Source organism: Anarhichas minor, unplaced genomic scaffold (genome assembly GCF_050575085.1).
Source record: "Anarhichas minor isolate MPS153535 unplaced genomic scaffold, ASM5057508v1 ptg000045l, whole genome shotgun sequence".
Classification (NCBI taxonomy): Eukaryota; Metazoa; Chordata; class Actinopteri; order Perciformes; family Anarhichadidae; genus Anarhichas; species Anarhichas minor.
This window is the reverse complement of record NW_027466491.1, coordinates 592560-717500: the sequence shown is the minus strand read 5'-3', so window position 1 is coordinate 717500 and position 124941 is coordinate 592560. Positions and strand designations below refer to the sequence as shown.

At 39.9% G+C, this 124941-nt stretch overlaps 1 protein-coding gene across 1 annotated transcript; it reads left to right on the top strand.

Annotated features, from left to right (window-relative positions):
* Positions 1-10140: 10140 nt before the first annotated feature.
* On the top strand, positions 10141-83696 carry LOC142970853 (chemokine-like protein TAFA-5). Its single transcript, XM_076111296.1, has 4 exons — positions 10141-10231; positions 42319-42468; positions 80304-80431; positions 83634-83696. Exons 1-4 carry the CDS (start codon positions 10141-10143, stop codon positions 83694-83696), a joined length of 432 nt encoding a protein of 143 aa, XP_075967411.1.
* Positions 83697-124941: the final 41245 nt, after the last annotated feature.

The window sequence follows — 124941 nt, the reverse complement described above, 5'->3', positions numbered from 1 at the left end:
CCCCCTCTTTTCTATTTACCATGCCAGACAATGCTGCAACCAAATATTATCATCATCTACTCTATTTCCACAATTTAATTTTGTTTTGTCCGGAGAGGCCGCAGCCTCTACTCCTTTAAAGCTTATTGCTGCTTTTCAATTTCCATTGTATTGCTTTTCATTCCGCAGGTACGATACAAAAGAGCCCGCTGTGCATCATTTATTGAGAAAGGGATTTAAGCTTCATTGAAATATACACAAAGTGTGCAGTAAATGACCCACCAAACATAAAGATACAATACATGTTTGAAATATTTCTTGTAGTTAATGCCATAATTCAAAATAAGTGTCATAACCTGGCTATTACATGTTCGATATGCACATGTGCAGGAGTTACATGAGTGAAATTGTAATCAACAAATCAGAATGCAAGCAACGTCATATGTGAATGCAAGGTGCCTATATAGACATTATGCAAGTATCGACATTTTGTGAAATATGCTTAGAGGACAATGCCAAGAGTAAGACAAGCTCGATACTCCTCTCACATCCGTACAGTAAAAATGAAGCGATAGGCAGGTGTTTATCTTAGCTTAGCACAAAGATGCAAAACAAGGGGAAATGGCTAGCCTGGGTCTGTCTCAATGTTTTTCCTTCCCGCCTTGTGTGCACGGCCTCTCCTTGTGCTCACCCGTTCGCTCTCAGAGGAAGTCGTCTGTATGCTAAGAGCTCATAGAGAAGGCCAAACATTCTTTTTGCATTTTCTTTGCAGCTCCTCTCAATGCTCTGTGAGGCTCAGGGATGTGTTCCCTACGGTTGTCAGTTTTGAGATTTTGACCAAATGTAAATCCAGTGAGGATTTTCCATACATAGGAGAGTGCTATGAAAATTGAGAGTCGGGTCAATTAACGGTCTTTGTCGATTCCGAATAAAATAGAAACTGTGGTTCATTTAAAGTTGATAGGATATTGGTTTTCAATTACTTCTTAACAGATTGACTATGACATCCTCATTACAAAAGTTGATCAATATTCAAATGATGAAGTCAGCTTTCTTCCTGAACTGCTCTTATTGAGCGTGAGCCCCGGTGAGATGTCGACACTGATGTGAGGCACTTTTGTGGAATCCGTAATCAAGGCAATCTATCAGCGATGGCAAGTTTCTATACAAGTAAAACAAAAGCAAAACAGTTGATAATGTTTGTGTTGCCATTTGACTTGACACTAATTGGAAAACAGTGTCATTTAATTGATACATAGAGCTTCATTAATATATTCCTAGTTATCCATCTTCCAAAAAGTTTTTTTTAATCATAATCGTGCCGTGTTGTCAGTAAGGAAGAACATTCAAAGTTTGTATGTATATTCAGGATACCTGAATTTTACAGTTATTATGTCATTTTCTGACCAGTTACAGCTGTAATGTATAAAATTGATTAATGGGAAGGAACACAGACTACTTTTCAACAATTTGTTTAGCAAAGATTGCAATCTCAAAGATCGTGTTTGCAATTTGTATTCCCCATATAAATAAATGAATAAATAAAAAACCTTTACAAACAAGTCAAAAGCAAACAAGGATTTGTGGCAAGAGCTAATAGACTCGGTTGGTTATCTTCACAGTTTTGTTTACTTTCCTCTTGTCTCGTCATTGTGGTCGAGTCAGATTTTATTTCTGTATTTTTTATTTTTTTTTGCACATTTCAACACATACTTTGTCCTCTGGGCACCATTACCCACACCTCCTTGGGGACGATGGAAACAGGAGATACACTTGTGTTTAATGTTGCCGAGACTTTCCTGTTAAATATTTAATTGCCAGCGCTGTTGCATTTATTTGTCTTTTGTCCACTGAGAAGGCAGATAAACAGGCAGCAAGAGAGTGCTGCACAGCCAGAGATTTCTTTATTAGCTATCCATTTGGGGCTTTATTTTATCTGTTTAGGCATTTTATTGTTGTCTGTAAAGAGTTTGCTTATTTGTTAAACGGTATGCAAACTGTAGTTTATTCTCCAAAGACGCACTGAAATGAAGACGCATTTCAAGACAACAATCTTAAATGGCATTTTGAGTTACAGAATTTCACTTAATTTATGTTTCCTTTGTATATGTCCTTAAGAACCTTAAGTTGGGTTAACTCATTCATTTACTACTTCACAACTTTACATTTTTAGTTACTGTTTAATCCTCTAAGACACTCATATCTGCACATTAAACTCACTGGGAAGTTCTAATTATTAATGGAGCATGATCCCTGAGCATATCAATTTTACCATTAGTATAACATTATAACACTTTGGGGTGCTGTAATGGCAACATTCCCATCTGGATCAGGACTAGTGCTGTAAAGTATAAACCCACAAACCAGAATTGAAAGTGTGGTATGTAGTCATTAATAATACTTGCATTATTTAACTTTTGATCAGAAAGAAATCACGTGACTCTAAGGAACATAATATAAAAACGATCGTATAACTCACTTCTAATTAAAAAAAGTGAAAAATAAATGTTGGCATTGAACCTTTCTGCAAACCACAAAGGTTCAAAGCTTAGAAAAAGAGGTCATGGTTTATATTGAAGTAATCTATCAACGTTATTCTTATTATATCTCGTAACTTTCAATAATAGGCTCTCCGTGTATAACATCACTTGTTCTGCCGGAAAGCAAAAACCAGTCCACATTCAATGGATCTGTGCTTCGCAGGAACGTGCAATGCCAACTTTTTTTCCCTGCGTGACTGGGCTTCCCAAACACATTGCATGCTGAAAAGGGCAATTGCGGTGTTGTTTGGCCCGCTTATTTGGCTCGCTCACTAACACGGTCAGCAGTTGGAGCTGCAGCAGTGACTGTGACCCACCGCTCACGGAGACCATTAAGGTGCTTTATAACCCTTAGAGTCAAATTGCCGCATTTTGCATCAAAACTCACACACTCCCTCTCTGAGTCATGTCTTAGTTGAATCTGAGCACACATACATGATACACATAATTCAGTGAGAGGTCCACTCTCCAGGGATCTCATCTCTTTCTATCCATTTCGGTTAAATGTCCATAAATCTGCAGAAGAAGATGTTCCCTATAACTCCAGAACTTGCCTGGGAATTTTTGCGTTTCTAAGGTTTGTCCAGTGTCAAAGTAAACCATTGATAGTTGTCTGTCGATCCATTGGTTCATTTCAGACAGGAAATGCTAATAGCTTATTCTGCATACTTTTAATGGTGCCATTTTTCTGTATATTAACAAATATAGGCTAAAAAACAAAACTTGGGGCTCGTGATTAAATGTCAGTTACTCGTGGTGAAGCCAGAGACAAGTTTGGTTTGCCCGCACACTTCACAAGTTGATGTTTTGCAGTGAGTCAGCTTGGTCCTATTTTTGCTTTGCTCACTGCATCACTTTTGGTGACACCAATGCCATGGATTGACATCGTTGCAAAAGCAGTTGTTTGCACACTTATGTGATACTTGGCAGGTAAAAAAAAAACTGATTAAAAAGGAAATTAATAATTAATACTGGAGTAAACTTTCATACGGCCTATAATGGCAACTATTCTCGCCGGCAACATTAGCACAAGACTGTTAACTAATGTAATCAGACCAGGTGAGCCTTAAATGCAGAGGGATGGAGGATGAATGTGCCGGGGAAGCTCATGGGTTCGGGTCTTTTGTGGATGCTTTTTTTTTTATTTTCTCTGACTACAGGAAATGTAAGAAGCTTAGTGAGAGACTCAAGAGGATGCGTCTATCTCGTGTTTGTCAGCTCATATATTGCATTTCCTATGACAAGACCTAATTAAATGTGCTCTGTGTGTGTGTGTGTGTGTGTGTGTGTACGCAGTTAATAATGAATAGTATTATAAAACGTCGTTGCTGAAGTCGGTGTGAGTGACACTACATCCACTGGGAAAAAAAGAGAAGCATTTGTAAGCTTTTCAAATGTTTTGATTGAAATGTATGAATATCTAATTAGAAAATATGTCTCCGTGGCTTCACAATAAGAGTGAAATCATATCAAACTCCGTGACAATTTGCTTTAAATTGTTGACACATATATTCTGGACATGGAAGGACTTTGTGAGTAAGGACCAACAACATGCAGCTGAATGCCACGGCTCTCACGCTGGTCACTCTCGGTACAAAAAAGAAACTTGGCTGACAAACCTTGATTGACACCTCCATAATGTACATGTCCTTTCAACTTCTTAAACCTATTTTAAATTACAGTGCTCCCCAAAAATAGAATTACGGTTAATAAAAGCCATCTGTCTTTTTTTTGTTTTTGCTATTAATAAGCCCTTCATAGAAATAAAAGAGCAATAAATGACACTGGTATATGTGATCTCTATAGCTCAAATATTTTCTATCTTAAGATTCGCTCGTCACTTTGGGTTATATAATGTGTGAAATAAGACATATTCACTGAAAACACTCAAAAACTTTACCGATGTGGAAAATTAGCTGACGTCCAAGTTAGCAAATATTTCCTAAATGCAAAAGGCACGAATGTGACGGATGTCTAAGGTGACGTGTTTGTGATGGATTGTTTCCTGGCAGACACTTTGTTTCTGTCCTGTGGATGTCAGGTGATTGACAGCAGGCAGAAAGAAACACAATGCCGCTCAGTCTAAGCACGAGGAAGGACTGATTAAACAAGTCTTACGAAGCCAAATTGGTGCTTTGTGTTTACTGTGATGGATTACATATCTCAGGTCATTTTTGCAGCTGTGGTGAAGCTGTGTTTGACATTGAGAAGTGTGACTGACCGCAGAAGGTTAATCCTGAAGAAAGAGCGATCCATGGCATCGCCTGTGTGTGCACATTCTTCTGCAGATGATGTTTTTGTCTTTGTTATTGTGTTTTTTTGCTTATGTCTGTTAATATCGGGTTACTGTCATAGACACAAGTCAAAAATCTCGTTCCTGATACCTCGGGTATTGTATTAAAAAAGACAAGCTCTTCAACTGGCTTACTTTTGTGTTGTAGCGGTAACTTGATGTTCCTATTATGGAAGTTTTCAAGATGTTTAAAGCTGTTCGAGTCAATATTCTTACAGTAACAGTAGATCAAATGACAGTGTTATGGGGAAGCGATGGCTCGAAGTGATGAACCCACGGAGAATTATCACCCGACTCAGCAGTTTCCGTCAGGGTGTATCAGCGTCTTTGCTTTTTTGCAACCTGCAGCTTGAATGTTTTGCTTCGCTCTCTCCTTGTGCAGGTTATTACAATTTAGTGGCCCTAATATCAGCACAATGCAACACACTAAGACACAATACAATACGTGATATTCCTAATTATATTAGAATATAAATATATACCGTGTATAAGTTTAGTTGCACAATGAATACGTCTGTATCAAGGCATGTATTGAGCTTCATGAGACAAGTTTTATTGTGAAGTATGTAGTTTGATCACAAAAACTTTCTGTAACATCCGTCTGCTGGATCCTGCTGGATCGTTGTATACTGACCTTCTATACCTGCTGTGAAACTAAGATTCGTCACCGAGTAATTCATGGATGATGAAACGTGTATTCAATTATCTGTCTACTGGGTTCCTAAAGGACTTTATATAGAGTCATCCCAGAGGCAGCCATTGTTTCACGACAGATAGCGGGACGGTGTTCATCCCAAACAATAATGGTTCCACCTGTCAGAAGACAAGGTGGGTCACGCGGGATATTGGTACCGCCTCAATTTTTATCTCTGCTTAAACTGTAAGAATCTTTGTGTTTGACACCCTGCTGGACATGAGCGGTATGTTCCAGCTTTTCCCTCTGATTAAGCCCTCCTTCAGATTTATCGGGCCATGGGAAATAATGGGAAACATAGCGAATGTAGAGGTTTTAGGCCATTACTCATGGCTTTTATTGGCATGGGCTCTGTCTGGCACACAGCCAGTGACCTGCACAGAGGACAAAGCAAGTATAACGCCTCTCCTGGCTCCTGGCAAGGAAAAAGCAGTGGTGAGGGGGTGGCGGTATACAGAGGAGGAGAAAGCGATAGAGGAGACGTGGCAGCACTGTAGGTGGGTGGTGTGAGGATAGAGGGGAAGGAAATGGTTTAATAATTTACAAAAATAAATAAATAAATAAAAACGTTCCAGTGTTCCAAAACATCTCAAAACATTTTTTTTGTTATCCCCTTTTAATATAAAAAAGGGTTTCGGGAGAAACGCAAGCAAACATCTTACAGGGATTTATAATGGTGTCTAGACAGAACAGTTGGTCCCCAAGGCAGCAGTGCAGAAATGAGCCCACGTGTACTTTTAAAACTACAATTCAGAGTTGAACGCGGGATGTAAAACGCTAAAGTACAATTTAGTACAATTTAACCTGTCACATACTTTTACAAGTAACATAAAGGGTTTGGTGGGCCTTCTTTAACGGCTGAGAAAACATACTTTGTATTGTTTTGTTAGCTTTATACCTTCCTATAGGAGAATTGCTTGTAAACATGATTTTTGAACTGATGACATGTTGCAGACATCAGAGGTCCTGCGCCCTCTCGGGTCTAATTTACCCCGAATATACTGGAAGTAACGCCACTATGGAAGACAACATACTGTACGTTTCTTGGCCTGTGAATGACTTTTTGGGAAACAAAAGTAGCATGCATTTGTTCATGAGGTAACGTATAATAACAGTGCTTTGTGGTCACATATTTTGTAACCTTCATCAAATTTGCAAGCTCAGTGTGTAGCAAAAGAGAGGGGTTGTGGATATGTTTCTACATTTGGGGGTTTTAATAAGGTCAGAAGAAAATCTAAAAAAAGAATCACTCAAATGGGCGCTTCACGCATGGAGTTCCGTTTATTCATCAAGATACATGTCGGTACTACACAGCGTGTAAAGACAGTTGCGTCTTATGTGGCATTGAAGGGAGCTTTCCAACGTTTGAAAAAAAACTAAATTATTGAAGATGCTATTAAGCTGGATGATGGGAATAACAGGATCACACATTGTTGGACTTTTTCCCATACTAGAGATTGTATGTAAGGTGCTAAAATGCAGCATTTCAAACAGAAGATGAATATTCAGACAGACGATATGAGAAAAATAACTAGCTGATCGTAAAGCATGTAAACATGTTCTAGTAGAAACCAAAAGTACAAGTATGAACCTGAAAATGTGCATGCTATGTCCCGTTTAAGGGCATACAGGCTGATTTAAATGCCAGAAGTAAATACTTCTGCTTCATGCACGACATACATGGAATATCTTTTCTGCTGCTTTATCTTTGTTGGAAATGCATGGTGGCACTTGACCTATAAGGACAACGCACAGACACGTCAAGGGAGCAGAATTCCACCAACATTCGCCCTGTTTTCTCTCCACACTCGACTTCACAATATATCCTAAGCCATGGGTGGACTGCTTTGTGTGAGGTCGTTACGTGCCGAGTGAAGCGAAGGTTGATCCACACATTTCTACTTCATAGATAGGCCTAACTTAACAGAAACGCCTAATTACTGGCAGGTGTAGAAGCTACAAAGCGGCACTCTTTTCATGTTATAAATATTTCCACTGAGTTACAGAAATCACTGTTGTCACCTTAAAGTGGTGTGAAAAACAATTACGTTACAAACTTTGTACATATGGTTTGGGTGCTTTGGGACTATTTTACAGGTTCAAGTGCATCAGTCGATATGTCAGAAGAGCTTAAAGGTGGAAACCTTGTGAATCATTGTAATTGGTTCCACTGGCATACCAAACTGTATCATTCCTGTCTCGCTGTTTCCAACTGTTTCCTAATTAGGCTTTATGCACATGCACAGAGTTATATTTAGGTCGCTGCTCCTCCAGTGAATATTGAAGTATACATGTAGGCTCAGCAGATGATAATGTTAGATGTACACACACACACACACACACACACACACACACACACACACACACACACATACAGTCTTCCCTCCCCAAATCCTTGTAGAGGTCAAGTCTCTGTTAATTGCTTTCCATGCAGTAAACGGATGGATCACAGCAATGGAGAGAGGAGGCAGGGAGGTGTCAGGAAAGAGATAAGAAAAAAGGCCCTCTCCATCACACACACATAGTGGCATGCAAACAAACATAGACAGCCAAAGCGTGCACACAAAACACATACACAGTCTGGCACGCAATGGCAGCCAGCAGAGACTGTTATCAGCTAATTAGTGCTCGTCGCTGCAGGGACAAACCTTATTGACACTGCAATGACAGTTTTTTTCTTGTTTGAGTGGCACCGTCAGTCTTCCAAGCATGCCGTTCTGATTCAATTATGAACACACTGGCGCCGGACAAAACTCACAAGTGGCACATGGAGGAAACGCCGCTTTCACATGATGCTTAATCACTTGCGCGGCCGTATGGGTTATTGTGTGCAAACTGACCAGTCTCTTACTGACTGAATGAATATCCCACGTCATGTGAGACTTAACATAAAAAGGAAACAATGGCTCCGTTAGACGCTCAGTGGGAGGGGAGAACGGAGGGGGGGGGGGGGGGGGGGGGGGGGGATTACACAAGCTATTGTTTTGCCACTCAATATTGGTTCTCCTCCAGTGCTATTGCTTTCACTTAGAATCAAGATCAATTTTTCTCAAACACAATTAACTGAGCAGAAGAGGCTTTTAAAGAATTAGCAACGGCGTCAATTCTTTATGTTTGTAATATGATGACATGTTAGGCTACATGTGTAATAGGTTTGAGGGGGCGTTGAATATTCTTGGAAAATGAGCCTCAGGCTTGGCTACCCAAAGACGATTGCTTGTTTCAATAACCAGGAGGCCAAATGGAGGCATTTCATCAGCACACTATTCATTTTGTATGCAACATTTAGGGATGAGGTGTAGGAAATCCACCTAAAATCAGACTTTTTATTGTAGATTTCTTGAATGAAAGTTCAAATTCATAAAAATGGGATTTACACTTGCACATAAAGCACTCTTGCTAAGATTGACTTGATGATCACCTGCAGCCCGCTGTTGGCTCGCTTTTATTTATCAGTGGAACCATCCTTTCACAGCAGCACTATCTCGTGCTTTGTATCTGGAGGAGATTATTTGGGGGAGTTATGACGTAACCTGGAGCTAAACAGAGATTAAAAAAAAAAAAAAAACAGTCGATCTTTGTATGAGGAACACACACAGGGATAGAGGGAGGGGGAGAGATGTACCGGCATTCACGCCTGCAACTGTTTTGATCATCATAATCTGATGGGAGAGCAAACTAGAGAGAAAGAACCTGCGCAGCGAGGTCTTTGCTCCGGTTGATTTTATTTGCCTTCAAAGAAGAGTCAATTGGGGGATTGCCAAACAGAGTATTTTGGAACAAAATGTTTTGAAGAGGTATGACGCGCACATGAAGAAGAACAGGGATTATCCCGAAGACGCATACAACTGGAAGTTCTCGTGCGTAAATGGCAAGAGTTGCATTTGACTGAATCAAGGGGAAAAGAGAGGGGGGGGGGGGACCGCGGCAGAGAGAGAGGGAAACGGACGGAACAACGGAGCAATATAGTGGAGAACCCGGAGACCGACAGCACGACAGAGAGGGAGGGAAAGGGAGGGAATACGAGAGAGAGAGAGAGAGCGAGAGAGAGAGAGAGAGAGAGAGAGAGAGCGAGCGGCTGCAAGGCGACTTGGTTGACAGTGTTTGCCTCTGCCTCCCCAGCAGTGGGAGAGATGTTCGTAACATGCAGCGGAGAGCGGTGATCATCATCTGCGCGCCGCATCGCCGTGGACCGCCGTGCGCACTCGAAGACCGAGAAGCACCAAGGGGCGCAGCCCGCTCTTCCGAACCTGTCGTGCGCGAGGCGCCGGCGGAGCCGACGACCGATCATTGAAGAAACCGAAGGGGAAGAAGAAGGAGAAGTGGTGTGGGGGAAAATGTCAGCCCGTCAGACCTCGATTGGGGGTTAATCGCCCTGGTGTTTGGAGCCACTCTGACGCACCGGCGCTGAATCAAGAGCGCATCTTTTTAGTTGTTGTTGTTGTTATACGGAATCTCAGCCTTCTTTATCACATCCACACCGGACTATCAAGTGAGGATTTCGCATGAAAGGGACGAATCCCGAATTCCCTGGCCAACAGAATATGAGTCAGCGCGTGTCTGTGAGCTGAGGTGGAGTGTGTCTCTCCCGCTGCACGGCTGTCTCGGTCCGCCACAGACCTTCCTACGCCAGGATGCAGCTGCTCAGAGTTGCGTGGGCACTGACCGGAGCAGCGATCTGCTGCTTTCTCCTTCTCCTCATTCACTCCCGCCTGCTCAAAGAAGGTACTCACTCCGAACTCCAACCGAAATTGCATGTCACCTTTACACTGATCCAATGCGCCATCGCCTTCCATGTAGTTTATATGAAGTTTTCCGCAACAGCAAATCCAATGCGGAGTGTGTCCGTGCGGCTCCGGTGCAATCGCAATAAAACGTCGGCTTTTTCTATTGGTCTCTGTCAAATAAAAATCAAATCCAAACAACACCTAACGCAGATTGATTTGCATGAGGCATATATGCTATCGGGATTTTCCTCACCGGCAATTTTCCTTATCAACAAGTCATCGGGCAGAGGATGATCGATTGATCAATTTTGATAAGTTGGAGAAATGAGTTCAAGCTGTGCAGGAGAAGAAAAAAAAACTATTACAATCAGCAGCTCACTGCTTGTATGGAATACTGATTCGCTGTAAACGTTTTCAATAGATGGCACTAGAGTCTAGCTTTAGGGTAACATTGAGGTCAAGCGCTTCTAATCTCGTTCCATTTACCTTCTATTGTGTTTTCTGTCCCGTTTATGTTGAAGCCGGCATAAATATCAATCATCATTCACACACACACATCACAGCCAGGCTCGGGGCTTCACTGTCTGTCGCAATCGTGCCCATGCTGTATGTATGGACAACCACAGCCTGCGGACATGGCTGCATTGTGACAAGTGGTTCCGCTGTTTTGGGGGGATAATTATTTGAGCTGCATTTACTGACATTCAGCTGAATGAATGACATGTGATTTATTGACTCTGACGATCACAAGGAACCAAAATCCACCCTGATGCTTTGGTGTGCAACAAATCATGAATTCAACCAATAATTTAGCAGAGTAGATGTGCATCATACCTGCTGGGAGATCGTCACACGGAGGTTGGGTACACTTACTGCTCAAACTCCTTATGGAAGTCAAATGGTATCACCCAGGAACTGCTGTACTGTATGAACCTGGTAAAAAAAAACTGCACTTAATATCCCCTTTGTATACCCCTGGGTGAATAGAGTGTGTTTGGCACTTAAGAACTGTCATGGGTTTTCTTTGTGCCGCGTTCCCAGAAGCATGGCTTGGAATGGCCTGCCATCCCCTCCATGCCTCCGGCCCTGGGCAAATATTCAGGTCAAGCAGTGGCAAACACTCTCTCCTCACTGTGGTGAGTACTGCTGGGTAGGAGAATGTTCAGCCATACTGAAGGGGGGGGGAGGAGGGAAAAAACCTTGTCTGTCAGCCAAAATGGGAGACAAGAGGGGAGTTCAGGATTTTCTGCTGGCACATGTCCTAAAGCCTTCCTTTGGAGTTTTAATTTACTCTGGCATGCTAGCCTTTTGCACAGAGGTCAAAAAGAGGATTGTGTGGCCACCTAACCAAAAAAAAAGAAAAAAAGTGCTGCTCATGGCTGTGTTAATGCGAGGGACTCTCATTAGATTCAGGCCATCAGCATTGTTGAGCTTGTTGACTGGCAAGGCAATATTTTTGACCTTGACTGCAGAGTTCTTTCGTCCGTATCATGTTGTGCTTTTTACGCCGAGGTGTTTTTTTTCCCCTAAGCCTGCATTTCCCCCCGCTGTTCATATACTTGAGTCAGAATATCTGCTGGTCTTTCGGTTGGCGAGAAGATGCAATCAAAGTTCGTTATAGCTCATAAGGTCCTTTTTTTTTTAAAAATCTACTAGAGAGAGATGGAGGGAGAGAGGCACAAAAGGGGGGGTTTGAGAATATGCTCACTTCAGGCTACAAGAATGGCCAAGGTCAAAGCCAGCTGTGAGGGCTAATAATACGAACAGATAAAATGAATTCAAAGACTGCATTAGCGACAATCTTTTGGGGATGAGAGTAATGAAAGGCATGAGCAAGGGGCCTTAAAGAGAACAGACCCCTTTAAATCTTCTCTTACACATTCCTTCATAAGAACACTGGGGTTATGCAACACAAGCCTCTCCAATTGGAATAACATATACAGAACAAAAGGGAGAGGAATGATGTATTTTTAGTCTCACCCTCTATCATACCACAGATTGATCGGCTGTATCTGTGTTTGCATGCCTGTGTGTTATTCTTGGTGGTGCAGATGTGTATGCAGGTGGTGTGTTACCTAAAGGTAGCCTGTAAACAGCGCATCATCTTTTTATTATTGTATTATCATACCAGTAAAAGTGGAAGTGCAAGCCAGCAACAGATGAAGGGTGGCGATTTTGGCAAGGGGGATGCTCCTGAAGAAACAATATATCACCCCCTCTGCCAGCCCGATAGATGGTAGATGCTAGAATTTGCTCACCAAACGTCCTACTCTGCCCCTGATTGGCTCACCGTGATATACTTCTCGCACTCATCATGCCTAAAACCTAACCACATTCGGTGGGTACATTCTAGCATCTACCCAGTTAGATAGCCGAACACGCCAGCCAATGTATTTCTGGGAGTCGCACACCTCATTGTGTCAGTGCTCTTGGATAATGTGACACGGGGACCTTGTGCAATGAGAAATGTGGATACGGAGAGGGTGGATTGGGAATGGAAAACATATTAAAACATTATGCATAGGGAATGTGGATGAATTTTGCGTCATGAATTTCTCAGACTGTCCACTTCAATAATTCAAGCAATGGAGCAAATCCCATTTTGCTCTTCATTGGCCGAGATATTTGTCACATGGCAATAGAGAGTCTGACAGCTTCACGGAATCGTTTCTTGGTATGTGTGGAATTCTCTGCTGAATCCAGGGCAATCTTTTCCTAGCACAGGATGAGGTAAAATAATGAAGTGTGTCCATTCCAAAAAAACAAGCTAACTATGAGTGAATCATTGGCAAAGTTAGGACAAGCTGCTTCTTTCAAACTGCAGTAGGGTATGTGAAAACCAGCATCAGGCAAGATTCAGAGATGTATTTCTGATATTGTCAAAATATTAGAACCCTTTTATCTCGATTATCTCCTTAAGTGCTGTAAATCATGAGGACATTTCAAGGCCCTCAGCTATAGAGGAGATAAATTGAATCACTTTCAATGAATGATCTGTATCTGCTTCTTGATATACACGGCACCGTGGGTTGAAGTAAGGCCATTACCAATGGACATGTTGTGAGTCAAAAAATCAGTTTCAGTAGCTTTCTTTTGGAAAATTTCTTTCTAGTATCAGAGAATAAAGGCTTGAAAAGACACATTTTGATTTAAAGTGGATTTCAAATAAGCCTGCACTTTCAGACGTGGTATTATGAAGAGAGTCCCTGGTAAATCCTGCTACTGAACTTCCTTTTAACTGTACCCAATTTGCTAGTAGACACCATTGCTGTTTCACACTTCAAAGACAGGCACATTGCCTAAAACGTCTCTGTTGCAATGACGAGTCGAATTGGAGTACCGTTGGATATTTTATTTTTATTCATTCATAAAGGCTTGTGTCTGCACAACCCAGTGGCCTCGTAACGTCCTCTGCCTCCCCCCCCCCCTGAACAAACCACCAGTCTGCCTGACAACTGCAGTTATTGATCCACAGGTAAAACCGCATGCGGTGAGCCATAATGGGCCAAAGTGACAGAGATATGTGTGTTCATACACTGCGCCTGACATCAGGCGACCAAAATCAGTTTCCTTTACCACAGACAGAACGGTGGTCCGGGGCGATCGTCTTTGTGAAGAAAAGATATGGATCAGAATAGAATTCTGTGGCGTTTGAGCTCTGCTCGGGGCAGCCGCAGGCAGATTTGGGTCAAGCAGTGGCAAACGCTTGGTGTCGTGCACGTACGTGGCCCGCGGAGAAAGGGAAGCCCCCGTCACAGAGTTTAGAAAGGAAGGCACGTCGTGTCTGCACTCCCTAGTAGCTGCTGTCTGTCACTATTTATTGGTTAGCGTTAGTGAGTTTTCCCTGAAAAACTGATATTTCTATAGTCCTTAGGTTGTGTAATTTCACAGAATGTTGTCAGATGGCTATGTCAGGTGCAGGTCCTCAAGATGAGACCCCATTATCTGTCAGTGACCAGTCGTCTCTTCAAGCCTCCCTGTAGGAATGGGACTAGTTCCACAACTGCAAATTCATAGTATGAGTTGCCAAACAGTCGATTGGTTATGTAAGATACTACCCAACTGTTGTTTAAACTAACAGTTGATATTGTTGTCTTCTTCATGCTACACTGTCTTGTTTTCCTGTCTTTTTTTTTTTTTCTTACTGCAGAGATTTCGTTCCAACTATTCAATTTCATTGTGCCATCTGTGGAGGTTTCATTTTTCCGGCAGAATATTAATTGTGTCTGAAGCAGAATGCTGCGTACACATTGCGCACAGTTGTTGAAAGACATGCTTGCTTGCCAAACATCACCTGCGTTTAAGATTTCATTTAATTGTTAGAAGTTTGATTACAGTCAAGGCCTGAGTGAGCTGCAGTATGAGCACTGAGTTAGAGAGTTGACTCATTAAGTATTTCCTCCTTTTCAAGCATCTATTATTAATCTGAGGAAACGATGGATTTTAGGGAATTTAGCCCCGAAGCACAGCTTTCGGCTCAAGTGACATAAAGATAATACGCATGTATTTAATGCCGCAGTAATGCTCCTTCAGCATACAGAAGCAATGTCACAATCACTGTGTTTTACTTGGCAAATCCTCAGCGATGTCGAATCCCTCGCAGCGATGGTACACAAAGGTAAGCAGAGCGCTCCTCCGCGTGTAATCGGCTGTAAACTGATTTGAATTGAGCACAATGTATCTTTAATGGTCAGTATCAGCTGTTATCCATAAGGGCAATGCCCATTAGGGTAATGCACATTAATCAATTGCTAAATTGATTCATTACTTAAAGGGTTTGTCAATTAATTCACTTCGATGAATCAACCACGGTTGCAGCAGAAACCTGTGGTGGTTTTTTTCAACCACACTCCAAACTCTCCAATATTTACTCATTGCACTGTTTTCACAGTTCCTATTGATTGTGGGACAGTAAAAAGTGTGCACTATTGCACCCAGTTTTCCTAAAGTCCTATTGATTGCGCTTTGGCAGTGCTGTGGGATAATAAAAAAAAAAGGCAGTAGTTGGAGTTTAATGAAAAGCTGGCTGTGAGGAGGAAGCGGCCGAAATGAGCTTCCTCCGTAGGGTGGCCGGGCTCAGCCTTAGAGATAGGGTAAGGAGCTCGGTCATCAGGAGGGAGCTTGGAGTCGAGCCGCTACTCCTTCGCGTCGAAAGGAGTCAGCTGACGTGGTTCGGGCATCTAATTAAGATGCCTCCTGGACGCCTCCCACTGGAGGTTTTCCAGGCACGTCCAACTGGGAAGAGACCCCGGGGAAGACCCAGAACACGCTGGAGAGATTACATCTCCCAGCTGGCCTGGGAACGCCTCGGGATCCCCCAGAATGAGCTGGAACATGTTGCCGGTGAGAGGGAGGTCTGGGTCAGCCTGCTTGGCCTGCTGCCACCGCGACCCGACCCCGGATAAGCGGAGGAAAATGGATGGATGGATGTGAGGATCCTGTCTCCAGGTTCCAGTTTTTACTGGGGGGTGTCATTGGCCTTTGGAAATAGTGATGTCAGAAAGACATCGACCTAACATACTTCATTCCTGCCCTCCCACCCATGAAGTGCCGTCTAAAACTCCCCGAGGGCCTACCAATCCACGCTTGAAGACACAGAATTGAGCTACTCTGTAAAACCTTGAATCAGCAAGGACACTCGATGCTTCGCCTTTACATCATCGGGCGCATTAACGTAATACAGATGCTGCTGATAAAATATGTAACACGTGCATTAAATTGTGGCACAAGACCAGCGAGCTGGTGCAGATTGCTCCTGGATGAGGAAATGCGTTAAGAATTGAGTGATTTTAATAACTGCGGCTGTATCTTTAATTAAAGCCTTATGCGGTAGCCAGGGAATGTGTTTTGGTCACTGCGATAGAGCTCGGCTCTATTAATTAGCCATGTACACACAAATATACACAAGATTGGATGGAGGAGGAGGAGTGTTTTGGCAGACGACACACACACACACACACACTGAGGAGTAGGACAAGAGAGAGGAGGGCCAGTAGTTTGAGATGTTCGAGACTTGCGAGGCCATTTGTCTATCGGCTTGTCAGCTGGTGGGAGAAAGATCCTCTCAGATCAGCGTTTTCCTCCTCTGGGCGGATTCCTCTGGGCCCATTCTTGCAACATTGGCAACATGTCCATCATGACCATCTCTCAACGAGATCGGCCCACCCCCTCGGATGATCAAACCTAAGCTTTACAGTGTATTCATCAAGCTCACAGAGTGCTGATTTAAGGGATCTGAGCCTCTGTGCATTTTATTCATAAACTCACTCACCATACTATTGATTCTGTGACCCACCAGGGTGCTTGAGTGTGATGCATCCGCACATTCTCGAGGAAATGATGGGTGAGAAGTGTGCTTACCCTTCTGAGGTTTCAATTTGTGATTTCCTGCTCTTGTCAAAGGTAGGGAGAGGTCATCCCCACCGTTCGATCAATCGCTGTGTGTGTCAGTTCATCTGGCTGATCAATACCTACTTAAGAAGTTTGATCTTCTTTGTGCGTGAGCTCACAGTCATTTGAACGGATTTAGATGCTGGGTTTTTTTCTGTCTTGACAAAAGCTCGGCCCTGGGCATTGTGACGCAAATGTGGTACCTGCGATAACAGGCTTTGGTCATGCTTTATGGATCCGGTGCGTTCGGAGTGTTTTTTTCCATTTCCATCCGACAGAAATGTAGGTTTAATCTTACATTAGGTTGGCTATAGTGCATTAGCTTTCTGTGTCAAAGGGGCTGAATATTACCGATGCTATGCTTCTCCACCGAAACAAATTGCATGTTACTCTTTAGAAAACGAATGGAGGCTTTATCGATTCGAACAAGGCCAGCCACTCGCTTTGTTTCGGCTGTCAGATTGTGTCTAAAGCAATTTCATAAAGATCATTATTTTCTTTCTCAGGATGTCTTGCAGCTAAACAAGATCCCTCTTTGCTCGTCCCGGCCTTTTGTACCGCTTACAGCGGCAACTCTTATGGCCCAATTGAAAATGAATTAGAATAGAATGACACATAATGAAAATCACTAAAAAACATTGGCACGTCACATCCCCTTAGCTCGTTGCACCCTTGAATAGATTGCTTGTGGGGTTCCAATTCCTAATCTCGTCCCGACGCAGTGAGAGAAAATGGGTTTAGCTCACTGTAAAAGACGAGCCATAACATTACGGGTCATAACGAGTGGTGCCACCCGTTTATCTTCTAATGCCATTACAGCGTGCAGAGGTGGAGAGGTGCTGACATGGATGTTAGTCATGCAACAAAGCGAGATAACCGGACGCGTTTGCTGCACTTATGGTGATCATCGTTGACAATAATTGACGTGGCTGGCGAGCATCACAGTGTCAGATTGTAATCCAACAGGTTGCTTGAATAACATTATTCAAATGATTGCAATGTTTTATCTCGTTTACTCATTGGAACCTCCTCTTCCCCCCCCCCCCCCCCCCCCTTTGGTTTGTTATGAAGTTGTGAGGTATAGTTTGAAAAGCAGAATCTGTGGCGCATGAAATTTAAAACACGGAACCTTTAATAGCCATTTTATTCCAGTTACATCATTGCTACATATAGTCTTATGCTTATGTTTACAGCTCTGTCGATACAACAGCTGGAGGGGGGGGGGGACAGCCGGCGATTCTGCTTCATCATAATCATTACGGTCCATTCCACATGGGGGAGAGGAACTTCATTATTGTACCTGCAGGGACTGTTAGAACCAAACTCATGAATACAGAAAGCTTTCTTCCGTAGGTGTTTCTTTGCAGTGCTGCCGCTAGGGAATTTTTAAAGCCACATTCTTCACTTAAAAGTAACACCATTGTATACAAACAGTGTACACAATAATTGACAAGTTATGCCAGATTCACTGCGATGGGTGCTAAGCAAGCTGTCTGTTTGAGGTTGAATAGAGTTACATATATTGGGGCATGTGGGTCACTGCATTTTCAAACCAGGTGTTTCATCATCTGAGAAGTAATGCAGTGAAGTGAGAATGTTTCTATATCTGCCTTGATGTGCATTGACGTGATCTGACTCTGCCACACATTGTTTCCTGTTCATAATATTGACTTGGCGAGTCGTTTCTGCCCTTTCAGTGTATTCCATATTTTAGAGGTTATTATCACCAAGAAATTCACAGTAAAAGGCATGAATCAGATGTACCCTTCGATAGTATTTCACCACGCAGTGTGAAACACAAAAAAAAGGTGAAAAAAAAAAAAAAGAATCACATTTTAATAATGATATGTATTCAGCAAATGAAATATGCCAGGCTTGCACATTTGCCTTGCTGAACAGACAATAAATTATACCTTCTGCACTGCCACATAAGCCCAAGGATAATACCACATCCAATGAGTTGAAAGGAAATGGGGCTTGTGGGATGCAGGAAATGGAATGCCCTTGCTTAAATCGAACAGCAGAAGGAGGAAACATTGACATGTAGGTCCTGTTGGTGCGATTAGCCTCCTGCATGTGCCCACGGAGCTCTCCATCTGTACGATGAGGTGGGCACGCAAACACGCAGCCTCACTCTTTGTGCAGAGAAACGCAGCGGCCACAGACGTCTGTGCGCGTCAAGTTAACATGCGGAGTTGTTGCGACATATACAAATACGTATGCGAAGACAACACACTCAAATATACACCGGAGCTTGACAGACTGTACGCACTATCTGGTGTTTGCTTTTGTACATTGCAAAGCAAATTCCTGTAGCTCCTAGTTTGATTTATCAAACAGATTACGTGAGTGTGTGTAGGGGTGTGTGTGTGTGTGAAGTTTCGACATACATTCCGATCACACACTCTTGTTCATGAACATGTGTAGATGTGCAGATGCAGACACAGATACAAATGCATATACGGCCACAAAGGGTCACTGGTACACACACACACACAGAGTGCGGTAGGTTCTTATGGGACTCTGGAGAGGATGAAATATTGCTGCAGAGGCCACACACAGTCCACATCGGAGCACACGCCACAAAAATAACACACACACACACATCGATGGTTCACTGACGCAACCTTGTCAAAGATGGAGATGTGAGTGAATGGAAAAAGCATCTTCCACTTCTTCCACATGTCAGCGGCTTGATAACCTGACATGTAACATGCTTAAAGACACACACACACGCCCCACATCCACAAAATGTTTTCATCGTCTTTCATTTGGTTGCCACACATTGACAGATACAGTACATTCCAGTTATCCTCTGAGGACTTGACATAATTGCTTGGTCACACACACACATATAATACACAGCCCCATTTCACTTGCAGGCAGACAAAAAGGCAGAACTGAGATCATGGAGGCAGGGCAGAAGTAAAAACCAGTGACATCTCACCCTTAATAGTGTCTGATAGGTAAACAGAGCATAGCCACCCACCTGCCTTTTGGCCCAGGTGGAACCACTTGAGCAAATTGCCTCCTTAATTGATGGACTTGAACTAGTTGCTGTGTGCTAGTGTGTGTGTGTGTGTGTGTGTGTGTGTGTGTGTGTTTACGCCGAGGCTTCTGCCGGTGCCTGTGGCTAGGGGAGCAGTAATAGTGGAAAGAGAAATCTGTCAGCTGGTAATGAAATAATTGGCACAAACGGTTACACATGCGGGCTCCCGTGCGCACACACACACACACACACAAAAGCACACAATTGCACTTTCTAATGCACGTAAAATACACACACGTGCATGGGCGCAGATTTTTCATATGTTTGCGCTCTCTTGTGCGCACCCCACACACACACACACACGCAGCTCCCACCATGAGTACAGATAACAGTGTGGTGAAGGTGCTTGATGCACCATTTCCTCTGGTTGTAGCTGCAAATGAACTAACCCAGCGGCTGAGTATGGACAGACTGTGATGAGACTAGAGAAAGGAGGAAAGGAAACTTATCTATCTATCTATTTATATATATATATATATATATATATATATATATATATATATATATATATATATATTTGCTGACATATAGAAAAAGTAGCATATGCCTTTATACATATAGTGGAAGGAGTAAAGAGGGCATGAGAGTAGAATGCTGACGGAGGAAGAGGCGAGAGAGAGAGCCAAACAGACAGAAAGAGAGGCACAGGTTGTTGCCGATGGGTTGCTTCCTGAAATAAATTCTTTTTTTGGGGAAGGGTTACCATGGCAACGCAGGTAACGTCAGACTGGGATCGGTTGTGCTAGTAACCTGCACCAGTGCTGAGAAAGAGAAGAGAGCATCCAAATACATGTGTTCAGTTTCCATCCATGTCAGATTATGTTCAACTACACGTTTCTGGGATTATCCAGCGCTGTTCTTCATGAGAGGGATGAGCACTAAGATTATCAGGAGCAGCAGTTTACAAAAAATAAACAGTCCATGTGTTTTACATTTAAACTGTGGTAGTAACAATACTGCAATATAAGGAAACGCTTTTACAAGTAAAAGTCCTGCGTTGAGAATGTCACTTGAGTAAAAGTACTGTTTCGCTATTATATATCATGATGCTTTAATGTATACTTTTATTTTACTGTTGTAGTTGATTAAGGTGGAGCTAATTTCTACTATTGTATAATGCATACTGATAGTTACGTTTTAGGCAGTTTAACCTAAAATAGTGCATCATATTTCATAAGATCATCATATGTTTTGTCAATAAGAATTCATCTGTAAAGTAGCTGTCCCGTAAATGCAGCTACAACTACAAAAGTACAATGTTTCTCTCTGATGTGATGTCGTCATAGCATAGCGTGAAATGCAATCATTTAAATAAACTACAAGTTTTCTCAGATTTGTACTCCAGAACAGTACTTGAGTCAGTGTACTTAGTTACATTCCACCACTGCAGAAACAAACGTATAGAGCCGATGAGTATGCAGAGAAGTTTGATTGTTATTAATGTGTAGCTTTAATGACTTTGTGAATGCCTGTTTTTTTAATTTTCTGCAGGTAACAACCCTTAGAAATCCACATAATTGAGGAGATCAAACAAAACAAAATATTTTATCTTTTTACAAAATTTTCTGTCAAATTTAAAAATATATATATAAAATTTATATAAATATATAAGAAAATCTAATCGTAAAGAACAAAACTGCATTGTCTTGTATATATTTTTTTTCCAGTCAAACAATATATCCATTGTTCCTCAATGCATTGTTATCAGGGCTGTTGAATGTCCAGAGCTCCCATTAGGCAAAACGTCTTGCCTTTCTGGGGTCAAAGGTGCAACAGTTAATGATGCATTGGTCCTGGTGCCTGTCTGCTTTTCCATCAGTCTCTGCCTCATTAGTTACCTAATCAGGAAAATGTCAAGCTAAGTAACATGTAAATGTTAGATTTTTAGAATGCACTTGTGACATTGTGCGTCTTTAAAGTTGTCTTTTTTAAATTTGTTTTGTCATTAATCTCTGGCAGTTTTGTTGTGTTCCTGATCCCTCTTAAAGCCTTCCACCATCACATTCCTTACTCTGTTTTCAAAGCTAATATATAAATAGTTGCCTTAATGAATTCTCCTTCAGGATGAGGTCACATTTTACTGTTCGTGAGTATGCAGCAGTTTGAGTTTGGTGCCGGTCGCATTTTACTCAACGTCCTCAAAATAGCTCCGTAATGGTGCTGCGCAAGTACATGTGTCTTGTAGTGTAGTCCTCTGGAACTGAGAGGAGATAGAGGAGAGGACACAGTGAGAGAGTGGTGTGTGTGTGTGTGTGGGTGTGTGTGTGTGTGTAATAAGTATGGTGGATGCAGATGTGTGGAAACTGCGCCAGTGAAAGCCTCCGTAGGGGGCTTTACACGGTTGTGTAATGTCTGTGGAGTTGTGTGTGTGTGTGTCTGTGTGCTCGCGCAGGCAGGTGTTCCTCCACGCTTCCTTGCATATATGTGTGCCTATATGCAGTTGTGTGTCATTACAGACTCCAGTAAATGTGCGCACTTCTATTGTGTGTGTGTGTGTGGGTGCGGGGGCTTAGAAGCCTGCAACACAGCCAGTCAATAATTAGCACAGACAGCAGGGGGAGGACGATGAGAGAAAACAAGAGGGGAAACAAGATGGGAAAAAAGTAAGAAAAATAACAAGAGCAGCAAGTGTAGCTGAGCCCCCCCTCCCACCTCCCCCCACACTCCACACCCTCTGGTTAGCGTGGAAATCCAGATAAGGATGTTTCCACTCTTATTCTGCTAACAGGGCTCTGCATTGGCTCTGACAGAGCCTGAATACCAATTACACTGCCCTGGCACCTCCTCCACTGGAGATAGAGACAGAAATAGGGGTTGTGGGAGCAAGACAGAGCGACGGTGGGGGGGGGGGGGGGGGGGGGGGGGGGCAGAGAGGGACAGAGTGAGAGATGGATTCAAGGAAAGAGGAGGACGGAGTGAATTCTATAAACTATACTGTATAGAATAACGACAAGTGGGAGCAGGCGGGGAGGGGAGGGACAGAGAAAACTGTGCAGGAAAGGGACTTCATGTTTCGTGTGGGTGAGAAGAAAGAAATGAAAGGCTGGCACTTAACTCTATCAACACTCCCTCTGTCCACAACCTTTCATTCTCGAAAGTGAGCGTAACAAGGTCCCCCCTCGCCCCATACTGTCCAGGACCATTTTCTTTTACGTTTTTTCTTTCTTTTGCACCTTAAGGCGACGGCTGACCATAGGTAATAAGTCACCATAATAATAGCGGAGGCCTGATGATAGCTCTGGTGTTGAAGCCAATGAATAATTTATCATTTATGCCGCGCCGCAGTGAGTGCATAGTCTCCTTTAGAGCACATTGACTGTCTGTGCTCCAGCTCTAGCTCTTGGCTTTATTACGAATTCGCACACACGTGGACACGCACTCGCGCACAGACACATTTGAATGCAGGCACACACACACACACGTGTTAAAAGGAGAACTTCCTCTACATACTTGACATGTTTGCGTCTTCTTTTTCCTGCTTCCCCATTTGCTTCTCTTTTGTTAATGCGAAATGTTGTCGCTGTAGCAAGCAAGTGCTGTTTCCTCTGTCGGCACCTCACAGTGTGTGTTGCAAAAAAAGCTTATTGAGGGGATGAGAATTCAGGTTGTGACGAACTGTTAAAAAGAAGGAAAAGAAAATGGACGTGGATATGCTCAAGTCCTCCGAGACGATGAAGGAGGCTGTGCACTCTTTAACTCGCAAAGCACTAACATTGTGTCACTATACTTGCTGTGATATACAATGCCTTCCTGTATCCCTCTATCCTCTCCTGCTCCCGTCTCTCAATGGCAGCAGCAGTATTTCTTTTTTCTTTTTTTCTTTTTTTTCCAGGAGTCAATTTACCTTTGTCACTGGCACAAAGACTTTGTTAGCTTTGAAAAGGCAGCAACCGTGCCGAGCCATCAGGGCTCGCTTATCCAGTTATTGTGGAATGAGGTGTGTGTATGGGGCACATCGTTCTCTGCTGCTTTGGAAATTATTGTCCTCCTTCCATGTATTTGACCGTGTTTTGTTGAATGAAATTATGTATTTTTCTGCATTAAGCATGGTTGACACGGTGACTTAATGTCGACATGTGGGATTAAGTTGTTCTGCTCAGCTAAATGATGGCCCCCATCACTCTGTACTCTTTTTATAGAGCCTAATGGAGTATATGGAGTCTATAGTGGCTGTAGAAACAGGCATGATGGCCAATTGGTTATACGATATTTATTGTACAAACTTATGCCAATCATAATTCCTTTTGATTAATAGCAACATAACATATATTCACGATTTCATTTTCAGACAGGATCCTCATTTTCTTTTTAAAATAACAACCATATGCTAAATGATAAAGGTAAGGATTTATCTCTGTAGTTAGGACCACCTGAGTTTAGTCTGATAGTCCAAGGTTCTTAAATGGTCTTTTTTTGCTTGGGAAGGTACTAAACTGAATGAAATGACCTGGAAGTATTTAAGTGGCAGCCATGATAAGAGCTGGTCTAATTCTTTAAATGCTATGGAAAGGTGCATATACCTTTGAGCATCGGTTAAACTGCACCATCCTCTATGAAAGGACAGTAGATGATGCTTACCCATAATTCCTTGCGGCAGCAACATTTGAAGTGCCCAATCATTCAGCCGTCAATTACATTCCCTATACAGAGACGTTAAAAACATCCTACTCAAGAGGGATTCTATTTTGGGCAGGATTCCTTCATCTTTCTTTGATCTCATGACGTTTTCCATCGAGGTCAAGGAAAATTGGTTTGGAAAAGATATTTGGACCGGACCAGCCTGGACAACCCATAGATGGGGGGGCCATTCCTAGGCAAGACCAGGGTGGGGCTGAAGCTACCATTGAGGCAACCAAAGTCACATGTCAGCAGGTACTAGAGGCCTGAGCGCAGTACTGACGGTTATATAAGTCCGGAAACACTCGCTGCACCTTTTGATGTTGCTCATGAGCGCATTGTGATAACTGACAGACATGAGATTTTAGTAAGACAATCCAACTTAAAAAGGAAGTGAAGTGAAAATGATGCCCTTTGTGTGTATGGTGAAGACTTTAAAACCATCAGGCTATAATGAATCACTTAAACGAATAAATTAACATATGTTAATGTGTTGTTTACGTCATTGAGCCCTGTTCCCAGGTCAGTCCCAACCACGCATCTATGAACTTGTCAATATACTGAATGATTCATTATTCTATCTTTGGTATTATCTTCAACTGGGTGGAGTGTGGTGGGGTTGGTGTGTTTTGAAATGAATGTTATCGCTAGAATGCTCCTGCGCACAACATCCTTTTGTCTATTAGTTGCGAGTTTGATTCACAGAAGTGTTTTCAGTGTAATTCAGGGAAGCAGAGAAGCAAGCAGGGGAGGAAGGGGCGGTTTGCAAACACTCCCAGAAAGAGCAAAGACGTACAGAGAAGGGACGCCAATGGGACTCAGTTGGGACCAGAAACTTAATAGCTGAAAACCAGACTCAAGTTCTATTCCCCAAACTCCTGGTTTCACGTCTACCAGCAGAACTTATTTTTGCATCACTGCCGGTGTTTGTTCAGCAGTCTCTAAAAAGATTGGGATTTTTTTTGAAAGTCAAATTTTAATTCCTCTGACATTTTTTGAGGGGGGGGGCGGGCCTCTAACAAGGTTGCCTAAGCTAAGTAAAATCATTTCACAGTGACTCACATGCATGAGAAATGAAGTTGAGCAGTTTTAAGAGCTGCAATGGTGCGAGTTTTAATTAGCTCTGTCAAATTGTTTTGCAGTTTTTTGGTTTCCCTTTGGAGCATTAGCCACATGCGTAACCTTAATATTTAGCATGGGTGAAAGTCAATATCAAGGTAACAGCACATCTGTCACAGTCCTTGTAATATTGCCAAAGCGTCCTCTTCTTTTTAAAGTGACCCAACCTGCTCAGTTGTGACGCATTGCTTGTAGTCGTCAGTAACTGCAGGACTTTGGCTGCCGGAAAATTACAACTGTACACAACAAAACCTTCCCTTTAAAATTAAATTGTATCCCGGAGGTTCCAGCATGGTGTCCATGCCAATCTGCACCATTTTTCCCCACCGGGGAAATTCCAAACTATTTCAGTATTTTCCTGTATGTGTCTCTTCTTCTTCTTCCTCCTGGCTTTCCTGCACCCGAGGCACCAGATTACGATATCTCTGCAAACAGGGGGTGGGCAGTAAAGTGTGTTATCACTGTTGACACACTTTTAAAAGGGAGCCACACATGCACAAATGACACACACACACACACATACAGGTACTGCAATGCACAGATACAAATAAATAAATACAAAGATTGTGACACTCCTCGGTGTATCTCAGGGGCAGAGGAGAAACAAACCACACAGTCACACCCTGAAAATGACAGAAATACCATTTCATATTATATCCCGCTGACACTTCAGCTGTTTGCTGTTTGCTCAAATTTTATGTGTTCTATACCCTGTTTTAGACATATATACTGTATATATGTTTGCTTCTGTTTCACTGTGTGCATTCTGTTCATCATAGTAGCCAGGTTATCTCCTCCTTTATCATTATCTTCTACACTAGCTCATAAATCTGTGTGCTGATAGCGCTTGCTCCAGCGTCCTAATGCATATTCATAACACCACTACCTAAATATTCATGAGCAAATGTCTGGCCAAACAGCCTCCCCTGCCAGAATAGTGAAATATAAGACACAGTTTGCCTTTTTATGTGCTTGTTTTCGCTGCTGTTTGTGGCAATGGGTGGGGAGTTTTTGGAGGAGATGATGTATTTGCATGTCTGAAGGAGAATTATGGGTGCGGAAGTTTCCCCTCCGACTATGCAGACGACTTCACCGAGGTAGTTCCCACTTGAAGCGCCTTTTTTTTTTTTTTTGCTTCCAAAATTGTCCAGGGGCTGGTAGTTAAGGGTTGAAAAATGAGCAGAGTAACAACTTTTGATAGATATATTTTGCAGAGATCGGCGCACATGCATCATTGGTTCCAACAATAAATGACATATTACCATGCAAATTAGAGATGCGTCCGTACAACCTTTTTTTTTTTTTACAATCAAAACAAAACAGTAAACTTTATGTATTTTCAATTGAAACGAAGTGCCGCTCTGATACCTTTCAGTTTTTATTGAACAGTGTTGTGTTGCTGTGAGTCAAATCTGCTCAGGAAATCGAACCTCTTTTTCTGTTACCACCCTTTCGTACTGTATACACATTCCAATTGCAAACGCCTCTCTATCGCATCTATTCTTGCACAAACAGTGCAATCAAATGTAACGTGAGTATTGACCCTGCGCTCTCTTGTTCTCAGACAGTGGAAATTAGACTAAGGAGAACGCCATGTGTCAGAGATGTTATCGAATAAACAAAACACGACTAAGACGGGGTGAAAGTGTTTCTTTGCCCTCATTTATTCAGCTCAGTTATTCTCCGGATGAATAACTCAATAGCAGATTGATGGCAGACTGTGAGGCGAGGAATGTCTGGTAGGCATACATAAGCAGAGGTTGTCAGAAGTGTTATACAGTATATTTACCACAGAGTCAGTCACAGCACACAGACTGGAGAATGTGATATCTCCAATAACATTTAAACCTTACTTTAAGCAATACTCCACTTTTTAACTTTCATCTGTGCGTCTCGAACATTAGGAGTAGTGATCGGTTTCCAAGGGAGACAAATAAGAGCAATTCAAATTGACCTCCGGGTGTTGTAGTCCTGGAGACATCAAGAAATACAACACTATTGGTCATCCAACCTTCTAATTCAGCTCATCCTCTTGGGTACAACACAGAGGGCATCCATGGATATTGATAAATGAGTGCCTTTTAGCAAACCTGATGATTCAAGCTTAGCTAAACAAAATGGCTGGGTTTATGAAATTGGGGTAACGGCTAAGTAACCCAATTATGTGTGCTGTGCAAAAAAAAAAAAAGGCCTGGAGGGAATTCCTCTATTAATGGCCTCGTCCCTACTGATGCTTAATATGCCGTGAGCTTTCTATTTCTTGCGCTTTCATTTTACTTCAGCCTCCGACATAAAGCATAATATATACTACACACTCATTTACCATTGTTTTCAATTCATTGGGTGTAATTACATGGCTGCAACAACTACTATACGGTATCAATTAAGCTTTAAACAAGTGGCTGTAAATCCACAAGGAGTTCTGCCTGGAGAACTACATCGTCCTCGCTACCTCATTGCAGGCTAGTGATACCACAGTGGGTGCAGTGCTGCAGTGTTGGCTGCTAAGGTGTCAGCACAGTAATCTCTTCTCTCAGTAATATGTGGTGGGATGGAACACGATCCCAATTAAATTTTGCAATGACCAGTCCAAAGAAGGACCTTTTAGATTATCTGCAAGTCAGAGACTCAAGACAAGTAGTCGCACACCCAGTTGATGTATGAGTTTGAAGTACCCCTGCACTCAAAAAATGTTTGCATTGTATATTTCTGCAGACCTTGGGATACGTTGAATGTGGATGTTTCTTATGGTTTGTGTTAAAATCCTAGCTGTATTACAACTGCAACAATGTAACTTGCATAAATAATTAACCACCTTCAGCTGACTTTCTTACTTTATGTAACAAGCGTAAGAAAGTTATGTTCAGCAACATAACATACATCAACGTAAAACAACGTACATAAAAACAACTTTATGTAACACAACGTTACGTAAAAAGCCTTTTCTTTTAAAAAAGGACTTTTGGTTTTACACAGGACATCAGCCTCCTGGGTGAAAGTCATGTGTTCTTTTTGTCTCATCCACCACAGTAGACATTATTGCTTCTGATACTCGTTTTACATACATCTCATAACCTTCAATAAGGGTCGCTCGCTGTACTACGTAACTTGCTCTGATCAAATGCAAATGAGTCCATGTTCAACGTATCCGTGGTTTGCCAAAACGTATGAGGCCAACATTTGTAATACCTGGTGACTGGGCTGAGAGTTTTCATATTCATCTGATGCACCTGTGCTCACATTAAATCTGACGTGTATGTACGAGTAGGAGTTACATCACAACATGAATGCAATTTAGACAAGTGCGAGTATCCGGCAGTTAAAACCTTGAACATGTATTTGCATATTCATAGGTTTCTTTGAAGCCTTTACTTTCCATTATATTTCTTTATCAGCTCATATTGCGATAATCTCTAGAGAACTAGCTGTGGGCTGGTAGGAGATCAGCAAATGTACAGTAGTCATTGAGAGGATGAAATGTGATATGTGTCGGCCCACATGGCTTAATTTTGTTTTTGCACCAAAAATGCAGCACTTCTTCCAAAATTAAGATATTGGATATTGTTGTGTCACTATGACAAAATACCTGACAGCTTGTCCCTTCGTCTGACATCCCAGTCCCCCCCCCCCCCCCCCCCAGCAGGCATCATACGGACTTAAACGCATTTTGAAATGGAGGGAAAAGCAGAGGAACACATATCACTCTTCCTCTCTTTGGCATCTTTCAATAAGATGGCATTCCTGAGTACGGGTAATTCGGTTTCCAACAAGCCCAAATCTGTCGCAGTCACTGACACGCAGCTCGGAGGGAGCGTAGCATGCTCCAGTGTGTGTGTGTGTGTGTGTGTGTGTGTGTACATGAATGAAATACACCCTTAACAATGGTCTGACATGAGATGAGCTATGTGCTTCACGCTCTGGGTAGTTGTCGCATCGTCAGTCAGTCAGCTGTCTGCGGCGTTATTTGCATTGATTAGGAAAAGGCCTTTTGTTCAGATGAGAGAATCATCTCTGTTCAGCTCATCTGGAAGATAGGCGAGGTGGAGAGCAGAGGAGAAGTAAGGACTGATGAATCTGGTTGAATAACTTGGGTCATGGCCCAGACCCAGTTATTTTTTTACTGGTTTTCAGCCTCTTTTGTCTTCTTCTCTCTTCCTCTCTCACTTTGTCCCTTTCACCCTTTCTCTGCACAATCTCTCCCTCGTTTCCCCCTTTGCTACACCCGTTTTTTCTTCCATCTCTCTCTCTCTCTCTGTCCATCATCCCTATTTTTCTCCTGCTTTTTCTCTCAGCCACAGTCACATAGAAACACTAACAGCAAACTTTGAAGTCTGAAGGAAGTGACAGCTGCATGCTTTCCTCACTGTCCGGCCGGCTTTTCTTTGGCAGCCTAACTTTGTGCGACGGTAATTGGGTGAGCTGCTAATAAGGCACGGCATAGTTGGGTTTTCTTGTAGTATGACTATTTTCCAGCATGAAGGCATCTGGTAATTGACTGTTCGCCAAAACCCCGCCCCCCTTTACTTAGTGTTCCTACGCCTGTGAAGCTTTCCATTCCCACATGTGCAGTTTACAATGATAACAGGTGCAAATTTATCACTTAAAATTCTCAGTAGCTTGATTCTAGATGGGGCTAATCAAAAGCGAACTTCTCATTTCTAGCTAGTGATCGTAGAACGTCTCGAAAATCTATAAACACAAATGACTCTTGCTAAATTTGCCATAGCTAGCTAGCTAATTCCACTATTATTACCTGCATTGGTTGGTTAAAAGCCCCGTCTTTGACTTGACTTTTTGTTTTCGGCTGACTTTTTAAAACCAAAATCTTGTTAAATGTGCACTTGCATGAGACTGTGCTAAAAGACTGACACTGCATGTCCCAGGCAAAAAAAGCTACCAGTTCTTGTATGAAGATCAATCGATGTATTTGGCGAACTCAGCTAAATGCCACCACAGGTAAAAGAAGTCACAACCACAAAGCCGGGTAAACAAGACGAGCTCTGTGTTTAAAGACGGGTCGGGTGGGTTGCCAACTTCACCGCCGACACCTCGCACTGAGGACAGTCATGCCCGTGGGGCGATTTGGGTGCAACAAGCACTACACCACAATGTGGATGCGGAGACAATTTACTGTGCAGCCCTAATACAGATGCAGCACAGAATATTCAAAGCAGGCTTCTCTACATCTAATGCTTGCTAGTTTCATTGATTATGAATGCAGGCCCACTGCTGGAATGGTTTACTTGAAAAGCAGCCAAGAGCCGAGACCCATCAGCGAGAGTGGAGGTTCTGATGGGTCCCCTCTCTCTGTTTTCATCTCCGGCAGCCTGTCCCAAGTTGTGCTTACAGCCTCTTTCTCCCCCCTGGGACACACAAATATAAACTTTTAACCCAGCGTGGCTGCCAATTCCCCTGCACATAATGGCACATTCTGTCCATCACCGGGGCTGCTTTCGACGGTCATCTTGTCGGATCTGGCAGCATTGCTACTTCTGTTTTTTTTTTTTTTTGAAGGTCAGGCACCTGATAGACTTTTTAAAAATGCGTTACGATGAGCCTGTAGACTTTTCCAGTGTTTCCTCTGCTTGTACAAATGTGTTTTTTATTTTTCTTATAAAAAAAATGGGGGCCACTCTTCCATTCACTGTGTTATTGCACTATATTGTAGACCTCTGTTCCCCCTCTTTCTAGAACTGCAGTTCTATTATAAAAGCCTTTGCATCTACATTGCCTGCTGGAGCTGTTTTCATCTTTGTGGGAAAGAAGTACGCCGTTGCCTCCTCATATATTGACTCTCTGCCTTTTAAATTATTAAACGGACAACCGTTATCCCCTAACTCTGTCTGCTTGGGTCACCATCCTCAGCAGACTGGATTTGTACATACTGCCTTATATGCTCATTGAAAAGGCAATGCCACGGGAAATAGTCTTGGATACATTGACCTGACTATTTAAGCATTTGTGAACATTTGACAGGTATGTAATCTCAAGCTCAAATATACAAATAGAACTAAATAAAGCTCCAGCTGTTTTTTTTTCGCTGTCATCATCCGACCACAATGAATCAGGTTCAACAGTAAATGGAATCTGCAGATACAAAAATAAAAGATGCCTTTTTTGTACTTGCTCCAAGGGCAGGAGACGCACCAAAACAGAATTTGCGCACCAGCTGTTTTGTTGATTTTAATTAGTTTTTTCAGGATCGTCGTTATATGAAATCGACAGCTGTCTTACAACAGCAATATTTAGAGGAAGTGACTGATCGGTGCAATTGTAACACACTTCTCCAACCTGCCTTATATCACCTCTAAAGTTGAAAGCAGAACCTGCCAGCGGGGCCGCACAGACACTTAAGTTCTAGGATGAAGAGTTCATTTCGAAATAATGAGATTTCAGGAGCGTGGCTACGGCAGTAAGACGATCTCTAAATCCTATAAAAGATTGCCTTATTGCTGAAGATAACTGTAACTACAACTCAACCAAAACCACACTCACTGATCTTATTATATGCAGTCTGCAATTTTCCCCTTTGGCATATAGAATAAAATGGATTGTGCTCTGCAGTTGGCATTGACATGTACTTAAGCTCCAGAATACCTTGAAGGAAAACCCCATCATTGCACTGAGGGCTTCGTGACAGTTTGGTGCCTGTGTTTCTCCAGGTCAGGTGTAGTAAAGTAAGGCCTAATGTTTATTTCTGGGGATATATTCCAGTTTGTTTGTGCAGAGGACAAATGGAAACATATGTAAAGAGAAAAGAGAGGAGAGCAGAGATGGGGGGGACACATGTTGACATAAAGACGGACAGATCAGAAGACAGATAGGACCGGGAGAGGCAGGCAGAAGCAGCGATGTGTGTGTATATGTGTGTGTCTTTATGCCCCAGCTGAGCCTCGGCAGAGCAGCAGCACAGAGGCCAAGTTAAATGGGGAGGGGAGATTAAAGGCAGTGCCGGGGCCTGCAGCCTCAGTATTCAATCACCGCTCTCCCACACACCTCAGCCTGCATGCTGATCAAGCTGCAGTGAAAGGAGCTATGCACCCTGCCACCGCCATACACAAGTGCACAGACTACACACTTGTGCCGGCATGATATCAGATTTTGAACTGTGCAATTTAAGAGAGAATATCAGATTGCTGTCTTAAAGATCATGTTAATAATATGAACTATTCATCTTTAGCATTGTTTGTAACACTCTTAGGTGTATGTGAACCTGCCCGGGTTGATGTCACATTCACCGTAGCTTCGCTCTTCACTTAAGTTGGATTTATGCTTCCCTGTCGAGGTTTTCCTGATGTAGATGCTTCTGGCGTAGCAACAGATTTATTTATAGTTCAGTGTAAGATTTTCACCTGTTGATTGCTGCAGCATCACAACGACAGCATGATGAATGTGTCATCGAGAGTTGAAGGTCTCCCTTGATTGGCAACCTATTACTTCCAATAGGAATACATTGTTCTTTACACCGAGTTTCTTGTCATAAATGAAGTTTGATTACAGAAACTAAAAATGCGGATAATCAATCGTTAAAAGATGTCAACTTCAATTTTCTGACATTATTATTTAAGCGACAATTCTTCTTACTTAGTACTCTCACTGCTACAGTGACAGGGAACGAATATCTATTGCATAATTACTTTGGTGGTCTGGTGATGTGGAGCATTGCTCATTGAAAGCGTTCTTTTCCAAGTTGGGTTCTTGTTGAACCATCGGCCAATTGTTTGCATTTACAGCATTTGCACTCAAATTTGCACATTTAATCGAAACAATATCTCGACAGACATCTAACCATTAAACTGATATTTTGGCATGAAAGGTAATTGGCATAAACAGCTACAGGTGGATATTTTTCCAGTTATATTACTGCAATTTTACTTGCAGCAGAGGTATTAATTAGTCCAGAAGAAGGCAATCCTCATTTTGATATTCTACATTGTCTGCACACACAGACAAATACCTACTAAAAGAAGAAAAAGTGTTCCTGGGAAATGGTAACAGAAGAAGAGAATTCACAGGAAATACTGGATCTCAATTTCAGGAATCAAACCCTTGCGCAAAAGATGAATCTGTCTACCATGAAGGAAGAGAAAATGCCCGAGCCTCTCTTCAAGTGACTTTTCTCTCGGCTAACCACAATCACTGCCAGCACGAGAAACCTTTAGGAGAAAACCAAAACAGCTCAACCTGACCAGTCGCACAGTTATTGTGGACTCCATGTCTGCAGACCTCGTAGCCCCGAGCTGCACTTCCATTTTTTTGAAGAGTTGCACCTCAGCTCTGACAGTGCCTCCAGCAGAGCTACAGAGCCTCTGTGACACCCCGATGCAGGAACATAAGTCCATTCCTCTTTTTATTTGACTGTGACTTGTGAGGTTTGCTGTGTTTTCCTCCTGGCCATCACTGTAAGCTCTGCATTCTTCTTCACGTCACATTTTACTCCGAATCCAACATATAACCACAACAATGAGTAAACCTGTTTGAGGTTGGGATAAAGACTTTGCTTCACGAAAAAAAAAAGAAGCTTTGTACGACTGATATTTTGTTGGCAAAGAGCCTGAGAGGTTGTAAATTGCGAATGTCCCGCCCCCTGCTGTGTGTCTCTGTGAGTCAGTGAGAATAAATGAAGGAGAAAGCAGGAAAATAGCAATTTTTTTGAGAAAAATGAAGCTCAAATGCAAAGAAAAAAACCTTAAAAGTGAAATGGCAACTACAGTTCAGCTAGCTATCTCCTACACATGCATGAAAGAATCTGTGCATAAGTTCACACACAACCATACACACACACTTGCAGTTGCTTCATTCTAGATTTGCACACAATACTGCAAGAGACGGCCCTTATCAGGAGCCTACAACGCTGTTTGACACACCTTGCCTCTGTCCCCCAAGGGTGCAGACGGGGAGAAATGATTGGGATTTCACGTGTTCACCCAAAATCACAGCAACATTTAAGGGACTTCACCTTATCGTCATTGCCCTGTAGCATCCTCTGCGTGAGGGAAATGTGCTTAATTGCAGTGGATGAAGAGTTACTGGTATACATGTGTGTATGCACATAAGCCCTTCAGTGAAACCAAGGGTTACCAGGGTCATTTGTTTTCCCTTCTCTGTCACCGTTATAATTGATGATCATTCATTGTTTCACGCCAAACACCCTGTTATTAAGCAGAGTTCATTATTCTGAAACACTAACGCGGGGGAATAAGGGCGTCTCATGGGAAAGCACCATTCTTTACGTACTTTACACAAGGTCGCAGAAGGAGAAAGGGGCCATAGCTTCATTATGAAAACCCTATTTAAGCTACACAGGGACTCATTTGAATTTATTTGAATGATGAGTCAATGCGGCTCAGACCCCTCTGTATTGTGAATGCAGTTGAATGAAAGCAAAGGCATCCCTAGGTCCTTAGTGAGATGGTGAGGGCTCCCAACTGGGGCTGATGTCATTGATTCATCTTTTGATTATCTTTGCAAGTAATCGATTGATTGCTTATACGAAGAAATCTGAAAAAGCAGCAAAAAGGTAATTTGCAAGTTCTCAAACTGCTTGTTTTGTCCAAATAACAGTCCAAAACATTTTTTTATAAATCAAGTGATTATTTGGTTGCGACTCTCATCTCTCATACTCCCCATGTCTTTATATGCATCCATCCACTGCTACCTAACGAAGATAAAAACTGACAAAAAATAGGTTGTATACAAATCAGAGTCTGGGTGAAAAAAGTAAACAAGAAAACATTTCAAGTGCGAAAGAGGAGCTTGACTCACAAGATCTTCCTTTTCCATGGATATGTTTTGCTGCAATTGACTGATTAAAGCAGTCCTTTGTCCTTTTGCACAGCCAGAGAGAAGTCCTTACATTTACATGTTTTGCTTTCCATTGTTTGTTGTAGCTGCACAGTTTCTTTCTTTTTTTTTGCAGGTTTATACATATTTCCACATGCTAAACCATCCGAACATTACGCAACTTTTTTTGCAGGAATTGGTGCATTTACTCAATACCTGCAACTGCATAGGGGGCCTGTAATTGGATGACAGTTGTCACTAAAATGTGCTAATTAGTATTTAACACACTGTAGTTGATATTTGGCATACACCACAAAGTTAAATCAAAACAGAAGCTCTGTGCCATCCTGTTGTGTTACGTGCTTACGTGCGAGCGTGTCAGGAAGATGGACTGAGGTCTATCTCGTGGTTATATTTGGCGTGTTTATGCTGCATTTGTGCCGTCTATTCTTTTTTTTAACTGCGTGTTTATGTTTTAGTGTGTGCATGTGTGTGATAGTGCTTCTCTGTGCTTACCCAAGCATTTTAGGAAAAGAAAAGGGGCAGAAAAGGAAAATCAAATCACTTTTCAGAGTGGCTCCACAAAGCAGAGCGGCAGACAAGCTTGCTTCACCCAAAATAGATCGTCCAGACCCCAGTTCTCTCTCTCTCTCTCTCTCTCTCCCTCCTCATGATGAGACAGTGCTCCCAATGAGAATTTCTCTGATTCATGGCAGCATAGGCAGGGTATTAATAATTTCAAGGCTGTGCTTTGCGATGAGTTTCTGGTCACTCTATCAGCGTTGGTGGGGGGGGGAAACAAATGTCTACTTTAAGTCGAGGCAGTGTGAAGTTTCATTCTTTCTAACGGCAATCTACTGCACGATTTAAGATGGTGGAACATTATTTTTTGCGTTATTTTTCATTTAATCATGATTTTTTTTTTGCCAGTGTAGGTATTGCCCTTGTTCAAACAGGAATATGAGACGATCAATATCACTGTCGTACCTGCCAGTTTATTCAATATGAAGCCTTAACCATGCAGAAGCCGGGCAGCCTAGCAGACTATTTCTTCCTGCTCTCGACCAAAAGCTTAGTAAAAGCACACAACTTGTTTTACAGTTTATGTTATGTATCCCTAAAACAAAATGAGTGAGGTCAAGAGTCGTTAGAAGGCAGATTTTGTAACCTTCAGACAGAACCAGGCTAGCTGCTCCCCCTGTTTCCAGTCTGTAGGCTAGCTGGCTAAGCTACCTAGCTGCTGACTCAAGCTTAAAATTGAAAGAATAATACCACATTGACAATCTTCTCATCTAATTTGGCAAGAAATAAGGATATTTCCCACAATGATCTAAACTAAAAGATGGATGTTGCAGGAAACACCAACAATTAAGCCACTGTTCTCACTCATCATGATTCATCAAATGCAACCTGTTCAGAATGTTTTCAAATCACTGAATCAAGGACATCTTCAAAACTGTTTTTCAATCACAGTCAAGGTCCAGACTCCAAATAAATTGCAGTCCGTGTAAGTGGGCCCCTTCATTGTTTCTGGACCTCAATCAACTCCCGCTGCTCGTTTTGGAGATTTCATTCAGTCCCTACATCATCTGACCACTCTTTTACCTTAAGCTGTAATTGTGTCGGCTCCGCTCTCCTTTCCGCTGTTCAGCTGGCTCTTTCAGCCTCTGATTAGGGTTGTTTGAAGGATTCATTTAAAAACTAGCCTGTCAGGCCTCAGGGTAGAGGGATGACATCAAGGTTCTACTAATGCAGTGTTTGGATCCAAAATGCGATTTCAGACTCATAATCTTGGCGCCTGGACTCTCCGAACAGCTGTAGCGTGCTGGAGTGATATAGCATTTTAGTCTGGCAACGTCTAACATGTGCACACATGCACACTCTGTCCTCTCCAGTAGAACAGATGTAATGCTGGTTTCCAGCTACATCTAGCTAACATTTTTGTTTGCAAGGCTTTAGCCATTACATACATCGCTTTTATGTTTAGAAAAAGGGCATGTCTTTACGTTGGTATCCTTACAATTCATATTGCCTCACAGCCAAACACACACACACACACACGAGTCATTCAGCTCCTCAGAGACACCACGACAACATTGTTTGCTTAATACACAAATCAATATGTTATGTTTCAGCATTTAATGTTCTTCACCTTACACTGCATATTTGTTGGCCCTGGCGGCGAGATCACAGTGCTCTAAGCATGCGTTAGCTGAAAAAAGTAACAGTAAATGGACCAAATCTTGAAAATATTTTATTTAAAGTATTTGTAAAGTACGACTTCCGAGTGTAGAATTCAGATGAAAATGCCTGGATTTTCCGTTGATCTTCCGCATTCATGGGGCCCGTAGAGCAAGTGCACTATAGCGTTTCTTTTTACCCCGCCTCCTAGGCCTCGGTCTAGCCTAACTCTTAGGACCTAATACTTTAAATATGGGCTATTCATGTGTTCGTACAATGTAAGTTTATGGGAAAAAAGTATTTTTTGGCATCACCTGGTGATGAACCTGCAAATTGTAATTCCAGCGATTGCCACTACGTAAGAATTGCTTCAAAGTTTAGTGCTCTTCCTGGTGGCTTGAGATAAACTAGGAAAGCGTCCATGCCAGCGTGCACACATGTCCTAATGGTTAGCTAACGTTGATATGCCGTTATCAATATATTGTGTGGGGGGGAAGAAAGAGTGTTATCTTCCCCCTCAATGTTTGCTGAAGGAACAATTTGTCATTAATGGGATCAAATGTTTTTAGCATTTCAGTATTGTTAAGCTAATAACGGTTATCTCAAATTAAACCCTGTAGCTTCCTTTTTTATACTAAAAGACAAAAATGTATTTTCAGTCTAAACAACATTTTTTGTTGACTAAAACCAAATGTCTAAAATGTTGTATTTTAATCAATAGACTGATCTGAAACTAACTCAAAACACTGTCTGGTATTTAAACTAGTATTTACTTTCACTTTAAGTACAATACATGGAGTACATGCTTAGAACCTGCTGTGTTGATTTACCATCAGCAATTATTTCCTTGCTATTTTTTGGATGTGAGCCCTCACACTTCATATGTATGCTGCTACAAGCATTACTGTAAAAATGAGGGCTTAATAAAAACCCATTCGGCAGTAAGTTTCATGGCAGAATGCAGTTTGTGTCGAATTTAGAAGGACACTAAGAAATACTTTGGAAATAGCTGCTTCTCGTGCAGCACAGTATGCAATCCCAGTTTGACTCCAGAACACTGCAGATTTTCAAAGGATAAAAAAACACAGAAAAAAATACACCTACCCCCCCCCCCTACCAAGCCCAAACCACACATTTTATAAATATCCAAGCATTTGATTCAGCAGATTGAGACTCTTCTGAAGCAGCCTTTAGTAGTATTGGGAAGTCTTGAGCAGCCAAAACAAGAATAATTCAAAAAAATTGAATGAAAAAGTGCTCCTAAAACAACAAGCTCTCAGCCTTCAGGGTAAAAGATACAAAAGGAAAGAAGAAATGTCATGTCTCTATCTGTGTTGTAGCTGTGCTGGACATTTGTCAAATGGCTGCGTATAGCAGAGCAATTGTAATGTGATGAGGAGCGGGAGGAAGAATAATAAAGCACAGGAGCATGTCAATAACATTACGTCGTATTAAGCCCTACGCTCTGCCACATGAATCCATCTTCTGCCACAGTCAGAGCTTTCATTTCACTCTAGAGTGGCCACACATACATTTTAATCAGCCATTTGGCTGGCCAAGCTGTCAGCTGCTCGACAACAGAAGCTGATAAGGGTTATGATAAATCATAGCGCTACTGGTACAAGCTTTGGGTTTGTTTCTGCGAACACCTGCCAGTTTTTGATTTTTCCCACTATTCACGCGGGCTATTCCAGGAAACGGGATTACTGTTTCCTCTCTTTACAGCCCAATTTCTTCACGGGATGACTGTGAAGAGATTGGTCCACATCTTGCATCTTTTGTGTAACATACTATGCAATTTTTATTCCGTGCAAAAATACAGAAGTTGTTTTTTTGGGGGCCAAATGCGTCTGCTGTCATGCTGTCTGGATACTGCCTTGTTGGAGCTGTGAATCCTCTAATATTTTCTGACCCTTTCTGCAGATCCCTCTAGGCCAACAGAAATAGGAATACTTTCTTGTGTTGTGGAGGTTCAGTTCGTCTTTTTGCTTTGTTTAATGGTGGCAATGTACGTGGTATCCCTGGCAAGGTCGCTCTGGAGGCTGAGCCACGGGGACGCTTGGAGCAATTTGCTTTAGAAAAGAAGGAATCGACTCTCGCTTTATTGGGGGGACTGAGCCCAGCATGTCCTCAAGTTCTCACATAATATTTGGTGAGACTGCAAAACACCTAGAATGCTTTCAGCTGAAACCAACTTGTTTAAAACTCTTAATTCTTTTTAGCGACTCTCTATGGACTTATTTCTCTCTCATCCCAAATACTCGATATTCAAACCCTAAATATTGAGTATAAGAAGGGCACAATGCGTTCATCCTGTTTGGGTAACTTGAACTGAGTCAAAGTAGTTGGAACAGTTTTAAATACAATTTGACAATTTAGATTTAAAGAATTGAGTTTCAACATTTGGAAGATGCAGTGATTTACAGCCGAGGTAGCATGAAGAATACGCTAATTGTGGACGTCACCTGCTGAAATAATTAAATGCAACTTCCTCTCCTATGGACCTATGCACGCAATGCAGTTAGAGATGCAGCTGAAGTTTATTTATGAGGCATAGCACAAAATGAGAAAAAAATTGTATCAGTCAGAGCAGCTGTATAAAAGACAACATACATTGCAAACAACAACATGAAAATGAAATTAATTCAGTTTCTCTGCAGCTAGCGCTGTGACAGTATAAGCAAGGCCCCTGTTTGTTGTTCTTTCTTCACTCGATGGAGCTCATTAATTGCCAACATTTCATCAGAGAATCACAACGTCAAATCAGCTCAGTCTTTGAGCTTTTTGACTTCACACATGGTACCTCAGCGCCACAGCGATCCGCGCGACTACACGAGACATCCGAAAAAAAGTCTTTTCAGCTTCTTGCAATGGAAGAGCTCCAAAGGAGAAGGAACTGACAAAGAGAGGAAGCAGGAAGAAGGGCAGCGAGGAGATGATCTGCAGAGATGGTGGGTGGGGCAGGATGCAGGAAGTAAACGCACGCGCACATACACACGTGAACAGATTCACATACGCACACAGGAGCTTACATGACAAGTCATTATCCGGCATCAGCCAGAGAAGACGGAAGAGTTGCAAGAGGGAGTTTAGGGCATGAAGGAGAACAGCGCAAGCAATGTAAAGGAAGAAAGGGGGACGGAGGAAGAGGAGGAGAGCAGTGGAAAAGGGGTGGTGAAGGTGGGAGATTTGGTCTTGATCTCCCAAGTGCATGGCAGATTGGATTTAGTAGCATGCAGTCCTGAGCAAAGACATCACGTTATGACATATTTCAGGACCCCCCCCACCCCCCCCCCCCCCCCCCCACCCCCAAACAGGATGGGCAGTTGGAGCAGGATATAGTATATTATGTTACTGTGGTTGCATTAAGTTTGTAAAAAAAGAGCGTGTTTTTATAAATATTCACCCTTTTTAAATGGGTACATACTGTAAGCACACAGACTTTTCCTCCGTCAGTGGCCATGGCCGCTGCAGTGTGCGGATGAATCCTGATAGATCCCTATTACCCCGGGTGTGACCCCTCACAGCTCAGTTCATTAAGCCAAACACCCAAGCGTTCGCGACTCAAGTCCAGATTTAATCACAACTTCCACCCTCTTGCCAATCACAATTAGATCATGATAAGCCTCTCCAGGATGGCACCCGAGGGCCTCCACACACAGACAAAGGTTAATTTGCGAGCAGCAAGGGCCCGGCTAGAAGGCCGAAGGTCACCTGATTGAATACATGGAGCATGTGTGTGTGTAAGATAGGGGGGGGGGGGGCTTGGCAGCAATTACAAAGTTCATCAGTATTCATGTGTTTCATTCATGCCTAATGGGTTCTTTACCTTCAAAGAGGTGTGCTGAGAGGATGTGGCCCTTAATGAGAAATAGCTTGTGGGTAGTCTTTAGGTAGCTGAAATTAAAAAAGCAATTTGTCTTTTGAAGTCCCTTCACACATGTAGTTCACACATCTGTGAGCTGCTCAATGCCACCGCAGTGTTCCTCTTTTGGCCTCTGAGCACTTCCACGGGAACTGGGTTACCCACTGGGTTAGGGATTCTGGGTTCATTAAACCCTAAAGAACCCCTCGTCTCTTCTGGTCATTTAACCACCGTCCCAATGACGAAAATTAAATTCAGCCGTACCGAAGTCGGTGTGAACCATCAAAAGTTCAAAATATTATCCTTCTACTTTGTTATTGGCATCTTTAGTGGTTATTTGCATAAAAAAGATTCAATTCAAATAATAAGGAATCAAATGATTGTATTTTTATTTAAATATTTGCTTTGATAGCAAAAAAAGATCTTGGCATTAGTAGTTTTAATGATGTATTACGAGCTGCTTAACGGTAGTGTAAGGAAGTTAAAGATAATTGTCTCCCTTATATCTATTCTGCACTGCTGTGAAAACGTATCGTTCAAACAACCGTATTCGTTCGAGTTCCTTGGCAAAAAATAATTACATCAGAACACATCATGATAACGTTGTAATTTACCTTTGCCCAATACATTTTTTTTTACCGCATAGAGCTTGAATTCTCATAATTAACTCAATGAATGGATACAAATGTCAATGGTTTTATCACAAAAGTGTAACTGACTCAAGAGAATTAAGTGAATTTAGTGTGTAAATGCCACTTGTAGTTAAAATGGCCTAAAAGGTTAAGCAGAAGTTACATAGTCTTGCTTTAACGAGCATGATGTGTCTATTACTGTGGTTTATATGTTGAAAATAAGAATGAATGCTAAAGATAGTTGCAGTATATAACAATAGATAAAGTAGCTTACATCAACGTGTGCCAGAGAGTCCAAATTTGGTAATGTTTCAGCTGTGCTAATCGAGCTTCAAAGGATTCAATGTGACAGAATACAAATTTAACAGAAGACACAGTGTAGTTTATTTTGCCCTGTTTATGATTGCATCTCTCTGACCTCGCATCCTGTGGTGCAATGTCATTTCCAGGCCAGCTGGCAGCGGGGACATGTGAGATTGTGACGCTGGACAGGGACAGCAGCCAACCACGGCGGACCATCGCCAGGCAGACGGCCCGCTGCGCCTGTAAGAAGGGCCAGATCGCTGGAACTACAAGAGCCAGACCCGCCTGTGTGGACGGTAAGAGGAGGGAGGAGGGGCAGGGGGATCCCAGATTAGCTGGCTCGCTTTAAGGGGCCACTTTAGTGAAAACTACTCAAACATGAGGATGTTTTCCCACGAGGCATGTCTGACTTTTACATTGAATTATGTCGCTGTTGAAGCACATGAAGTAAGTTTAGTGTAAAATACAGTAACGGAATTGTTGCATCACGTCATCAGGGCAGTTAGGGTTTGGCTGTTTTGTAAGAAGAGGCTTAAGGTGGATAAACCTACAATGTGGAGCGGAGTGGATCACAGGCCTGTCTTTGTGATGTTAGTAAATCCTGCAACAAATCAATTTACACTTAAATAATTTTTAAAAAGTGGCTGGAGGGGGGGGGGGGGGGGGGGGGGGTTCTGAATCCCCCACCAACAGCTCATATTTCATGGATTAGTCACACTATTTGTGTAGTCTTTTTTTGGACATTTTTCACTATTTTCTGACATTTTATAGACCAAACGATTAATTAAGAAAATAATCATAACAAAATTTGCAGATAATAAAGCCAAACTCGTAATGGGATTTAAGTCTGCAATGCAAATTTACACAAAGAAGCAATTTCATCATTCTCCTAATTGATCTTAATTACTTGTAGTTTCAAGTATGTAAAGTAACACTTAAATTGTTAAGTTTCATTAAAAATATTCAAATTTTGAAGCGAGAAGCAAGAATCAAAAAAAATTATTTTGATTATTGTTCCTTTGTGTCGAGTGGAGGGAAATAATTAATTGTGTCCATGGCCTCCTCACATATATCTAGTGAGTAAAAGTTGCTTCTTGAGCCTTTGTGTCATTTTCCTAGTCACCATTCTGCTTCCGTGTCAACTCAAAGAATCTTCAGAAGGGCTTGAACGATGCTGTGACTTCTGAGATTTCCTATATTTCTTCATGTCATCTTCATTGCGGTCCCACTGCCTCTTCGGGTGCTTGTCACCGAGTCTTATCTCTCACAAGATGCAACCTCTATCTTTGGGTGGGAGGGGAGGTTATTTGCACAGGTGAAGGCAGAATAAACAGCTACGATCGGCAGTGAACTGTACCTTTGGATGTCTTGTTTTGCCTGTGGTTCGACTGTGCCTTCACAGTTGTTTTTCCGAGCTTCCTATCCTCAGTGCGCTGTTTGACTGGTTTTGCCTGCTGGTCATATGAGGAGGAAGTCTTTGTGTAAGTGGACTTGTACCGTTTTGTGTGGCAGGCACAGATGAGCACGACATTTGAGAGATTTTCTCCAAATTCAATTTCTTCCTTTGGCCAAACTGCTTCACACTGAGATTGGTGCGCTCGGCCTTAGCCCTTTAAAGAACAATCTGATCTTGTAGACATGGCTCCATGCCCACCTGCACTGTGGAGTCACTTTCCTGTCCTTACGCATGCCTCAGTGAGTAAGTTGTATTGGTGCTGCATAAATCCACAGTATTCGGATGATATCAGGAGGTATTTGTCACAACGTGGGCTCCATGGAGAACTCTGGCATTTTGTGTGGGCTCGATACTCCTCTTTTTTCTGAAGAGAGCTTCATGCTTTAGCTACACAGGTGGACGGCAGTTGTTGACATTTGCATTCAACTACCACGAAAAAAATATATATATATAAATTGAATAAACTTGACAATTATAGCAGTATAGTTGTTTTCTCAATATATAGACGTACTATACAGAATAATGTGAACAACATTTACTAGTACTGTCATGAACTTGGGGCAAGGTGAGGCGAGTTTATTTGTGCACATTTCATTATGAAAAGCTATTCCAAGTGCTCGACATAACGCATTAAAAACACAGAACAAATGCAGCATAAAACATTAAAATGCAAATAAAACCATTTCCAAGAAATTGAAAAGATAAAACAGAGAAGAAGATAATAGACAGGTTATAATGATAGTGTTAATTTGGACTCTGGGAAGAGTTAGCAGACCACCAGATGACCTGAGAGGCCAAGAGGGTTTAAATGGTAGGAGACGGAGAATGGTCCGATAATTTAGACTTTTTTTTTTTTTTTTAATGACTTACCTAAAAAACACAACCTTTTTATTGAACGTACATTTTTAAAATCTGAGAAAATAAGGAACTCTAAATCTCATATGCAAGTCTATTTCACGAACAACAGTTGCCTCACACAGTCATTTAAATGTATTTTATTTTGAAGTATCTGGCATAAGTGGCTTGGTGGTTGTTTGCACTGCTGCCTTCAGCAGGGAGGCACTTGGATTGAATTTCGACCTGTGTAGGGTCTGCTGGGTTTACCCTGAGTGTTCCTGATTACTCCCACAGCTCAAAGACGAGTCGATTGGAGACCGTACAGTAGATCACTCATAGGTGTGAATTAATTAGCACAACTAATTGACACTGGGTGTGTGTGGGTGTAGTGGTGCATATATGCAATGCAGTTATACAGTGACTAACAACCTCTTTAAAAGGAGAATTTACAATATATTGTAAAAAATAATACATTTTAAAAATGTAGCCAATCATGTCACAATCTGTCATGGAATTTGTGTCTTTTGCCCCAACTGCAAATGCGTACATGCATATGTATGCACACAGAGGCACTACTGTGTTATTGCATATTTTATGTCAGATAGTCATTTCCTCCCTTATAGTCACATTGTTCACATAAAAAAAAAGACAGACCCTCACACTTTTATTGCTGTTCATAATACAATATCCCACAGCTTGATATTATTGCCATGCAAATCTGAAATGCTTGCTTCCACAAATGCAATCATATTTGTTTATTCAGACTCTGCTCACTTTGGGGGACATCATAAGAGAGCCAGAGCCAGAGAGAAAGCTGACATAAAAGACCCCCAAACGCCACAGATGGGATTTCAATCAGTTTTAATCTACTTGAGTCCTTGAAGGTCTGGCTCTCTTGTTGTAATATGCCTTTGCTTTGGCCGACACGATCTGTGTCCTTCATGCTTCAGACTCTGCGTCCCGTGCATGCGGGATAATCCGCAGCTCCATCAGCGGACTCACCTGGCTTCCAGGACAGTATGTGGTAATGAAAACAGAGAGAGAGAGACCTGTAGTGACATTGATCCTGAAGTAGTCCCTGTTTGTTGTTGTGCATTTCCCATCTTCCCGTTGCCCTTTGTGTGTTTACTGCTTTGAGGAGGTAAAAATGGGAGATAAGCTGTCGACATGATAAGCTTTCTGTAGCTGCGCTGTTTGATGCGCGTGTCCGTAAAGGAGAGTAGCTTGGAAAATAGACAACAAAACCTTCACCGATCACATCTCTGCAGCATGAAATGCTGTCTTTTTCTGACCCTTTATTTTATTTATTTTTTCTTTCTCTTTCACTCACACACACATTTGTTTCTCTCTGTTTTAACTGTATGTCTTCGATGGCTTTACACATTTGAGACCTATATGTCAGCCTAGTGTTGCATAAGTACACCCTCTCATTTGAAATGTCATGCTCTTGGGCCTTTTTACCTCTGTGCTTGATGACTTTTAAGAGAGCTGATATTGATTCTTATTAGGAGGGTAAGGGGCTATTAGAGAAACAGAGAGTAACCTACTTCTGCTGGCTGCAGGGAAGAGGGACGGATCTCCAGAAGGGGGTAACTCCAGAGACACGTAGGAGCTTGTTGAGGGTCAGTGGTGATAGCTCAGCGGGGAGTCCCCGCCTGAGGTGAAGGTGTTTGCGTTTTGGTCTCCTTTTGCTGGGATGCTGACATTGATGAAAGCCTCAAAGGCGACCATTTTTTGAGGGGCTTAAGCCCATGGATAAAACATTTAAAAATGAATGATACACTAACACACATTGGTGGAAAACGACTAAGTACATTAGAGTACTGGAGTCAAAGGGAGGCTTAAAGTCTTAAACACGTCCAGTGCTCCCCTCTCGCCCACCGGCGAAAGAGTCCGGTGGACCTTAGCTGCGAGCTCTGGGCGGCGATCGCATGTTTGGAAGCCGGACATCGTTAATGTGTACATACAACCCACATTGCAACAATACAAAGCCTGTTGAAAAATACATGTCGGTCTTCTACTTTAGTACATTTAAAAGGCAAATATTGTACTTTTTACTACATGTATTTGCCAGCTTTAGTTACTATGTTGTCTAAGATTTTTTCATAAAAAATACAAGATCTGCTACTAAAATAAATTTGAGTCTGCAAATTGATCTTTAAACTTGAATTAACTGAACTTTCTGGCCACTTGAGGGCAGCGGAAACATGTTGTGACATATAATCTTAGCATACAGTTGATTATTTACACATTCAGCAGTTAAGTAGCAACATTATCATTCATTTGAAGTCATGTTTCTGGCCACCTGGCTAATGTAATCCAATGTTCACTCACGATTAGCTCGATTGTTGGTCTCCACCAACTCCTGAGGGAAATATCTGGCTTTAAATGCACCACTATGTTTAGCCGCTATAGTCCCGAAGCTCAGCAGGTAGTGCACAGTTGGGTTTTCTATGAACTTGTTTTTGCTTTTGAAAACGACGCTGTCAGAGCAGAGCGAGTGAGCCAAAGCAGTAAAACTGTTGGCTAGAAAACAAAAGCAATGAGCTGAGACACCCTACAGATTCAGAGTATTATTTTCATAAATATCACCCTTTTCACATTGTCACATTGTTTTTTACATTGTCATTTGATACATTGTCATTATGAAAATAGCAATCATAGCAGCTTTGAATTCAAAAATTCTAACATTGCGGAAATAAAGGTTTTGCCTGTTTTCAATGCAGTCTCAAGTGCAGTTTAATTTTTCATAATTCTTGAGCGGCAACCTACCTCAACTTTTCTCCTTCCACAGACTCTCCCTCTTTATAGCTTTTTATTTACAAATAATTGATGATTGAATAAATACTTTAATATTTGTTGCCGAGTAACTTTGTAAGCTTTTGTATGCGGGACTTTTGCTTGAAGTGGAGTATCTTCACAGCAAGGTTTTGTTACTTTTACTTAAATCTAGCAGTACTTCTTCCACCTCTGCTTACACATAACTCACATTGTCATATCTGTGAAGCTGCATTGCGAGCTATGAAAATGTCCCTCAACCTAGATGGACATCCCTGGGTAGCTTGCATATGAGGAATTGTTCCAGTGAATCAGGCAGTGATAGAGACAACAGTATGCATCAGGCTCAGTCTCTGGGCTATTAGACACTACCAGAGCTCCAATCATACTGCATCAGCCCACTGGTTTGATTTGATCCAGGCAGGAGCGGAGGGGGCTGCGGTCTGTTGGTGAAACATGTCATGTCAGCTCCGGGCAGCAAGTTAGCAAGCTAGCCGCTATACCGCGGCGCAGTCCAGAGGGACCAGGACTTGTAAAAAGATTGTCCAGTGGTGAATCTGTAATGTCACTTTCTCTTTCTTTTGGCCTTTTTCTTTCTGTTTTACACGCAAATGTACGGCGCATTCTGAAGACTGATGACCATGGGCTTGTCAAAGAGAGATGAAGGGGGGGGGGGGAGAGGGCAGGCAGATGCGGGGCCGCAGCCCCGAGGTGGGTTGCTTCTCCTTGGGTGTGCTGGTTTGGAGGCTGTAGCCTCTAAACTGGAGCGGGACACAAATGACATGGTGCTTTTTATATACAGGTCACACCCGAGGATACACAACCCCTGTTTATTTAGCATCCTGTTTTTTTCTCATTCACACTGGCGCTATCCACAGAATACCATTTTTCCACTTGAGAAATCTCCAATTTATGTTTCAATATTGCTTAAATATCCAACCTGGAATAATAATAATATATTTCAGTTGCAGTTTGATTGCTTTTCTTGTGTTAGACAACTTTAAACCTTTACTTTTAGCTTACAACTTATTCTAGCTGGAATCTTTATTTCTCAAATTCTCCCCTTTTCAAAAATAATTTTGCAAGATGTGCAATATTGTAAAAAAAATGTTTTTGTTTTGGCATCAGTCTGTTGTAAATTGAACCAATATCTACAGAGTGTATCAGCATCCTGTCTCCTGTGATGTTGGGAGATGCTTTTAAGAAATAACATGAATTGAAATGACTGCAGTTATCAGGTGATACAGAAAGATAAGAAGAAATGAAAGACAATATATTACATAGAAGGCAAAATAACTAAATTTTGGCTGCAAGTGACTGATTTTAGTGTCACTGTATATACTGAAGTATAAATCTTATCTACGCCTGCAACAGCTCAGATCTGATGGGACACTGTGGTATACACATAAACATGATGGTATAGGTTCAAAATAAAAGGAATTCTAAAGGGAATAACTCTCTTTTTTATATTCCCTTTGTGAATTAGGTTAGAGAATAAAGTGTCGGAGTGAGATGAAGAAAAGTGTGGCCGTGCTTCAAGGCAGTGATTTTTAAAGATTACATTTTTTACTGCTGGGTTTTCAATTTAGGAACTCCAAGAACTCAATATATGTTGCATTGGTCGAAAGCCCAAATTTGTTTCACTTTATTTTATGATCAGCAACTTTTTACATGTAAGTTTTTTTTTTTCCCATTTCTAGTGGTGGGCATTTCATTTAAATAATGAAGGGAGGTTAAATGATATTTTTAGCAAAAAACAAATTGTGTTTAATTACAGTTTAGTTATGTTGCTTCATTTTTGGGTGCATTTTTCTTTTTTACATCATTGGACACAAGTCATTTGGCATCATCCCCTAACACTGTTGTTTATTGTATTTGTTTTAATGCAGCAGGAGCTCTTACAAACTGCTGTTCTTCCCCTTACACTCCCTGAACATTATTGAGGCAGATTGCTCCAACTGTCAAGCCGTCGTCTTTATACTGTGTTAGAGAGAACACAAATCAAAGTTCCAAAAGAGTTCCTGTGTGTGTGTGTGTTTTTTTTTTTATTATTATTTTCACTCCTTCCCACTTTTTTGGGCACACTGAATTTTTGGAAATATGAATGCGGGTGCTCTCCCTCCAGAGTGACTGATATCAAAACAACTTCTTTGTGGGTTTACACGCACAGAAATACTGAGCCGGTTTATGTTCTGCAGTATGACAAGCAGAAATATAATACAAAGAAAGCCGGTGTTTTTCCCCGCAGGGTGAAATAGCTGACGAGTGGTGCGCATTAGCACAAAAATATTGCAAAGTGTCTGCTCTGGCTTTCATTCGGTGGCAGAGTTACAGTAAGTTTTCCATCCATTAACCTTGCATTATGTCTCTTTACAGACTGAGCTAACACATCTCATCATGTCTCACTTAGATGCACGCAACTATTTTCTCAAAAATCAGATTGCTGCCTCTCCTTTATCTTTCAACTGATGGATGTTAATGCAGTCAAAGATTAATAAATTGTCTGCAGGAGTAATTCCATATGCATACATTGACTGTAAATATTTAATAATCCCAGATGATATAGTTCACACAGATGCCATAACGCATCCAGGCGAGCCATTATGCTCTTTCTTAATGAAGCGGCATTACCCACACATCCCTTCTGCCCCGGAACCCATTGCACTCTGCGTTCATAAATCTACAGGCGCAAGGTGATGAAGTGGACCCAGGTGTTCCGAGGTTCTGAGTTGATGATAACGTCAGAGGTTATTGATGCCCCATTGTTGTGCATCTTGCTCTCTGTGTTTTATTATAATTATTCCGGGTCGGATTAAAAAGAGGGCCAGTATCGTTCTCTTGGAAAGTGCTTGATAAGCACATGTTAAGATAATAAAAAGCAGTTAAAGATGCTACCTGCTTCTTTCGTGCTTTTGTTCTGAAGCAGAAAGCTGGTTTCACCTCAGCAGTTGTGAGTCACTGGCGATTTTGTTCTGTAGAGGGTGGGGGGGGTGTAATTTATGTGTAATTCTTGCTGCATTCTGTGCTGATTTAATGCCAAATCATTCAGCTGAAGATCAACTCTGCACTAAGTGTTCATGAAGAGGGATGTTGGCTTGGTAGATTGACTTCATGTGCTGCGTCTGGCTTTCAAACGAGCCTTCAGGCCCTTGTGTTGAAGTATTATGGAGCTCTTCATAGAGCGGGTTTCTTAGCGAGGCCAGCGCACCAATCACTCGGTAAGCTCATCAGAGTCATCCCAACATCTCGGCCGCATAAATCCTCAAGAGCTAATATGTCTCAGCGCAACCGTCATTCACTCCTGCCTTGTCTTTTACATCCTCTCTGAACACACATAAACACGGACATACATGCACTTATACTTGAAGAGGACAGAAAAAATATGTATGTGAATACATTAAAAAGGCAGGTTCTCTCTTATTTGCTTAAGTCCATTTTCTGTCTTTATATCTGCATCATTGACACCTCTTCAGCAGTCTAGGGCAGCGAGGAGACAGGCACAACCTTTTGGTTCTGCACACCGCAGTGCGCCTTCCTGAACCGCCTGTCCCCCCCCCCCCCCCCCCCCCGTTTCCCACAGGTCCGCTCGCAGGCGCTGCCGTGGTTGATGGTCCGTGCTCTCAGCCTCTCCACCTCGCTGGTCTAATTGGAAGAGAAAAGTTCCTCCGCCGTGAACGCATGTCCAAGTGGCTATGTTTGCTCGCGAAGCTACCGGCTATGAACAATTAATTAATAATTACTGCTTCTACAGACCCCCTCAGGGCAGAGGCTACAATTTAGAGCAGGAGGAGGGCATCGAGTAAGTCTGTAGTCTGACTATTGCCAAAACATTGTGATTGCATAACGCTGCATAAGATCTCTTTTTTGTATCTTTGTGACCAGTTGCTTGCATTGCCTGTAAATCCAACATTGCGGATACGAATGGTGTTCTGGCTTATTTAGGTTTCACTCTTTCCTCATATCAACGTGGCTGTTGTTGCTCATGCTAACATACCAGTACTTCTTTTCTTTCTCACAACTTGCTGTGGCTGTTGCGTCACATATGTATATTTATCAATTAAATGCCTGTTGTTTTTTTCCATCTGCACTGGTTTTGACTGAAAAAGAAGAGCATAAATGAAGAAAAAAATGAAGGTCCAATAATAAGGAAAAATAATTTGAGAAAGTTGAACAAAAAAATCTGAGAATATTTAATGAAATTAATTATGCAGTTGTTCATAGTAGCATCTGTCATGCAGGTCACTCCAAGTAATGATGAAATAATGGTTACTTTGGCCATTTTCTAGCAAACCAAATTCAGCTGTTTTTAGTGGGTCAGTCTTCAAAAAAAATGCAGGAATCTTTTTGCAATGGTGTTTGATAAAAAAAAAAAAAGATTGATAATGTCAATATACTTGAGGCTAGCTCAAAGAACAAACTGAAAATAAACGGAACAAAAACAAATGCTGCCATCTTCGGTTTTCCAATCATTTCCTTGAATTCACCTCAGGGAAAAATGAAGTCACTTTGTGATCTACAATCATTTCAGACAAGGATGCCATCAAGGATGCCTGCAAATCCTAGAATCTATCAGTGCAACACATAGATGTAAATATTTCCCCTTATGGCAAACATCAAGTTGTGATATGTAAAAAGGCAGCTTGTTCTTCAGTAATTCCCTGTATTTGTCTAAATGCCGGTCTGTCACAATTTCGTTGGAACATGCCAACGCTGGATCATAAAGCGTCTTTTATTGCCAGTTCTTGATGGAAGCTCGGGCGAGGTGGGCCAATCATCACTTGAGTCCTCTTGCCATTTGATTTCTGCTGTCGACGGAGGGGCTGCCAAGGAAGGCTGCGAAAGTTCACTCATTCACTCACTCTTTCACAGCTCTGATCCAACCCACACAAGCCCATCTGGCGCTGAGAGAGAAAGTGCTTTCCCTTTTTAACCCCCATCTTTCATGAGGCGCTCATTTCATATGATGGGTGTCGGAGCCCCGCAGTGTACATCTCCTTCACTCTTCTGCACCCACTTATCTTCCTTTCATCTCTTCCTTTTGATTACAGATACTTTACTTTTTACTTTTTTTTTGTTTACGAGCCCAAAGGAATCAGATGGTCTGGGCCCTGTTTTTCTTCGATGCGTATGTGGACGAACGGACCTATGGATGCAGGGGACACAACGTGACAGATCCGGCAAGATGATATTACAGCTTAGCTGGGAGTCAAGGATCTATGCTAGCTTTGACTGCCAGGGACGTGAGGGGAAAGTCAATAGGAGAGGGAACAGGGGAGGTGATCTGCACTATTCAAGCCGTGCGGAAAAAGTTGCTATTCCGACATTGGCAACAATTGCCTACACTGCGAAGCAGCCCCAAAAAAAGGAAGAGGGACTTATCAAAGAGACGGTCTGACAATATCGATGAAGCGTTTCAGAGATTGAGAGAAAATGCTGCTCATAGTTCAGCCTTCTGCTAAACGTAGCCGGCTGTGGCTAGCTGATGGCAGCTCACGTCTGTGGATAGCAGGAAGCTTAACTATTAGCAACATTTTCTCTCCATCCCTGAAATGTTTCTCCAATATTGTAGACATACAATATTGACATCGAATCACAGTATGTCAACTCAAAGAGCTTCACAGGGCCACATTTTGCAAAGAAAATAGGAAGGTAATTCCCAAAGAATAGCCACAATCAACCACAATTAGGATGATGTTTGAAATGAATGACTTGGAGTATACTCATCCAGGTTACTGTATATGCCCAGCTTTAAGATCATGCTGGCTAATTTTCAGCACACTTGGATGTGCCCTTTTAACAATGGCAACAAACAAGCTCAACTGCATTGTTTTTACATATGTTTCTATGTCGTTGCTTGAAACATGAAGGGATTTGTGTGTGTGTGTTTGATGCCTACAGTCGGATGTAATTTGGTGGTCTGTAGATGTAAATATAACACGGTTGTGATTATTCTTTATCTTCCTCATTAAAGCAGCAGAGGAACAGCTGCACCAGTACACTGGGCAACTAAAGAAGGGAGGCACTCTATTGTGACTGAAATGATAAAATGCATAATTAGGTAGTCAATGTTGTGCTCCATCTCTCTCTCTCTCTCTTCCCCTCGCTCTGTCTTGTGCTGATAGGTTCGACTCTGTGTTTCCGCTCCATTTTCAGAAATGATGTTGTTCATTAATGCAATGAAATTTCAGGGGCAGGGCCCTCTCTCTTTCTTGCTGCCGCATTTTGTCTTTGGTAATTTACCTTTATTGGCTGGCTTAGCAATTTCATCTGAACATGGGGTCATTCAATAATGTATGCGTCTTGTTGTTGTGTACCGTACCAAAGCCCACCTGTAATTGCCGTGCAGCTGGGTACACTCGGCCGGATGGATGCACCAGCTGAATGCGAGGACTCGGGTGTGTAAGGACAATGGAGAAAAAGGGAATAAAAGTAGAAGAGCAAAAGGTTCTTTGACCTTTGTCTTCATCTGAAGACGTCTGAAAAAATGGCTGTATATCAAATTATAATCAATTAAATGTATTGTTGTTGCACAATGTGTAAAATGTCGAGTACATTTATCACAATGTGCACAAACGATTATTTTCAGACGGAGAGTATTGTAGACGATAGCAGGCTACATTGGTGGTCTTGCATTTTGACAGTCTTTACTGTATGCACACCTGCTGCAGTTCACTGGACTGCCATGATGGCTGCAGGTGACTAGCTTGCTCTTACTATCTCATAGTGATTATTACAGTCATATCTACTAGAGGGACAGACTGATGAAAGAGTGCAGAATGATCTGAGTTCTTGGTTTATTGACTGCTCTTGTCATTAGAGGTGAAGCCGCAGGGGGCCACTGAATATTCTACTTTTGTCCCTGCCATGTAGCTAAGCTCAGGCTTGTCTGTTCTGAGACAGACAGCCGGGCTGGATGAATTAGTGTGTGGACTTCTTTTGCTCTATCTCTACTGAAACAGATTATTTAACTGTGCTCTACTTAGTTGAAGCATCCAGTACTTACTGGTCCATATTTAATATAAATTTGCATTTTTATACTTCTCTACGGATTACACAAACAAAATATATGTTAACTATTGAGCTTCACAGGTACTGGTGGCTATATTTTGTCACCATTGGATGGTGCCAGTCTGCTTACAATCTTTATGCTAAGCTAAGCTAATCGACTGGTGGCTCCAGCTATATGTATGTAATGTACAGACCTGAGAGTGGTCTCAAACGTCTCACTTAACTCTTGGCAAAAAAGACGACGATCCCTTTGATATGTGTGTGTGTGTGTGTGTGTGTGTGTGTGTGTGTGTGTGTGTGTGTGTGTGTGTGTGTGTGTGTGTGTGTACTGTCCTGAAACCCAACTGCCGTCACCCTCTGCTCTCATCTAATTGTTCTGCAAAGCCCCGCGAGGCGGATTGTGGTCACAGTTGTCTTTGTCCTTGGGTTGGAGCACCACTGGCTCACCTTGCCAGTAATAAAAAAAAAAAAGGATGGAAAAAAGAGCCATGCCTTCTGTTAAGTGCGCACGCACATAAAAAAACGTGTGTGTGCCTCAGTAGGAGGACGGACATCATCATCCCCACCCTTCACACTACCCTGTCCGGGGGAACCTTTTAATCTCCCTGTAAAAACAATAGAATAAAATCAGATGAATGAAGTAAAATAGAACCCCTCCCCCTGCTCCCTGTGCACCATCCTCGCCTGTTGCGCTGGGGCAATTTTTATAAGAGCTGCTTATGGGACATCACATGGCCAAAATAATATTAGTATGGTGGTGACAGGCATGTGAAGGCAAGATGAACCTTGGATAAAAATAAAGGCAAATGAATACAAATGGTGTCTCCTTCACCTCGAGGGGGGAATAAATCATATGTCGACTAATGTGGTGTGTTCTCTCTATGTCGCAGTCACACACACTCTCTCTCTCTCTGTCTCTCGTTCTCTTCCTCTGTTTATTGTTGCCTCTCATTCTCCAGCTCACTTCATTTGATTAAGTTAGCTACAAAGTGTCCTGTATTAATAGAGCGCTCAGAGAGGTGAGAGCAGAGCTACGTATATACTGTATGTAGGTATCAGAATGTCACTGTGGAGAAAGTAGGATGCCTGTATGTGATGCGTCAAGGGTGTTTGTTTCCTCGATTTATTGTGCCTTTATGTTTACTGACGTGGTCCACTGGTAACTACAGAGCACACACGCACAAATAGACTACTCAAATGTCTGCTGAAGTGCTCTCCCGCTGTAGTGCTAGTGTGAGTAATTGAGTGCTTTTTAAAATAATTGAAACCGCAGTTTCCATTTTAGCAACAGAGCTGCCATCTTAACCTGGCCATCTACTGAAAGCTGTGTTTTCACTCATAGTGTGTATATGTTTTTGGAGGGATATTATCATTGTGCAAGTATATTCTTCAAAGCATCCATGGATTCAGTTCACCTTATAAGCCTGAATAAACCCTTTAAAGCTAGAGTTTGTCTTTCCCTCAACGTCATTTCCAAGCAAGTTCCCCATCGGTATTGCGCGTGTATAAATATAAATAACTGGTTCGAATGGACAACAAAGGTTACGTTTATAGATTCTATGATTTCCTCTGAAGATTGACCAAAGGCAGAGTGCCGTATCAGCATTTTTGTAGATATTATGTAAGTTCTTAATCAGCCTAAACATGAATACGTATAACAAAAAAAAGTAAAACATTTTTTCTCAATTTCACTCCTCCTGTATTTACCGCTCTTTGCTTTTATAGTATCAACAACAGAACTTTCCTTCACTGGCTGGCACGTGCTTGCCAATTTGATGCCAATTTGTTCCCTTTTGTCACAAGTAATCCATGCAGTAATCCACATGATTCCCCATGTCCATCTGCGTGTGTTTCATTAATTCCATCAACTCCTCTCAGTCGTCCAGCTTGATGTTAGTGTGGATTAAAGATCTCCCGACACCACTTTGAACATGCAAACATGGAGATAAGCCAACACATGCAAACTAGAGAGGAAACAGCTGTGAGGCGATGAAAGGACAGGCTTGACTCCTATTTTGTGTCCACTTACAAATGTAGGCTAATGACCCTATAAGTTAAGTTACCTCAAGGGCTAAATTCTCAGGACAATTTTCTTTTACCACTAAATCCCATCAAAACCAGTTTGCTGCAGCAGCGAGCTAATGGTTGTGTGCCGTCTGTTAGCATTTTAAATCTTCCAACATAGTACAAATTTTGTTGTCATCAAGCACTCTGAGCAAAAGTATTTTAGGACGCACACAATTGACAATTTCAGGTCCAGCCCCAGTTGTTAACCACATTCGATCCATGTAGACATGTCAACACATGGAGATATTGGCTGGGTTTGAACACAAATGTCCCCGGAGAAGAAACTGTACACAATTCTAAAAAGAGGTGACCATAATAGCTAGAACCAGTGTGTTACCCCACTGGTTGGCGTATACATTTAAACTGTCATGAGACGAAAATATTGATCACATCCAAGGTTACAAACTGTGAACCAAAGTTTTCTCTGAACCCATAAAATGCTGCAACTGCTACCTTTTTCCCTCACTGAAAAATGGATAAACTGTGGTGTAATGGGACTAGGCGAGACTGATTTCAGGGTGCAGAGGCCACGTCCCGATTGATAGATGGAAGAGGAAGAGGTAAAGCCTCACACCAGGTGATTGTGTGTTGCATGCGCACCCGCGGGCAAGCAAACCTTGCTCCCCGCAAATCTCTCTGAGTCTTAACTGAGGCCAGAGGTTTGGTCCCAAAGGGAACAACACTTTGTGTGAGCACTTACCGTGGATACAGCACTTTAAAGGCCGGGGCAGTTGAAATGTGTTGTGTACCCAAATGGATTTTTGTCAAATACTGATTTTATACTCTCTATTCACAGAAAATGTTGATACTACGTATGATTCATTTAAACATATGAACCCATGGTTTGTATCAGGACGTCCATAGTCCTACTATTTGACGGATTCAAGAATAATCTTTTTGTCATGATGCAACCCCGTGTTGTAGCTCATTTGCTTCACAAGAAGAGGAAAGAATGACAAACAAAACAAAACCAGTGGAGGTCCATTCCTGTAGTGCATTTTTGATATTTCATCAGGAGAAACAGCAACAACAAAACAATTCTTTGGGAAAATTGGCCGACACAAATTCAGCATCAGGGAAACAATGTCTATCAGCTTTGACTTTGTTTGAGCACCAAGCGACATTGATGAAAACACAGTCTGTGTCCTCTCATCCCACCGGAGTCCTGTGCTCTGTCCAGCAGTCTGCCTATCAAGTGCAGTTTGATCCGGTATGCAATGATGGAGCCAGGTCTCTGTAAATATGTGGGCACAACAGTCAACCTCTTGTTGCTAAGTTAGCCTGAATTTTCTAGCCAGGAGCAGATTGGGTGGTTGAATAGCCTTAGGTCCTTGTTGGGTTAGCTTAGCTTCCATCTCGGCTTCCTTCCCTCCTGGGGCAGTCTACTCAGTTCTCCGTGGTCGGCCATGGGCTCAAGATCCGCTCCTGACTAATTCATCCAATCCCCACGCTTCCATGCGTCATATGCCATTAGAAAAAAAGAATAGAAAATTTATTTACATTATTCTCTGCAGCCATTCTGAACATTTTCTATTTCGTGGTATGGAGGAAAGCAGGACCTCAGGACACAGTCCTGTTGGTTTTCATTCTCCTATCAGGGATCATTTTACAACTGGGATGTCAGGTGAATGCAATTAATGCTCATAGGCTAAAAATAAGCAGTATTCTTCTGTGTCTTGAAAGCCAGGATTGAGAGCCATAATTGCCATAAAATTGAGCCAATTTTCCTTGAAATTGTAGCTGGTGCCACTCAATATAAAAACAGTGTGGGGAAGGCTGCCAATGTTCTAGGCAATGATCGTTGTAACTCTATTACTTTCTAGTTGTATGTGGTAATGATTAATTGGTGTCAATCACTGACATTTAGGCTTACAAAATAATCTAGAGAAGGCGATTTCTGAAGAGTACTTTTTGGATGTGGTGTCAATGTAAAAGCAGGTCAGAAAACTGGCACTGCAGAAACTTCTTGTCTCCGTTTATATCGGAGTGAATTGAGAGATCCTTGGCACTCCTGCCACTTTCAGGCACACAGGGCCAAATGTGTTTGCTTCCATAGCTACTACATTATATGAAAGAGCACACACTTTCCTACATTTTGATGCTACAATTATACATGAAAGGTGTAAATTGAGGGAATGAGAGCAAGTTAAATATACATTTTTTTAAGAAATATTTTAAAGCTCCTCTCCACTCTAGCTTTGATGTCACTTACTCTGGCTCTGAACACTTCACACACACAAACGTGAAAATAAAAGATGGTTATTATAACTAAGCTTCACAGAAGGTTAAATATTTTTTTTAAGTTTTAATGGGATATAAAAGTGTATAAAAGGTGTGCGGCATTTGACATCAATGGAGTTTCTAGCTGAAAGTATGAATGAGTAGAAAACATGTAATATTTCTGAATGTATGAATGACAAAAGTATATTGAAAACTGTTCTTGAGTTCCCAAAAAAAATGCAACGTAGAAATAATAAAGAGCGGAAGAACATAATGTGCTTCCAGGATTCACACTCAATCGTTGCCAAAAATAAAATTCCAAGTTGCTTTGAGAACAAAAATATGTCGTTCCTGCTATTTGTTGAGCAAGTATGCCAAGGTGACAATTATCTAAAATTGTCCTCTGCTTTTTTTCTTTTTTTTTCTTCAAATAAAAGAATGGCAGCACCCGCATTCCAATAAGCTCTTAAAAAGGAGCACCATCTAGATGGGTCTTTAGTCTGTAAATGGTTGAAAAGTAAATCCCACTCACAAATCAGCCGTCAACCTCAACAGCTACAAAACAGCACAGACAAAGTATTCACCAAGCCCTGTGCAATTAGAAAATAGATCAATAACTCTTGCATCTCCTCTCATCTAACCATGCCTACCATTCTACAGCTACAAGTAGCATTACCCGTAGAGAATGCTAAAGAATGTACACACACACACACATATTCATGTACTTCTATCCTTGTGAGGACCCACTATTGATGATATTCATTTTATATATCCTTGCCATACCCTTTTATCACCACTACATGCTTAATTTATGCTAAACATAACCTTATCCAAAAGACATTCAGTTTGAAGATCTGAAAAATAAATAAAGGTCCTCACACGAATAGAAAGTACAGGAATATACTCACACAAACATATATGTAGACATTATTATATGGAGTCCAGCTGTGTAGGATGGAGCAAATGAGCCAGCCAATTGCCCTACCCCTTCATCATTGGCACTAATTACACTCATTAATATTAACAAGCGTATTTGCATACTGACAGAATGTATCCTATTAATGAGCCACGTATGCATGTTGGAGGCGGCAGAGAGGACAAGGTACGAAGGTCCCTGAAACTAAAAACAAAAGAAGTTTATTCATGCAGGTGTGTGTTTATACACTCTGTCCATCCCTTCAGTGTTTTGTATAATAATTGTAATGTTATTTAAATATAATTTTTTAAAATGTTGCATGATGCTCCTATAAATTATTCGGAAAAACTATAGAGGCACACTGAACTAATAATCAAGGATCCACTCTTGGAAGCAAAATCAACCCACTCAAATGTTCTGTGTTGAGTTAAACTTCGGTGAAGTTTGACACGCTAACTTGATCAATGGCAAACTGTCTTGAGACTGTGGATCTATGAGGAGACAGAGAGCCTGAGGGTCCAAAATAGAAGAAGCTATAGCTTTGCTGTGTTGCACCATTCACTTTTATTTAACCTCCTCTGTCTGACTAAAAGCTATTTGCGGATGGTGACGAGATAGGAGACGATGGTACGAATGCATTGCTTCAGTAAACTGTTATGGCTAAAGCTAATGAGTTTAGCTTGGGGAGCTTTGTTTTTCGAAACAAAATGGTATGCGACGGTGAACACAACTTTACGGGGAAGTAAACAGAATATATATATAAAATAGAAAAGCAAGTTACGGGTTAGCTCAGCAGTTCATAAACTAGCCCTGCAAGTAATAACTATGTCACCAGGCTTCCAGCTCAAACTATGTTGCATGGCTGGAAGAATGCCACTTTGTAACCAGAGCTTAATAATTTGTCAAACTAGTGCGGACAATACTTGACGAGACTAAACTAAACTAAAAGTCAACGCCGACCTATTTTAAGTTACTTTATGTAAAATGACCGTAACATTTTGAAAAACATACTGTAAGGTGTTGATATTGAATCCACCAGGAATTTACAGTTCACTTAGTGTGCGTGAGAGAGTGTGGGTCTGATTTTACTACTTGTGCATGTGGATGTGCATAGAAAGTGTGACTCCTGTGGGAGACGAGATCATCTCCAGAGACAAGACAAAGTCAATGTGGAGAGTAACACAGAGCCCACAGGGAGCAGGCCACCAGAGGCCGGACGTATACCAACGGATAAAGATAGAGAGGGAAGGAGAAGAGATTTTACTGTGTGTGTGTGTGTGTGTGTGTGTGTGTGTGTGTGTGTGTGTGTGTGTGTGTGTGTGTGTGTGTGTGTGTGTGTGTGTGTGTGTGTGTGTGTGTGAGAGAGAGAATGCAAGGGCATGTGCAGGGCAAAATGTGTTTTGTTCCAGTGCACACAGCTATTGGTTTGTACAAAACCCAGCACATAGACAGGTATGGTCACGGTATGGATAAATGATTCTTTGCTGTTGAGTTGTTTTGCATTTTAATCAAGCATTTGAAACCTTCTTTTTAACCAAAAAACCTTTGTTACCTGTTGGGAACCGACCTTTTGGAAGGATATCATCACAGTATTTGTGTGTACCTCTCTATGTGTGTAGGCGCAAATTAATAGGGAACACTATCAGCAGGGAAAGTGCAGCTACGAGCCTTTCATAGAGCAACGTGAATACCTTTTTTAAATACTATTGACAACTACCATTATCTCCTTGCCTTTGTAGTCATGTTCCAGTTTACAACCATGTCTATTAAAAGTGTCATCACTTCATAAATGTATCCTATTAGATATTTCTGTGAAATTGTCCTTATTAGCAGTCTTGAGTTATGGCCTAAACGTGTTTTGTGAGGTCCACAGTGACCTTTGAACACCAAATTCTAATCAGTTCATCCTTGAGTCCAAGTGGACGTTTGTGCCAAAACATTTGCTCAAGGTGTTCTTGAGATATCGCGTTTCAAGAGAATGGACCGTACGTACACACAGACAACCCCATGACATAACACCCCCGCACATGCACGGCGTAACAAAAAGCACCAGTTATTTGAAAGTTTTCTTTTTAAATCCATATAATATACAGTAGATTTGTAGATTTTCAGAAATAGTAATTAGTTTACATGTACCTGCACTTAAAGCAACCTCTTTGTGTTCTTTTTTTTTTTATAGTTTTACATTATGAAATACAGCTTTCGAGGGTTGTATAGGATAAGTGATAGTAATTTGTATCTGTCTGTCAATCTCTAAACACTACTGTCCAAATGCCAGTGTGCCTTTGTACAATGTGTCTCAGTGGGTTGTACAGATGTGTTACAAGTCATTTTTCTTTGCAATAATCACTGTGCTTGGGCACTTAAAAGCCTCTTGTTTAGGTGATTCTCTCTGTGTTTCATTATCTTTGCCTCGCCATGATTCATCTAGAATGCTAACTGCACTTGCCCTTCTATACCTATACATAGGTATACTTTGTTAATGGGACTCTACATAATTCAAAAATAATGGTCAAATAATGCTACAATTATCACCTTTTTCTTAAATGTTTATATATATATATATATATATATATATATATAGACATCTTGACATTGCTTAAATAATGACTAAACCCTGATTATATTTACATTAGGTGCCTATTAAAGTTGTATCTTTAGTTCTGGTTGATTTTGGCCATACCTGTCATTACCAGAGTGTGGTTCATACTAAAACAAAAACATCTTGAGCAGCTAATTTGTCAGAATTACAACAGACGAACTAAGTGTATCTGTTTACACTGCAGCCAAACAAACTCACATTGTTTCAATAAAGACATTAGTGATATCTAATTCAAATCCCAAGCGGGAATGGCAGACGCCGCCATTAACCAGGGAAATTAATATATAGAGAGGTAATGACAAAAGATAAATACACTGAATGACTGTTATAGAAAAATTATGACCACAATTGGGGTTTGGTTTCATAGAATTATTAACAATTATAATTAAACAGAACAGTTTCACCAAAGTAGTCCTAGGCTGAGGAAATACATAAAGCACTTAAATCACAGGGATTATTTCAGCTCACTATAATGCCCAAAATTGCTCAGTCTCTTTGGATATTTAACACTTGATGCACAGTGCTTGTGTTTGAAGAGCACTTAAAGTATTTTGGCTTATTTTTGCACGTCACTATCATGTTCATATGATGCTACTTGACCGCCGCCCCAACAAGCTCTTATGACAGCTAAGCAGGTGCTCAGAACAGAGTAAAGAGTGGAGTCTCCTTTATTTGTACACGTAGGTAACATTTCCCACCTGGATAGAGAGTTTATGCAGGAAGTGAAATTACACAAGTAAAAAAGCGAATGAGAGAGAAAAGATATCCAACCCCAGAAGTTGTGATGAGTTGCACGGCCTTAGGAAAAGGAGGATTGAAAAGAGGGAGTGAAGAGAGAGACACACCAAGCCTCCCTTGTACCTACATTCTCCCATGGTGCCGAGTTGTTGGGCTGCCTTTAAATTTGTCCAGGGACAAAGCGGTACAAGGTATAATCCACCTGCCAGTCCCGTTCAGCATCAGCAGCACTCTGGCAGGAACATTCTGCCCCCCACTTAAACACAAAATACCATCAGTGCGGAACAGTAGAACCCATTCTCCTCTCCACTCTTTCTCCTCCTCCTCCTCGTCTTCCACCTCCTCTCCGGATTACAAATGCATCACAGGAAAGCAACGTGGGTGGTGTTGTAGAGAGACAGGAGAAGGAGACAAACTCGGAGACGGAAAACGGATAGAAAGATGCTTCCGAGGCAGAGCGAATATTACTGACAGCGGAAAAGAGATGAGCAAGGAAAGGAGATAAGTCGTAGGGAAAGAAATTAGTAAAAAAAGGGAGGAGTGTTTTTTTTTTTTTCTCCAAACATTCCCCACCCTGCTTGCTTGCAGGGAGGCCCCAGGAGAGAGTTGAGATTGATCGGTTCATTTGGTTTGGAAAAGTGGATCTCTCCCCCCAAAAAACTTGTTTCCTTCCAAACCAAATGACAAATGAGCCTATCGATTTGTTGTTTACAATCCGGGGTGCACATTGCCCCCACATGATGGACCTCATAATGGCTGGGTCTCCTAGGTTTACCACTGGCCTTTAGGCACTAACTGACAGCTCTCCGGGCCTCAGAACGCCCACCACAGTACTCTATGTGGAGCCCTGTTGTTATGTCAAGCACTCAGACACTCTGCTCCACGTGAAGTGACAAACAAAGGGGATTCTGAAAGGAACTTCTCTTTTGAAAAATAGGTTTAGAAGAGAGGCACAAACACTTGTGGCTACTGTAGGTAATAGCCCCTCTTCTTCTTCTTTGTCTCTCAGAAACCAAATCGACCTAGCTTTCACCATTTTCAGTGAACACAAGAAAGATGTCAGGATCACAACATCCTCAATGTCTGCCTGTCTGCTGTATCCAAACACGGCAGAGTTTTTGATCGACGCACAGGGTGGATGTACTGTAAAGGTGTCAGGCAATCAACAGTGTAGCCACAGGCAGACTTCCTGTGCAGAGCCTCACAACAAGCCAGAGGCTATTGTTTCCCTGACCTTTGCTATTGATCCTCACTGATCCTTGGAAATGCCAAGGTTAAAAACTCCAAGCCTCGGCCACACTTACTAAATACAGTGCCCACGCACAAACATGCAAGACAGAACATACACGCATACAGAGAGAGGGAACAAGAGAGGGATTTTTTTTAAACCTAAATTCATTGTGAAATGTAATTAAAGGACAACATTATTCGAGTACATCTAATTACTATAATTATTGGTGTATTGCATGATGTCTGAGGGTATGAAATAATTCATAAGCCTATTCATCATCAGTCTATTCTTCCGTGTCTTCATAACACTGTTCATTACCATCAATGGGCGCCTGCAAAGGAGATTACTTTATTGCCCGTTTTACACAGCACTGTGTGAAATAGTCCTGTTTTGTGTTCCTCCCACATACACACACATACAACGTAGCCTCATTTGTATGTTGGTCTCTCAATAGGGAGTGATGAGCGGAGCCAAAGGTTTGTCAGTAGCTAATATTCAGAAAATGTTAATGAATGGACGAAAACTAATGAAATAATCTTGATTTAATTTGGGCAATCGCAGCAACGAAATATGTAGTCGTGACAGAAGTGTTCCGATTTTTTACTTCAGTAAAAGTACAACAATGTAGAAACTACTCCATTGCAAGTCATGCGTTCGAAGTTTGACTTAAAAGTAAGGAATTTTCAGCTAAATATACTTAAATAACCAAAAATATATGTATTAATTCTGCAGAAAAATAGAACTGATAAATTCTCATAATGACATTATTAAATTACTATTACTGCAATAATTTGTTATTGTGTGTTACTGCTGTAGCTGGTTGAGGTGGAGCTCATTTCAGCTACTGTTTAAATGTCAGGTGGTTACCAACCTTTGCTTGGCCCCCTGCGGAGCATCGAACATCTCTGGGGTGGTGAGGTAGTTAACCGGAGAGGGTACAAGAAAAAATCAGGTTCTTCTGTATTGATTTATTTATATATTTGAATCTAACATTTTGGGGGCATCCACCAAAGAGTCATGCCAACAATTCCCATAGGCTTTTTTGTTAGAGACACAACCTAAAAACGTATGTAACCACTTCAAAATAACTGATTACTCTTCAATACATATGCCTCAACATTTTACTTCAACACAGTACTTGAGTAAATGTTCTTAGTTACTTCTAACTAGGGCTGAACGATATGGAGGAAATCGAATACAACAATTATTTTTCACCAAATACCTCAATATCGATATTGCGACGATAGGATTGACCATTGGTGCTTTCGCACGATGAGATTTTTGATAAATAATCTTCATAAAATGGATATAATGACTTAGTGGTTAAAGGCAAATAATAGAACAGCTAGAAAAGTCTGGTAAGTTTAGAAAATCACATCACTTCACTGTCATGCAGCCTGTATAACCAGGAAAAAACTCCATATTACCTCATCACGATACCCAAAATCTAAGACGATATCTAGTCTCATATCACGATATTAATGTAGTATATATACATATAGCCCAGCCTTACTTTTAACCACTGCAAATCCTTTTAGCTCGACACCACACAAGCATCGTTACTGTTCATTACCTGCAGCACAAAGACAATGGCGTGCCGTATGAGGTAAAAATGCATCAAAATCGGGAGAGGGGAAAGTTCCGAAGTTAATCTAAACTTGGCAGTTTGATACAGAAACAACAGGAAGAAAAAAGATAGAATCAAGAGTAAAGGCAGATTGGCCAGATTTTGATCTGTAACTCAGCACTTTTCTGGCAAGGTAAGGCTGTGGGTGTGGGGGTGCAGGAATTGTGTAGGAGTGAGAACTAGATTGCTTCCCGATGCGGCTGCCATGCCAGGATGGGAGGAAATGACATCAGACATCACTGGAGAGGTGCGGCGATTAGGCAGCGAAGAAGAGAGGAGCGAGGGATAGCAAGGAAAGGGACAAGTTGGGGGAGGTGGAGGATGGATACAGAGCTCAGCCAAGCAGTACTCTAAATACATAACTAATGTTCCTTGCGGTGCAACTAGAGTCCCGGCTCATTTATTGTCTCAATAAAGCTTGTCTGACGGCCTCTGCATCGGTTATCAGTCACAGAACCATCTTAACTGGGTCAAGACCGCTGGGGTGGGGGTAGAGTGGGTGGGGGAGTCCAGCTCAACCTCTCTCTCTCCCCCTCTCTTTCTCTCTCTCTGTCTTCGGAGCAGCGGTGGTGGCAGAAAGCACAGCTGGGGCCCTGTTATCGCTCACACTTATTGGAGAGAGGTCTTGGAAATTCAGAGTACCAGGACAGATATCTTTGGGCTGTTTTATCCTTTGAAATGCACACATGCATCCGAATGCAGGACACCTGGCGCATAACTGGTGCTAGAGTCTTTTTGAGTTATTAAAATTCTTAATATGTATTTTAATAGTTGACTCAATATTCGATTCATTGTACGTTCAGCGTGAAATGTTACGAGTGACTTTAATTATGTGAGAATGAAATTATGTTCCTCACAAGTCCTTAAATGCTGCGGTTTCTCAAATAAGAAACAAGTATACGACTTATTTTTCTCTGACCTTTTCAATGCATCTTTCGAAAGAAAGAAAGAAGAGGGAGGAGAGAAAAAAAGGTGCAATTTTGAAAGTACTTAGAATGACGAAGCCTGAGGGCCCTTAAAAATTAATAATCAAAAAAAGTACACTCAGAGGCAACATTAAATCAAACAACGGCTAGAGTGCTATGGAAATGTCTTCTTTTTAAAAACAGTCAGTTAGGGATAATGAAAGATAATACGTGGTCCTTTTGAAAATACAAAAGAAATACAACTACCAAAAGTACTATTTAACTACCAGTAGATGCACTCAAAGGAGCACGCATTTCTCAACAATAAGCAATATTTCAGCAAAAGAAATGGAAAATGTTATCTGTAAAAAAAGACAATATCCAAACAGTGGTTTATGATGTAAACATCATTTTAATACCAAAATTCAAGAAATAAAGCTCAAGAGGAGCAAACTACCGACAGTACAGCAACAACTTGTTTTAATACTGACTGCATTACCTTTGTATGATGAGCTTATGTTCAGCCATTTTCCTGATGACATTTAGATTAGAAAATCAAAGTTTAAGATTATTATGTGCCTGTACTTCTTTAAAAAGAAAAAAATTCAGATGTTTAAAGTTCCAAACCTGAAAGGCACACTATGCAGGAAGTGTTGTACACTGTCTGTAAACACAACATTCAAAGTTGACCCCTCCTCCACCCGGCTCAACAACAAGAGAAGCGCACATTCATTCTCGTTTTTTGGATCGAGCTTTTGTCTGCCTGGCATTTTGCCTGGCCATATTTGCATTTCTTTCGGCACTGTGTCCGCCATGTTCGGAGGTTCACTCTTGGATGCGTGTTTGCGCATGCATAAAGGCTACACACCCGTTGCCCAAAGGCTGACGGCCAGAAACTTCCCGCACATAATGAACTCAGAAGAAAATAAGAAAACACAGGCAGAAGGTATAGCGTCTCTGCAGATATAGCCACCCCCCCCCACACTTCTTGTTGATCATGATTGAATCGTGATGATTGAGAGGGATTATTTCTGCTAGTTGTGAGTCTATACATTGTTTTTTTAGGAAAATGCTGCACAGTATACTGTGTGTCGTTCGTTGCCAATATGCCGAAGACCACAATTATGATTCAGGGGTTTATTTTTCCCATTACAGTAAATTAGGTAATATAACCAACATTTCATTTTTGTGAATACACTTGGATCTTTATGTATATTAGGTCTACCAAAAGAAGAAAACAACATACAAGATGAAGGGCGTTGGAATATTCATCATTTTTTTAAAGGTTTTAATTAGATTACACCATGTGCATTTTTATTTTCTCCTTGCCTCTTTGAGTTATTAATTGTGTCACAGTACCAACTCAGTGCAATACTATTAGATATAAGGGGGAGCGTGTGTTACTTTTCTTTCAAGGTGTAAGAGGAGGCTCTAAAGACCATTGTTTATTGTTTATCATGCTTGGGAGGGCTTTGCTTTTTTAACAACTTGAAATAAACTGAAATATGAGAATGAACCCCCCTCCTCCTCACCCGAATAACATTCCTACAGTCCCTAAGATTTTTGGTGAAATTGTTTTATTTTTCTATTTATGTGATTTATTTTTTGCTGTTCAGTGTATTTACATTCTGTATTTACCTCTCTATACAGAGTTTTCTTTTTTTTTGTAAATAGCACAGTCCGCCATGTGTTTGTCCATATGCTCAAACAATAGCCCTGCATGGACGTGGATACATAAACAGGGGACACATGCACACACATCCACTGCAGAGTACTCACAAAAACCAAATGACCTGAAAATAATAAGAGCTAACCAGATTTGAGTGAAACCGAATAGTCCCTTTATAAGCTGCCTTACACATAACAGCAATGATTATGCTCTTATCTGCTTTGGGAACTCTACTTTGAATTATCATTCATGCTGTACTGCTGTTTTGCTTAATGGAATTTGTTTAGCGGGCTTTGTAAGGGAGCAAGCAGGGAATAAACAGATTTATGGGGAGCTCTGCCAAGTAAAAGGTTATGCATAATTTAAAGCGGATTAGTTTGGATGTAGAGGTCAATAAGGCTAAATAGACAAGAATCATCAACATCCAGGAAGGAAAAAGGGGCGTCTTGAGGGTCCGGGCCTCCACCAGTTGTACAAACTCTTTATTAACAGACGCTAAGGCTCGCTCACATGCATCCAGGAGCATGCATTAGCTTACATTAACACACTCATACACACACACACACACACACCTTATTCATACATCAGTACACACATGAGCAGTTAACAGAAGGCATACTATAGGAACTAATTATAGCAGTGTGTTTATTTTTGTTTGCAACCTGAAGGCATTGTTCTACTTTAATCTAAGTATGTCACTGTGCCATTTATCATCAGCTTCAACGTAGTCGCCTTCATTACCGTCGGCCACATCACGACCGCGACTGTCATCATAACCCATCATTACAGCACCATGCTATCATGCTGCCGTGCGTGTCCATTTGTCAAATTCCCTCGCTCCTTGCGTGGTTTACGACTTGTTCACTCAGCTGCTGATAATGGCAGTATAAGCTAACAGTGTTGTTGTTGTTGTTGTTGTTTTTTCTTGCTTATTTTAAGTTGCCTCCGTCAGGTTCAGTCTTGGCACATCACACAAAGCAGTAAGTCTCCAAGAGGTTGAGATAGAACAAAGAACTGAAGATACAATTGGTACGGTAATGGGCTGTAGTTTTCACTGTAGTTTTGCAATCCATTTTGCACATTGTGTGTTAAAATGAAGCAACCTTTTTGTAATATCTCAAGTTTTAAAGAGCAACTTAACTCCCCTTTTGGCTTGAAACACCTCTTGATACCTGCAATGTATCCGCCTTGAATTTAATATCCAGGTAAAATAAATCGATCTATTCAAAAAACCAGTAGTAACTTCAGTCCCCCTGTGTCTCCTCCTTCCAACGGTGGTAAAGAGCTGTTTAAACGGTTAGCTTAGCATGTCTTCAGCAGATGCAACAGAGAGTGACGTAAGGGATGTTTTTGCAGATTTTCGGATTTTCTCTGTAAAAAGGAAAATATCCTCCGTTGAAATGAACACAGAAAAATAGTATCAGTTGATAGACTGCACGTAATTTTAGAGATGCACAGATCGATTGGCAGCCAATCAAAATTGGCCGGTTTTCAGCTGATCAGCCACACTCATGTTTCTGTTTTACTTCCTAACACAAGCTCTAAGCAGCTTATAATATATCATTAAAACTACTAATGCCAGTATTTATTTCTTTTATTCAAAGCAAGTTTTACAATTTAAAAACAATAATTTATTTCCCAACCATTTGAATTGTGTGTGGATGGAAATAACAAAGTAATAGTTATAACATTTAGGATTTTTTACTAGTTCACACTGACTTCGGTGCGTTTGAAATAAGTTTCTGGGACCGTGGTGGAAAAAGTCAGTCATGGAGCGTTGCTGTTAATTACAGTTCTTAAAAGGTAAATCGTAGTCGGCAGGTCAGATATCGGAATCGGCCGAGAAAATAGCAATTGGTGCATCTCTGCGCAATTTACTAACTCACAAAGAGGATTTGGTTACTCGTGAATTGCACAAGCCCGAAACATCAATGTTGTGCCTATGTGAGTGCGAGTGATGCTTGCCTGTTTGTGTTATGGCAGTTATAAGAGTAGCTCAGTATACATGAATGTCTGCTGCATATCTGTTGTGTAGGTGTGTATTCATGGCCTTGTGACAGACTGTATGACTGTATGCTTTGCTTCACATGAGGGCAGTTTTTCTAATTAATGTTTTTTAATGAACCACAATCACGTGGTTTAAAATATCAAATATAATGCATAAACCTTTTCTGTATAGGAGTTGTGAGCAGGCGGGCTTCTAGGTCTCATGGGTTTACCATTCACTGCTGATGTGCTGGTGTCTCTGTAGACTCTGGTGTAAAATGATCTCTTTCCCACAGACTCCTGTTCGCGTTGACATTTCCTCCTCTGGCTTACAGTGCCTTTGGGCTCTCCTTCTTTGTGTGGTGTGTCTGGTGGACACACGTGCATGCCTGTGCGTACGTCCACAAATCAGGGGTTGCTGTTGGCGTTTAGCTGTGAGGAAATGTCAGAGCACATCTGCGAATGAACGATATCAGCAGTACCTAGTGGCCTGTACACACACACACACACACACACACACACACACAGAAGAAAAGCAAACCCAGAGCAATGGCATGCAACAAGACCTGCCAGTTATGCACCACGATAACACCTAGCATACATTGTATATGCAGAAATAAGGGCATTGAGACTGGAAGCAGCAATGTGAAGTCCAGCAAATGGACTTCAGTGTAGAGTTGTGGACATGTGGGAGAGCAAAGGGAGACTGATTGTGGAAAGACTCTCAGGTTTTTCATAATAAAATGATCAATATATTCATACATCTGTATATATCAAAATATATTAGAATTGGAGAAAAAAAAACACTCTGAAAAGTCTGAAAAAACTGGCATGGCAATTTTCAAACGGGTCACCTTTCACTTCAAGGTATGTGAACGAAGATGCATTGGGTACCTAGGAGTCTCCCCTTTGCAGTCATGCCCACTTTATGCTAATCCTATGCAGTGTGGGGCAAAAACCTGATGCTGATTTTTGCATTTGCAGTATAAATTTTTATTTGTGCCTGTTTTAAAATGGTGTATTTGAATATGTCTGCATACTGGAGTCCCTAAACAGTCTTGGGATTGCATAAATTGGATGTGACTGGAAGGCTGAGACTCTTGTGGATCTAATGAGCCCGATTGTTTCACATGTGATGATGTTAGTCCCAATAGTAGCCATTTCATTGAAGTGACACCATTTTTTGAAACTTGGCATTTCTGTATAAAATGACCTGTTGTGACCTCTAGTACAAATCACAACCTCATTAACATGTTAGTCATAAGAACAAGAGACCTAGACAAATAGGGGGTATCAACAGAAGTGCTCAATTAAATCACAAGAAGAAAATACACTTCTTAAAGAAATCTGCAAAAGTCAAGATTTTGGTGCCAAATCAAAGAATGGCTTTTTCTAGAGTGTTGCTCAAGGTATTTGTGTCTTAATGTGGTATTTGGAGTGATCTTAGATATTGTTTTCATACATTTATAAATTATATCAAATGAAAAACCGCTGCAACAACGTATGAGCATGGTATTTTACCATTATATACTTCTATCATAATTGTCTAAGCCCTCATACACTTTCACTATTCATTTTAATCAATTCATTCATTAATTTTAATTTCTGGTTCATGACTAACTTGGCACACAGTGCTGAGCTTCATCTCAAGCTTCAGCTTAAGTCTACAACTTATACGTGGCATATACTGCTGACCTGTTAAATACCGGTGAAAGTCCCCTATTTGCGAGCCATAACCCTCCAAAAAAGGGGTTAACAATTAAGATATAACTTGTTAATTAGTGCGCTTTAGAGGTGCTTATGTGTCAGATTTTCTACCTTTGCACAGAGCCAGGCGAGCTTTTTTTTCCTGTTCCCAGTGTTTATGCTAAGATGGACTTAGTGTCTCCTGTGTCTAGCTCTGTACTTAAGGGACAAAACTGTAATAATCTTATCAATTCATTCTTAGCAAGAATGTTAACTGTATTTAAAGTAATTGTATCCACTGCCACCATCAGTAGTAATGGCCCGATACTGAAACATTAGTCTTGATGGAAGAAGGCAAACTTTTTGCATTTTTATTTAACAAGAAGGAAGTAAGGAAGTAAGGAACAGAGAGAGGGAAAGAAAGAGAGACAGAGAGGGAGCTATAATGTGTTGCAGACACAACAGAACTCTAATTTCAGTCTTGTCTATAAAGTGAACCCAGTTGTAAAGCATTACCGTCTTTTCCTATTAAATATCATTTAGCACATCAAACAGTTTCGAGGAAACAGTTCTCATTTTCTCGGAAGATTTGAGCAGCGACAATCAAATTAAAGCACCTGTTTCCTTTTTCTTTTATTCATTAAACATGTTTGAAATAGCATAGATGCATGAAGGAGGCATACTGCATGTACACTCATGTGTTCATACCATAGATGTTATATTCATGGTGGTAAAAGATTATTAGGGGACTCTTTCTTATGCACACACACAACTGGAAACACCCACACAAGCATACATGCATATGCGCAGACACCGGGCTGGGGTCTGGAAATGTCAGTCAGCATGCTATCTCATTATTTCTGCCTCTTACAGTTTCATGAGTGCAGAGGAGCTATTTGGGACACAAATTCGCTTCACCAAAAAAAAAAAACCTCAGGCTTTTTAAAAAGGGGCTTGACAGCTTTTAGTGTGCAGATACTCATCAAGTCCGCCAAACGGGTGGAATAATGTTACGAAAATGCAGGCGACGCAATAGACTGGAAAGGAACAAGAGAAGTAAGGAAAGAAACACAGAGATGAGATGAAGAGGGGAAGGGAAAGAGTAGAAATAGAGGGCAGACATGAAAGTGTGGAAGGAGAAAATAGTGGTGGTGAGATATGGGAAAACAAGACAAGTGAAAATTAGCTGAGATGAGCGGAGAGGAAAGAGGACGGAGAGCTGGTGGCTAATTACAAAGCACAGGGATTTATTTCTTTGCATTTGGGTTTTTCCTCTCATATTCCCCTGAGCCTCCTCCTAATTCCTGCCAGGCGTGATTCAGGTTTAGGGGAACGTCTGCCTATACCACGGCCAGATAGTACAGTTAATTATCCAGATAGATCCACTGTAAAAGGAAACATGGGAGGGGGATTTCCGTGATGAAAGAAAAATCTTTGATTCTTAATGGCACTCAGTTGAGCTTTTTCAAGCTGCCTTTTGTTTGACTTGGTTGCCTGACATGTCCGCAAAAGAGATTACTCTGTGTGCCTGTAGATCTGTGGGTGTGTTTTCATATGTAGAGTGCAAATGCTGGTTTGCACATGCGTGTGTGTGTGTTGAATGCGTTTGTGGTACTTAGCTGGCAACCTTATTCCCACCATTTTAAATTAGGTGTCATACAGAATATAAGCAGCCACAAATAGAGGGCATGAGTGCTTTTTTTTGTGCATGTGCTACCGGGAAATGTGCACACTTCTTGTAAGAAGAACGACATCGGGAGAAAATTCTGACACATTCATAGTACTTCATTTTGTGAAACAAAGACACGGTGATTTTGTTAAAAGGCTATTTTACTCGCCATTACTGGGGCGGTAGGGAGGCCTGAGAAGCACGTTGATGCATTAGAGAGGCAAAGGTGGACTGAAGTGGCAGCGCATTGACAAAATAGTAGAAGGAAAATGCATATGAATGCTAATGAGTTTGAGTTGTGTGCGTCTGTAAGAGCTCTATTTTGCATCGGGAGCGATGTTGATTTGCTTCTGTCAGACAGCAGCTCAGTCCTTGCACAGAATCAGTCGGGCACATGGTAATAGTAACAGTTTGCACACATTTGTATTCACTTAAATGTGTTAAAAGTATATATTTTTTATTTTATTTTTATATATATATTTAAATGTGTGGTCCTACCATATGTGATCTCCGACATCTGCAGCCCTTCACACCGACTCGGCTACTTGCCAAGGCCATATCTGATCTGTACAGTTTGTAATTATCTTAGCACATCTTCTTATCTTAGCGCCATCAGTTGAAGAGCGCTGTACAGCATTTATTACACCAGATCTGATCTGTCTTTAGGTCTACTTTCTCTCGTTCTCGTCTTATGTTCTTTACTATCTTCCTGCCTGCAACTTCTTTCTCTCACACACGCACATCTTTCTCCTGCCTTCTCAGGCTTGGCATGGCATTAGACAGAATTTATTAGGCCAAGATGCTGGCTGTTGACACGAGTGTGATCTACCATTTGCTGGGAAGATAAGTTGTCCCATGGAGGGTGTAATAATGTTCTCTCCTCTCTATTCCTTATCTCCTGCTGATGAAACCACGACTGATACCTTCCCATACACATAGCATCAAACCTGTATGTGTGTTTATTTGTGTCCACGCCTGCCTGTGCTCACTGGTGTGTTAGCGGTTGGCTGCCTGCATGTGTGGGTGCGTATTTAAGGGATGTTTTTCCTCCACATTGACCTTGAATCTTATAAGTTTCAACACAAGCCACTGCCCTCACATCAGCACCGCAGTGACATGGTCGAATGGTAACAGATAGTGTCACTATGAGAAGATGTTGCTGGGAGATGAGTTTGGCTAGTGACGCAAATCCAAATGTTTTACCGTATGATGTTTTCCTCATACGGTAAATCACAGTAATTGAACCAGTCGCCTGTTAGCAAAAAAGTCCACAATTTTTTGGCATTTCCATGTACAATATCTAGCTATAAATATGGGAAAACAAACATATTGATACAGTGTACAGAAAAATGGTGAGAATCAATTCGTTTGTAATCTTGCAACAACTAGTATCTTTACAATCTGTTGAAGCGTATAACCATTTTTTTTTTAGCATGTTATAAAAAATTGGTCATTAACTTTATCTAAGAGCCAATATAACTGAATATTAAACCACAACTATACCAAAATAGTGTATATAAATACATGGCTTTTATTTTGTCACTCGAGCAGTTGTTACAGCCATATTCGGCCATGTAATTTAGCCATGATTTGTTTGAAATGAGTTTTAGGAAATACTGAGCATATAGATGGATCACAAAAAAAGGTGGATTTTGCTGCAGAAGTAGTTGGAGAAGTTTCTTTGGATTTTGATACTTGACCTGGAATTTGGATCCTTGGAATCCTTTTTAACTTCTATAAATCCACATTAGCTACATTTGACCACATCCGCGTTGGAGCAAGCTACAAAGATGTTGAAGCCAACCTGCAAGTCCTCAGGTGTTAGTGTTTCATTCGTAAAAGGTGGGGTTATGTCATGATAGGCTGCTAATAATAGCTTTAGATTAGAAGAGTAGGAAACTATTAATCTTTTTGCCTCTTGTGAGTATTGGAACAAGCTGTCAATAACAAATCATCAACTTACGTTGGCTAACATGTCAGCAAACCGTTTCCTATTAACATGTCTTGCAGATACAGCGCAACATTAGCATTCACATGGAGCTGTGTTTCTGGACACCCGACAAATGTAGTAATTAGTCCAATACCCACTCTCTTTTGGCTCTGTTTTGGTCTTCACCAACTCCTGGGGAAACGATGTGGCTCTTAAGCTTCTAAAGGCTCCACTAAGTTCACCAGCTATAATCACTAACTTTATGGACTGCTGTTTAGTGCACAGTGTGTTTATCGGAGCCTTGTTGATGAAAGCAGCTGCCTGGTGCGGCTGGAAATGACAATGTCAAGAGTTGGGTCAAGTTGCAAGCTAAAAAATAACAAAACTAAAAAGCTGACCGGTGCTAAAATTTTCCTCATGGGGGGGGACAACTGCGCAGTTGGATGATAATCATTTGTGAACATCCTTCACACTACCCAAATTCATTGAATCCATTATTGTTATAAAAGAGTATTGATATGAGTTAGAATTTTCAGTAACACAAATCTGTTTTGCAAATATGTGATGTCTGTGCAGTTACATTTTAAACCATTCATCCGACCATTAGGGTCTCCGCCACAGCAACCTGATGCTTCTTCTATCACGGACTTGTGGATGTAGATGATACAAATGTAGAAATAGTTGTTATTATTGTAGAACTGTGAATCAGTTGCGTTCAAGGTAAAGCAGACAGACGGTTAGTAAAAGATGAACACCTGAGTCATCACCATTGTACTGTTATTTCAGTCATAAATGACATGTCTAACATGCATGCAGAGTGGAGCGCACACACATGATAGCATTCGTTCCCTCATTAGTATTGTTTACCTGCCGCAATACATCTTCATCAGCTGAGGGTCACCCCACTGGATGGTAATTTAGAAGCGAAACAAAACCGGTTAGTGAATAGTGAAGTGACCTTGCTGACAATGTGATAAATTCACAGTAATGGATTAAATAAGAAAAGGAAGGGGAAAAACAAAAATCTTGACAAACCGCGTGCTATTGCAGCTGACAGGTTTTTTCCCTTTCACCTCGGCGAATGGCGTGTTTTTGTGTCCTCTAATTTTCTCTTCTGCTCACTTGCTTCCCTTTTCCTTTTACAAAGCCGGTTTTACATCATCTTCCCTACGCTACACTTACTGTTGCCGAGGCACAGCTGGCATGTAGATGCAGATTCAGAAACACTTTCTTGTCCTTCACATTTACATAAAATGGAAATTTTGTCTTTGGCACTGGCATACTTCACACAACACATCAGGATAAACCACACAAAAGATAGATTTCAAATAATAACTAAACATGTGATCAAATGTTAAAAAGAGAATAGGTTGGTGACGTGCATGGGTATTGGGGGGTGGGGGTGGTTAGACGCTTGTTGAAGAAAAGTTCCAGTGAATGAAATAAATGATGTCTTGAACTTGACTTGGGACCTGAAGCAACATTGCCCCGGAAGGTGGATTTTGTTTTTATTTACTGTTGCCAGTGACCAGCTCCTTTTCCCTGCCCTTTGATGTTAATTGGCTTGCGCTGTAGGTAGAACCTGTTCTACCCACATTCATTCTGTATTCTTGACACAGCTCTTTGTGACCTTTGGGGTGACGATGTCTTGCCAGTAGGAAGCTCTGTTTATGTCCTGCTGGCAACAGTATAATGTCATCAGCATGCATTATGAGGGAGAGATCACTGCTTTTATAATGCACAGCATATACTGTACGTGTATGTAGGAAAAGCAGGTGAGAGAGAACGGATCCCTGAGAAATGCCTGTAGGGACAAGGTAGTCAGAGAACGGTGTTAAGGGGTATGCTTTAAACAAACACGTTTGTAAGAAATGTTGCTGAACCATATCTGATGGCCAATGCTTTTCATAGTTGTCTCAAATGGCTACACTTGATGGTAGGGCGAGAGAGGGTTTGTTGCAATCGGTTGTACACATGAAAACTGACGGAAGTTGTGTTATGAATGAAAAAGGAAAGCTTGGGGGAGCCTATTCTTTTTCGCACCTGCCCTTTTGGGCTCCATGAAGTCTGTGCGCCTTTCAAACTGTTGGTTTGGGAGTCAACTCTCCGATTCCAATCGAAAGGTTGCGAGGGGAGGGGGGGGGGGGTTTCAGGCACTGTTCGTCTTGAAGCATACCGAACTCTTTAGGGATGCAAACTCGGGGGCATAACAAACACCTTAATCCAAAGGACCAGATAAGGGCTGACATTCATGCAGGATAAATGCTTAGCATCTCTGGATATCCAGAAATGGACAGCCAACGATTGGTTTCACCGGTAAACTTAGTGGAGTTCACAGCAACAACTTTTGATGTCTTATCTGTTAAGAACTGCCAGGGGAATGAGGTTATATACGCTAAACAGAGTGCTTTGTCTAACTTGGCTGATCTAGAAGGAAAAAAAATACTGCTGACAACACTTAATAGTTTTCAGATTTCTTTATCTATTTGAAATTGCATTGTTCCGCAAGTGTAACTTTGTCCCTGAAGTGAAAATATTGAAGTCACACGTGTTAGATTGTTATTTTGCAGCTAGCCTTGAGGCGAACTATAGTAGCGCCGAATAATTCAACCTCCAGTAGCATGTCAGCAAAATGCACTCAACAATAATAATGCTTCACATCGGTGTCAATTTCAAACTCACTCTTAACTGTGCTGACACAGTGTTCATAGTACTTTCTATATTTAATAAAGCAGTGCTTGAGAAGGTATACATATTCCATGGATTGATTGATACATGGATATTGTTTATGGTGAACAGATATTAGCATTCGGTACAATGCTCGCTGACGATCTACATTTGAGGTTATGACAGCTACTGAAGGTACCCTGAGAGCAAAATTTATAGATATGGAACCGAGCACAATTCCTACGTGCTTTATAAGAGAGCCAGCATCCCACAGACGTCATGGCAAAGACAATATGATGTATGTATATGCCCTGTAATTCATTCTGAGTTTCACTGTTATCCATTAGAGAATGCAATTTCCCATCCATAAATGCATACGAATATGAGCATGAATGTATGTATCCGTCTTCCTTTATCTTGCCCATATTCTGTAATGGTCAAGAATGTTATCTCGATATGCTTGTTCTTTACTTTGTCTTCATCCTTCCTCTCTTTCTCTATCTCGCTTCATCTCTTTACTGTTTCCGTCTTTCTGATATACGTACTCAGGTGGTTTTATTCGTGTGATTGGGAACCAACCCCAGACACAAGGCAGCGATTAGACACCTTTTTCTTTTGGGGGTTTCTTATTACACCAAAAAGCACTGGAAGGATTGTTTTGCAAATTTGACTTTGTGCCTTTATTCTGGCTGTTCATCTGCTGCTGATATGTCATTATAGAGGCACACATTCAGTGTAAATGTGTGACGTCTTTTTTTCAATTGCTCATCGTTGATTCATTCTGCCCCTCACATGTCCTCTCACTGCAGAAACAGGTAACTGCATAAATTATGTCCGATTTTCTTCCAGTACTTGGCTGCTGTTTCTATAGAAGATATTGAAACTACTGCTAATATACATATCTTAGTATATGATTAGACCAACAGCATGTCAGGTTTTGATCTTATGTTCAGCAGAATCAAAGAGCTTACTGTTTTAGTCATATGCTTAACAAAGAAAAAATGTATAAAAGCCAGATATATTTAGCATTCACAAGTGGCAGTAAGATGTATGTCATTGTACCTACTGATTTGTTTGAATGCTTTTTCAGTGGGGCAAGGATCTATGTGAACAGAGCAAAGCTCAGTGCATTGCTGTTAGGTGAGAAGAAGCTCTGATGCAAAATAGGAATCGCATGACAGTGTGAATCCTTCACACACCAACAACAGAGGTTGCTAATGATGCTCACAGCCAAAACGCGGTACAGGTTATTCAACTTAAGCATCCAAAATGCATTTGTTGTATTGAAAGATTGCATTGCAGCTGCGACATCACTTTTCTCAAAACTGAAAAACTCAGATTTAATTGCCACTATATTTATCATTGTTACCGTTATGTCTCAGTCTATGAGTGAAGAAGCCTACAGTACAAATAATGCAATACCATTGAGCCTGGGCCTGTTTTAGGAAGTGTAGAAACTGAAATACAGCAGCGCAGACTGAGACAAGGTTCGTACTAGAAAAAGTACAAATTACAACATGTTCCGACAAAGCCTTTTGGAATGCATTAAATGTCAGATCTTTAAATCTGTACATGAAATAGGAGTATTTTTTGTTCCTTGTGGTAGAAGCAAGGAAAAGTATTTCGTCCTGTTTAAAATGTTGCTGAATGCAAGAGAGGCTGTAAACTCGCTAAATATCATTTGTGATGTTTGATTATCTTTACCTGACTGATCGCAGCTCTCTCCAGCTCTCTCCATCTCTCTCCATCTGCCTGATTCTCTCCATCTTTCCCTCATCGCTCCCTGTCATCCCCTGCTCCCATCCCTCTCAATTGTCTCTTTACTCCATTGCTCTTCATCTACCTGCATTCCTCATCTCTCTTCCAATCAACCCCTCTACATCTCTCCATCTTTTTCACTCCATTTAAATATATTTCAACATTTTTCTCAAATCGCCCCCTTTTCCATCATTTTCCATCATGTTAAATCTTTGCCCGTATCTGTCTTACTCCATCTGTCGTCCCTCAACCCACTTCCCTCTATTTTAATCGTTACATCTCTGCATCGACCTCTCTCACTTCTCTTCATCTGTTTATTCCTGCTCTTTTTTTTCTCACCTCTCTAATCGCTCTTTCGCTCTTTTCCTGTGTTCTCTGCAGCTGGTATTGTTCGGAAAAAGCAGTGGTGTGAGATGGTGCCATGTTTGGAGGACGAAGGCTGTGACCTGTTAGTCAATAAATCTGGCTGGACTTGTACGCAGCCCGGAGGCCGAGTCAAAACCACCACGGTGAGTTCTCTTTTCGCCCCCCCAGGTTACACAAACCACCAGTAGGTGTGTGCAAAATGTGTGGACTCACTGCACCAGTGGCTCTGAGAACAACATGACCGTGAGAGTTGAAAATAAAGCATTTGCATAGAAAATCAATTGTGGTGTTAATCGACAACTAAGGACACATTTAATGCTGTTTCTTGTACTGATTGAACAGTTTTGCTTGCCAAACATTGCTGTTTAGAGGCCATTTTCACAAAATGAATAATTTTACAGGATATTAAACACTATTGAGTATTGGCTCCCATAAAAAGCTCGTATCTAAAGCCCACTTTAATTAATGTGCAGTTTCCGGCTACTGATTTTGTGGATAATTGTGTGGTGATTTTTGGGTTGTGATTATTTTATTTACAATATTTGTATTCTCAAACTGCCTGACATATACAAATGTTAAAATATTACACATTCTACAATTGCTGACAATTGTTTATTATTTTTCAAACTGGCATTATGTAACTTTTGATAGATGAAAGAAACAGTGTGCATTTTACAATCAAATATATAAAATTACAAGCAAAACAAAGGCACCTTTACTGGCTTTTGCTGCTACAGCCTCATTCGGTCATGTATGGTGGCTTATGCTAGCTAATGCTATATATATTTAAATAGATATTGCTGTGCTGACATCACTAAGTAAAGTTCCTGACTACTGATTATTACCTTTTTCGGTTGATTTGTCCTCGTCTGTTTACACATAGCAGAGACGACACAGAGCAAATTAGCATTCATTTTGGATTAATGTTCCTGACCACTCAACGGATGTACGTCCAATATTCCCTTCTCTTTTGGCTGTTTTGGTCCAGTATCCCAGGAAAAAAGGTGGCTCTTTAGCTGCTTTAATGCTTTGCTATGATCACTAGCTTGAAGCAAACGTTTCTGTCTGCTGTTTTTTTCAGTGAAATGTTGTGGGTCGTAAACCTGAAAACACTAAAACTCTGAGGGGAACCACAGAATCACTAAGTGTAACACCTTACACATAGTCATTCAACCCATTGGTAATTTGAAAGTATTGCAGCTCAAAACAACCTCCTCAGGAGATTCTTGGATAATATAAGAAAATTGAATATTCATTCTTTTTGATTGCACACTTTGAGCCTCATCTCCAACTGTTGCCATATCACCGCACATTGGAACAGCTTGCACATTGTCGGGTCACAACTCCATTGATAATAGCCTAAAAATCAGCTGAGAATTCACTTCAAAATTTCCTCTCCCACCCTCCTCGTCTTCAGCTCGTCTCCACAAATTGTACGCGGTTTGTTTACTTCCTCGTCACCCGCAATTAGCTTGAATCAGTGACGTTCTTAATGTTAATGATGGCAGCAGATGGGGAACCACCACTTGTATTCGCTAAGATGCCGCCCATTCAGTCAACCGCCCGTCCTTCAAACCCTGTCTCCAGCTCTCCAAGCCTCCTCCTCTCCACTTCACCCCCAGCTCAAAGTCACACACACACACACACACACACCTTCCCACATCCCAGGCCTTACATCCTCCCACAGCTTTACAAGAGATATAAAAACCCTGTTGTTCTTCAGCCTGTATGCACAGTCTTTACTCTGGCAATTAAAGAGGTCTCCGTTAAGAAACATGTTACACAACACACACACAGACAAACACACACAACACAGCTGCCCTATCTGTGAATGTCAATGGGTGAACACTGAGGACCAGTGGGGCATCATTAATGCATCTGTCATGATTTAGTCATCAGCTGACTAACTTGTTTATGCCTTCCTGCTTGAAGACAAACACATACATACACGCAAACACGTAGCAGATACACACCCTGAATGCTGAGCCCAGATGATATGGTTTATCAGCTGCTGCCTCTGCTCTCTTACCATTTTGTGAGTCTCTCAGCGGACACCAACCTGAATATAAGTGGTTGTGGAGACTGAGGTGACAGCCATGACATGTTCCACCTACAATGTAATTTGTTATCTGTGCAGGCAGACACACACACACACACACACACACTAACACCCATAGGCAACATATAACTGGATCCATGTGTTAGTTTGACAGATTTAAGAGCGAGTGTGTGTGTGTGTGTGTGTGTGTGTGTGTTGGAGGGGGGTTGAGTATGCATATATATTTAGAGGCTAATAGATGTGCATTCTTATGTGTATGTTAACATGCTCCTACTGATGTTTTCAACTGTTTGTATACTCAGAGTTATGAATATGTGTCCCTGCTTTCAAAGGGTGGCCGTGTAAGCCTAGGCCTCGAGCACATTTCATATCCTGCTCAGGACGCCAGTCAATGTGCCTCTCGTCGGCTTATGCTGACAATATGTGAGACGTGACAGGTATTTCTTGCTTGCTTCATTGGCTACTTTAAGCCTGGTGACAGCTAGTCAAATGGCTGGACAGCTATGTGCACTCATCTGTGCCTGTCCGTGTGTGCCTGTCCGTGTGTGTGTGTGTGTGTGTGTGTGTGTGTGTGTGTGTGTGTGTGTGTGTGTGTGTGTGTGTGTGTGTGTGTGTGTGTGTGTGTGTGTGTGTGTGTGTGTGTGTGTGTGTTTGTGTTTTAAAGCAGCTTTCACTGTCATGGATTCTAATAACTTGCAACAAGCAGACTCGGGGTCATTGCTTAAAATTCTTCTAAAAATATTAATTTATGTGATGGATGAACTGGCCTAATGTAACGCTCCCTTTAATCTCGGGGTTGAGGAAAGTCTTGAAGATTTTACTTCACCACCATGCGTGTACAACCTAAAATTGCCTGAAATGCATTAAAGGTTAAGGCTGATTCTCCAAAGCTAAGATTACATAAACCTCTTGTTATCTGCTTGACCCAAGGGAGAATGACGGGCAAAAACAAAATAAACAATTTACTCCTCAGCCTCCCTCTGGTTAACTTTGAACAAATGGCCCCTTCCCTCAGGCTTTTCAAGGTTAAACCCAAACTGCAGCCGCCCCAATATCGCCTAAGAATGACTGCCGGCTGTGCACAGTCCAGTAAGCATGTCCGACCTGTCTGTCAGGTGTTTGTGGGAAAACATCAATGCAGACAAACAGACATGTCCCGTGGGGCATTTGACTAAGCCAAGTCAATCTGACTCAGCCCCATAAAGGGCTATTTTGGACAAATGTCAGGAGGCGGTTTGCGTGTATTGGTCAAATGTTTGAGAATTTGTGTTTTCTCTGTCAAACAGAAGGAGATTGTTGCTCAGGATGACACCGCTGACCTCTTCTCTACCTTCAGTCTGCTCATATGAGTTGCAAGGCAGATTGATGTGTGCTGTGCGTTCTCCCTCAACCTCTCAGGGGCCACCATTTGATGTGCTTCTGTTTAAAAATAACTTCCTCGCACACTTGTTTTCCCTGTGCTTGACTCCATAGAGTCTTTTTTTCCACATCTGTTTTTTACATTATCTCCCTCCCCGTCTCTCACTTTTCCCTCTCTTCCGCCTTGTCCCTGTGTCCATGCATTTGTCTTAGTCTGACCCTGCTTTACAGGGTACATGTTGTTCCTGTCAATAAAAAACACGATATGGATTTTTTTTTTTGTAGGGCCGGCTCCAGAAGAAACATATGAAGATTGATATGTACATTGCTTATTGTTGACAGTGACGTTTTGAGCGAGGTTACTTGTATTGGCAGTGCACACACGCACAACTGCAGTTGAAAAGGACACATATCAAACAGAGGTGCACTTGTGAAGCCATTGCACATCATTTATTTCAGTATCAAGAGTCTTGCCAATACAGTGACAAGTTTCTCCTCTAAATGATTGACCTAACAGAAAATTGAATTCCTCAGATGAACCATATCAAGCTCTAAGACTATAAATGAGCTCCTTGGGTTCACTTAACCGTATTAATGAAACAATAAAATGCACGTGGACACTCAACTGCATGTCCATCACTAACCACTTTACTATATTTTCTTGTTTTACCTGAGTACATAAAAGCAAATGTCTGCCAAGAAGCATGCTTTATAGCAACCCTTATGGGCATAAAAATGATTAATAATTAGTGGCCGGAGAGATCTGTCAAAAACATAACAAATCTTCAAATGTTCGGCCAATTTTCACTAAAACCCCGCCCCTGAATAGCGATTATCCAACCAGAGCCTGTGGTGTATAATCTGCAAAACAAATTGTAGTGCAAGCAAAATAGTGTACTGTTTTATAACCTACAGTGTTCTGAGAATATTCACATGTTGAATAAACTAACACGCTAGTGTTTGGGGAATAGTCACAGCGTCCTAACAACACAAAATGCCATGTTCCCTGGAAAGCTCATCTGCAATAAATCTCCAGATAGAGAAACTCCTTTACGCAGCAACCAGGGGTTAATTCCCACTGCCAATATACTTCCCTCCCTCCATGACACTAAATGATTTGAATTTACATTTTATCACACAGTCACCACAGTCAAATGTGGCCTTTGCTGCCTTTCCAAGCGCTCTCTTTTGGCAAAGCGATACGTAGTCTCAGCAGTCATCTCCTATACCTCCTTCTCTCAGTGAAAGGCTTACCGCCGTCTATCTCTCCCGAGAGGAGGGAAGCTCTGCATTGTGCCCTCCACCATTTTAGACTGGCAGATGAAACGGCGGAGGGAGAGCTATCTCTCTCTCTCTCTCTGCATGTGCCGACGCGGGGAGCTCGGCGAAAAATAGGCAGACTGAGTGCGCCATTAGAGGGGGGAAAAACGAAATCACCTCGGGTTATCTGGCGGCTTTTGTGACAGCCCGATAAGACGAACAATTTAAAAGAGAGACAGAAAAAAGCAGTTTGAGGGAAGAAGAAAGCAGCGTGAGTGAAAGACATAGAAATAGATTTGGGCCAGTCAGACGCACAGCATCGTAAAACATTATTTAAGTCTGTTGGTGTGCATCAAGCAGTGGCTCTTGTCGTTAAGCCTTACAGTGCTTGTAAAGTCTGTTTTCTCTCACTAAGAAAAAAATAATTCTCAGGATAATTATTTCACTACTGCCATGCTGTATGCACATGCTATAGTCAATGTTTTCAATAGATTTAACACTCAGCAAAAAGAAGTGCACTTGTCTTGAAATGTCTTGTGTACTGTACTTTTTACATGTACTTGATACAACACACAATCATTTTCAGACATTGTAGGAAACAGTGGTTCAAAATGTAGAAACCGGGACTATTTAAATGACTAAAGATCCTTTAATGTGCGACTAGGTCTTAATCATACGTTCTATTAGGTCAGTCCTGATTGGGGTATTTAGGCTGTGAACAGAATTGGCACCTCGTGAGAGAAAGGGCTGTGATTACCGTGATCAAGCAGAATAGAGGAGAAAGATATAAGGAATTGGAAAAAAATGTTTGAGCGCGAGTATAATGTTTGATACTGTGATCTCATGTGTCATGTATATTTTATACACTCCGGAGGTACTCTGTATAGTGAGAGAGGGCAAGATTCAACATGCAGAGGGGGCCTGGGGGCCACTTTTGCAACAAAAGGCCAGTGGCCAGTTAGTAAACAAGTAACAGACATTCGGGGCTTAGCCTGTACCTCTGTGGGGGGTCCGGGGGATCCCTCCCTGGCACTTAATTTTCATTAATAAACTAGCTCTATTTAGATGGGTTTTTTTGCAGTCTAGCCCGTTATTTACAATCAAAGTACAAAAAAGATCCCATTGTGATTCAATTTACCTTCACTGTTCATATTGTAACCTGCCTTTACCCAATGTTAGCTGGGATTGCCCCCCCCCCCCCCCCCCCCCCCGTGAACCTGAATAGTATTCAGGTTTTGTATTTAAGCATATATTATATACATCTGCTAGTGAAGGCATGTTGGTCGAGATGAAAAAGCTCTTTCGTTCGGGATTTGCAAGCAAGTGCCTCCCTCCGATATCCCCCAGTCCCCTTACCATCACTTTCTTTCTGTTTCTTCATCTCTTCCTCTCCATCTCTATGGGGATCCGGTTCAGGCGCTGGACCTGATGGAATCCCCCAAAGCTCCACCATCACCACGCCCCCCCCCCCCCCCCCCCCCGGTTCTGGGTCGGTACCGGCCTCAGTAATTGATCCCTCTGGGCCCTCCAGGCACATCCAGCAGTGGTTTGAACAGATTCACCGCTAAGAAGAAAGCTGCTTGGCCACCCCAGACAGGCCAAGGGAGAAAGAAAAAGAGACCCTGTTGTGCTGCTAACCATTAGCTGGATCTGCCAGCTTCTTTCTTGAGGGAGCCAAGTCAGCACATTGTCTCGGTTTGGAAAATACCAAATCCTCCATTTTGGAAAGCTGGGCCTGTTAGTAAGAGAGGCAGAAAGACAACTAAAACAATAGAGTCTGCCTTTTTAGCTTCTTAACAACAGCCTAAGAGCTTGTGGGATTAATCTGCTCAGAAGGCAGCGTTTCCAAAACCCAAAAATTTCAGCCATTTCCATGTGGCCAAAAAAGGTAATTGATTTCGTAAAGCAGAAAGTTACTACTGGCTTGTGCACTGCAAGTAGCGCCCTGTTAACAGAGCTGTAGGTTTCTTCTAACAAACAAAGCTACAACAAATGCACATGTGCACACACACTCACAAGTAAATACAGATTTTTTTTTTGCTGCTGAAAACCATGTATCTCCAAAATGTTTACTTGCCCTAGCATGTTAGCATGCTAAAAATGACTAATTAGCACTAAACACAAAGTACAATTGAGATTGATTAGAATGTCATTTTGCATTCGTATTAGACAAATGTAACATTCTATCATATGATAACGGCTAGGAGAAGCCAGGGGCTCACCAAAGTTGATAAGATTCATCATCTGGAAATCATGAATGTGCCAATCCATCCAATAGTTGAGATATAGTTTAGTCTGGACCAAAGGAGAACATTACTCTTAAATGAGGCATTCTCATAAAGGGTAAATGTTCTTAACTATTAGCAGTATGAGAACATTACAATGACTTTAAAATAAGGATTATGAATGAATTAATGCTCTATTTTATTGACATATTGTTTCATTGTATTGCTTAACAAATAATTGATCAAACAAAAAACACTGGAAAAACAAAAGGACTCTTTGTGTTTTGCTTCCATGTGGGCTATACAGACTCAGACTCTGGTTTACTCCCACACGTTTAGATTTAATATGCACAGAACAGTTACCTTGAGACACACCAGCAGCGAACAGCTTATCGGGTTTGAACAAAGACCATTTTAGCGAAACAAATTGATAATGGTGTTGGTGCTGATGACGGTGCCGTGACTGTGTCTAAATCCCGAAAAAACCAAATCAAATATAAAACACTGCATCCTCATTGTGAGCTTGATAACCATACCACCTTCCCCTCTCCCTCTCTCCTCCTAGGCTCTATGACGCGACAAGAGTCCCCCTCGACACTCTTGCACTATGGAGAGCATTGATGACCCCTTGACAGACAGCCAAAAACCATCTGCCAACAGCACCCTACCACCACCACCACCAACATCACAACAGCTCCACCCGAACCCTGGTCCAGCAAAGGCAGGAAGCAACACAAGCAGCGACAGAGCACCAAGAGCCACATGGAGGCAGCAAGGTAACAACTGAAAGCCCCTTCCCCTCTAATTCTTTGATTTGTTACTCAGGTTCTTGTAGTGGAGCTAGTTTTGAAAAGGGAGATTAGTCGTATCATATTTTTGTTATGCATAGCCAAATGTCTCTCTTAAAATGAAGTTATTTGATTAAAAAAAATATATAAAAGCAACCATGTGCCTGAATGGTCATCTTATTTACTGCACATACACGATTTATCCAAAATGTTCCATATGTGTGTGGGTGTTGATTAATTGGGTAGAGGCAGAGAAAGACATACAAATTGATATACTGAAGATTGTATTACAGAACACCAGCATTTACAGATATAGTGGGTTCATTCAAGTAGCAGGAATTATCTTTAATTAGAATAAAGGATTTAAAACATGGGAGGTTAACTAAATACAAAAAAACATCAATATGTTTCAGAGAGAAGTTAGGATTGCAGGAGTTGTAATCTAAAATGTAATGAAGATGAGACACGACAGCACCTGTTGATTGGACTTCTGGACCACTTTACAGGGTCTTGGTCTCAAGTTCCAGACAAATTGTAACTCAATCATACGTGGACTTTTGAACTGGGAGATGCCTCCCACACACTTTACCAACTAATAATCCGCATAGTTTGCATGTGATCGCGACATGTTGGTTGAATACATATTAGCTGATCAGAACTTATGATGAATGTCAGAGTCTCCCCTGGCACACACTGGACATTTGATAAGGACCGTAAAGTTCTCCGTGATAACATCCAGGGGATCACCCAACCTGACAAAAAAAATAATCATAACTTTGTCCCTCTGGTAGTTTTTTTTATTTTTTCAAAATCTAATCAAAATCATTACAACCACTTTTCTTGATCTATTCGTCCACAAACACATCACCCTCCCGCTTTAGCAGAAAATGCAAACAAGAATCACAGACACACATAAACCCTGATAGAATTTAAACAACCGTAATGTCTTTATTTGGATTACAAATCTTTCCATAAACTCGCCTGATCCCAAGTGTGTGTTTAACCATAGAAAATCCATGAGTTTCTTTTCAGCTTGTTTTGGTCTGCTTTATTGCTGTGCCTTGTATATTGTCTTTAAAGTATTGTGTCGGATGGTGTCTGTGCTCTAAAATAAAACAAGGCGCCAGACAGATATTAATGCATGTGATTGGGAAACAGTGAGTAGCCATGTAGTAAATTTAGCAGATAGTGCAATAAAAGGGATGAGGCCAAAGTCATAAAAATGCCCGGTCTCATAGAGTTTCTAAAAACCAGGCTCTTCTCTCGGTCAATATTGCCAGCATTTATGATTCGTTTTCTAGAAATAAATCTGATCCGGCTGCTTTACAGGCCAGACAGCAAGTCTTCAGTAGATTTGAAAGTATAAACAGACACAGAGTGGAATGCATGCCGTGATGGCGGATCCTCTCACAGCGCATCATATAGAACAGTGGTTCTCAACTGGTCTGGCTGCGGGACCCACCATCACCCCTTAATGACAAGCGGCGACCCAAATGGAGGAAAATTTTCAACTTCTCAAATGTATGTAATGAAAAGATGGTGCAGTTTGAACCTGAGCTGAAAATGTCCTCTGCAGCCAAATATTGTTAAGGAGTGTGAAGAGTGTGAAGAGTGTGATTTGTTTTATGCACTCCGCTGCATAAAAAATCCCCTTCAAAATAAATAAAGGCCCGCGACCCACTGAAAACGGCTCCGCGACCCACCAGTTGAGAATCACTGATATAGAAGATCATTATCTGTTTACTAACGGAGAAGGCTATCTAAGATTAGATTGAAACCTTTGGTCCCATAATGTGCTGTGTAAAGGGCAACAATACCATATTGTCTGCAATCATCTGTTCCCATGCATTGGCATACAATACAGTAGCTTATTGCATGAACAGATAGAATCTATACATTACAGTGCATTCAGGGAAATGGGGGAACATTTCCAGTTGTTTGAATCTAAAACAAGTCAGTGACATTTTGTAATTCCTTTCTGGTAGGAGTGCGACGTTAAATCTGTTCTAATGTTACCTCTTGAGAATTGAAGTTCTGGTCATATTGTAGAATCCAGATAGTATGATGTGTTTGCTTTGATGTTCTGAAATGCAGTATGAAAGGGTTGATGATGACGTAACACCCCAGATAGCTTTGAACTCTCTCTTAATGTGTAATGGGGCCTAGTGTCTAGAGGCCTGTGCATACATGTTCATGTATTTTGATCTCAGCGTCTGCTTCAGGCATTATCCGACTTCACAGAATGTAATGAGCGATTTCCCTTCCCTTATTAACCTGTGGATCATTGCTAACCTACAAGTTCACTTATGAATATTCATCTAGTGGGCTATTGTGCAGCCTGCATGCTCCAATCCAAAAGGAAGCGTGCTTGGCTGCACAAGGCTGAACATTAAACAGCGACGGCAAGAACAAGTATTAGAAACAGGTAGTAGATGCAAAGAAAGCAGGGGCACTTTAGAATGACAGATGAGCAGAAAAGGCTTTATTCCATTAGCTGATGTTTCGGCACCGCCTCGCCCTCTTCGGAGTGTAACAAAAAAAGCTTCCAACGAATTAACGAATCAGCCGATCAATCAAACATCAATTCATCAACCACATCAATCTCCTGAGATTCTGCATTATTCACATCCATCAGAGTCTCAATAAAGAGTTTGGAGAGGCAAAAGCAGATCAATTTTTGCTCATGCGTGCCCATTCACACGTTCACCGTGGGTCACAGCGCTGTGACATTTTGAAGTCAGCGAGAGTTCATCCAAAGAGGAAATGTCAGGCCGTTGCTTTAACTGTTGCTCATCTGACATGCACCTTCACTTGATTGCACATGCAAAATGCATATGAAAGCCAGCAGAAATGCATGCTTATTTATAGATCAAAGCATTTCAGCTTTGCCCGGAGACAAGAAGCTCTAAGTAACGCCCCTGGAATCCAATGTTGAATGTGTTCCTTATCTGCGATTGAATGCTGCTGGGTACATATCAATATGTATTTAGTGGATTTGCTGCTAGCTTCATAACAACAGGAATCCTGCACAAATTGGACATCAACGCAGATGGATTCTTTCCCCTTCTGTAACTATGACACTTGCAGCACTTATCAGTCTCACTCGAATTGTCTAATTCATGGTCTAATTCTCTTTCTGGTCTTGTTTAGATAGCCAGACCCCACTGTACAGCTGGTCCATGTGTTCAATAGCCAGACGGGCTCTTCATCACATTTCCCTCTGCCTGCATTCCTCTGCCGCAAGAATGTAAAATATTCTGTTGCTGTTATAAGATATAAAATACAGTAATATGGTCGTTTTCTGATAAACCCGAGGTAATAATCACTGAGGGCCTGTGAATTTTATTCATAGGGCAATTTCATCTCATATTCATCTGACATTCGCTCCTCTTTTTAATAGAAGGCTTGCATTTCCCTGAGATGAGATTTGTGTGTGAGATTTATAGGGAGCCATTCGCCACAGTGTGGGTGTGAGGAAAAAAAGGAGGGGAACAGAGAATATAAGAAAGTTACCTTGTACTGCCTATGCCTGGCCTTCCATTTAAATGCATTCCATTCCTCTTTAGATGTGTCGATGCAGTGATTCTGTCTTGCTTCTGTTTTATCTGTGACTTCTTGACCAATCGAAGCCATTGTAATCTCAGTGTGCCCACAAGGAGGCATTGAGATAAGGAAGTGTGCTTACACTGGGAATAAACACCTGTTTGGGCAGCGGTTCACAGTCAAGGGATGGCACAGTCATGTCCCTGCTTTAAGCTGTTATGCCTCTGGGTCATTTAATGCCTAAACAAAACCATGACAGAATCTCTATTAAGCGCTGAGCTCAGTGATATGTTTATTATTTCCCAGAGCATCAGAAATTGTCGTCCGTGATACATGCGAGTACTCCATCCAACACCTGCCCCTTTCATGGCAATTTGCCCCCTGTTTAAATCAAAAATAGTTCATAATTATGAATTAAACCTCAGAATTCCTGAAAGACATCAGCGCCTCCATCAAGTTGGCTGCGTGACTGGCAGGGGCCAGATGGTGAGGAGGCTTCCAAATTTGTCTTTCTTTTGGTAGATTGTTCTGCACGCGAGACTCGCTTTGTTATTTGGTTACACCCGCTGACGAATTATACAAATTTGACGAGTAAAACACTTACTTTGGCAGAGAGTTTTTATTTTTTACAATTCTACCACAGTGCTGTAATAAGCACCTCTGTTTGGTAAGGAGCAATGGGTATACACAAGGCTTTTAGTATCACACAATGTATGCAATGATTCTCCCCTTAAAATAAATCATTTTATGTTGAATTGCTCAACATTTTGCTTTTAGATTTGCTTTCTTGCTGAGAGTTCGATGAGCAGATTGATGATATCATGAATATGAAGCTGCAGCCAGTTGGCTTAGCTTAGCTTAGCATGAAGACTGGAAACAGGAGGAATCAGTTAAAGGCTGCACTTTTTGTTTTCAAGATATAACCTGTAAGCTTTAGAGGTATTAGTTGGCAGATTACTCATCCACAACCATTGTGTTTATGATTAAATTGTTTTCTAGACGGCAGTGGTGAAGGAAGAAGTAGCCTACTAAGATATTTTACTTAGACAAGTACTACCAGTGTAAACATACAGGCTACAAGTATAAGTCCTTTAATCAAACTGTTGTATAAATAATAGTACCAAACTATTTGCATTAAAAAAATGACCAAAAGTGAAGGTAATCATCATGCTGAATTGCCCAATTAGGAATGATGTATTTAACTGACAGTTAACGATTACATTACAGCCTGTGTAGCGTCTGCCGTTAGCAGCGCACTCACTCAACACTGGACCAATTTATAAATGGTTGTCCTCATTAGTCGCTTAGACACAAAAACTTGGGAAAATAGGGTTGAAAAGGTTACCAAAAAGACCAAAGTTACCCTGTAGAGTATTTGAATGCCATAAATTTACTTGGCAACATTCCAGCACAAAATTGTTTACAAGATCATCAAGACAAATAAATGCAAAGTGCACAAGATTGATACATTTAACTTTTAAATGTACAATATTTTCTTTGGGGGGCCATGCCCCCACACCCCCCCAGAGGGTCTGAGGTCCACCCAACACATTGAGGTTAATACACTTTGCATGTTTACATTTTTTTGTGCGAATTTAAAAGTACAAGCTTTAACATCAGCAAGCTTTAGATAGGAAGATTTTATTACATGTGGACAGAGCCAGACTAGCTGCTCCCCCCTTGTTTCCAATCAGACATGAGAGTCTGAATCCTTTCATAAACTCTCTGCAAGAAAGTGAACAAGCATTTTCCTCAAAATGTTGAACAAATAATGTTTTACTTTGAAAGGAAGACAGAGTACTGGAGTAGTAAAAGAGAGCATATGCATGTATTCTGCAAAGACAAACTTTAGTTCCAAAGGTAAATGTCAAATTCCTGAATTGTTTGTATTAATTACAGAACATGATCGTATTTTCACTTATATTTCGAAACACAAAGTGCTGAATGTACAGGCAGGACAAAGACAATGTGTGCTGCCTGTAAGACTGTAGAGTGTGACGATGACAGTGTGCTAAACAATCACCTGATGTTTGTTCTGTTCTTGTTGATTCACAGGTCTCATAATGCAGCTAGAGATGGTAAAACCAGGGATTGACTGTTTGAGGGAGCGAGCTTTCCCCTGGACACTGGACAGACTACTTGCTGTAAAACCCTTTCCGTTTCCTGTGGCAAGCCCCTCCGGGTTTCTGACTGCTCCCACCTGCTATCTGTCATTGGGTCAAAATGTTGTGTCCACCTCCTCTCCACTCTATCTGCCTGCTCTGTGAAATTAGCAGTGCCTGCTTGTACCACGGCGGATCGGACACTTTGAATCCTACGAATGGTTTTTGCCTCATTGGAAGTACTTTGTTTGAAACTGCTAACTGCTTTGAAAAGGGGATTTCTCCACAACTTTCTCCTAGCCTCTAGAGCAGCAGTTCCAGAGCAAAGACGGGACTCATTACAGACCGGACCCTGTTGCTTCTCGGACCACCTCACGCGGCCGTCAAAAAAACAAACTGAGCGCTCTTTGCTGTGAATAGGCCTTCTGCTGGAGTAAACCTCCCATATTTTTATAGACCAAAGAGCAAAACAACAAATACGATCATTATGACAAAGTGGACCATGTGGCAAGGATACGCAGAGACTTTGTGAACTTGCTTTTACTGTCGCCACTGACCAACGACTGCCCCCACAGAGACACGGTGCACAAATGGGCCAACGCAAACGGCAACTGGCGTCCGGTGGCACATGTATTGGACACGATCAAAGGAGTACTTTTAAAACTTTCCAGACATTTTTTCTCAGACTAAGTCCACCACTGTATTTCGGAACTGGAGATATAGGTACTACATACGTATAACTGTGTATCAAAAAAAAAATATTCTGATTTGCATTTTTCAGTAGCTACGGTTGGGACAGCTTGAAGGAAGCATTGTCGAGTTGGTCATGGATCAGGAGCGCAAATCATATTAAAGAGATGATGAATATTTACAGAGCGTATAAATGCTATTGAGTCTGAAGAGAAAGAGTAAAGAAATGTCATTAAATGTATTTTGAAAGGCCCTAAAAAGTTATATATTTAACAGTTTTATATGTTGTACCTTTGTAGAGAAGCTTCTTGGACTTAAAATGTGGTCACAATGGCAGTAGGATGTGAACAAATGCTGTTGTTCTCATTACTGCTAGCTCGTAGTCCCAGGTTTTCTGTTCACACCTCAGTAGCCGCTTTCTTTTCATGGTCATCTACAAGTCACTGTCTATCAGAACCATTACTGAAAAAAAAGGAAAGTGACAATTTATTCAGGACTGATCTGCAGCCAACTGAACATTGTAAATCTATGGTAGTCAGTGGAAGCCATTGAAATCTGCTAATTTGCTATGATATTGTATTGTACACGGTGTGGAATACTGACTCATTTCCTCTCTATGGCTTTTGATCTCTTCATTTATTTTTTTGCTTGTGTTTGTTCGTGCACAAATCTGGCATCTTTTTGACGGCGATGAATACTACAAGGAGAGAGAACGAGAGAAAGAGAAAGCATTGCAGAAGTATTAGTCATTTACATCCATTTTTTATCATGAAATATTTTAAGAATAAATTAAATATATGAAAAGAAACGTTCCCTGCAAATTTAGATGGTCTTGGTGTTCAAGGTCATCAAAGGAAAATTGAAATTATCTTATACTGGTTTTACTATAAATAACTATGTATTCTCAAAGTGGCGAAAAGTTAAGGCTCCTTTCCTTTCCCGGGTGTTCAGATGGGTGTATGACTGGATCACTTCTGGCTTAAAGTCCTTTAAAGTTCAGTGGTAAAATATGTTCAAAAAGACTGCACCAGTGACTAACTGGTGGTTGTACTGGGCAATAATACGCCCATAACCGAGCAAAAAATATGAAAGTTTTTTGTTTTTGTTCAATCCTACCTCCATCAAATCGTCAGAGAAAAGGTCAACCATGTGCATAACTTTGTCTTTAGTAAAGTGAAATAAAATGCACATCTTCATATGAACAAGAGCAATGTGTTGACCCCAATAACCCAACATTTTACAGATGAAACTTTTTTTCAAATATAAATATATAAAGAAAAAACGTAAATTAAATTCAATTTATTTTTCTATAGCCCAAAATCACAAATTACAAATTTGCCTCAGAGGACTTTACAATCTGTACACATACGACATCCTTTGTCCCGGAACCCTCACATCGGAACAGGAAAAACTCCCCCAAAAATCCCTTTAACGGGAAGAAAAGAGGGAGAGACCTGTGGGAGAGCAACAGAGGAGGGATCCCTCTCCCAGGATAGACAGAAGTGCAATAGATGTCAAGTGTACAGAATGAACAGCATAACAGAGTTATAACACATTCAATGCATATGACAGAACCACGGCAGGAGGCAAGACCATGGTCCAGGTGTAACCAGGATCCACGGAAACCTGTGAGGTGAGAAAGCACAGAGATTCTGGTGAAGAAGCAAAGTGAGTAATGTGCGTTAATGGTATAGGTAATATAAAATAGTAATGTGAGTAATAATAAAAACGATATTAGCAGTGGGAGTCAGCAGGGCCATGGCGGGAGGAAGGACCAGGGTCCAGATAAAACTACGATCCATGGGAACCAGTGAGGTGAGAAAGCACAAAGACTCCGGGGAAAAAGCTAAATGGTACTATAAGCTCCTTAACATATGATGGTGCCTGACCAGTTCGGGCTTTGTAGGTAAGTAAAAGGATTTTAAATTCCATTCTAGATTTTACAGGGAGCCAGTGCAGAGAAGCTCATACAGGAGTAATATGATGTCTTTTCTTAGTTTTTCTTAGTACACAAGCTGCAGCATTCTGAATCAGCTGGAGAGATTTAAGAGACTTATTAGAGCAGCCTGATAATAAGGAATTGCAGTAATCTAGTCTAGATGTAACAAATGCATGAAACAATTTCTCTGCATCGCTTTGAGACAGGATGTGCCTGATTTTTGAAATATTACGTAGGTGAAAAAAGGCAAAAAAAGGCAGTCCTGGAAATGTCCAATGTTTTTGTTTTATTTATTTGTTGTAAATGGGGGTTACACCCAAAAAACATAACAAAAAGGCATACAACATGCAGTGTGATACTTATGACGCAAGCTTGGACTTTTTCGGGTAATGGATTCCCTTTTGGGGGGTTTTCTACAACCATTGCGGACTTGTTTTCAAACACAAGAAAACTGAATATTTCCTGTTTTTGTTTTTGTGCCAACATTTTGCATTGTTTAAACATTTTTACCATCATCAGCAGTATCACCCTGGATTCACCTAATTAGCTATCGTTTTGTCAAAAAAGTTTGAAAAACGTTACTGATATAATAAAGCCAAATATACAATGGAATATGATGATTGCATTTATAGCATGGGAATCAAATAAGAGACCATGTTTTCTAAAAATTCAAAGTCATCTGGCTTTTTGAGGAGTATACATAATTCTGTTATTTTGTTAAACTAAACTTCACCTAAAACCGACTAACCTTTTTTAATGCATTTCTATCATCCTGGAAGGAAGCCACATGAAGAGGTCTGTTTCTTGTTTTGGGCCGAACATAGTTCTACAATAAGTCAACAATTTTTCAACAAGGTATTGCAAACTCAAAATGTGCCTCACCAAACAGCAGAAAAGCCCTTCGGAGGGTCAACCAGCTCATCCTGTTGTGAGTCACTGGGTACTTCAGCCAATCCCAGTCTGCACTGAGAGAGACACCTGGACAAGAAGAGTATACACCCACATTAAATAATAAATTCACTTTTTGAATGTTTTACAGGTCTTCATCAGCAGTGGTTCCTGACCAGGCACAATAAAACAAATAAAAAATGTTTAAAGACAGATTGTGACTGTTTTGGTGACAAAGGTAAGAAATGTCAATTAACCAAAACAAGATAACAGTGGAAGTAAATTATTCAATTCCTGTCCTATTAATATAAATGGAAACTGGACTGCAATTATATAGCTACTTTCTACCTTACTGGACAAAACAATTCAACATTTGCCTCTCATTAAGTAATTTACACATACATGAAAACACCAAAGGTGGCGGAACCGCCATGCAAGGTGCTGGCCTGCCCAGTGGGAGCGACTTGGGTTCAGTGTCCTGCTGAAGGACACTTCGAAATGTGAACATGAATGACACAAGCTGAGAGGACTTCCACAAAAAAACATTTCATTATAATAAAAGAAACTGTCAGTTGAAGACATTAATCCATAAAAGCATATAATTATGCGATTGCTGGAATGTGGTTTTCCATGCAGTATTTAAGTAGACTTCATTCACTGGCACATGCAATAATAATGACTGAATTTAACAATATAGGCTCCATAATTGAGTAGGGCTCATTATTGCTATTAGTGCCACTTAAAAAATGTGATAAAATAGTCATGGTAAAAGGTCATAGTACAGTATGCCACAATATATATATATATGTATATATATGTATATATTTAGTATAATACAAAGTCATAAAAAAGTTATACTGTCATAAGAAATGTCATAGTTTGTCATGGAAAGTTGTATAATATACCAAGAAATGTCATAGTATAGTATGTCATAAAAAGGTCAGCGTATAGTATGTCATAAATAGGTTACAGAATAGTTCGTAATTATAAAGCAAGTAATCCTTCTGTGCATATTTCGGGAAACTGCTCATCCAATCTATTTAAACACTATTTTGGTTTATTGCTGGGGACCCCATAGAGTGCTTTTTTTAAATTTGGTGCAATAAGCACGCAACATGTTCAATATTAATTAACTTAGAATGCACACACACACCTCTCTATTTAACACCGAGTGCGGAGCTTCAGGGCTCTGCAGTCCAGCTTGTCGTTGGCAGCAGGTGGCTGGCTCATTTACTGCATTGGATATAGTCTGCTAAAGCTGGATTCTGCTTAACACTACAACAGAACTTCTCTTCACTTCCCTGGAGCCAACGAGCAGGAGCAAATAACCTACACAGGAACAGTGCCACTCGCCATGCTATTGCAGCTCAAATTGTGTACGGTTTTGCCATACTGATTTATAGCATTAGAAATGTTGCCACCGGCAAAATATCTCCGCAAAGACCGGCCCAGCCAGTGCTCAATAAATTAAGTATGATTTTACCAGCAGCAGACTCTTCACACAATGTGTTCACTAATGTCTGCAAAGCAACTGCCGGGCCGGTTTCAAGGCACCCCATAGCGACTCTCCCACCTCTAAAAGCAATTGCAGTATGTGTACTTGGTACACTTGTACGTGTTATTTGGATAAATTATTGGGAATCTGAAAGGTTGCTTTCTCGCATGAGAACAAATTGAAACTTCATTAAGTGACAAATTAACAGCTTTTATTAACAGTATAGCACGTCGAAAAAAGTCATAAATAAGTCATAGTATAGCATGTCGAAAATAGTCATAGATCTAAGTATAGCATGTCGAAAATAGTCATAAAAAAGGCTTTTTGAAAATAGTCAGTATAGCAAGTCGTAAAAGGTCATAGTATAGCAAATCGAAAGTATAGCATGTCAAAAACAGTCATTGTATAGCATGTCGTAAAAAGTCAAAAACAGTCATAGTATAGTATGTTGAAAAAACAGTCATAGTATAGTATGTTGAAAAAACAGTCATAGTATAGTACGTTGAAAACAGTCATAGTGTAGTATGTCGAAAGAAGTAAAAAAACGCTCATAGTATAGTATGTCGAAAGAAGTAAGAAAAGGTCAGAGTATAGTATGTTGAAAACAGTCATAGTATAGTAAGTCGAAAAAAGTAAAAATTGCTCATAGTATAGTATCTCGAAAAAAGTAAAAAACGCTCATAGTATGGTATCTCCTAAAAAGTAAAAAACACTAATAATATAATGGTGGCCGTGGCTCATTGGGTAGAGAGGGTCGTCCGATAACCACAAGATTGGTGGTTTGATCCTCGGCTGCTAAGTGTCTCTGAGAAAGCCACTAAACCTGTAACTGTTCCATGGGTGCTTCAAACAGCCCAATGCTCCCAATAAACTGTTCTATAACTGATATTAACGCGCTATACTTGACTTTTTTCAACATATACTGACTTTTTTCGACATGCTATACTGTGACCTATTTATGACTTTTTCGACACAACATAGTATAATAGCGGCCGTGGCTCATTGGGTAGAGAGAGTCATCTGATAACCACAAGGTTGGTGGTTCGATCCTCGGCTGCTAAGTGTCCCTGAGAAAGCTACTGAACCTCTAACTGTTTCATGGGTGCTTCTCAGCCTCCCAATAATCGATTCTATAACTAATATTAACATGCTATACTAAGACTTTTTTCTTCTTGCTATACTAGACATTTTTCAACATATTATACTAACTTTTTTCGACACGCTATACTATGACTTTATTCGACATACTATGATCGTTTTTACTTTTTTCAACATACTATACTATGAGCGTTTTTACTTTTTCGACATACTATACTATGAGTGTTTTTAGTTTTTTCGACATACTATACTATGAGCGTTTTTTTCGACGTACTATACTAAGAGCGTTTTTACTTTTTCGACATACTATACTATGAGTGTTTTTAGTTTTTTCGACATACTATACTATGAGCGTTTTTACTTTTTTTAACATACTATACTATGAGCATTTTTTCGACATACTATACTATGACTTTATCGACACACCATACTATTATGGCAGCCGTGGCTCATTGGTTAGAGAGGGTCATCCGATAATCACAACATTGGTGGTTAGAACCTCGGCTGCTTAGTGTCTCTGCGAAACCCTCTAACATACTATACAATGAGTGTTTTTTTGACATACAATACTATGAGCGTTTTTTCTACATACAATACTATGAGCGTTTTTTCTACATACTATACTATGAGCGTTTTTTCAACATAATATACTATGACTTTATCGACACACCATACTATAATGGCAGCCGTGGCTCATTGGGTAGAGAGGGTAGTCCAATAACCACAAGATTGGTGGTTCGATCCTCGGCTGCTTAGCGTCTCTGAGAAAACCTCTAACATACTATACTATGAGCGTTTTTTCGATATACTATACTATGAGTGTTTTTTGTATTTTCGACATACTATACTATGAGTGTTTTTTCTACATACTATACTATGACTTTATCGACACACCACACTATAATGGCAGCCGTGGCCCATTGGTTAGAGAGGGTTGTCCGATAACCACAACATTGGTGGTTCCAACCTTGGCTGCTTAGTGTTTCTGAGAAACCCTCTAACATACTATAATATGAGAGTTTTTTCGACATACTATACTATGAGCGTTTTTTCGACATACTATACCATGAGCATTTTTTTGTTTTTTCGACATACTATACTATGAGCGTTTTTTTTGTATTTTCGACATACTATACTATGAGCGTTTTATCAACATACTATACTATGAGCGTTTTTACTTTTTTCGACATACTATACTATGAGCGTTTTTACTTTTTTTAACATACTATACTATGAGCGTTTTTTCGACATACTATACTATGACTTTATCGACACACCATACTATTATGGCAGCCGTGGCTCATTGGTTAGAGAGGGTCGTCCAATAACCACAAGATTAGTGGTTAGATCCTCGGCTGCTTAGTGTCTCTGAGAAACCCTCTAACATACTATACAATGAGTGTTTTTTTGACATACTATACTATGAGCGTTTTTTCGACATACTATACTATGAGCATTTTTTCGACTTACCATACTATGAGCGTTTTTTCGACATACTATACCATGAGCATTTTTTTGTTTTTTCGACATACTATACTATGAGCTTTTTTTTGTATTTTCGACATACTATACTATGAGCCTTTTTATTTTTTTTGACATACTATACAATGACTGTTTTCAACGTACTATACTATGACTTTTTTCGACATACTATACTATGAGCATTTATTTGTTTTTTTGACATACTATACTATGAGCGTTTTTTCGACATACTATACTATGAGTGTTTTTAGTTTTTTCGACATAGTATACTAAGCGTTTTTTACTTTTTTCAACATACTATACTATGAGCGTTTTTTCGACATACTATACTGTGAGCGTTTTTTCGACATACTATACTATGAGCGTTTTTTCGACATACTATACTATGAGTGTTTCTAGTTTTTTCGACATAGTATACGAAGCGTTTTTTACTTTTTTCAACATACTATACTATGAGCGTTTTTTCGACATACTATACTATGAGCGTTTTTTCGACATACTATACCATGACTTTATCGAAACAACATACTATAATGGCAGCCGTGGCTCATTGGTTAGAGAGGGTCGTCCGATAATCACAACATTGGTGGTTCGAACCTCGGCTGCTTAGTGTCTCTGCGAAACCCTTTAACATACTATACAATGAGTGATTTTTTGACATACAATACTATGAGCGTTTTATCGACATACTATACTATGAGCGTTTTTTCGACATACTATACTATGAGCGTTTTTTCAACATACTATACTATGACTTTATCGACACACCATACTATAATGGCAGCCATGGCTCATTGGGTAGAGAGGGTCGTCCAATAACCACAACGTTGGTGGTTCGATCCTCGGCTGCTTAGTGTCTCTGCGAAACCCTCTAACATACTATACAATGAGCATTTTTTTGACATACTATACTATGAGTGTTTTTTCTACATACTATACTATGAGCGTTTTTTCTATTTTCGACATACTATACTATGAGCGTTTTTTCGACATACTATACTATGACTTTATCGACACACCATACTATAATGGCAGCCGTGGCTCATTGGTTAGAGAGGGTTGTCCGATAACCACAACATTGGTGGTTCGAACCTTGGCTGCTTAGTGTCTCTGAGAAACCCTCTGACATACTATACTATGAGCGTTTTTTCGACATACTATACTATGAGCGTTTTTTTTGTATTTTTGACATACTATACTATGAGCGTTTTTTCAACATACTATACTATGAGCTTGTTTTCGACATACTATACTATGAGCGTTTTTTACTTTTTTCGACATACTATACTATGAGCATTTTTTCAACATACTATACTATGACTTTATCGACACACCATACTATAATGGCAGCCATGGCTCATTGGGTAGAGAAGGTCGTCCAATAACCACAAGATTAGTGGTTAGATCCTCGGCTGCTTAGTGTCTCTGAGAAACCCTCTAACATACTATACAATGAGTGTTTTTTTGACATACTATACTATGAGCGTTTTTTCGACATACTATACTATGAGCATTTTTTCGACTTACCATACTATGAGCGTTTTTTCGACATACTATACCATGAGCATTTTTTTGTTTTTTCGACATACTATACTATGAGCTTTTTTTTGTATTTTCGACATACTATACCATGAGCGTTTTATCGACATACTATACTATGAGCCTTTTTATTTTTTTTGACATACTATACAATGACTGTTTTCAACATACTATACCATGAGCATTTATTTGTTTTTTTGACATACTATACTATGAGCGTTTTTTACTTTTTTTGACATACTATACTATGTGCGTTTTTTTGTATTTTCGACATACTATACTGTGAGCGTTTTTTCGACATACTATACTATGAGCGTTTTTTCGACATACTATACTATGAGTGTTTTTAGTTTTTTCGACATAGTATACTAAGCATTTTTTACTTTTTTCAACATACTATACTATGAGCGTTTTTTCGACATACTATACTATGAGCGTTTTTTCGACATACTATACTATGACTTCATCGAAACAACATACTATAATGGCAGCCGTGGCTCATTGGTTAGAGAGGGTCGTCCGATAATCACAACATTGGTGGTTCGAACCTCGGCTGCTTAGTGTCTCTGCGAAACCCTCTAACATACTATACAATGAGTGATTTTTTGACATACTATACCAGTGGTTCCCAAACATTTTCTGTCAAGACCCCCTTTGATGATATAGGAACATTGGACGACCCCCCCCCCCCCCCCCCCCCCCCCCCCCCCACAACCCGACCCCAAATTTTTCTTGGTTTTTAATGAATTGCATTATAATGCATGAACTGTATAAAATATTTTTATTTCTTTCTAAAATAAGTACATATCACTTCACAGTTTATTCTTCAGTTTGTTTAACTGGGAAAAAAAATAGCAATAATAAAATATATATAAAATAAAAAATATATAAAATAATTTGTAAATACAATTAACTTAATTTCAAACAAAGTGCAAACAACATATACTGTATTTCCTCACATTGAACAGCAGGTTTTCTCAAACAATAAAATAACACAATTATGAACAAGGTGTGCAGGTCTACATGGACCATATTATTTTGTGATCATATTCCTATGTATATTCCTATTCATATATATCAATCAGTGACTGGTGTGGGCTTGCTTTGCTTTACAGATTTTGTCAAAGCGGGGTTGCTGGTTGGAGATAGCTATTCTCAGTTCATTCTCAATGTTCAACTTTGATCTGTATTTGGTCTTCATTGCAGCAACTGCAGAAAACCCTGTTTCACATAAATAGGATGTGGCAAAAGGCAACAGTATGCCCATAGCTCTTTGGCCTAGTAGTGGGTAGTCTTTCTCCACTCCAATCCAAAACACAGCCAGTGAATTGGATGTGAACTGTAGTCTCCTTGTTGAGTCAGATGTCATGTCAATGTACTGCTCTTCCTCTGTGGTACTGAGGTACCTTAGTTTGAGGCGTTGTCGAGGTGGTCGCGTCGCCTGTTGCGGCTGTAACAGAAGTTCCATCGGATTTGCGCTTTAGACCAGTCACAAATCTGTCCATCTTTGTACATACTTCCTTCTCTTATCTTTATCTTTCTCTGTCGCTCCGTATCTTTCTCGCTCTGTGTCGCTGTGTGTCTCTCTCTCGTTCGCGCTCCCTCACTCTCTCTCTCCCTCGCTCGTTCGCGCTCTCTCGCTCGGGCGCGCTCTCTCGCTCGGGCGCGCTCTCTCGCTCGGGCGCGCTCGCTCTCGCTCTCGCTGGTTTTGCCACAGTCGGTCTGTGACATGAGCCGCTCTGGTGGCGTGGTTGGAACACAGTGCATGTCACGTCGGTTATTTTATATTGTTTTACCGGTGTATGTGTGCGTCTGTGTGTGTGGGTTGGTGATGAAGCCGCGACCCCCCTGTAGTACCACCGCGCCCCCCCTAGGGGTCGCGACCCCCACTTTGGGAACCACTGTACTATACTATGAGCGTTTTTTCTACATACTATGCTATGAGCGTTTTTTCGACATACAATACTATGAGCGTTTTATCGACATACTATACTATGAGCGTTTTTTCGACATACTATACTATGAGCGTTTTTTCAACATACTATACTATGACTTTATCGACACACCATACTATAATGGCAGCCATGGCTCATTGGGTAGAGAGGGTCGTCCGATAATCACAACATTGGTGGTTCGAACCTCGGCTGCTTAGTGTCTCTGCGAAACCCTCTAACATACTATACAATGAGTGTTTTATCGACATACTATACTATGAGCCTTTTTATTTTTTTTGACATACTATACAATGACTGTTTTCAACGTACTATACTATGACTTTTTTCGACATACTATACCATGAGCATTTATTTGTTTTTTTGACATACTATGCTATGAGCGTTTTTTCGACATACAATACTATGAGCGTTTTATCGACATACTATACTATGAGCGTTTTTTCGACATACTATACTATGAGCGTTTTTTCAACATACTATACTATGAGCGTTTTTTCTATTTTCGACATACTATACTATGAGCGTTTTTTCGACATACTATACTATGACTTTATCGACACACCATACTATAATGGCAGCCGTGGCTCATTGGTTAGAGAGGGTTGTCCGATAACCACAACATTGGTGGTTCGAACCTTGGCTGCTTAGTGTCTCTGAGAAACCCTCTGACATACTATACTATGAGCGTTTTTTCGACATACTATACTATGAGCGTTTTTTTTGTATTTTTGACATACTATACTATGAGCGTTTTTTCAACATACTATACTATGAGCTTGTTTTCGACATACTATACTATGAGCGTTTTTTACTTTTTTCGACATACTATACTATGAGCATTTTTTCAACATACTATACTATGACTTTATCGACACACCATACTATAATGGCAGCCATGGCTCATTGGGTAGAGAAGGTCGTCCAATAACCACAAGATTAGTGGTTAGATCCTCGGCTGCTTAGTGTCTCTGAGAAACCCTCTAACATACTATACAATGAGTGTTTTTTTGACATACTATACTATGAGCGTTTTTTCGACATACTATACTATGAGCATTTTTTCGACTTACCATACTATGAGCGTTTTTTCGACATACTATACCATGAGCATTTTTTTGTTTTTTCGACATACTATACTATGAGCTTTTTTTTGTATTTTCGACATACTATACCATGAGCGTTTTATCGACATACTATACTATGAGCCTTTTTATTTTTTTTGACATACTATACAATGACTGTTTTCAACATACTATACCATGAGCATTTATTTGTTTTTTTGACATACTATACTATGAGCGTTTTTTACTTTTTTTGACATACTATACTATGTGCGTTTTTTTGTATTTTCGACATACTATACTGTGAGCGTTTTTTCGACATACTATACTATGAGCGTTTTATCGACATACTATACTATGAGCGTTTTTTCGACATACTATACTATGAGCGTTTTTTCAACATACTATACTATGAGCGTTTTTTCTATTTTCGACATACTATACTATGAGCGTTTTTTCGACATACTATACTATGACTTTATCGACACACCATACTATAATGGCAGCCGTGGCTCATTGGTTAGAGAGGGTTGTCCGATAACCACAACATTGGTGGTTCGAACCTTGGCTGCTTAGTGTCTCTGAGAAACCCTCTGACATACTATACTATGAGCGTTTTTTCGACATACTATACTATGAGAGTTTTTTTTGTATTTTTGACATACTATACTATGAGCGTTTTTTCGACATACTATACTATGAGCATTTTTTCGACTTACCATACTATTAGCGTTTTTTCGACATACTATACCATGAGCATTTTTTTGTTTTTTCGACATACTATACTATGAGCTATTTTTTGTATTTTCGACATACTATACCATGAGCGTTTTATCGACATACTATACTATGAGCCTTTTTATTTTTTTTGACATACTATACAATGACTGTTTTCAACATACTATACCATGAGCATTTATTTGTTTTTTTGACATACTATACTATGAGCGTTTTTTACTTTTTTTGACATACTATACTATGTGCGTTTTTTTGTATTTTCGACATACTATACTGTGAGCGTTTTTTCGACATACTATACTATGAGCGTTTTTTCGACATACTATACTATGAGTGTTTTTAGTTTTTTCGACATAGTATACTAAGCATTTTTTACTTTTTTCAACATACTATACTATGAGCGTTTTTTCGACATACTATACTATGAGCGTTTTTTCGACATACTATACTATGACTTCATCGAAACAACATACTATAATGGCAGCCGTGGCTCATTGGTTAGAGAGGGTCGTCCGATAATCACAACATTGGTGGTTCGAACCTCGGCTGCTTAGTGTCTCTGCGAAACCCTCTGACATACTATACAATGAGTGATTTTTTGACATACTATACTATGAGCGTTTTTTCTACATACTATGCTATGAGCGTTTTTTCGACATACAATACTATGAGCGTTTTATCGACATACTATACTATGAGCGTTTTTTCGACATACTATACTATGAGCGTTTTTTCAACATACTATACTATGACTTTATCGACACACCATACTATAATGGCAGCCATGGCTCATTGGGTAGAGAGGGTTGTCCGATAATCACAACATTGGTGGTTCGAACCTCGGCTGCTTAGTGTCTCTGCGAAACCCTCTAACATACTATACAATGAGTGTTTTATCGACATACTATACTATGAGCCTTTTTATTTTTTTTGACATACTATACAATGACTGTTTTCAACGTACTATACTATGACTTTTTTCGACATACTATACCATGAGCATTTATTTGTTTTTTTGACATACTATGCTATGAGCGTTTTTTCGACATACAATACTATGAGCGTTTTATCGACATACTATACTATGAGCGTTTTTTCGACATACTATACTATGAGCGTTTTTTCAACATACTATACTATGAGCGTTTTTTCTATTTTCGACATACTATACTATGAGCGTTTTTTCGACATACTATACTATGACTTTATCGACACACCATACTATAATGGCAGCCGTGGCTCATTGGTTAGAGAGGGTTGTCCGATAACCACAACATTGGTGGTTCGAACCTTGGCTGCTTAGTGTTTCTGAGAAACCCTCTGACATACTATACTATGAGCGTTTTTTCTACATACTATGCTATGAGCGTTTTTTCGACATACTATACTATGAGCGTTTTTTTGACATACTATACCATGAGCATTTTTTTTGTATTTTCGACATACTATACTATGAGCGTTTTATCGACATACTATACTATGAGCCTTTTTATTTTTTTTGACATACTATACTATGACTGTTTTCAACGTACTATACTATGACTTTTTTCGACATACTATACCATGAGCATTTATTTGTTTTTTCGACATACTATACTATGAGCGTTTTTTACTTTTTTCGACATACGTACTTTTTTCGACATACGTACTATAGAGAGGGTCGTCCAATAACCACAACGTTGGTGGTTCGATCCTCGGCTGCTTAGTGTCTCTGCGAAACCCTCTAACATACTATACAATGAGTGTTTTTTTGACATACTATACTATGAGTGTTTTTTCTACATACTATACTATGAGCGTTTTTTCTATTTTCGACATACTATACTATGAGCGTTTTTTCGACATACTATACTATGACTTTATCGACACACCATACTATAATGGCAGCCGTGGCACATTGGTTAGAGAGGGTTGTCCGATAACCACAACATTGGTGGTTCGAACCTTGGCTGCTTAGTGTCTCTGAGAAACCCTCTAACATACTATACTATGAGCGTTTTTTCGACATACTATACTATGAGTGTTTTTTCGACATACTATACTATGAGCATTTTTTCGACTTACCGTACTATGAGCGTTTTTTCGACATACTATACCATGAGCATTTTTTTGTTTTTTCGACATACTATACTATGAGCTTTTTTTTGTATTTTCGACATACTATACTATGAGCGTTTTATCGACATACTATACTATGAGCCTTTTTATTTTTTTTGACATACTATACAATGATTGTTTTCAACGTACTATACTATGACTTTTTTCGACATACTATACCATGAGCATTTATTTGTTTTTTTGACATACTATACTATGAGCGTTTTTTACTTTTTTCGACATACTATACTATGTGCGTTTTTTTGTATTTTCGACATACTATACTGTGAGCGTTTTTTCGACAAACTATACTATGAGCGTTTTTTCGACATACTATACTATGAGTGTTTTTAGTTTTTTCGACATAGTATACTAAGCATTTTTTACTTTTTTCAACATACTATACTATGAGCGTTTTTTCGACATACTATACTATGAGCGTTTTTTCGACATACAATACTATGAGCGTTTTTTCGACATACAATACTATGAGCATTTTATCGACATACTATACTATGAGCGTTTTTTCGACATACTATACTATGAGCGTTTTTTCAACATACTATACTATGACTTTATCGACACACCATACTATAATGGCAGCCATGGCTCATTGGGTAGAGAGGGTCGTCCGATAATCACAACATTGGTGGTTCGAACCTCGGCTGCTTAGTGTCTCTGCGAAACCCTCTAACATACTATACAATGAGTGTTTTATCGACATACTATACTATGAGCCTTTTTATTTTTTTTGACATACTATACAATGACTGTTTTCAACGTACTATACTATGACTTTTTTCGACATACTATACCATGAGCATTTATTTGTTTTTTTGACATACTATACTATGAGCGTTTTTTACTTTTTTCGACATACTATACTATGTGCGTTTTTTTGTATTTTCGACATACTATACTGTGAGCGTTTTTTCGACATACTATACTATGAGCGTTTTTTCGACATACTATACTATGAGTGTTTTTAGTTTTTTCGACATAGTATACTTAGCGTTTTTTACTTTTTTCAACATACTATACTATGAGCATTTTTTCGACATACTATACTATGAGCGTTTTTTCGACATACTATACCATGACTTTATCGAAACAACATACTATAATGGCAGCCGTGGCTCATTGGTTAGAGAGGGTCGTCCGATAATCACAACATTGGTGGTTTGAACCTCGGCTGCTTAGTGTCTCTGCGAAACCCTCTAACATACTATACAATGAGTGATTTTTTGACATACTATACTATGAGCGTTTTTTCTACATACTATGCTATGAGCGTTTTTTCGACATACAATACTATGAGCGTTTTATCGACATACTATACTATGAGCGTTTTTTCGACATACTATACTATGAGCGTTTTTTCAACATACTATACTATGACTTTATCGACACACCATACTATAATGGCAGCCATGGCTCATTGGGTAGAGAGGGTCGTCCAATAACCACAACGTTGGTGGTTCGATCCTCGGCTGCTTAGTGTCTCTGCGAAACCCTCTAACATACTATACAATGAGTGTTTTTTTGACATACTATACTATGAGTGTTTTTTCTACATACTATACTATGAGCGTTTTTTCTATTTTCGACATACTATACTATGAGTGTTTTTTCGACATACTATACTATGAGCGTTTTTTACTTTTTTCGACATACTATACTATGAGCGTTTTTTCGACATACTATACTATGACTTTATCGACACACCATACTATAATGGCAGCCGTGGCCCATTGGTTAGAGAGGGTTGTCCGATAACCACAACATTGGTGTTTCCAACCTTGGCTGCTTAGTGTTTCTGAGAAACCCTCTAACATACTATACTATGAGCGTTTTTTCTACATACTATGCTATGAGCGTTTTTTCGACATACTATACTATGAGCATTTTTTTGACATACTATACCATGAGCATTTTTTTTGTATTTTCGACATACTATACTATGAGCGTTTTATCGACATACTATACTATGAGCCTTTTTATTTTTTTTGACATACTATACTATGACTGTTTTCAACGTACTATACTATGACTTTTTTCGACATACTATACCATGAGCATTTATTTGTTTTTTCGACATACTATACTATGAGCGTTTTTTACTTTTTTCGACATACGTACTTTTTTCGACACACGTACTATAGAGAGGGTCGTCCAATAACCACAACGTTGGTGGTTCGATCCTCGGCTGCTTAGTGTCTCTGCGAAACCCTCTAACATACTATACAATGAGTGTTTTTTTGACATTCTATACTATGAGTGTTTTTTCTACATACTATACTATCAGCGTTTTTTCTATTTTCGACATACTATACTATGAGTGTTTTTTCTACATACTATACTATGAGCGTTTTTTCTATTTTCGACATACTATACTATGAGCGTTTTTTCGACATACTATACTATGACTTTATCGACACACCATACTATAATGGCAGCCATGGCTCATTGGGTAGAGAAGGTCGTCCAATAACCACAAGATTAGTGGTTAGATCCTCGGCTGCTTAGTGTCTCTGAGAAACCCTCTAACATACTATACAATGAGTGTTTTTTTGACATACTATACTATGAGCGTTTTTTCGACATACTATACTATGAGCATTTTTTCGACTTACCATACTATGAGCGTTTTTTCGACATACTATACCATGAGCATTTTTTTGTTTTTTCGACATACTATACTATGAGCTTTTTTTTGTATTTTCGACATACTATACTATGAGCGTTTTATCGACATACTATACTATGAGCGTTTTATCGACATACTATACTATGAGCCTTTTTATTTTTTTTGACATACTATACAATGACTGTTTTCAACGTACTATACTCTGACTTTTTCGACATACTATACCATGAGCATTTATTTGTTTTTTTGACATACTATACTATGAGCGTTTTTTACTTTTTTCGACATACTATACTATGTGCGTTTTTTTGTATTTTCGACATACTATACTATGAGCGTTTTTTCGACATACTATACTATGACTTTATCGAAACAACATACTATAATGGCAGCCGTGGCTCATTGGTTAGAGAGGGTCGTCCGATAATCACAACATTGGTGGTTCGAACCTCGGCTGCTTAGTGTCTGCGAAACCCTCTAACATACTATACAATGAGTCATTTTTTGACATACTATACTATGAGCGTTTTTTCTACATACTATGCTATGAGCGTTTTATCGACATACTATACTATGAGCGTTTTTTCGACATACTATACTATGAGCGTTTTTTCAACATACTATACTATGACTTTATCGACATACCATACTATAATGGCAGCCATGGCTCATTGGGTAGAGAGGGTCGTCCGATAATCACAACATTGGTGGTTCGAACCTCGGCTGCTTAGTGTCTCTGTGAAACCCTCTAACATACTATACAATGAGTGTTTTATCGACATACTATACTATGAGCCTTTTTATTTTTTTTGACATACTATACAATGACTGTTTTCAACGTACTATACTATGACTTTTTTCGACATACTATACCATGAGCATTAATTTGTTTTTTTGACATACTATACTATGAGCGTTTTTTACTTTTTTCGACATACTATACTATGTGCGTTTTTTTGTATTTTCGACATACTATACTGTGAGCGTTTTTTCGACATACTATACTATGAGCGTTTTTTCGACATACTATACTATGAGTGTTTTTAGTTTTTTCGACATAGTATACTAAGCGTTTTTTACTTTTTTCAACATACTATACTATGAGCGTTTTTTCGACATACTATACTATGAGCGTTTTTTCGACATACTATACTATGACTTTATCGAAACAACATACTATAATGGCAGCCGTGGCTCATTGGTTAGAGAGGGTCGTCCGATAATCACAACATTGGTGGTTCGAACCTCGGCTGCTTAGTGTCTCTGCGAAACCCTCTAACATACTATACAATAAGTGATTTTTTGACATACTATACTATGAGCGTTTTTTCTACATACTATGCTATGAGCGTTTTTTCGACATACAATACTATGAGCGTTTTATCGACATACTATACTATGAGCGTTTTTTCTATTTTCGACATACTATACTATGAGTGTTTTTTCTACATACTATACTATGAGCGTTTTTTCTATTTTCGACATACTATACTATGAGCGTTTTTTCGACATACTATACTATGAGCGTTTTTTCTACATACTATGCTATGAGCGTTTTTTCGACATACAATACTATGAGCGTTTTATCGACATACTATACTATGAGCGTTTTTTCGACATACTATACTATGAGCGTTTTTTCTACATACTATGCTATGAGCGTTTTTTCGACATACAATACTATGAGCGTTTTATCGACATACTATACTATGAGCGTTTTTTCGACATACTATACTATGAGCGTTTTTTCAACATACTATACTATGACTTTATCGACACACCATACTATAATGGCAGCCATGGCTCATTGGGTAGAGAGGGTCGTCCAATAACCACAACGTTGGTGGTTCGATCCTCGGCTGCTTAGTGTCTCTGCGAAACCCTCTAACATACTATACAATGAGTGTTTTTTTGACATACTATACTATGAGTGTTTTTTCTACATACTATACTATGAGCGTTTTTTCTATTTTCGACATACTATACTATGAGTGTTTTTTCGACATACTATACTATGAGCGTTTTTTACTTTTTTCGACATACTATACTATGAGCGTTTTTTCGACATACTATACTATGACTTTATCGACACACCATACTATAATGGCAGCCGTGGCCCATTGGTTAGAGAGGGTTGTCCGATAACCACAACATTGGTGTTTCCAACCTTGGCTGCTTAGTGTTTCTGAGAAACCCTCTAACATACTATACTATGAGCGTTTTTTCTACATACTATGCTATGAGCGTTTTTTCGACATACTATACTATGAGCATTTTTTTGACATACTATACCATGAGCATTTTTTTTGTATTTTCGACATACTATACTATGAGCGTTTTATCGACATACTATACTATGAGCCTTTTTATTTTTTTTGACATACTATACTATGACTGTTTTCAACGTACTATACTATGACTTTTTTCGACATACTATACCATGAGCATTTATTTGTTTTTTCGACATACTATACTATGAGCGTTTTTTACTTTTTTCGACATACGTACTTTTTTCGACATACGTACTATAGAGAGGGTCGTCCAATAACCACAACGTTGGTGGTTCGATCCTCGGCTGCTTAGTGTCTCTGCGAAACCCTCTAACATACTATACAATGAGTGTTTTTTTGACATTCTATACTATGAGTGTTTTTTCTACATACTATACTATGAGCGTTTTTTCTATTTTCGACATACTATACTATGAGTGTTTTTTCTACATACTATACTATGAGCGTTTTTTCTATTTTCGACATACTATACTATGAGCGTTTTTTCGACATACTATACTATGACTTTATCGACACACCATACTATAATGGCAGCCATGGCTCATTGGGTAGAGAAGGTCGTCCAATAACCACAAGATTAGTGGTTAGATCCTCGGCTGCTTAGTGTCTCTGAGAAACCCTCTAACATACTATACAATGAGTGTTTTTTTGACATACTATACTATGAGCGTTTTTTCGACATACTATACTATGAGCATTTTTTCGACTTACCATACTATGAGCGTTTTTTCGACATACTATACCATGAGCATTTTTTAGTTTTTTCGACATACTATACTATGAGCTTTTTTTTGTATTTTCGACATACTATACTATGAGCGTTTTATCGACATACTATACTATGAGCGTTTTATCGACATACTATACTATGAGCCTTTTTATTTTTTTTGACATACTATACAATGACTGTTTTCAACGTACTATACTCTGACTTTTTCGACATACTATACCATGAGCATTTATTTGTTTTTTTGACATACTATACTATGAGCGTTTTTTACTTTTTTCGACATACTATACTATGTGCGTTTTTTTGTATTTTCGACATACTATACTATGAGCGTTTTTTCGACATACTATACTATGAGTGTTTTTAGTTTTTTCGACATAGTATACTAAGCGTTTTTTACTTTTTTCAACATACTATACTATGAGCGTTTTTTCGACATACTATACTATGAGCGTTTTTTCGACATACTATACTATGACTTTATCGAAACAACATACTATAATGGCAGCCGTGGCTCATTGGTTAGAGAGGGTCGTCCGATAATCACAACATTGGTGGTTCGAACCTCGGCTGCTTAGTGTCTGCGAAACCCTCTAACATACTATACAATGAGTCATTTTTTGACATACTATACTATGAGCGTTTTTTCTACATACTATGCTATGAGCGTTTTATCGACATACTATACTATGAGCGTTTTTTCGACATACTATACTATGAGCGTTTTTTCAACATACTATACTATGACTTTATCGACATACCATACTATAATGGCAGCCATGGCTCATTGGGTAGAGAGGGTCGTCCGATAATCACAACATTGGTGGTTCGAACCTCGGCTGCTTAGTGTCTCTGTGAAACCCTCTAACATACTATACAATGAGTGTTTTATCGACATACTATACTATGAGCCTTTTTATTTTTTTTGACATACTATACAATGACTGTTTTCAACGTACTATACTATGACTTTTTTCGACATACTATACCATGAGCATTAATTTGTTTTTTGACATACTATACAATGACTGTTTTCAACGTACTATACTATGACTTTTTTCGACATACTATACCATGAGCATTAATTTGTTTTTTTGACATACTATACTATGAGCGTTTTTTACTTTTTTCGACATACTATACTATGTGCGTTTTTTTGTATTTTCGACATACTATACTGTGAGCGTTTTTTCGACATACTATACTATGAGCGTTTTTTCGACATACTATACTATGAGTGTTTTTAGTTTTTTCGACATAGTATACTAAGCGTTTTTTACTTTTTTCAACATACTATACTATGAGCGTTTTTTCGACATACTATACTATGAGCGTTTTTTCGACATACTATACTATGACTTTATCGAAACAACATACTATAATGGCAGCCGTGGCTCATTGGTTAGAGAGGGTCGTCCGATAATCACAACATTGGTGGTTCGAACCTCGGCTGCTTAGTGTCTCTGCGAAACCCTCTAACATACTATACAATAAGTGATTTTTTGACATACTATACTATGAGCGTTTTTTCTACATACTATGCTATGAGCGTTTTTTCGACATACAATACTATGAGCGTTTTATCGACATACTATACTATGAGCGTTTTTTCTATTTTCGACATACTATACTATGAGTGTTTTTTCTACATACTATACTATGAGCGTTTTTTCTATTTTCGACATACTATACTATGAGCGTTTTTTTGACATACTATACTATGAGCGTTTTTTCTACATACTATGCTATGAGCGTTTTATCGACATACTATACTATGAGCGTTTTTTCGACATACTATACTATGAGCGTTTTTTCAACATACTATACTATGACTTTATCGACATACCATACTATAATGGCAGCCATGGCTCATTGGGTAGAGAGGGTCGTCCGATAATCACAACATTGGTGGTTCGAACCTCGGCTGCTTAGTGTCTCTGTGAAACCCTCTAACATACTATACAATGAGTGTTTTATCGACATACTATACTATGAGCCTTTTTATTTTTTTTGACATACTATACAATGACTGTTTTCAACGTACTATACTATGACTTTTTTCGACATACTATACCATGAGCATTAATTTGTTTTTTGACATACTATACAATGACTGTTTTCAACGTACTATACTATGACTTTTTTCGACATACTATACCATGAGCATTAATTTGTTTTTTTGACATACTATACTATGAGCGTTTTTTACTTTTTTCGACATACTATACTATGTGCGTTTTTTTGTATTTTCGACATACTATACTGTGAGCGTTTTTTCGACATACTATACTATGAGCGTTTTTTCGACATACTATACTATGAGTGTTTTTAGTTTTTTCGACATAGTATACTAAGCGTTTTTTACTTTTTTCAACATACTATACTATGAGCGTTTTTTCGACATACTATACTATGAGCGTTTTTTCGACATACTATACTATGACTTTATCGAAACAACATACTATAATGGCAGCCGTGGCTCATTGGTTAGAGAGGGTCGTCCGATAATCACAACATTGGTGGTTCGAACCTCGGCTGCTTAGTGTCTCTGCGAAACCCTCTAACATACTATACAATAAGTGATTTTTTGACATACTATACTATGAGCGTTTTTTCTACATACTATGCTATGAGCGTTTTTTCGACATACAATACTATGAGCGTTTTATCGACATACTATACTATGAGCGTTTTTTCTATTTTCGACATACTATACTATGAGTGTTTTTTCTACATACTATACTATGAGCGTTTTTTCTATTTTCGACATACTATACTATGAGCGTTTTTTCGACATACTATACTATGAGCGTTTTTTCTACATACTATGCTATGAGCGTTTTTTCGACATACAATACTATGAGCGTTTTATCGACATACTATACTATGAGCGTTTTTTCGACATACTATACTATGAGCGTTTTTTCAACATACTATACTATGACTTTATCGACACCCTCTAACATACTATACAATGAGTGATTTTTTGACATACTATACTATGAGCGTTTTTTCTACATACTATGCTATGAGCGTTTTTTCGACATACAATACTATGAGCGTTTTATCGACATACTATACTATGAGCGTTTTTTCGACATACTATACTATGAGCGTTTTTTCAACATACTATACTATGACTTTATCGACACACCATACTATAATGGCAGCCATGGCTCATTGGGTAGAGAGGGTCGTCCAATAACCACAACGTTGGTGGTTCGATCCTCGGCTGCTTAGTGTCTCTGCGAAACCCTCTAACATACTATACAATGAGCATTTTTTTGACATACTATACTATGAGCGTTTTTTCGACATACTATACTATGACTTTATCGAAACAACATACTATAATGGCAGCCGTGGCACATTGGTTAGAGAGGGTTGTCCGATAACCACAACATTGGTGGTTCGAACCTTGGCTGCTTAGTGTCTCTGAGAAACCCTCTAACATACTATACTATGAGCGTTTTTTCGACATACTATACTATGAGTGTTTTTTCGACATACTATACTATGAGCATTTTTTCGACTTACCGTACTATGAGCGTTTTTTCGACATACTATACCATGAGCATTTTTTTGTTTTTTCGACATACTATACTATGAGCTTTTTTTTGTATTTTCGACATACTATACTATGAGCGTTTTATCGACATACTATACTATGAGCCTTTTTATTTTTTTTGACATACTATACAATGACTGTTTTCAACGTACTATACTATGACTTTTTTCGACATACTATACCATGAGCATTTATTTGTTTTTTTGACATACTATACTATGAGCGTTTTTTACTTTTTTCGACATACTATACTGTGTCAGTTTTTTTGTATTTTCGACATACTATACTGTGAGCGTTTTTTCGACATACTATACTATGAGCGTTTTTTCGACATACTATACTATGAGTGTTTTTAGTTTTTTCGACATAGTATACTAAGCGTTTTTTACTTTTTTCAACATACTATACTATGAGCATTTTTTCGACATACTCTACTATGAGCGTTTTTTCGACATACTATACCATGACTTTATCGAAACAACATACTATAATGGCAGCCGTGGCTCATTGGTTAGAGAGGGTCGTCCGATAATCACAACATTGGTGGTTCGAACCTCGGCTGCTTAGTGTCTCTGCGAAACCCTCTAACATACTATACAATGAGTGATTTTTTGACATACTATACTATGAGCGTTTTTTCTACATACTATGCTATGAGCGTTTTTTCGACATACAATACTATGAGCGTTTTATCGACATACTATACTATGAGCGTTTTTTCGACATACTATACTATGAGCGTTTTTTCAACATACTATACTATGAGTTTATCGACACACCATACTATAATGGCAGCCATGGCTCATTGGGTAGAGAGGGTCGTCCAATAACCACAACGTTGGTGGTTCGATCCTCGGCTGCTTAGTGTCTCTGCGAAACCCTCTAACATACTATACAATGAGCATTTTTTTGACATACTATACTATGAGCGTTTTTTCGACATACTATACTATGACTTTATCGAAACAACATACTATAATGGCAGCCGTGGCACATTGGTTAGAGAGGGTTGTCCGATAACCACAACATTGGTGGTTCGAACCTTGGCTGCTTAGTGTCTCTGAGAAACCCTCTAACATACTATACTATGAGCGTTTTTTCGACATACTATACTATGAGTGTTTTTTCGACATACTATACTATGAGCATTTTTTCGACTTACCGTACTATGAGCGTTTTTTCGACATACTATACCATGAGCATTTTTTTGTTTTTTCGACATACTATACTATGAGCTTTTTTTTGTATTTTCGACATACTATACTATGAGCGTTTTATCGACATACTATACTATGAGCCTTTTTATTTTTTTTGACATACTATACAATGACTGTTTTCAACGTACTATACTATGACTTTTTTCGACATACAATACCATGAGCATTTATTTGTTTTTTTGACATACTATACTATGAGCGTTTTTTTGACATACTATGAGCGTTTTTTTTGTATTTTTGACATACTATACTATGAGCGTTTTTTCGACATACTATACTATGAGCTTGTTTTCGACATACTATACTATGAGCGTTTTTTACTTTTTTCGACATACTATACTATGAGCATTTTTTCAACATAATATACTATGACTTTATCGACACACCATACTATAATGACAGCCGTGGCTCATTGGGTAGAGAGGGTCGTCCAATAACCACAAGATTGGTGGTTCGATCCTCGGCTGCTTAGAGTCTCTGAGAAACCCTCTAACATACTATACTATGAGCGTTTTTTCGACATACTATACTATGAGCGTTTTTTACTTTTTTCGACATACTATACTATGAGCGTTTTTTCGACATACTATACTATGAGCGTTTTTTACTTTTTTCGACATACTATACTATGAGCGTTTTTTCGACATACTATACTATGAGCGTTTTTTGTATTTTCGACATACTATACTATGAGCGTTTTTTCTACATACTATGCTATGAGCGTTTTTTCGACATACTATACTATGAGCGTTTTTTCGACATACTATACTCTGAGTGTTTTTTTCGACATACTATACTATGACTTTATTGACACACTTTATTGGTTTGATCCTCGGCTGCTTAGTGTCTCTGAGAAACCCTCTAACATACTATACTATGAGCGTTTTTTGTATTTTCGACATACTATACTATGAGCGTTTTTTCGACATACTAAACTATGAGCGTTTTTAGTTTTTTTCGACATACTATACTATGAGCGTTTTTTCTACATACTATGAGCGTTTTTTCAACATACTATACTATGAGCGTTTTTTCGACATACTATACTATGACTTTATCGACACACCATACTATAATGGCAGCCGTGGCTCATTGGGTAGAGAGGGTTGTCCGATAACCACAATATTGGATGTTCGATCCTCGGCTCCTTAGTGTCTCTGAGAAACCCTCTAACATACTATACAATGAGTGTTTTTTTGACATACTTTACTATGAGCGTTTTTTCTATATACTATACCATTAGATTTTCTTTGTTTTTTCAACATACTATACTATGAGCGTTTTTTTGTATTTTCGACATACTATACTATGAGCTTTTTTTTGACATACTATACTATGAGCATTGTTATTTTTTTCAACATACTATACTATGACTGTTTTCAACGTACTATACTATAACTTTTTTCGACATACTATACAGTGGGTGTTTTTTCTTCATACTATACTATGAGCGTTTTATCGACATACTATACTATGACTTTATCGACACACCATACTATAATGGCAGCGCAAGTATCTTGCGCAGGGACACGTAGCTGCCTAGGATCGAACCACCGACCTTGTGGTTATCGGACAACCTGCTCTACCCAATGAGCCACTGCCACCAATATAGTACAGCATTTCGAAAAAAGTCAGTATAATATGTTGAAAAATGTCTAGTATAGTAAATCGAAAAAAGTCGTATTGCATGTTGATACTAGTTATATAATAGAATATTGGGCTGCTGAGAATCATCCATGGAACAAATTAGAGGTTCAGTGGCTTTCTCAGGGACACTTAGCAGCCGAGGATCGAACCACCGGCCTTGTGGTTATCGGACAACCTGCTCTACCCAATGAGCCACGGCCGCCGTTATACTATGTCGTGTCGAAAAAGTCACAATATAGTATGTCAAAAAAAGTCATAAATAGGTCATAGTATAGCATGTTGAAAATAGTTATCGTATAGCATGTCGAAAAAAGTCATGGTATTGCATGTTGAAAAAAGTCATAGAGTATAGCATGTCAAAAAAAGTCATAAATAAGTCATAGTATAATATGAAAAAGTTAAAAACAGTCATAGTATAGCAAGTCATAAAAAGTTAAAAACAGTCATAGTATAGCATGTCAAAAAAGTCATAGTTTAGCTTATTAAGATAAAGATGAATAATTTTTCATTGTAATTGTAGTGATACAACGAAATTCTCTTTGGTAGCCGTCAGCCAGCCAGCAGCAGCGAACAACAACAATGATAAAAACAATATACTAGATAAAAGGATTAAGATTTGTTGTTGGGAGAGGCGGGCTTCTGAGAAGTGTCTTGCGCAGGGACACATAGCAGCCTAGGATCAAACCACCAACCTTGTGGTTATCGGATAACACGTGCTACCCAATGAGCCACTGCCACCATTATATTATAGCATGTCGGAAAAAGTCATTTCATAGCATGTCGAAAAAAGTTAGTATAATATGTTGAAAAATGTCTAGTATAGCACGTTAATATTAGTTATAGAACAGATTATTGGGAGCATTTGGCTGCTGAGAAGCACCTATGGAACAGTTAGAGGTTTAGTGGCTTTCTCAGGGACACCTAGCAGCCGAGGATCGAACCATCGACCTTGTGGTTATCGGATAACCCTCTCTACCCAATGAGCCACGGCCACCATTATACTATGTTGTGTCGAAAAAGTCACAGTATAGTATGTCGAAAAAAGTCATACATAGGTCATAGTATAGCATGTTAATATTAGTTATAGAACAGTTTATTGGGAGCATTGGGCTGATTGAAGCACCTATGGAACAGTTAGAGGTTCAGTGGCTTTCTCAGGGACACTTAGCAGCCGAGGATCGAACCACCGATCTTGTGGTTATCGGACGAGTCAAGTCAGTCACGTAATCTCAACCCAATTGAGCATGCTTTTCACTTACTTAAGATAAAACTAATTGCCCACAAACATGCAGCAACTGAAAGAGACTGCATTAAGCAAGGGAAGAAAAATTGCGTTTGGTGATGTTTAAAGGTGCTAGACTTCAGGCAGTTATTGACTGAAAAGGATTTTTCTCCAAGTATTAAAAATGATTATAGTTACAATTATGTTTGTTGGTCTAATTACTTTTGAGCCCCTGAAAATGTGGGGACTGTGTACAAATGACTGTAATTACTAAACAGTTAATGTGATATTTTTGTTTTATCTGTTGAATTAAAGCTGAAAGTCTACACTTCAACCACATACTACTCGTTCATTTCAAATCCATTGGAGTCGTGTAAAGTGTGTCAGTAGAAAGTAGAAAATTGTGTCACAGTACAAATACTTATGGCCCTGACTGCATGTTAGAGAAACTCTTAAAAAGTATACCATTTTGAAAAATGTCATTGTAAAGTATGTTGAAAAAAGTTTTAAAAAAAACCATAGTATAGTATGTAATAAAGAAGTCATCGTATAGTATGTCCTAAAAAGTCATAGTATGTTATTTCAGAAAAAAAATGTCAAAGACAAGATGAGGTCAGATTATGTTCAACTTTATTGTTATTGCACCGAGTACAGGTACAGAGACAATACAATTATCTTTTGCATCTAACCAGAAGAGCAAAAGTGGTTACCAGTATGAGTTATGAATACACTAGATGTATACAGTATGAGTATTATGAACAGTATGTACGAAAACACATAGACATAATCATTATGAATACAGTAAGCAGTGCAGATATGAATATGAAATATATAGTGTAAAGTATAACTACAGGTAATACTGAGAGTAAACTGTTGAATAAAGAATAAAGATGACGGCTGAGAGGAAGAAGCCATTTCTAAGCCTGCTGGTCCTGGAATGGAGTGTCCTGCAGTGCCTCACAGTGTTCACCAACCTCTGCAGTTCTTTCCCAAACAGGGTTGCCATGTAGCATAATGTGATGCAGAAATGTGATACTAAGCATGTCAGAAATATTTCATAAAGAAGTCATGGTAAATGTCATAGTACTTTGTCAAAATAAGTCATAAAATAACTCATAGTATAGTATGTCTAAAAAAGTAACAGTATAGTATGTTGGAAAAGTAATAAAGTCATAGTATAGTGTTGAAAAAGGAGTGTCTATAAAAGTCTCAAAAAATATTTGTACAGTATGTTGAAAAGGTTATTCTATAGCAAGCCAAAAAATAATAGTAATTTAGTATGTTGAAAAAATTGTATGGCAGTAAGAAATATATTTTGTCTAATGAAGTCATAGTATAGTATGTTGAAAAAAGTAATAACAAGTGCCAATATAATAAATATGATGAAAAAATCACAGTAAAGTGTGTCATGAAAAATCACAATATAGTAACTCGTAAAAATATCATAGTATAGTACGGCATATAGATGTCATAGTATAGTATATCTTACAATATAAAGGTGCTAGTACAGTATGTCTTAAATATTTCACAGCTTAGAATGCCATACAAAATATGACATGACATTTGATTAGGTTCAAATTTATTGTCATTGCACGGAGTACAGGTCCTGAGTCTCTTGGCACTTTACCAGAAGTGCAAAAAGTGCAAAGAAAAAGCACAGACTATGTACAGAATAAAATGTGAAATAAATAGAATGTGGAATAAACAGTAAGGGGCACCACCAAATACATTTAGATGAACAGTATTATTATAATAATTATATACAGTATGAACATATTAAGCAGCACAGGTATAAGTATAACATATAGTACAGGGTGTAATTAAAGGAAATACTGAATATAGGCCATAAAATCATGGTATAATATTTCATAAACAGTCATTGTATGGTAAGTCCTAAAAAACTCATGGCAAAGTGTGTCATAAAAAGTCACAATATGGCGTGTCATGAAATAGTCATTAAAAGGTCATAGTGTAGTATGTCATGAAAAAATCCTTAAAGGTCATACCATAGTATGATTTATAATAGCCATGGTATAATATGTTATTTAAATGTCATAGAAAAATATCATAAAAAACATATATCATAATAAACCTTAATTTGATGTCTAGGGTAACACAAGGAGTACCATTAAAAGTTTACCCAACTTTTCAGGGCTGCAAATTGGTCATTGTTTTCTTGAATCTGACTAATAGATAACCACCAACCAATCATTTATCATTTACCGACAAGATAAGTGCTGTGGTGCAACAACAACTCAATGCACAAACAGGTTATGTTCCGGAAGTGGATCTGCATCTCTACTGATTGTCGATGCGATTCAGGTGTGGGGGATCTGGCATTCAGGTGTAGGTGAACCAGGCACTCAGAAGATGGGCGTGGCAGACCTGAAACACACAGAGAGAGACAGCTCTCTTCCAACAACAGTGGAGGTGCCATAAAAACATCATAGAATAGTAAAGTAGCACGGCATGCTATAAAAAGTCACAGTATAGTATGTCAAAAATAAAGCATAAAGAAGTCATAGTATAGCATGTCATAAAAAGTCATAATGATGTGTGTCATCAACAAATCATAAAAAAGTTACAATATAGTACAATAAAAAGTCCTAGTATGGTATGCCATAAAAAGTCATAGTATTATACATCATAAAAAAGTAATTGTATAGTGTGTCATTAAAAACCCAAACTCAAAATGTGCTTTACCAAACAGCAGAGGAAACCTTCGGAGCGTTGAATGGCTCATCCTGTTGAGGGTCAAGGGGGACTTCAGCCAATCCCAGCACACACCGAGAAAGACACCTGGACAAAAAGAGTATACATGCACAAAATATTTAAGGATGAAATTCATGAAACACAAGAAGCTTTCTGTACAAAGTATCAAGAAAATATGTCATTCAAGGTGCAGTAAGTCAAGGCAAGTTTCTTTGTATCGCAGCCCAATGGCACAAAAAATGTCTTAATGAACTCTACAGGTCTGCATTAACAGGGGGACTGAACCAGCACAATACAAATA

Excerpts from the sequence above, each read along its gene's own strand:
- LOC142970853 (XM_076111296.1), top strand. The coding sequence starts at position 10,141 with ATGCAGCTGCTCAGAGTTGCGTGGGCACTGACCGGAGCAGCGATCTGC. Across the intron at positions 42,469-80,303 it reads CAGACCCGCCTGTGTGGACG|CTGGTATTGTTCGGAAAAAG; the intron begins GTAAGAGGAGGG and ends TGTTCTCTGCAG. Across the intron at positions 80,432-83,633 it reads GCCGAGTCAAAACCACCACG|AAGGAGATTGTTGCTCAGGA; the intron begins GTGAGTTCTCTT and ends TCTGTCAAACAG.